We start from the raw sequence: 144,179 nt of genomic DNA, 5'->3' as shown, positions 1-144,179 counted from the left end.
TGTAGTGTCACTGAGTTCCCACTTTCTATCAGGTGGCTGGAAAAATGAATGAGTAAGAACATAAAATGCAACCTCAATCCCACTGAGCCCATTTTTTGCTCAGTGTTGATCACCTTCTTTTTGCCACTTAAGTATTCAAAATAGTTTTTTTGCTTGGCTGATTTGGATTTTTTAAGTTTATAAAAAAACAAAAGAGAGAGACTTTCCTCTAGTGTTTTCACTCAGTAGTCTCGGTATAGAATTAGTGAGCTTCCAACTAATCCTGACTTAATCTTTGTGACACAGTTGCAAGTAAAACCTAAAATTCCAAATTTGTTGAATTTGAACTGCTAGGCTCATTACTGCAACGTTCAAAAACAACCTGCCTTTTTAGAGAGTGTATTTCTTTTGCCAAGAAACGAATGGATTTAGCTCTGTATTCCTCAAGAGACAAAACTGTCTTTGTTTTTGTTTGTACTTGTGTTGTCCGGTCATCCCAGGCTTGTAGAGGGTCTTCTTGGAACCAAGGTTCTCCACTCCTCAGAACTACTCTCCAGACCTAAGTTTTCCAGTAACCACTGGTTCTGTCTCCTTTTCAAAAAAGTTTCTGGGGGTGCCTGGGTGGCTCAGTCGTTAAGCGTCTGCCTTCGGCTCAGGTCATGATCCCAGGGTCCTGGGATCGAGCCCCGCATTGGGCTCCCTGCTCAGTGGGAAGTCTGCTTCTCCCTCTCCCACTCCCCCTGCTTGTGTTCCTGCTCTCACTATCTCTCTCTGTCAAATAAATAATAAATAGAATCTTTAAAAAAAAAGTTTTTGTAAAATATTTAGCCAACATTTTCTCCCTTTTCTCATTTGGATGAAATTCCTTACTCTAGCTACACTCATCTTATCATTTACCATTGTAATGCAGTTATTAATGGAACAGCCTCAAGTTTATGTCCATTCCACAAGTTTGCTCCACACTTCCACCCAACTTCTTTCTACTGTCATCTTTCAGATCTCACTGATCTTGTTGAATCTTGCAACCTCTGATGTTAGCAACATAGTGTATTTCTGTTTTTTAATGGACTAACATGCTGCCTCTAACCCAATTTTTTTCAGAACTGGTAAATTGTGACTGTTGGAGAAAGTGATTATGGGACTACTTTATGTTAAATTAGCTGAAGCGTTAGTGTGAACATGGAAAAATAGAAATTCTTAAGACACTGCAAATGCAAATGTAAAATTGTGTGCAACCATTTTGGATTTCAGTTTAGCTATTTTTTGATGACAGCAAATGTACATATATTATATACGGGGTGCCTGGGTGGTTCAGTATGTTTAGTGAACAACTCTTGATTTCTGCTCAGGTCATGATCTCCAGGTCTAGGATGGAGCCCTGCATTGGGCTCCCCACTCAACAAGGAGTCTGCTTCTCTCCCTCTCCTCTTCCCCTCCCCTGTATGTGTTTTCTTTCTCTCTCTCTCAAATAAAGAAATAAATCTTTATTATATAAACCAACCATCCAGCTCTTAGGAATTTAGTGAAGAGAAATGAAAACATATGTTAATACAAAATTGAATACACATTTATAGAAGTTCTATTTGAGTCAAGCAAAACCTAGAAACATCAGTTGTTCAGAAACAGATGAATGGATAAACAAATTGTGGTATATCCATACAAAAGAATACTATGCAGCAATAAAAAGAATGAAATATTAATATACACAACATGAATAAATCTCAAAATAATGATGTCATGTGGGAAAAAAGAAAATGTACATACATTTATATGATCCCATATATTTATATTTCTAGAAAATGACAACTAATATATCATGACAGAACACAGATCATTGGTTACCTGGGACTAGGGATGGGTGTGGATTCGTTGAAAAAAGACATTATAAAAGGAGTCAGGAAAACTTTTTGGGGGTGATGTTTCTGTTTATTATCTTGATAGTAGTGATAGTTTCATTGTTCAACACGTAAGTTACAACTTAAAAATTTGTATGCTTTACACCTCTGTAGTTTATTAAATATCAGTTACACTTCAACAAATCTATTATGAAACATAGTATAAAAAAAACAGAGCATGACTTCAGACTAGAAAACATTAAGTTGTTGAAAGATAGTGTTTATTTTTAGAGAACATGACAAGTCATTTTTCTGGAAAGATGCTGAAAACCAGAGAAAAATGGAGGAAACAAGTATTTTCAAATGGAATATAATGTTAATAGTTATAAAACTGTTCAAATTCCAGATATATCTCTGTGTGTTCATACTATATTAAAATATAAATCTCAATGTTTATAGGCTAATAACACGTTGCTATGGCTGTACACAAATGGTTATCTCCTTAATCTCTTTAGGGGTGGGCTGTCCTTTCCTAAGAACTGAAATGATCGCCTGCTTTAGGACTTCACTCAGGTGAAGCAAAACATTGCCCATCTTCTTACTTGAGCATTTACCTTCCTACCAACACAGCTATGAAATTAGAGAGGGGCATAGGCCTATATAGACCCAACCAAGTTATATAAATTAAGAGAGAATGCAAATACTAAATTTCTGTAATTGAAATTTATGGATAATAACTTTATTCATCAAAAAACTGTAACTTAAAAATGTCTGTTTTACACTTAGACCAGTTATGTGATAGTGATAGAGAATGAGAAAAGTAAAAAAAGGAAAAAAATGGTTGAGACACAGCCTAGATAGAAAGAATGGGAAGTTGAGCAAAACAAAATAATATAATAATATAAAACAAAAGGAAAGCTAAAAACCAGAGGTGGAAAGGAAACTATATAAAAAGAAGTTGAAGGAAGAAAAGGGACTTGAATGTTAAAAGAGTGATGTTTCTTTTTTTTTTTTTTTTAATCACTTTAGGGTAGAAGATAGATGAAATATATATGAATTTTTTTTTTTACCTATTTATATGCAGAAAGCACCAAGATATTTTGATCTGGTTAAATGACATCAAAGAAAATGGAGGTAAATATTTGTAAAACATCTGCCTCAGATTTCTTTCATTTTTTGGATATTTTATGTTGACCTGGTAGAACTTTTAAGGTCTTTTAAGTTTTTTTTAATAAAGTTTAAAATAGAAATAATTTGTAGAGGTCTTTATTTTGTACTTTTAAATATTAAATAAACAACAGAAGGGAAGGAAGGAAGGAAGGAAGGAAGGAAGGAAGGAAGGAAGGAAGGAAGGAGATAAAGAAAAGATAGGAAGGAAAAAGGAAGGGAAGAAAGATAAGGAAGTGGGGGAGGAAGGAAGGAAGGAAGGAAAAAAGAAAGCTTAGTGGGATCGAGGCAGGGTGGGTAGGGAAACTGTGATTAGATTTTCTCATCCTTTCACGACCCTGCCTTCTCAGACCTTGGAAATGATATTCATCTGAATCAGGAAATCCCCCTTACTGGATTAGATGAACAGTTTGCCTGGAAATTGCAGACAATAATCTTTTCATAAGTCACCTACCTGAATGCACAGTGCCTCCTGGGGTTCAGAACCAACTGGATACTCAATATTTTTAAACTTTAGGCAAATACTAGGTAGTCATGTTATTAATATTTATTCTAATATGAATTTAAGGTGAATGTGGACACTATGATAGACTACTCTTTCTTGGTTTCTTGAAATTTCCTTTTAAATGAAATTAAAATAATGCTTTAACCCAAAATAAAAGAGCACCTTTAACTTTGGGCTTTTATAAAACCATCCAGATAATGATGTATTTTGCTACACATACTTCCGCAAAAGAAATTAAAGGCAAATGGATTCTCCAGTCAACTTCTGAGTGTCAGATAGAATAGGTGTTGTTTACTCTGTAGAAAACATAATTATTCAACAAAAGATATGAGATGGTCTTAAATTCCAAAATAAATTACTAGCAAACCGTAGCTATAATGTAGTTCTTTCTGTGTCCCACCAGGAAAGTTTCCAGTGGTCTCTTATGATATTATTGACTTTTGCTGCAAAGTGAAGTGCTCAGCTGCAACTTCTGAGAAGTTATTGGCTGAAATTTAAAGGAGTTATGACAACTTAATAACACCACCACATTTATTTAGAAAATTCAGAGCACAAATATGATCTAAAAATGACTATGAATTAGAGAAATAAGAGAGAAAAAGTCTTGGAATTAAAAAAAAATCATTACATACATATAATCTTTATAGCTTTAAAATTAATATAAATAGCATTTCATTTTATTTATTTAGTTTTAAAGATTTATTTATTTATTTATTTAAAGATTTTATTTAGTTGACACAGAGAGATGCAGCAAGAGAGGGAACACAAGCAGGGGGAGTGGGAGAGGGAGAAGCAGGCTTCTCACTGAGCAGGGAGCCCGATGCGGGGCTCGATCCCAGGACCCTGGGATCATGACCTGAGCCAAAGGCAGATGCTCAATGACTGAGCCACCCAGGCGCCCCAAAGATTTATTTATTTATTTTAAAGAGAGGGAGAATCCACGCACGCAAGTGGGGGAAGGAGCAGAGGAAGGGGGAGAGAAATCCTCAAGTAGACTCCCCACTGAGCAAGGACTCCATTTGCTGGGCTCAGTTTGAGACTCCAAGATCATGAACTGAGCCGAAATCAAGCCAGACGCTTAACCAGCTGAGCCACCCAGGTGCCCCCTAAATAGCATTTCATTTTAAAAATAGACTTACTACTCATATATTTTTATAGTTATTAATACTAACACTGGAATGGATTTTTAGTATCATCTAATTCCAGGCATTTTGTTTCAAGAAATTACATAAATAAAAACCACCAAACTAGTTGAAACCTCTGAATTTTCAGAATGAAGAACAAAGGTCACATTGATCTGACCAATGTCACAAGCCTATCAGAGGTGTAGACTCTTCTTGACTATAGGTTCTGTGGCTCCTAGATCATGCCTCTTTACAACATACTCTAAATGTTTTCTCTTAGTTGTTAGCACATATGATCAAATGGTATTTTGTGCCTTGATGAAAAATTAAAATGAAGCTTGTTCCATTTCTTTCAAGGTGATCTTCAGTAATGCCCTTAACTCTTAAGCCATCTTGCTGGAAAATAGAGGTTTTGGATTTGTGTAAGGCTGAACTTTTGAACTCATGGTGTCTTAGTGGCTCCCCTAACATCACCAAGCTGATGAACTAGCTTTTTACTTTACTAAGAAAATTAAAGCAATAGAGAAGCCCCCACACATCCAGCACCCACCAGCACCTGCAGCCACATACTTCTAGCCATGCTGGTGGCCAGAGACAGCACTTTCATTTATGTTGGGTCCTTACCACTTTTGACAACTCAAAACCATCCCTACACAATTCTGTGCTTTCCTTCATATATCATTTATTTTTTCTTTCTACTAAATCATTTTCATCTACTGCTGTATGCCATTTTTTTCTTTGAAAACAAAACCTTGCACTGATCCTACTTCCATTGCCAGTTACTGCCCTGTTTCTTTGCTATCTTTTGCAACATACTCCTTTTTTTTAAAAGATTTTATTTATTTGTTAGAGAGAGAGAGGACAAGCAGAGGGAGAAGCAGGCCAGGGGAGAAGCAGGCTCCCCACTGAGCAAGGAGCCAGATGCAGGACGTAATCCCAGGACCCTGGGATCATGACCTGAGCCGAAGGCAGACGCTTAACCAACTGAGCCACCCAGGCGTCCTGCAACATGCTTCTTCAGAGAATTGTTAATGCCAATATTTCCTATTCCTTTCTTCCTAATTCCTCTTAACACCATAGGTATATATCCATTCTAAAGAGACTTCTATCTAAAGCATGCCTCATGTATCAACAATACCAGCTACCTCCAGGTTGCCTGGAGTCTCCTTCCCGCTAGGCTCTCACTAGGGAACCAAGACTGATGGAGCAACCACTATTTGAAAAAGAGCTATAAAATGCTTGAGTGAAGAAATGACACATGCCCCAGCTCACTACCCAACCATCCATAGTCCCAACCACCCTTCTCCCAAACTCACATCCAATCTGTCAGCAAATCATACCACTATCTGGCCACTTCTATCTTGCTACTAATATCCAAGCCGACATTATCTTTTTTTTTTAAATTATGGTAATAAATTCATAACAAACAGGTCTCCTCCCTTCTTATTTACATCTCAGCATTTTATTTCCAACACAGTAGACCGAGAAATTATTTTAAAATGTTTAGCAACACTGTCATTCAGCTTATTAAAAAAAGGAAATTCTAACGCAACAACATGGATGAACCTTGAAGACATTATGCTGAATGAAATTAACCAGTCACAGAACATATTGTGTGATTCCGCTTACATGAGGTACATAGAGTAGTCAAATTCATAGAGACATAAAGTAAAATGGTGATTGCTAGGGGCCAGAGGGAAGAAGAGAATGGGGAGTTATTTTTTAATGGACACAGAGTTTCAGTTTGGGAAGATGAAAAAAGTTCTGGAGATGGATGGTAGTAATAGTTGCTGGACAATGTGAAATTAAGTCACGTCATGTCACTCCTCTGCATTCCTTTCTGAAGACTCTCAGCTTCTCTTAGAGAAATATACCAAATTATGTACCTTGGCCTGTATGGCCATGCATTATCCGTCTTTACCCAGTAATGTCTGTGATCATGTTACCTGCTCTTCTCCCCTAAAGTACTTTGTTCCAGCCACACTGGCCTCTTTGTAACACTAGTACCTTGTGTCCTTTGCTCTAGGTATGACTAATTATCTCTTTACCTGGTAATCTTTGGTCAAATCTCATCTTCTAATGAGTTGCCTTGATCACATTATTTACAATGTTATACATGTCCTTTGTTTTTCTAAGTTATATTTATTTATTTCAGTGAGAGAGAGAGAGAGAGTGCAAGCAGAGGCAGGGCCAGAGGGAGAGAGAGCATCTCAAGCAGACTCCTCACTGAGCCTGGAGCCTGATGCTGGGCTCGATCTCATGACCCCGAGATCATGACCTGAGCCAAAACCAAGAGCGATTCTCAATTGTCTGAGCCACCCAGGTGCCCCAGTTATATACATCCTAAATTGTGCTTACCACTAACCCACTATACATATTGTGTAGTACCTAACATCCTCCAAAATATGTAATCTGCTTAGTTATTATGTTTGTTTATTACTCGCTGTCTGCCTCCAGTCACTAGAATCTAAGTTCTCCTGGGTAGAAAGCATTGTTGTTTAGCTTGTTGATGTATTACAAGTGCCAAGGAAACTGTTAGACTCATATAAGGTGCTTAATAAATATTTGTTGAATGTTGAATAAATAAATGTCATTCTACTACCCTCAAAGTATGCTCATATTTGATCTGTTGGCCTTCCGGTCTCAGTAGCTCTTAAAGAATTTATTTGCTCTCATTTTCTAGGTAAACTCCACAGGTCACAGTTATAGCAATCTTCCTCCATACCTACTAGCTGAAAATTACTTGAGTTAGACATTGCTTTTACTATTATTCAATGGCATATTTTTTCTTTATCTGCCTGTGTGTTTATTACTTTTACAACAGTTTTATTTTTTGTCCTTATTAATTATTCTGGTACTTATAAATTATTTTTATAGACAATTATTATTTATTTATGGGGGATTTAACATGACTAGTAGAAATGGTATATGCATATCATCTGAAATTTTATGCAATTTATTCCAATTAGATGGTGTTATCAATATTTGGTAATAATTCCAGGCACATATTTTTATCATGTGTTTGAACTTCGAATGTGAATGGCAGGAACATTTAAGTTTAAAACAAATATTCAGAAGCCACACTAATAGTTTTATTACTTATTTATTTATGACTCTCCAATTGTTTAGTAAATATAGACTCTTTTGCTTTAAAAATGGTATGGAAATTATCCTTTGTAACTTAATATTTAAGACATTCTATAGAAGCACTGGGGTGCCTGGGTTGCTCAGTTGTCAAGCAGCCAACTCTTGATTTTGGTTCAACTCATGATCTCAGGGTCATGAGATTGAGCCCCGTACTGGGCTCAGCATGGAATCTGCTTGAGATTCTCTCTCTCCTCCCTCTGTCCCTCCCCCTGCACACACTCTCTCTCTCTAAAATAGAAAAAAAAAAGAAAGAAAGAAACAGCAACAAATATATGCCTGTATACCAGGCATCAAAAGCATTTAAAAACTATTTGTTGAATGCACTCAATATGACTATCCCTATATTCAAAACTGTATACAGAGAAGTCATTTCATTGTTTTATACTTTTAAAATTATTTCATCAAAATAATTTCACAAATCCACTAGAACACCTTCTGAAATTTATATATAGACAGACCTTTTACACAATAAAGTCAAAGTAAATGTTAAAGATTTGGTCTTGCAATTATGTTTGCACTTTGCAAAAAAGGGCTTTTGAGCAGTGGTTAACTTCCCACTCCCTACCCCATACCTGGACAAGAGTTGGCTCCCCTGCATGTTGTCTCAATCATTGCCTTGGAGTAACCCCAGGAATAATGACTTGAAACCCCTACATTTGTATGAGCAATCAATTCAGATTCCACAGATAAAAAAAACTTAGCTGAATTATACCATTTAATGATATTGCACTTTAGCTTGAAAAATAATATAGCCAGTTATATATGAAAATCATCAGTGTTTTAAAACATGCAAACATATGTATGTACACATGGCCCAATTCTTCAAATTCCATTTTATCTATCATCCTTTTTTGAAATAGGGCCTAGGATTTGAATGGGGAACTAGTGCTGGCAATGGCTTTCTCTGCTATTCTGATGATTCCAGGGGCAGTCTCATAGTTTCAAATACCAAACTTAAGATTTATACTTTTTGTTTATTTGATTGTCTAGGCAATGGTATGCTAGCAAATGTTTAATGGCCTGTATGCAAGGGTGTAACTAAGTTTATTGAAACTTTTTCTTATATAATGTATGTATAGCATATAATAAGAAAAAAAAAATGTACTCTTAGGGGCACCTGGGTGGCTCAGTTAGGTGTCTGACTTGATTTCAGCTCAGGTCATGAACTCACAGTCATCTCAAGGTGAGATGGAGCCCTGTGATGGGTTCCCTGCTGAGCGTGGAATCTGCTTAAGATTCTCTCTCCCTCTCCCTCTTGCTATCCCACCACTCATACACTCTCTCTCTCTAAAAAAAGAAAAAAATGTACCTTTTCTTGTAAATTCCGTACAGCCAATTGATTCTCACAGAATGCTTTCACTGAGTTTTTTTCAATTTTCGTAAACATGAAGCATAGGATTACAATGATTAATGAGTGTAATTCTAACATGAATAGTGGTTGATATTTTGTTTACATTAATATGTAAGAAGGAAATGAAACAATTATGATATATGTTGGAACTTCACTTATTCTTCAGTGATATAAAAGATATTTTTTTCTGAATCAGAGAATGATTTTTGAGTGCTGGAAGAATATTTCCTCAATTTATTGTGTTATGTACACTATAATAGCTATATACCCAGCAAACATTTATGTTTAATCTACGTTATTAACATTTCCTCAATCTCTTTCTTAGGCCTGAACATTCAAAAAACAACAAATTAAACCCTGATTTATAACAATTATTTCCATCATAAAATCCACTCAGTGTGGCCAATTTCAAGATACCAGTGTGAAATTACTGAACAAATATTTCCACTTTACAGATAGAATACACACATTAGGTTATATATTATATCATCAAAATCTCATTTTTAAAATCCTACTTAACTATTGCAGACTTTTTTTCATAGACTTGAAATTTTACCGTATAGCCCAATGATAAAAATGCTGACTAGTGTTTTCTCCTGCATTTTTCAGTCTTTCACATACTACTTGCAGAGTTTTGCTAAAGGTGGTAATCCTCCACACCTGCTCTCTGTGGGTCTCCTAGAATGATAAAATAAGTATATTTTGATATTCAGGGTGTGTAGGTTGTTTAGGACCATAATTGTTTTTAACAGGCTGCACTCTTCAAAAGCACAGTTGGTTACTACACACAGCAAACCAAAGAGTTAGGCCAATAAAAATTAGGGATTTATAGGTTTACAATAAATGAAGCTTTGTTAAATATAAATAATCACTAGCCTCTCTTTTTAATTTCGCAGCATTCTATGTAACAGTTACTATCCTGCTTGTCATCACTCAGTAACGATTTGGAATACAGTTTGACAGCAGTAGGCTGCCAGAATAATGCAACAGTAAAATGTGTTTTTGTTTAATGATTTTGTTTTGGTAAAGATTTGTTTAAATAGAAACTTCTGTTTTAAAGCAGTCAGTAAGGAAGGCGTCTCTATTTATGACAGGAATGATCTGGCTTGTGCCAGTCTGCTCTTTGCCTGTGTTCCATGCGCTTTGATAGTCATCAGCCTCGCAGGAAATCCAGCTTTGCCTGGGCACATAGAGGCAAAATAAAATGCGTGTTGAAGTGACTCTGTGGGAATTTTCAGGCAAATTAATTGGTAAATAGAAAACAATTCACTCTAGGACTGAATTATAAGGAGTTATTTATTTTTTTACATTTAATTGGTATTTATTAACACCGGATATCTTCATCTCTCCTTATGGAAATGAAAATGTAAACTTAGGGCTTTTGTGATGAGTCGGGATGAGGATGGGAATTATTAAAAAACCCAAAATTTTGATATAGAGAATCAATATTTTGTAAGTCCAAAGCTTGGCATTTACCATGATGAACTTATTCTTCCTTTCCTTCCTTTACAAATCCTTACCTTGGGCATGTAAGAGGAAATGTTGCCAGGTTTTGAGAAAGTTCAATGATTATTTAAAACTAAGTTTAATGTGTTTGAATTCATTTAAAATGAATCTATTTTTCCAAGGATGTTTTCTCTAAAATCTAAACCCATCTGTATTTTAAGGGGAAAATTCTTGCCTGTGTTTCTAATTCTTCTATAAACATACCATTAAAGTATACCATCGCAAAGACCAGGGGGTAGCCAAAAAGTGTATAAACTCCTCTTTCCATAGAAATAAAAAGGTTTTGGGGACCAAGTGTAAACAAATATGATTCCAAAATATTTGGAGGGTTACAAAAAGGAAAAAAAGCTTCATTCAGCTGCTCAGACTTTTATTATATATTTTACTTTGTCCTCTTCTGCTATTTTTAACTTTGTTTTATTCTTTAAGCACTCCTTAAACTGCTGTTTAAAAAAGTAACTGCCTTTTTAGTCTTTTCTAAAACAATATGCCATGTAACTAACTTGGTTAGGAAAAGCAGAAAGCTATAGAAAAAACAAAATTCACAGTCACATGGCGCAAAGAGCTTATTGCATCTGTAGGTCATAATTTTAGAAAGAAAATGTAAGTTTATGCTATGTCCAAAAGGTTACTTCAATAATTAAGATGAAATGTTTGTAAAAAAAGGATGTATTTTCCCTTTATGAAAGTGAACTTGTTTTTTAGTAGTCTGAGGACATTAAGTTTGTTTTTTACTTTTGTGGTCATCCTGCAAAACAGTATTCATTTGCGGTCCAAAATGTTTCTGTTGGCTACACGCATGATCCAAATTAACCCGTTACTAGTCATACCTTTTCCTTTGGTGTATGTTGCCAATTTCTGGATATGGGAACAATGGTCGATATGAGACTACTCAAAAACAGAAGCCAGGAGCATATCTGTGTCCTATAGACCTCAGCCGTTAAGAGGCAGAACGAATCAATGCAATTTTCCAAGACCAGTCAGCCTGATTTATCCAGAAGCACCACAGATGAATGAACTAGGTGGTGATCTATCTGTGAACTGCACCGACCATTCAGTTTTACCATGGTCCGTTAAGCTACTTACAGACCTGTGTCTATGATGCAAAGTAAAATGGACAGTTGAGGCAATTATCTGAACAATTCTGGCGAAAAGAAAGCTTGTTACTAAGAAAAAAGTGAGTTAGGGGGTGCCTTAATTATCCGTATTGAATTTCTATATTGATCACATTCACAAGACAATTGCTTGACTCACCACTTCATTTTGCTTGGGTAGACACGGGCTAAGATAATTGAAAGCAATTAAACAGCAGTGTCTGGGGAACCATAAGTGACAACTTAGGTCAGATATTGTGGTGCAGGGTAGCTTCATCAACAAGTATTTACCAAACCCCTACTGTGCTAGATCTGGGAAGATTAGCAGTTAAACAGAGAAGAAAACAACTATTTGCAAACTATTGGAAACAAGGTACGCATCCATTAAAAAGTTAGGTGGAATGGGGACCAGTTCAACAGTGAGTTTCAAAATAAAACAAAACAAAACTGTGTTTTAAGTAATATGTTAATGTCTTTCCAAAGCCTAGTGAAACTCAGAATACTTGCAGTTAGACTTCAGATTGGCCTCCTAAAAAAGTATGCCGTTATTTGAGGAAAAGTGTAGAGATTTCTATGAAATCTTTCATTGAATGAAGCAAATGCATTCTGGCCATCCTTTGGAAAGCAAATATATCTGGGAGGAGTTGGACACTTAAGTGCATTAAATATCCATGGCCTTTCCTTAAGTAAAGTGAATTGTCACTTTCTTCCAGAGTGACAGGACCTTAAGACCACTGGGTGCCTGAGGAAGATAACTGAATGGTGAAGAAAGGATAAGTAAAGACTGAAAAATTCTACAGTCATGTAACAACTTTGCTTTGAGCCAGCTAGGTGGACTAGCAGGCCCTTTAGAACCAAATGATTATTGTAGTGAAAGTGACAGCAAGGTTAACCAATCTCCACCTAGAGTACTGAGGCAAGACCTATCCAATACACATTTTTCTGGACATTCTTTTTAAAAGATTTTATTTATTTATTTGAAAGAGAGAGAGAGAGAAGGAGCAGGGGGAGGGGCAGAGGGAAAAAAAGAAGCAGACTTCCCGCTGAGCAGAGAGCCCAACGTGGGACTCCATCCCAGGACTCTGGACCATGACCCAAGCTGAAGGTAAACTCTTAACAAACTGAGCCACCCAGGTGCCCCATCTGTACATTTTTTAATGGAAACAATGTCACTGGTAGGTCTATAGTAACTTTATCTAGAACCACATTTGTCTCTTGGAATATACACACACACACAGATACTCTGAGTCAGACATTACTACATAAAGTGGAGGAATTCAGTATTCATATATGTTCCTTTGGCATATACTGTTTAAAACCCTGTCTTTCTTTATAATTTTTACTGTATCTGTGTAAATAAGTAAATATGTAAGATACAACTGTTAAACATTTCATAGTACCTACAATGTTGTTAATAGAGTGTTAAAATATAAATAATTTCTGGATTAAATGTAATTCACCCTCACATAACAATTGAGATTTTACTTATAAAATAAAAATAGTTATATTTAAGTCAGACGTGAATATTAAGTCAAATAACATATAAAAATAAATGTATTATGCTGAGTGAAATAAGTCAATCAGAGAAAGACATGTATCATATGATCTCACTGATATGAGGAATTCTTAATCTCAGGAAACAAACTGAGGGTTGCTGGAGTGGTGGGGGTGGGAGGCATGGGGGGGCTAGGTGATAGATATTGGGGAGGGTATGTGCTATGGTGAGCGCTGTGAATTGTGTGAGACTGCTGAATCACAGACCTATACCTCTGAAACAATACATTATATGTAAAAAAAAAAAAAGAATAAGATAGCAGGAGGGGAAGAATGAAGGGGGGGAATTGGAGGGGGAGATGAACCATGAAAGACTATGGACTCTGAAAAACAAACTGAGGGTTCTAGAGGGGAGGGTGGTAGGGAATGGGTTAGCCTGGTGATGGGCATTAAAGAGGGCACGTTCTGCATGGAGCACTGGGTGTTCTACGCAAACAATGAATCATGGAACACTACATCAAAAACTAATGATGTAGTGTATGGTGATTAACATAACATAATAAAAATATTTACAATGAATAAATAAATAAATGTGAATGATTTCAGATAATGTTTTAATGATTTTTAAAGGGAGATCAATATATCATTTGAGTCAAATCTTCCAATGACAACTATCTTTTCATGTTCATCTTTGTTACTGAAGTTTAGAGTTGGGTGCTGGAAGGCAGAGTAACAGAAACATGTTCTAGTTTTCTTGAAAGCTAATGTGCCATTTTTACCCCGCTCTCCCCAGTACAAACCCATACCCTTCCTCAGGTACTCACACATGCACTCCTGCAAACATAGACTCACTCCTATTTAGAGCTAATCACAAAAGTACTAGGATTCAGAGGCAACTTGCAATAAACTAATTTCCTGCTTCAGACTTTCCTTATTAAAAAATTGATCTATTCCATTTGTCTCTCTGATTTAATCTATGACATCAATCAAATGAAAGATTGGTACTAATATACATATAAGGTACAGTGATTCTACTCAGCTGCAAAGATAAAACAATTGTTACCTTTTACCATAATTGTATCTCACCCTGAATCAACCTGAATTATAACTGAGAAACTGAAAAAGTTACAATTGGCTTTACTTGCTCATTCAGCTGTTACTCTTCTAAAAGATCTGAAACTTCCCACAAATCCTCAGAGGCAATACAATTCTCTATTTTAATGAATTCACTTGCACCCCACTGAGAATTAATTGCTTTGGAAGCAACCCAGTGGTCTGACATGCTGAGAGGCCCACTGGTAGTTCTTTTTTTTCTAAGAGCTCTAAGGAATTAACCAACCTCCTGACCAGGTATAATATCTACTTCTATTTTCCTTTCTGCCTCTCTCTCTGTCCCCCTGTCTTTCTTGGCCCAACTGCGTGCGCACACACACAGGATTGCGAGATCCCTGATATTACTGATGAAACTGTAAATATTTTATTGTATAAATACAACTGGAGGATTTTGTGGTATGTAAACCCATAGGTCAACTCTCTAGTCTGTTTCTCTTTGTGAAGAAAATCAGCAACAAAGTGTTCTTTGTGAGGATGTTTTAGGTGTTTAAGTCTATTACAAGAATAGAATTTGCCATACTTGTATATAATTAGATATGCCATCCTGTGATTTCTATATGAGGCTAAAATTTCCAATAAAATTAATTCACTTATTCATTAATCCAACAGATATTTATTCAGTAACTATCATATGTCAATTTTTTGCCCCAGAATTAGAAGCTGTAATGGGAGATTTGCTCCAGGAGGTTAGTACATAGCAGTATGCAGAGCTATTCAAATACATAGGTAACCCAGATGAAACACAGGAGCTGGGGTATAGACTGCAAGAAACAGAGCTAAGATGTTAGTTGAATTCTGTGCAAATACTCCTTAAAATTATCTAACTTCCAAAATCCCTTAAGTGTCTAAACAAAGAGGATAGATACAGCAGAGCCACTGAAGCAAAATTAATATATATGGCACAAATAACAAATAGGGAGGAGTCAGTGATAGATATAGCTGAACTAGGAGTCTAAGTGATAGTCTTGGCATTTCATTAGAAAATTCACATCTTATTTCTTTACAGCCAGGCAGAAAAGGGAGAAGAGGATGACTTGCCGAATTTATTGTTATGGAAGTAAGAAAAGCAAAATAGTTTATTATGAATAAACTTTTTTTTTCTATTTTGGAATTCCAAAAGAAATTTATCACATAGCCCTTTACTAAAAAACTTTAAACAATATAAATTACCTACTGCATTCCTAATGATTGTTTCATTAAGTGAGAAGAAATATCCTTCAGAGACTTCTAATTCCAGGCAAGATGGAGTAACAGGACCAGACTTATTCTCTTGCCTGAAAAACAATTTAAAAGGAACAAAAAAGAATCACAAAAATATTAGATTTCATTGGCTGTCAGGCAACAATGGATAGCGATCCCTGAAAGATGTGAAACAGATGGCAAGGGGCCTGTGATTGTCCCCCTTTACTGCCTGGGCAGAGTTTCCAGCCTGTGGAATGAGGAGAGGGAATTTAGGCAAGCTGTTCCTGAATTGAGGGGATAGACCTGGGAATCCAGGGAGACCAAGGTGGCTAGGGTAGTCAGGACAAAACTGGAGATGAGATAGCTGAAGAGAGGGAGAGAGAGAGAGAAAGAGAGAGAGAGAGAGGTCCAGAAATCTGAGGATAGTCTCTCGCAAGCCTTCACGTCTTCAGATAATTACCTATCAGGACACACACATGAGGAAAAGACTTGACACTGAGGAAGGAAACAGCAGAAAGGATAAAGAAACAATCTTCAAGTCTCATACAGGGCAAGGTAGAGCATGTCTTTGGAACAGCTGAAATGAAAAATAGTCATAAATTATAAATCTTCAGCTAGAGCATTCTGAATAGTTTCGTTTCAGTAATTATAGCAAACTTAGCCCCAGACTAAACTTTGCTCTAGTCCTGGCTTAAAAAGCTTATAGCAAGAACCAAAGGATCAAATTGTTTTAGGTAACATGACTACATTTCTAAACAATGCTCGTGAATATGTATAGGAACACAAAAATATCCCATATCCAGCATGGTAAAATGTTAATGTCTGACATCTGATAAAAATTACCAGGTGCACTAACTGTGGCAGTAAATCAGACTTCAGCTGTGAAAGAGGAGTCAGAAGACCCAAAATAACAATGCTTATGCATTTCAGGTTTTTTGCAAGAAATGTATAGAATACAACAGCATGAAAGTAGGAATATGCATCATAGCTAAAAGCTGTTTCCCAGCAGGGTTTTGTAGAAGGAGGATCCAATTGTCCACGCTGTGCAGCAGTATAAAGACTGTGTTTTCTTTCTCTGTAGGAACCACCATCGTGTGCACAGGATACTTCATATTCAGGGAGTCCAAAATGGAGTGTGAGTTTGGACCTCATATACCCTGCTGCTTACATTCTTGCTGTGTGACCAGCTTCAACCTGCTGAGAGTCTTGCCGAAACCAGGTACAAACCATCATTCTTGATTTTATCAGCAAACAGTGTTACTAAGCTTGTAAAAAGACAAACAAACAAACAAAAACAGACTCTGAAACTTGAGTCTGACCCGAAATTATAAAACAGTACCATTAATCAGTACATTCAAGGATTGTCCAGGAATATCTATCGTGCTGGTACATGTCTTTAAACAGCTCAGGCCAATTCCAGGTCTTCTAGAATAAACGATTTTTTTTTTTAAATGGTAAATTGATGGGCTTTATTTTTATAATTAAAAAAGATTTTGAAAAATAATAATTGGAGGGAAACTAGCATTGTAAATTAACATAAATGATAAAGCTAAAACAACATTTAAAAAGGGTACTGATACAAAGGAAAATTTTATCTAGAAGTCTAAAAATATATAATATTTTTTTAAATTTTTTATTGTTATGTTAATCACCATATATTACATCATTAGTTTTTGGTGCAGTGTTCCATGATTCATTGTTTGTTCATAACACCCAGTGCTCCATGCAGAACGTGCCCTCCTCAATACCTATCACCAGGCTAACCCATCCCCCCACCCCCCTCCCCTCTAGAACCCTCAGTTTGTTTTTCAGAGTCCATCATCTCTCATGGTTCGTCTCCCCCTCTGACATACTCCCCTTTTCTTCCTCTCCTGTTATCTTCTTCTTTTTCTTTTTTCTTAAAATATGTTGCGTTATTTGTTTCAGAAGTACAGATCTGTGATTCAACAGTCTTGCACAATTCACAGCGCTCACCGTAGCACATACCCTCCCCAATGTCTATCACCCAGCCACCCCATCCCTCCCACCTCCAACCACTCCAGTAACACTCAGTTTGTTTCCTGAGATTAAGAATTCCTCATATCAGTGAGGTCATGTGATACATGTCTTTCTCTGATTGACTTATTTCACTCAGCATAACACCCTACAGTTCCATCCACGTCGTTGCAAATGGCAAGATCTCATTCCTTTTGATGGCTGCATAATATTCCATTGTGTATATATACCACATCTTCTTTATCCATTCATCTGTCGATGGGCATCTTGGCTCTTTCCACAGTTTGGCTATTGTGGACATTGCTGCTATAAACATTGGGGTACACGTACCCCTTCGGGTCCCTACATTTGTATCTTTGTGGTAAATACCCAGTAGTGCAATTGCTGGATCGAACGGTAGCTCTAATTTCAACTGTTTGAGGAACCTCCATACTGTTTTCCAGAGTGGTTGCACCAGCTTGCATTCCCACCAACAGTGTAGGAGGGTTCCCCTTTCTCTACATCCCCGCCAACATCTGTCGTTCCCTGACTTGTTAATTTTAGCCATTCTGAGGGGTGTGAGGTGGTATCTCATTGAGGTTTTGATTAGAATAAACGATTTTAACACACCAGTCACACAAAGAAGCAGGAAATCACCACCGATAATGAGGAGACAAATCAACCAATCTAAAACACCTAGAACTGAAATAGATAATGTATAATTATTAGACAGGCACATCAAAACAGTTACTCTAATACCATATGTTCAAGAAACTAGAAGAAAGATTGAGCATTTCAATTAGTGACACTGAAGATACAAAAAATGACTCAAACTTCTAGAGATGAAAATTACAAAGCTTAGATTAAAAACATGCTGGATGGGTTTACTGATAGAATAGATATTACAGATGAAAAGATTTGCAAACTGAAAGACACAGTAATAAAAATTATTTAAAACCAAACACACTGAGGAAAAAAAGACTGAAAATAATAAATAGATAAAGCAGTTGGGCCTTTATGAACCTTCATCTACATCTTACACCATGTACAGAACAACCCGCAAATAAATCGTAGATTTTCTTTTAATTTAATTTAATTTTATTATGTTCTCTTAGTCACCATACAGTACATCATTTGTTTTTGATGTAGTGATCCACGATTCATTGTTTTCATGTAACACCCAGTGCTCCATGCAATATGTGCCCTCCTTAATACCCACCACTGGGCTAACCCATCCCCACCCCCTCCCCTCTAGAACCCTCAGTTTGTTTCTCAGAGTCCATAGTCTCTCATGGTCAGTCTCCCCTTCTGTAAATCGTAGATTTAAAAACAATAAACCTTTTATAAGAAAACATAGAATGTTTTTAGGACCTAAGACTTGGTAAAGAATTTTTAGACTTGAAACAAAATGTGATGCATATAAGAAAAAGATCAGTGGGTTGGATTTTATTAAAAATAAAAACTTTTGCTCTGTGAAAGACACTGCCATGAGGATATAAAGACAATATACAGACCTGGAAAAAATACTTGTACACCATATATGTGACAACAGACTCTATCTAGAATAAGGAATTCTTCAAACATAGTAAAAAAAATGAACAATTCAATTAGAAAGTGGGCAAAAGGCACAAACAGATTTCACTAAGATACAAGATAGCAAATAAGCATGAAAAAATGTTCAACAATCCTAACCATTCAGAAAATACAAATTAAGACCACAATGAGATACCACTACACATGTTTTAGAACAGCTTGAAATAAAAAATAGTGACAGTACCAAATGCTGGTGAGAATGTGGAGAAACCAATCACTCATACATTGCTGGTGGGATAGGTAAAATGGCACAGTCACTCTAAAAAGTAGTTTGGCAGTTTCTTAAAAAACAAATATATACTTACCATATGTGACCCAGAAATTGTAATCCTAGGCATTTACACCATAGAAATGAAGACTTGTGTCCCCTCAAAAACCTGTACCTATTTCTTCAGGGTAGCAGATTTATTTATAAGGGCACTAAACTGGAAACAAAATGTACTACGATAAATGAATGATTAAACAGTCTGGTACATCCATTCAATCATATCTCTTCAATTCCAAAGACGTTTCCATCATACACTGTGATTCCAGTATTTTGTGAGGGAAGAATATTGATTTAAAAAAAATATGAAATCTTGGAAAGTGCCAGCTACCTGATTTGTCTCTAATTTGGGGAAGATATGTAGTTTCTATGTTATAAATAGAGCAAATAATAAGAACCACAGAATGTTGGAAAATATAGAGCCCTTGTGGCTAGGAGACCTGTGTTCATTACATGGCTCTGCTATGAGCTGAGCTAGACAAATTCTTTCCTATCTCCCAGACTTGTATTCCTCACCTAGGAGAAGTAATAAGGACAGCTCCTGGAAAGGTTGCTGTGAAAATGAAGCCAATTTAAAAGGCTTACTATATATCTTAATCTCAGGAAACAAACTGAGGGTTACTGGAGTGGTGGGGGGTGGGAGGGATGGAGTGGCTGGGTGATAGACATTGGGGAGGGTATGTGCTATGGTGAGCACTGTGAATTGTGTGAGACTGCTGAATCACAGACCTGTACCTCTGAAACAAATAATACATTTTATGTTTAAAAAAAAAAGATAGTAGGAGGGGAAAAATGAAGGGGGGAAAATCAGAGGGGGAGATGAACCATGAGAGACTATGGACTCTGAGAAACAAACTGAGGGTTCTAGAGGGGAGGGGTGGGAGGAGGCGTTAGCCTGGTGATGGGTATTAAAGAGGGCACGTACTGAATGGAGCACTGGGTGTTATACACAATGAATCATGGAACACTACATCAAAAACTAATGATGTAATGTATGGTGATTAACATAACATAATAAAGTAAAAAAACAAAGGCTTACTAATACAAGCATTTAATTAAGATTTTTTTCCCTACCCAAACACGTATTCTTTTTATGGATATTATGTAGTGCATCATTTAGAGAATGGAATTAGGCTTAAGACACTTGGATTAGAATTCAGACTGCTCCTGCCAGTTGTATGAATTTGGGATATTTAGTTTTATCCTCAACATTTTCATCTTTGGTAAAAAATAATAGTATTATACCGCAAATTTTGTATTAAGTTCATCACAAAATGATATATCGTAGGTATACCCCAAACTCAGAATCTTCAATATCTTACCCAATCTATTCACTAGAAATGTGGCAGTTTGGATTAAGACTCAACTTTTCTTTATTGTTTTCAGATTAGAAGTAATAAATCTGTAACATTCCAAACAGTGTAAGTAAATTGAATCACTTGAAGTGGCAAATGATTATTTTTCCCCCAATTTAAGATGTACATTTCTTGGGTAGAGATAAGAAAGAATTCTAGTTAGATCTGGATTTCACCTGGACTGTCTCCCAGATTAATACTCTCAATTTGTATTTGATATATGTATATAAATAAATATAACTCTTGTGTGAAGACTCTGAAGACAGCTGTCCTGAAGGTATAAATCATGGAGAAAAAAAAAATCATGATTCAGGGCTTCCAAAATGCATTCTAAGGAAGGTACTGGAAGGCTTAGCACAATATTGATATTTTCTAAAATTGCTATCAATTAAGTTGTCTTTGAGTAATGGAATTTAAAAAAAATAGAATTAAATATGAAAACCACCCAAGTATCCACTGGTATATTGAGAGAAGCAAAGGAGATTAAAAAATGAATAATATAAATATAAAATAATAATATATATCTGTATATGTATGTTCTTTAGCGCTGAGATTGATTATCTCTGCCTTCATTAACATTATGTTACTGAGTTGTGGAATGAAAAACAAGATTAATAAAGGGTTAAATATAAAGGAATCATTTTTCAAGTGTAATTCTTCAGTACACAAATAACATTAGAAAAGAGCATTTTTTTAAGTTATTCAAGGTAATTAGGTTTCCTTACTGGCATTCCACATGTAAAATTTTAACACCTGTATAAAATGTTAAAGTTCTCAGAATAAAAAAAATGCAGTATTTTTTCTTTATTAATTTGATTTTTATATTTCTAGTTGCTTTTCAAATAAGGCAAACAAGATAGGGTTAATTTGTTTTTTATATTTGGCTTCCCCTTTGTTTGAATTGCAAGAATCTGCATGCTTCTAAAGTTCATCCATCTGAATAAGGGAAGATAACTTTGACAAAGAAGCTAAAAATATCAGAAAGATACAGTAAAATTTTATATTGAGTTTAAACTAGAAGTAATGTCACATGTTTTTAATCTGTGACAAAGACACAGTGAGTTTTGAAAAGTAAAATTAACCCTATTTAAAATAAGGAATACTTTTCTTTTGCAGCTCTTTTTAAAGAGCAATTCAATGTAAGTGCATTATTTGTGTCACTTCTAAGTAATGATGATATTCCAACATTTAACTAAAGTGCTTATTTCAATAGTTTTATTGCCAAAATTATGTTTGGAGATCAAGACCCTCAAGGGGACCTTCTGTTTTATGGCCTTCTGTTTCACCATGGCTCAGTGTATCTGCAGTAGCTAGCATGACTTCCCACACATAGGAAAATCTCAGTATGGTTTTTGGTGCTATGGGAAACAAGAAGGAGAATATGCACACACATGTGCACTGCACACACACACACATACACATACAATACCCCATGTTCAAAAATTTTAAGTGAATTAAGAGTGTAAAGTGTCTATTCAGCATCTAAAATGGAAATGCAGCTGATATGCATGGAAAAGATGCATTCTCATTTCAATAGCAGCAATTTTTAGAAACTAAATATATGATTAGGACAGATCATGACAAAGGATAATGAGAATGTATTCTCATTGGGGGAACAAGGAAAGACAAGTTATTAAGGATGTTTATAGACAACATATTTTTTAAAAATCTTCCCAGTACTTAGAATTAGTTTTAATTAATATCATGAACATGTAACTATAAGGAAATAAGACAAATATTACAAATCAGTCAACATAAATTTTTAATGACTTTAGGCTGTATGTTATGTTTCTATTAGTTTAACAAGGCATAACCATTTTCTAGCTATAAATCTATTGTATATCATAATAAATCCCTAAAAGTTTCTTGGAATATGGACTATAAGACAAATTTCTCTGATATACAAAAAATGCAAAAATAAAGAGACCTGAAGTACCATTTGCTGCCTGAGCACTGAAATAGCTCCAGTTTCTTCAAGTAGATGAGAGAAATAAAAACTCCAGAGGAATGGAGGTGCCTGAGTGGCTCAGTCTGTTAAGCATCAGACTCTTGATTTTGGCCCAGGTCATGATCTCAGGGTCCTGAGATGGAGCCCCATGTGAGCTCAGTCCTGGGCATGGAGCCTGCTTGGGATTCTCTCTCTCTCTCTCTCTCTCCCTCTGCCCCTCCCCCACCATCCAGAAGTGTGGAAGGAAGATGCAGATTTGCTATTGATCTCCATTCTTTAATCCTCCTGAAATCCACAACGTTTGTCATGTTATTACTTTGCAGTTCTTCCCATTGAAAGGGTGGGGTTTAATTTCTCACTCACTTTGGTCTGGCCATGTGACTTGCATCAGTGGGCAGTTTTGAAAATAGGATTTAAGACATCAGGCACATTTCTACATGCTTTCTTACAACTCCACCATCATTATGAAAATAACATCCCAGACAAGCCAGCCAGGTAGTCCAAAAAGGAGAAGAGACATGAGAAGCAGAGCTACCATAGCCTACCAATCAGATTTCCTAAGAGGCGAGCTTTGTAACCAAACCCAGTCTACAACAGACAAAATCTAGCAGGCTTGCAGATATGTAAGAATAAATGCTTTTATTGTGGATATGTAAGAATAAATACTTTTACTGTTGTACCCACAAATATTTTTTTAATGACATTATTTTGACAAAGTTAACTGGAGGAAAAAGCTAAATGCAGAAGACAGTAAGTTCATAGGTACATAGTCAAAGACAGAGACAAGCCAACACAGAAGTGAAGTAAGAGTCAAGAACTCCTGTCTTGATGGAGGTGGGGAGTGTCATTCCTCCCCCGATGTAATGGTCCAAAAAGAACACTTTTTTAATGGCTATTAAAACATTTTCTACAAAGGTATTGTGAGGAAGTATTAAAATGTCAATGATTACAGTGGCAGACACACATGGGGAAGGTTCTCAAAGAGTAATATTTGTATATGAATTTGTCCCTAGTATCAAGGCAGAGGACACCCCTCCTGACTTCAAAACATCTCAGATTCATACCTTTTGTTGTTAAAACCTGGCTATGCCTTTGGGTTGAAATGAAGAATTACAAGAATTACTCAGTAATTTAATCCCAAGGGCTGTTTTTAATGTATTGTGCTCCAATTAGTTGGCAAGCAATTTGGGGTTATACGTCAGTGGCAGTTTGCTCTATGAGAAGAGAGAAGGGCCTAGGAAAGACTCTATTCTAGTTTTTTTTCTTTAAATTTTATATGTCGCTTATAAAAGAAACATCTGAAATATAGGGACCAAGAACTGTTGGCAACAGATACATCATACAAACTCTAAAAAGGAAGCTGGTGTAAATGCACTCAAATCAGAGAAGATAAATTTTTAATGCAAGAAATAAAGGATATACTTAATGATAAATGGGTAATCATCTGAAAGTATTTTAGCAAGTATGTATGTGTCTAATAATATAGCTTCAAAATATAAAAAGCAGAAATTGACAGAACTAAAAAAGAGATTAGAGAGATTTAATGCACAATCATGAAAGGAGATAGTGCAAACTCTCTTGTACTCAGGGGATCTGGATTTAGTAATCTGGCAGAAACGTAGGCATGAATATGTTAAAAGCTTGATGGGTGATTCTGTATGTGTCCCTTCCTTTTTTAATACCTACCATAGAATTACCATCAGGGAGGAATCACTGGAGTAAAAAAAGCTTATTATTTATTAAGTGATAACAAAATGCCTTAGTCTCTTATCTCTTAGCCTCACAAAGAATTGAAAAACTAAGGTTCCACCCCATCTTCCTCATACCCCATCTTTTCTCTCAGTATCTTTTTCACAGATAATAGCAGTGGAAAATAGTCAGAGGGTAACTTCTGGACAACTTGGAAACTGAAGTAGGATTGAATATAGGAATATAATTCTGTTATTGGATGCTTTTCACTTTTAAAGATTTACTGAGGTAAGTGAGTTAGTATCATATATTGAGTTATTAAATGTGGTATAAAAGAATTTCCTTGTAGAAAAGTAAGAGTAGGGAAATTGAGAACAAGAAGGATTTTCTATCAATCTTTACAGAATTGTAAGCATTGAAAATTGTGTGTTTTCGTTTTGTAGGATCAAAGAACCTCATCAGGGGACACCATTCTTTCTTTTTACTCTGATAATAACCGAACTCAAATCTCAAATTCATTGTCAGATTGTCTGTAATTCCATCTTTGTTACATCATATGATGTATTTATTTTATAGCCATAGAGGTAATGTAGCTTATTAATATTACTTTGGTTATCAAAGTTAAACTTTCAAACTAACTTGATTTCTTATGTAATGAAACATCCTGGGTAAGTATCTCTGGCTCCCCAAGCAAGGGAAGTTGTTTTGTTTCCCTACCCTCCCAATTATAAGTTCATGGACCTTTAAAAAATGGTACCTTCTGTAAATAACAGTTAATCTATTCGCTGATAGCTAGATGGTCTTATATATTTAAATAAGTTAGCATGCATCTATTCTTTTAATTTAAAATCGATTCTTTGACTCAAGAGAAATTTATACAGGAAGTTAGGTGCTGGCATTGTACAATGAAACTGTAAGAAAAATACAGCAATATGGTAGTAGAAATTATGGGCAAACATTTTTCTAAACTTCAAAAACTTATGATTTATTTTTGCTTCTCTAATTTTCAAATATATACCCATAATATTTTATAGGTACTAATAATTACCTAAAGTGACAGGTTTATATTTCTGAGAAATTTCCCAGGAACGGAAGGCAATAGAATTGTGTCTATACACATTGTCATAGCGATAAGAACGAAATATATGATAGACAGACTGTATGGAATTTGACCATATAAGTATTCTGAGGAAGACATAATCTTCAGTAGTAGGGTGGGCAAAAGCCACTATAAATGATTTTAGTCTGATGCTTAGCAAAACCAATTATTTTTCTGGATGCCAAGGATTAACAATAATTTATCTTGTAAACTCCTTTACCCACACACACTGCCACAATTTAACATCCATGTGTGGGTAAAGCATGGGCTATGTGAATGAAGGTATTATCCAAGCATAACATGCAGTATAATTGTGGATTTAGCTTTTCAATTGAATTGCTTTAAGCAATGTTAAAAAAAGATATTATTCTCTAACAAAGGAGTAATTTGCATTAGCAATATGTTTGGTTTTTGGTGTTTCTATGATTTTTACAGGTTTATTTCATTTAATAGAGATTCATGCAATTATGAAAATGTTATTTTTCAAGTACTTATCAGTACCAGACAGTATGGCTAGTTTCAGCCTAGGGCAATTATCAGCTAATTTGGCATCTATCTAGTAGATTGGTTCCCAAATCACAAGGCTTTTCAGACTAAATAGCATTTATTTTGTGAGTTGTTCACAAGTGCTCATCTGCATGTATGAAATTTCGCCTCTGATTCTGGTTTCTGAATGTGCATGCTAAGCAAAATTGCAGGGTTGATTCTATTTAATATGTTTCAGAGTCTGACTAACTTATTGTCTTCTGAAATCATTTTTAAAGTTTTTAACACCCTCAGTTAGGACTTAATTTTTCAGTAACGATTCAGATCACTGACTGACACTGACACTGTGCCTCAGTTGGGAAGCCTCCATCATGAATGGAAGTGTAGGGAGATTCTGTAAGAAATTCTAGTTCATTTACTACACAAACTTACATGTAAGAAAATGAAGAAAAAACACAACAGCCAAACATACAGTTGATTTTCACAGTTAGGAAAATTACATCTAGTTTAGCTGTCATACTTAAATGACATACCAAGTCTTATAGAGCAGAGTACTCTAAAAACAGATATACCACATATGCATTTCTTATATACGATACTTCTCAAATTGTGAGTTTAACAACTTAATTCACTTTTAAGGCTCTCCCCCTATATATTTTGTCCTTTAGCATACCTTGGCAAAGCATATTAACAATTTATAATAATCTGAACAAAATCTAATACTTGTTGCCTTTAATTTTAATACAGAATTTGATGTATGTGTTTCTATAGGTCTCAATATTAAAAATAAATTTTGAGATTTTTTTTGGTTTTCTAATTTTTATTTAACATAAATTGTATAATCTGTAACAGTGCTTTCTTTACATCAGTTTTACCCAAAGCAGTGAACACGTTACTCAAGCAATGTTGCTACCTTCATATATTGTTCATATATGTTATATACACTATACAGTTTTTACAAAATATAGTTTTCATACTTTTATTTCCAAAAAGTCAGAATGAGTATGTGATGTGTTTTTAATCTTAACACAATAAAGCAACACAAAAATTCTCTTGCTTTATCAGTAATCATGAGAAAAGATTACTTTGAATTAGTTTTACTCTTTTTATTCAGATTTTTTAATTCTTTTTAAAATTTTATTTTATTATGTTATGTTTTTTTAAATTTTTTTATTGTTATGTTAATCACCATACATTACATCATTAGTTTTTGATGTAGGGTTCCATGATTCATTGTTTGTGCATAACACCCAGTGCTCCACGCAGAATGTGCCCTCTTTAATACCCATCACCAGGCTAACCCATCCCCCCACCCTCCTCCCCTCTAGAACCCTCAGTTTTTTTTCCGAGTCCATCGTCTCTCATGGTTTGTCTCCCCCTCCGACTTACTCCCCCCAATTCTTCCCCTCCTGCTATCTTCTTCTTTTTCTTTTTTCTTAACATATGTTGCATTATTTGTTTAGAAGTACAGATCTCTGATTCAACAGTCTTGCACAATTCACAGCGCTCACCATAGCACATACCCTCCCCAATGTCTATCACCCAGCCACCCCATCCCTCCCACCCCCCACCACTCCAGCAACACTCAGTTTGTTTCCTGAGATTAAGAATTCCTCATATCAGTGAGGTCAGATGATACATGTCTTTCTCTGATTGACTTATTTCACTTAGCATATCACCCTTCAGTTCCATCCACATTGTTGCAAATGGCAAGATCTCATTCTTTTTTATGCCTGCAAAATATTCCATTGTGTATATATACCACATCTTCTTTATCCATTCATCTGTTGATGACCATGTTGGCTCTTCCCACAGTTTGGCTATTGTGGACATTGCTGCTATAAACACTGGGGTGCACGTACCCCTTCGGATCCCTATATTTGTATCTTTGTGGTAAATACCCAGTAGTGCAATTGCTGGATTGTATGGTGGCTCTATTTTCAACTGTTTGAGGAACCTCCATACTGTTTTCCAGAGTGGTTGCACCATCTTGCATTCCCACCAAGAGTGAAGGAGGGTTCCCCTTTCTCCGCATCCATGCCAACACCTGTTGTTTCCTGACTTGTTCATTTTAGCCATTCTGACTGGTGTGAGGTGGTATCTCATTGAGGTTTTGATTTGGATTTCCCTGATGCCGAGGGATGGTGAGCACTTTTTCATGTGTCTGTTGGACATTTGGATGTCTTCTTTGGAAAAAATGTCTGTTATGTCTTCTGCCCATTTCTTGATTGGATTATTTGTTCTTTGGGTGTTGAATTTGATAAGTTCTTTATAGATTTTGGATACTAGCCCTTTATCTGATATGTCATTTGCAAATATTTTCTCCCATTCTGTCATTTGTCTTTTGGTTTTGTGGACTGTTTCTTTTGCTGTGCAAAAGCTTTTTATCTTGATGAAATCCCAATAGTTCATTTTTGCCCTTGCTTCCCTTGCCTTTGGCCATGTTTCTAGGAAGAAGTTCCTGCAGCTGAGGTCGAAGAGGTTGCTGCCTGTGTTCTCCTTTAGGATTTTGATGGACTCCTGTCCCACGTTTAGGTCTTTCAACCATTTGGAGTCTATTTTGGTGTGTGGTGTAAGGAAATGGTCCAGTTTCATTCTTCTGCATGTGGCTGTCCAATTTTCCCAACACCATTTGTTGAAGAGACTGTCTTTTTTCCATTGGACATTCTTTCCTGCTTTGTCAAAGATGAGTTGACCATAGAGTTGAGGGTCGATTTCTGGGCTCTCTATTCTGTTCCATAGATCTATGTGTCTGTTTTTGTGCCAGTACCGTACTGTCTTGATGATGACAGCTTTGTAATAGAGCTGGAAGTCCGGAATTGTGATGCCACCAGCTTTGCTTTTCTTTTTTCAATATTCCTCTGGCTATTCGGGGTCTCTTCTGGTTCCATACAAATTTTAGGATTATTTGTTCTATTTCTTTGAAAAAGGTGGATGGTATCTTGATGGGGATTGCATTGAATGTGTAGATTTCTCTAGGTAGCATTGACATCTTCACAATGTTGGTTCTTCCAATCCATGAGCATGGACGTTTTTCCATTTCTTCGTGTCTTCCTCAATATCTTTCATGAGTATTTTATAGTTTTCTGAGTACAGATCCTTTGCCACTTTGGTTAGATTTATTCCTAGGCATCTTATAGTTTGGGGTGCAATTGTAAATGGGATCGACTGCTTGATTTGTCTCTCTTCTGTCTTGCTGTTGGTGTATAGGAATGCCACTGATTTCTGTGCATTGATTTTATATCCTGCCACTTTACTGAATTCCTGTTGAGTTCTAGCAGTTTTGGGGTGGAGTCTTTTGGGTTTTCCACATACAGTATCATATCATCTGGAAAGAGTGAGAGTTTGACTTCCTCTTTGCCGATTTGGATGCCTTTGATTTCTTTTTGTTGTCTGATTGCTGTGGCTAGGACTTCTAATCCTATGTTGAATAGCAGTGGTGATACTGGACATCCCTGCCGCGTTCCTGACCTTAGAGGATATGCTCTCAGCTTTTCCCCATTGAGAATGATATTCGCTGTGGGTTTTTCATAGATGGCTTTTATGATATTGAGGTATGTACCCTCTATCCCTATACTCTGACGAGTTTTGATCAAGAAAGGATGCTGTACTTTGTCAAATGCTTTTTCTGCATCTATTGAGAGGATCATATGATTCTTGCTCTTTCTTTTGTTAATGTGTTGTATCACGTTGATTGATTTGCGGATGTTGAACCAACCTTGCAGCCCAGGGATAAATCCCACTTGGTCATGGTGAATAATCCTTTTAATGTACTGTTGGATCCTATTGGCTAGTATTTTGGTGAGAATGTTTGCATCCATGTTCATCAAGGATATTGGTCTGTAATTCTCCTTTTTGATGGGGTCTTTGTCTGGTTTGGGGATCAAGGTAATGGTGGCCTCATAAAATGAGTTTGGAAGTTTTCCTTCCATTTCTATTTTTTGGAAGAGTTTCAGGAGAATAGGTATTAATTCTTCTTTAAATGTCTGATAGAATCCCCCTGAAAAGCCATCTGGCTTTTGTTTGTTAGGCTTTTGTTTGTTGGGAGATTTTTGATGACTGCTTCAATTTCCTTAGTGGTTATAGGTCTGTTCAGGATTTCTATTTCTTCCTGGTTCAATTTTGGTAGTTGATACATCTCTAGGAATGCACCCATTTCTTCCAGGTTATCTAATTTGCTGGCATAGAGTTGCTCATAATATGTTCTTATAATTGTTTGTATTTCTTTGGTGTTGGTTGTGATCTCTCCTCTTTCATTCATGATTTTGTTGATTTGGGTCATTTCTCTTTTCTTTTTGATAAGTCTGGCCAGGGGTTTATTAATCTTGTTAATTCTTTCAAAGAACCAGCTCCTAGTTTCGTTGATTTGTTCTACTGTTCTTTTGGTTTCTATTTCATTGATTTCTGATCTGATCTTTATTATTTCTCTTCTCCTGTTGGGTTTAGGCTTTCTTTGCTGTTCTTTCTCCAGCTCCTTTAGGTGTAGGGTTAGGTTGTGTATTTGAAACCTTTGTTGTTTCTTGAGAAAGGCTTGTATTGCTATGTACTTTCCTCTCAGGACTGCCTTTGCTGCATCCCAAAGATTTTGAACTGTTGTGTTTTCATTTTCATTGGTTTCCATGAATTTTTTAAATTCCTCTTTAATTTCTTGGTTGACCCATTCATTCTTTAGTAGGATGCTCTTTAGCCTCCATGTACTTGAGTTCTTTGCGACTTTCCTCTTGTGATTGAGTTCTAGTTTCAAAGCATTGTGGTCTGAAAATATGCAGGGAATAATCCCAATCTTTTGGTACCGGTTGAGACCTGATTTGTGACCTAGCATATGATCAATTCCAGAGAATGTTCCATGGGCACTAGAGAAGAATTTGTATTCCATGGCTTTGGGTTGGAATGTTCTGAATATGTCTGTGAAGTCCATTTGGTTCAGTGTGTCATTTAAAGTCTTTATTTCCTTGTTGATCTTTTGCTTAGATGATCTGTCCATTTCAGTGAGGGGGGTGTTTAAGTCCCCCACTATTATTGTATTGTTGTCGATGTGTTTCTTTGCTTTTGTTATTAATTGCCTTATATAATTGGCTGCTCCCATATTAGGGGCATAGATATTTACAATTGTTAGATCTTCTTGTTGGATAGACCCTTTAAGTAGAATATAGTGTCCTTCTTCATCTCTTATTACAGTCTTTGTTTTAAAATCTCATTTTTCTGATATAAAGATTGCCACCCCAGCTTTCTTGTGGTGTCCATTGGCATGATAAATGGTTTTCCACCCCCTCACTTTCAATCTGGCGGTGTCTTTGAGTCTAAAATGAGTTTCTTGCAGACAGCATATTGATGGGTCTTGTTTTTTAATCCAATCTGATAGCCTGTGTCTTTTGATTGGGGCATTTAGCCCATTTACATTCAGGGTAACTATTGAAAGGTATGAATTTAATGCCATTGTATTGCCTATAAGGTGACTATTACTGTATATTGTCTGTGTTCCTTTCTGATATATCTGCTTTTAGGCTCTCTTTTTGCTTAGAGGACCCCTTTCAATATTTCTTGGAGGGCTGGTTTCGTGTTTGCAAATTCCTTTAGTTTCTGTTTGTCCTGGAAGCTTTTTATCTCTCCTTCTATTTTCAATGACAGCCTAGCTGGATATAGTATTCTTGGCTGCATATTTTTCTCGTTTAGTGCTCTGAAGATATCATGCCATTCCTTTCTGGCCTGCCAGGTCTCTGTGGATAGGTCTGTTGCCAATCTAATATTTCTACCATTGTAGGTTACATATCTCTTCTCCCGAGCTGCTTTCAGGATTTTCTCTTTGTCTCTGAGACTCGTAAGTTTTACTATTAGATGTCGGGGTGTTGACCTATTTTTATTGATTTTGAGAGGGGTTCTCTCTGCCTCCTGGATTTTGATGCCTGTTTCCTTCCTCACATTAGGGAAGTTCTCTGCTATTATTTGCTCCAATATACCTTCTGCCCCTCTCTCTCTTTCTTCTTCTTCTGGGATCCCAATTATTCTAATGTTGTTTCCTCTTATCTTATTGCTTATCTCTCGAATTCTGCCCTCGTGATCCTGTAGTTGTTTCTCTCTCTTTTTCTCAGCCTCTTTATTTTCCATCATTTGGTCTTCTATATCGCTGATTCTCTCTTCTACCTCATTTATCCTAGCAGTTAGTGCCCCCATTTTTTATTGCACCTCATGAATAGCCTTTTTGATTTCGACTTGGTTAGATTTTAATTCTTTTATTTCTCCAGAAAGGGTGTGTCTAATAACTTCCACGCTTTTTTCAAGCCCAGCTAGTGTCTTTAAAGTCATGATTCTGAACTCTAGGTCCGACATCGTACTAATGTCCGTATTGAGTAGGTCCCTGGCTGACGGTACTATTTCTTGTTCTTTTTGCTGAGGTGATTTTTTTCCATCTTGTCATTTTGTCCAGAGGAGAATAGATGAATGAGAGAACAAAATGCTAACAGGTTAACAACGTCCCCAGCAAATATAGTCTATACAAATCAGAAAAGACCTGAAACCAGGGGAAAAGAAAGGGAAAGAGAGAAAAAAGAAAGAGAAAGAAAAAACAAAAAAAGATAAAAAAAAAACCAGAATATTTTCAAATATGATCAGGCTCGTGCATAGATCAGTGCCACACACTAGATTTTGGGCATATTTTGGTCTATTAGAAAAAAAGTGCCTCCTAAAATTCTAAAGGAAGAAAGATTTATATATACAAAATAAGGGTTGATACAATGAAGGGATGGAAGATGACTGTAAAGATGAAAATTATAAAAGATTTTATAAAAGGAATTGATAAGATAAGAGGTTGTTTGATAAAAGAAAGAAGAAGATTTTAAAAAAGAAAAAAGAAAAAAAAACGGAAGAGAATGTGATCAGGCAGGAGACTAGAACAAAGCCATACACTAGTGATTTAGGGTATATTTTGATCTGTTAGAAGAAACTATCTCAAAATTTTAAAAAGAGAACAACTTATATATATATGCCAAAAATAACGGTTAAGTACTATGAAGGGTTAAAATATGACTCTAAAAATGAAAAATAAAAAATATTTTTTTAAGAAAGGGATTGATAAGATGTTGGTTGAAAAGGGGAAAAAGAAAAATTAAAAAAAAAACAGTTAAAAAATTAACTTTGAAAAACTAATGAATCATGGTAAAAAAAAGCCATGAATTCTATGTGCAGTATTCCCCTAGTGCTGGAGTTCTCCCGTTCTCCTTGATCGGTAAAGTGGTCTTGGCCTGCTGGCTGTTCCTGCTGATCTTCTGGGGGAGGGGCCTGTTGCCATGGTTCCCAAATGTCTTTGCGGAGTCGGAATTGCCCCACCCTTGTCGGTCCAGACTAAGCAAGCTGCTCGGGTTTGCTCTCAGGAGCTTTTGTTCCCTGCAAGCTCTCGGTACAGCTTTGGAGGACCAGAGTGAAAATGGTGGCCTCCCAATCTCCACCCGGAGGAGCCGAGAACTCGGGCCCCCGCTCCTCAGTGCGCCCCCAGAGAAAAGCAGTCACTCCCGTCTCCCTGGTCTCTGGCCGCACTGCGTGCTCACCCGGCCTGTGACCAAGCGTTTCTATCTCTGGCACCCAACCCCGTGTGGAGTCTCCAAACCCAGCAGATCCCTGCGGTGCGCTCCCGCTCCGCTCCTCTCCGGGGAGGAAGGGGAGTCTCCCCAGATCTGCCGCTTGTTGGGTCCCTGCTTCCAGAAAGTGGTCGCTTTTCTGTTCAGAGAGTTGTTGCTATTCTTCTCTTCAATCTCCTGTTGAGTTCGTAGGTGTTCAGAATGGTTTGATTCCTATTCAGCTGAATTCCTGAGACCAGATGAAATCCAGGTCTCCTACTCCTCTGCCATCTTGCTCCGCCCCCTCCTTTATTATGTTATGTTAATCACCATACATTACATCGTTAGTTTTTGATGTAGTGTTCCATGATTCATTGTTTGAGTATAACACCCAGTGCTCCATGCAGTGCGTGCCCTCTTTAATACCCATCTCCAGGCAAACCCATCCCCCCCACCCCCCTCCCCTCTAGAACCCTCAGTTTGTTTCTCAGAATCCATATTCTCTCATGGTTCATCTCCCCCTCCAATTTCCCCCCCTTCATTTTTCCCTTCCTACTATCTTCTTTTTTTTTTTTTTTCAGATTTTTAATAGATTTAAGGTGATTCATTCATTAACTTCTGCTTATTGACCCCTCTGGTCAAAAGTGAGTATTTTTAGAGTAGTATCAACAAGGGAATAGAGATACTTGGTCTATAATAGTAGAGCTTAATAGAACTAACTTAACTGCTTTGGAATCTAACCATTTGCTGTGGCATTATTAGCCCAAGGCTCCAAGAATATTAATGCATAAACTAACAATTGTGTGAAAAGTTTGTTTTGATTTTTGGCACACAATGAGAGTGCAAGTATTTCCTTGCTGAATCCAACTGAACTGATAATCTGCTGGTACACACAAGCAGTCATTCTGGTTGTTGAGTTGTTTATATAGTTGGCATCATTTTAGATTGCTGGGCTCCTATACTGTAGTGGTTGTAGATCCGCTATTCATGCAGTCTAACATTCTCATTAAAAAGTTTTTGCCAAAAAAGTATTTCAATTGACATTTGTTTCAAGGTTATTACTCTTAGGTCTTAGACTATCTTGAAGAATATGGTGTATACCATACAGTGTCTGAGTAATTCATTCTTGTACTCCTTGATTTATCAAACTCCTAATGAGCAGCTATTACACTGGACGCTGGACACTTGCAGACTAGTGGAAGAGAGAGGCATAAGTCAGTTTATTAAATGCAAATATATATGATAATAAAATATACACAGTGCTCTTTTAGCATGTTATGGGGTTTTTTTCAGTACTAATGTAACTACAGATTTTGAGTGAACTACTGCATTTTCAAGGTTACGTAATTCCTTTGCAGTTAATGATTTCCATAAGTTTACTGCCTATTTTGTGAAGTATCTCTTCCTTTTATTTGTGTTATATTTACTTTTCATTATTTTAAACAGGTTCACACACAGTTCAATGTTTAAGTAATTTATTGTATCTATTCAATAATTCTTTTCTGGGTATAATAACAATAATAATTCTAGTTTATTTCAATGCATTATTGTTAACTGCTTGTTTTGAAGTTGATTTGTTTCATTCTCTTGTATTTATGGGCTAACTCAAGTTCTTCTTAAGTTTATTACTATTCATCTGGTATTGCGCTGACGCAAAGACCTGAGGGTCATCAGCAACTTCAAAATTTCATCTCTGCAGTTCTTTTTTTTTTTTTTAAGGATTTTATTTTATTTATTAGAGAGAGAGAACGCAAGAGAGGGAACACAAGCAGGGGCAGTGGGAGAGGGAGAAGCAGGCTTCCTGCCAAGCAGGGAGCCCGATGCGGGGCTTGATCCCAGGACTCTGGGATCATGACCTGAGTCAAAGGTAGACACTTAACGACTGAACCACCCAGGCACCCCTGTGCAGTTCTTTTTCAGTGTCATGTGTATACACTTCTGTGTGTGAATGTGCATATTTTATTCAATTGTATAATCTTCCCCAGGAAAAAGAACATACCAACTTTATATTTGGGAAGTTTCTTTTGTTTCTTATGCATAAGACTTTTGCTTTATTATTATTATTATTATTATTATTATGCTCTATTACGCCGGTCTTCATAATAATTCCCCCTCCATACCCCCACCTCACCCACCTCAACCTGGTGATTTAATTGTTACTAAACTAATTAAGCTTGCTGTAGAAGTTTTTCTCCATGTATCTGGTCCTCCTGAGCCTAATAGATTAGTTAGTCATATTTCCCTTTCTAGAAGCCAACTTTCCTTCAGATGTGCAGACCAGTACTATAACATTAAGATGGCTTATCTAAAACAGTCTCTCTGTGTCACTTAAAGTATACAAATTCAGTGGACAGCTAATACTCAAAGGCCTAATACATGAAAGGAATTATGGAAGCTGGTGCTGAATCACAAAAGGGGCACTAATAAATTGTTATTGGGTTTTGGAAGATTAAAAAAATCGTAATTTTTCCCTAGGGGGAACAGATAGGAAAAATTAAATTAGAAAGCACTATTAACAATGGATTTTGAAGGTTGACTATTTGGCATGCAGAGTGCCTCAAAGTCCAGGTAAAAGAGAATACCACAAAGACAGGCAGACACGCAGAGTAGGGCTTCCAGGTATGAGGAAAATTCATTTGGCTGGAGTATTGATTAAGACCAAATTTTCCATTGAAAACCAGCTAGAAGGTTAGTTTGGGGCATATTGTAGAAAACCTTTTATGTAAGGCTGGCAAGATTTTAATTTTTTATCTGGTTGATTGGAAGCCAATTCAAATTTTGAATCACATTAATAAAACATTATACATGATATGTATTTTGTAAGTTTATATTAAAAATATGATTTCATAAAATGAGATAAAATACCAATTATTTAATACATAATCACATGTATGAAGTCATATCTAAATAAACATGAAGCAGTATTCTGAGACAAAACAAATGTCAGAAGTAACGGGTATGTATGTGCATGGCCAAGAATTAATAGCAAAAGAAAAAAATGAATTGTCATGAGATATTATGCACAAAACCAGGAAAACAGCAGCTGTTTGACCATTTTATACAATGTGGTGGGGAACCACAGAGCACAGGGGAACAACAGACAATTCTAAATATGTAAGAGATAAAAAGAAAGATAGACGTCAGAGATTTCATGAAATAGATTTTGATGTGTTAAATAATAGTGACTGTAGTTAGGTTTTTGAAGGTGTAACAGGAGACTGAACTTCATTTCTTATTTTGACTTGCTGATTGGGTGAATTCAAGTAGTTCTGACTTAGAATGAAGACTGCAGGTTGAAAACCTTCCAAACTGTCTGTGGCTTCCTGGCTCTGGATTCACTCAGAAATAATAATGTGGACTATTTCATTGTAAGAGAAAATAAAATGGAAGGAGATAGAATGATGGTACCAAGATAATAAGAGCTTCTTCATTATTCACTGAAGTTTGTAGTAATTACGCTTGAAGAGAGATGCTTTTATACTACAAACTCGCCTTTCTTGGCAAAGCCCTGTTCTTTTCTTGGATCTAAGGCACTTAGACTAACAGAGATGAATGTACTCCCATTTTGCAACTTCACTGATAGGCATTCTGCTTAGAAATTTGATAGTCTGACAAATCTCGCTTCTTACAATCTGATTTACTTTACCATATATCATTTTATTTTATCTCCATTTGACAGAAGATTTTTTTTACATGTTCATTCTATAATTGGCATATGGCCCAAATAAGTTTATGAAAAAATAATAGACAGGATCTTCAGAGTTTTTAATTAGGTCAAGTCAATTTTCTCTTCTTCTTAAGCCAAGGGCATCATTATTAGAAAGTGCCTAATGTGATACAGGATTTCAAAAGCAGCACAATCGATGGCTTTTCCATTGTCAGGGAATAATAGGCCTGAAGCTTAATTACATTTCAAAAATGAACAGCAAAAAAAAAAAATCTCAAGGTACAGTAGCCTTTTATCACAGGTTTTCTGAGGTCAAAATTTATAAAAGTAGAGATAAAAATCAGTCAATTTTCTCTGAATATTTAGTGTATGTTGTAGACTCATCAGTCTTTTGCTGTGAAGGGCTATATAATGTTGTGATAGTTCAATGCTGTGAAGTCATTATGACTTCAAATAGGTAGCTGATATTTGATTTTAAATAACATTTTTTGTGTCCCTTTATACTCATAGAAAGCTTAATTCACCTAAAATGCTTTTACCATAGTGCTTTCAGCATTGCACTTTGTTACATTCCCTTTACTGCAGAAAAATTTGAAACAATGTACTATAAAATCTCCTATGTGCACTAAACTGCACTCAAGCACCATTAAAAAAAAAAAAGTTACACTTGGCCAAAATTCAGTCCATTTAAGATAATTTCCTAAATTAATGTAATTGAAAGCTGTAGTGATAAGCTTTGCCTTTTAATATTTGTAGTATTACTACTAGTAAAATCCTATATAGAAATCCCCTAATTATTTAAACACACTCACCAAAATACCTCATGTGCTGTATGTATTACAGATTTTAGAGATAGTATAGTTACTCCTATAGCGTAGATAAGGAAATTGAGGCTAACAATATTAAACGCCTTGCCCAAGTTTATACAACATGATAAGTAAGCATGTGTCTTTGTGTGTGTTTAATAGGAGAGATGAGAGGGCACCTGGGTGGCTCAGTCGTTAGGCGTCTGACTTCGGTTCAGGTCGTGGTCCCGGGGTCCTGGGATCAAGTCCCACATCGGGCTCCCTGCTCGGCAGGAAGCCTGCTTCTCCCTCTCCCTCTGCTTGTTGTTCCCTCTTTCGCTGTTTCTCTTTCTGTCAAATAAATACAAATAAAATCTTTAAAAAAAAATAGGAGAGATGAGAGAAAGACTTCCTTAAGACTTGAACTTAGTCCTGTGATATTTGCCTGGGAACATTTCAATCCAAATAGAAATCATTGACCCTTGGGGGAAATGAGAAAACAAATGGAGAATCTGTCTCTGATCTGAAGGGAGAGCTCTGGTTAGAATTTTCTGTATAGAACCAAGAGAAACCTATCTGCTAAGTAGCACTGTAGCAGTAGCTGATTCTTCCAAATGGTGGTGGTTTTCGAGATGTGGAGATAAACCAGGAGTTTGCATGTCTGCTTTACTGCAAAGATTTAATTTAATTTATATATATGTTATTTAAAGCTTTATATTTATATAAAAGCATTTGAGTGAGCGTCAGACTCTCCTTGCCTTGCAACCCCAAAGTACTTTCTCTCCCCCCTTTGTTTCCTTCTGACCCTTGTCAATTTCTGTAGCTTCTCTAGAAAAACAGGCCTTAGGCAGCCTCTTCCTTTCATTACTAGAATCATAAAGTAACATCTCAAAAGTAGATTATATTTTTCCAAAGGAAAGCTGTTATAATTAGAATAAGTTTCCTAAAGATTTTGATAAAATACCATAAAAGAAATGATACATGTTCATAATATTGGTAAATGTTAATGATTCAAGTTCAGAAAAATAGACATATATACACATTAGGCATATATATATATATATATATACATATATGAATCCAAAATAAAATTAAATATTTAAAATTGCTTACTTATTTTTTAAATGTGTTTTTTAAAAATTGTCCTACTAATACAATTATTTGAAAATTAAGTGCACAAAATTCAGAGAACCAAGCAAAAACATCTGCATAAAAATTGCCATCCTTATCATATGTTTATGAAAAAGGCTTGTTGCAGGAAACAAGAATCATAAGAGGCAACAATAAAGTTTTGAGTCTCACATTGCCCTTTAAAATACTAAATGCTAAAAGTATCCTTCATCTTACGTGATAACATGTGTGAGCCTCTTGTACTTGCTCTAAGATAATTTAAATTTCTCTGGTCACTTTAAGAGGCAAAATTGTCCCAATTCAATAAAAATGCCTAGTCTGAGAAACAAACTGAGGGTTCTAGAGGGGAGGGGGGGAGGGGGTTGGGTTAGCCTGGTGGTGGGTATTAAAGAGGGCACATTCTGCGTGGAGCACTGGGTGTTATGCACAAACAATGAATCATGGAACACTACATCAAAAACTAATGATGGAATGTATGGTGATTAACGTAACATAATAAAGTAAAAAAAAAAGAAAAAATGCCTAGTGTCATGTAATAATCAAAATTTGAAACTAATTTCACATTAAATTATCTTGTCTTTCCCAGATGAGGCTAATATTTGCTGAAATCTCTTTTGCAGAAACTTCTTGGTCAGAATCACTTCACTTTTAAAGGTCAAAAGTCCTTCTACGGCTTCCATGTCTTGTTCCACAAGTCATACAGACTTGTCACCTCAGCGGAAAGCTGTGTGGCCATCTTCTAAATGAGCCTCTCCTTTTATGCTACCCCAAGTGTTTTAGCCAGTCTGTCCTCTTTTAGTTTGCTTAAATGTGTTCACACCTCAGAGTACTGTGTCCATCAACTACAGCAGACATATAACAAGTTCCCACAGAAACACCACTCAGGCAACTTCCTTCCACCCCCCCAAGCAATCCACAAGACTTCACAAACAAATTTTCCTCAAAACCCAAAGGCTCTCCAGTCTCAAAAATCCTATCCTTATATTCTCTCCCTGTTAATGAGTTCTTTAATAGGTTTACAACCACTTGGCATGAAATTTGTCATTGTGGACTCTTATCACCACTCACTTTGGAATGTAGTAGTGTGTACTGCATCCATGACTCACCTGAAATTGGATTGGAAGAATTCCAAGTTAAATTGTTATGTGCATGTATACAGCTAGAATTACAGGAACATTTTCTTTAAAATAGAGTGCAGTGTCTGTTGAAATTTAAATAAAACATATTTAAAAAGCATCATTTAAAAGTTAAAAAGGAAAAGAAATATTATGCTTATACATTGATTCTGTGTATTTCCTGTATTTTCAAGAACTCGTTTTATTTCAGTTCTTCCTTTTGTGAAATTTCTTCAAATATCACTTTTATTTTTATCTTCAGAAATCATGCTTTATTATTTTTATGACTTTGATTTTTTCAACTTTGAAAATTTTCAAATATAGAAAATCTAAACATAATGTGTTTGCATGCATCTGTCCTCTAGAGTCAAACATTGTTATTATTTTGCTTGATCTGTCATTCCCTTTATCTGAACCATTTGAAAGTATGTTGCAGGTCTGTACCAGACCCGGGTTTGGAACATTCCAGAACTTCTCATTCCCCCTTTCTCAGGCCTCAACTCTTGCTGTGTTTCCTGGCCAAAACAGCCTTGGCCTAGACTTATGCCATTTTCACAGTTGTCAAGTTGTGGACACTGATGCTACTGTAGACCTGAGAGCCCCACGCCTCAGTGCCTGTGAGGAGAGACTACTGTGCTTGCTCCCTGGCTGGATTAGACTGTAAAGCTTCTGACTTCACCGTATCCTGCTTGGTGATCAGGTGATACAACCTGGAAATGAGGCAGAGTTAAGTTTCATGGAATTGATTTTGATAATGAGACACAGCAGCAAGGAGGAAGAAGCAACGGATGAATTTATTTTCTTCTCCCCATTTTCCCCTCACAAACTATTTCAAGATGCAGTAGATTTGTACAGTCTCTCTGGAAGTGGCCGGTGCAGCCAAACAACCAAGCGGTGAAACTGTGGCCAGGTCAGGAATGCAGCCCCTCAAATCGCTGCCCCTCTTTCCTTGCCTCACTTCTCCATTGCTCTCATGCCTGCTTCTCTGAAATCACATACCACCCCTCCCCAATTCAGTGTTAGCACATAGGAATTTTTTCTCAGGCTCTGTTTTCTAGGGAATGGTGTAATTGGTGCCAGGAATGGCACTAGAAAGTAGAACCTCGGGGATGGATTTTGAAGTTAGATTGTTTTCCATTCTGATGGCAGTAGAAACCACCTTGCTGTCGGTCAAGGGATGGTAACAATCCCTGACATGCAGTGACATCATGATGGCGCAGAGGTCAAAAACACGTAGTGGGAGATCAGTGGCCGCTACAAGTGGTCCAGTCTAAAGCAATTATAACTACAAAGATATGAGTGTGGTTTGTTTCTGATGGCAGTCAAAGTCTGGAACAGACTGACAGCTGAATGACAACGATTGTCAAGTTAAAGACAGATAGTGAAAGCCAGAGGGCTTTTATGGCAGCCTCGAAGGGTGCTCTCATCTTCCAGTAGTGTCAGTGCACACTGCACTGTTGGCACGCTCCTGCCCTCACAGCGACTGAGCAGCTGAACAGGAGACAGCAAGTGCCTGTGGGCTAGAGCACCTAATGATGAGCTGGTTGTTATCAACTCAATTGAGTCACATGTTTTGCAGAAGTTGAAGAAGCAAACTTGGTTGAAAAATAAAAATGGTAAATGAGGTATCAGGTTCAAACCTTTCTAGATGGCATAAAAAAATTAGATGGGTCAGTGTTCTGGACTCCCCTGTCCCCTACTTACCTTGCTCCCTGAACACACACTGGCCTCTGAGGACATTCTCTATGATCAGCTGCAGAGGAGGAAAGGAATTAGGCCTCGCTCACAAATGAATATATGTGATATACTGGTACTAGTCAGAGGTAGACTGAAGCTGTATCATAGTTCTCCTCATGGATTGTCAGGAATGGCAACTGTGAGAGAAAATTGTCCAGGGTGCAGAGCTGTGTGTGGTACACTTGATTGACCATTTATCAGGGAGAAAGGGGTGGCCTGAGGTAGAAGGATTGACTCATCAGCTGTGGCAAATGATTGGGAAATTGGTGAAAAGTCTGGGAAAACAACCCCAAAAGGATGGGAAGTGCCCTCTGGTAGATATGTGTGTGGATGGACTTGGAATGGGGAATATTTGTACAGATATTTTTGTCTCACTTCAGTGACCAACAGAGAGCATTTACTCAAGGAAGACTTTACAACTAGGTGGACAGGATGGCCTCTCCTGTAGATGTCCAACATCCTCCCTCCTTGATCAGTTAAGGAAAAGAGCATGCCCTGGCACCAATAGAGGCCTCTAGTAGCGGGATGGCGATAGTTGCTTCCACTGCTAAATATCCAAATTTCTAGCATCAGAAGCTGACTTTGCATCCTTGATGATTTCTTAGCAAAGCCAGCTACTCGTCTTGGGGCATGACAGTTACTTTGAACCCCTTCTATTCTGGAGGGAGCAGCAATGCATCTTTATTGAAGTCAGTATTATACTCCAAATTTGGCCTTGCCTTCTCTGACTTTGAAACCTTGAGCATAATCACTCTTTGAGGGCTTAGAGAATGGTAGACATATCCGCGTTGTATCCTACAGAGCATTGCTTCAGATCAAATGACTTGTTCATGGCAGAAGAGGGATAACAATTGACTTATGATTATGGAATTTTCTGATTTTACCATTTTATCCCCAAACCCAGAATCTATTGGACTGAAAAAGTGGTGAAAAAGCCTGTTTGTGGTAAAGCTAAGGTACCAATCTCTGGCAATGCCTTGTGTATTTGGGGTATAGTCTTACAGGATATATATGCTCTTGATCAATAACAAATACATAGTGATGTGTCCTTAAGAGCAGGAATACACTAGTTTAAGAATCAAGAAGTAGAAAGAGAATATTCCTTTTTATCATCACTCCCCTCACTTAGCACTTCTGCTCCTTGAAAAGTAGGCTCTGCTGGGTTAGAAGTTCTGGTTCAGAGGTAGAAAAGTGTGCTTCTGTCAAACACACAGTGAAAATTCCACTAATTGGAAACTTTCACCACTAACTGACCACTTATAAATTTTTCATCTTATTGAATTATCAGACAATGACAAGAGTACAAATACTGCCTGGGGAAATCAATCTCGATTAGCCTGAAAAGCTGGTTGTCACTGAAAAGTCCATCAGGAAAGAGTGTACCTAAGGTCCAATGGATTTACTTGGAATATGGTCAATGATGAATCTAAATGGGAAATTACAAAGACTGTGGATCAACAGAGATGAGGTAATTATAGAAACTCCTGTAGAACACCTTACCAGGTAAGCAACCCAGGATATCTGAATTTGTTGCTGAAAATCTAGAATGAGACAAATATAGATGGGGCAATGTTTTATTGAGGGCAGGGTAGAAAGCATGAGAGGAAAGTGAGGCAGGGAGGACAAGCAAATTCAAGGGAGTGAATTAAATATTTGAGACATAGCTTTGCAGAAAACTAAAGCTGGTTGATCTGTCTTAGGGTTTCTCCAGAAAGACTGTATGAAGCTACAGTCCATGTAGGCATGAAATGGCGAGCTATTTATCCATTAGTTTTTCCCATCTTATTGGCTTATTGGTCGCTGTCCACCCAGCAGAAAGTTAACTCTCTTGATCTATCAGGTTATGTCTCTTGGATCCACCAGAGAGCCTCCAGTAAAATGAAATTCTCTATAGGTACAGTCCAGCCAGGGCCTGCTCATGGGTTTCACCTGTCAGTAGATTATAAACATGGGACTTTTTAGTCTGTGATAGAAGTAATGTCAGCAGTATAGACTGGTACTTTAATATTGTTACAATAGTCACAAAACTTGTAAGCTCAACCCTGGCCAGGAAGCAAGGCAGGCAGCCAGGCTGGGGATGGGGATAGTGGGAGAAACCAAGTAGATCTGAGGTGCTACAAAATTTGGGCATTGTATGGCTCACTGGTTGTGTCACTGAGAGCCTCTCACATCATTTTACAACATCCATCTCTCATATGAGATCAAAATCCTCTCACTTCTTTGAGAATGGAGATGCATATCCAATCTCTCAAAGTAAGGAGTCATTACAATCTCTGAAAATTAGATTGGATAAGGAATGTTAGCAAGCCAAGTTATTATCCTCATGTTGCAGGTGGTTCTGGGTCGAAACTGATACTTTTTATTTCCCATCTCCATCTGAATATTGGTTGTATACTGATATTAAAAATGAATAACTAGGAAAGATATTCTAGGAGATATGAAGGGGTTCAAAGTACCCTGCCCTTCATAAAACCTTACCCCATCTGTATTTGTCTCAGCCCCTAGACAGCTGTTTTCTAGAGAACATGAGTTAAAAGAAGACATCATGATTCCTCAGCAGGCATCTCCAAAAAATAAGGACCTTCTTCTGCATAATCACAACACCAATATCGCAGCAAAGGAGATCTCTGGCCTAAGTGCATATCTCCTAGAATATCTTTCCTAGCTATTCATTTTTAATATTAGTATACAACCAATATTCACACACTGCATTTTTTTTATTGTGCCTAGTAGGTTCTGTTAATCTAAAACAACCCTTCCCCTCTTATAGCATTGATTTTTGAAATATTCAGGCTAGTATTTTTGAATGCTTCCTCATGGTGACATTTACTTTGTGCCTCTGTCTTTTTTTGAAAAAGGCAAGCTTCCAGAATATGTGGATCTTTATTCTGAGATAACAGTACATACACTAGCTTGCTTAATTTTCCACAAACCATTCAGTAAATTAGAGAGGAACTCCTTCATTTTTGCTCCTTGTTATTAGGCTCACTTTTAGAGATGTGACAGTTCTTTATAAGGTCATTATTCCTCCGGTATTCTGTCACATTTGTCACTATTGCCTTTTATAAAGGTCTTCAAATTCGGAGCATTTCTTAGTCTTTTGTGGAAAATTTGCTGTCTTTTTCACAGTTCTAAATTCAGGCTGTGTTCTAGAGAATAGCTTTTTAAATTGTGCTCTATTTATTGGTTATTATACTTTTTCTTTCTTTCAGATTGCAGAATCTAAATGAAAACTCTTTTGTGTTGATAGATAACTTATATTTTCTCCATTGTTGTGGGTTAATACTTTAGTTGGAATTAATTTACTACCATCTAATGAGCTTTCAAAAAGGAAAGGTTAAAAATATCATTTATAAAAATGTGACCTGAAAGTTGTACTTATCACATCTGCTTGCATCATTTGGCACAAACTTAACCAATGGTCATACATAACTGCAGTGGAGCCTGAGAAGGTCATTCTCCAACTGGAGAACACTGTGTAAGAAAAGCCAAAATGTTCTATTGCAAGAAGGAAGAATGAATCATGGAATGATTAGTGCTCTTAGTAACACAGTTTTCCCTAAATTTCAGAGACCTTCAGAGCATGTTTAAGGATCTTAAAAGGGGTTATATTTGTTACCTTCTCTAGTTTGTGGATGCCAGTTGTCCTAAACTAGGATCATTTTGTTTTTCCTCTCTGTTATATTTTTTCTAATTATCTAAATCATGTCATCTCTTACTTCTGACTTCACATTGAATATTTCAAAGTTTTTTTTTTAATGCCAGTGCTATATGGAATGTTTGTGTTCTTCACAAAATCATATGTTAAATCCTAATGTCCAATATGATGGTATTAGGGAAATAGCAACTCTGTAATTTAGTCTAATATATTTCTTAATTCTCTAATTTGTTCCTTTGCATTTTCATTATTTTTTTCTTAATCTGAACTCACCCTTTCATCTCATTTTGTTCTTTTATCATCTTACTTTGACCTCCAGGTTTAGTGAACTTCTTTTTTTTTTTAAGATTTTATTTATTTATTTGACAAAGAGAGCGCACAAGCAGGGGGAGCAGCAGACAGAGGTAGAGGGAGAAGCAGACTCCCCACTGAGCAGGGAGCCCGATGCGGGGCTTGATCCCAAGACCCTGGGATCATGACCTGAGCTGAAGGCAGACGCTTAACGACTGAGCCACCCAGTCACCCCTTTCTTATTAAGTTTCTCTTCAGTATTACATCTTTAGAAATTTACATTTTTTTCTTTTTTTCTCCATCATTGTATATTTTCTTTTGTAGTTGGTCTGTTTTCTAATTTTAAAACAGAAATTGCTTAATTTTGAAATTTATTTTTACCTTTAAAGATATTAACTCTTTTATTTGCATTGTGCCACACATTTTCTTTTTAATATTTTCAAGATTAATATGGTAAGCTTTGTTCAGATCTTCAAATTACTCTGATGTAATGTGTGTATATCCCACATGATATGCTTCCCAGTGTAACTAAGAACTCCTTACTCCCTGAGTAACAGTTTGGGTATTGGGTGTTGTTTATGTATCGGATGCCACTGTGACGAAACAAGGCTAAAAAGAGGGGAAAAGATCAGCAGGTGTTGTGTGCAGTCCTTTCTAGCAGAGTTGAATAATGATGTAGTAGGCTGAATTATGGCCCTCCCAAATTCTCATTGGAGAGTTAGCGGAATTAGGTTGAAGTCCTAAGCCTGTTGCTCAGAATGTGGCTATATGTGGAGATAGGGTCCTTAAAAAAAAAAAAAATAGGTAAAAATGAATTCAGTAGGGTGTGCCCTAATCCAAAATGACTATGGTCCTTATAAGAAGAGGAGATTACGACACAGACACACACAGAGAAAAGACTATGTGAAGACAGAGAAGACGGCCATCTACAAAGCCAAAGAGAGAGGGCTTGGAAGAAACCAAACCCTGGGACACCTGCATCTCAGATTTGTAGCCTCCAGAATTGTAAGAAAAAATTCCATTGTTGAAGCCACCAGGCTGTGGTTCTTTGTTTTGGCAGCCCCAGCAAACTAATACAAATGCTTTCTGGTTTCTCTTCGAAGGTTATTATATGTGAAATACCTGGTGGATTGTTCAGTCAATCATACTAGGTAAATTATCTTCCTGTGAATGTGAACAGTCTTGTGGTTTAGAAATTCAGCTCAATTCACTATAGAGAGATGAAAAAGTGATTCTTTTCTTGCCTCTGATAAAATGCTCATATCCTATCATAGGGACATCTAATACAAAAGATTTTTTGAATCTTTCTTGGCCTGCCAACTCTTCCATTGTGCATGCTTATGTTTAAATTCCAGAGCATCGGTTTTAATTTTCAGAGATGCAGCTGTTCTCAGAACTAAATGCATACCCAGGCTGGCGTTCTCTATTCTCTCTCAAGCGCATGCTCTCTCTCTCTCTTTCCTTAAATTTCAAATTGAAATCACATTTCATTACTTCATTGATTGCTGCCTTTAAAGCTTTCTTCATTTAATTATTGTCTTAGTCTCTTCGGGCTGCTACAACAAAATATCATAGACTAGGTAGCTTATAAACGACAGAAGTTTTTTCTCACTCCCTGGATGCTGGGAAGTCTAAGATTGAGGAGCCATCATGGTCATGTTTTGGTGAGAATTCTCTTCCTGGTTCACATAACTGGCACTTTCTTGCTTTGTACTCATGCGGTGGAAGGGGCTAAGGAGCTCTGTGGAACTTCGGTTTTAAGGACACTGATACCAACCATGAGGGCTCCACCCTTATGGACTAAGCTCCTTCCAAAGGCCCCGCCTCCTCATACCATCATTTTGGAGATTAGGATTTCAAGGCGTGAATTTGAGGGGGGAACACAAACCATTCAGACCATAACAATTATTATGCTTATATTTTAAAATGGTAAAAGCAGGAAGCATATTATAGAATTCAACCAGAAATAAGCTACATATCACATTTAAAATACAACTTTATTGCATCAAAATCTTTACATATTAGTTACTTTTGCTGTAATTAATATCAAACATTAGTTGACTTTAATTTTGCCTTCCTAGAAATTTTATATGAATGGGACATGACGGAGTAACTACTATCTCTTTCAAATTTCTCCAAAGGGAGTGAACTGATACTTTTTTTCTTTCCAGGAAACAGAGATGTTCAAAATCATTCTACTGACCTTAGAATTACACTTAAACTTCAACTAGTGGATTTAATAAATATTTTTCTGTTGTCAGTACTGATGACAGTGTTTTTCCCAGTGAAAGTCATTTTTTACAGTCAGGGCTGACCCAATATCCTTTTTTTTTTTTTTTTTTTTTTAATCACTTTCCACCTCCGTAGCTTATTCACAGTTAAAGGCACTACTTCTCAGTTTCAGGTCAAAGCAGCTCCACCAAAAAACAGTATATCCTATTAAACCACTCTTTCTCGGTCTTTGCTTCTGCAGGCTTCCTGCTCTCCAGGTGTTTGCGATTTCACTGAAATGATGTCGAAAACTCAGCCATGTGATCAGCCTGGAATCTTTATAAAAGGAGTTTCAAACACCTCTCACATGTTCATCTTAACCATTAACAGGCAATATCTTCGCTACACATCTGCCTCAGGTATACTCAAATGTTGGTGAAATATCCCCCGAAAAAGAATTCTTGAGTTGTCGATGAAAGCACGAAATTTTGACCGTTTGTGTGACCAGGTAATTTTGTCTTTATTATTACTTAGAGGCAGAGTATTTGGAAGTATTTTGGTCAATAGAGCAGGTCTAAAATACTGGGAGAAATTGCTCACACTTTTCACAAATTAAGTTAGCAATAAATGCATGCATTCATACTTAATTCACATGATTTTTTTTTAAAGATATATTTATTTTAGACAGAGAAAGATAGTGGGAGTGGGAGGAGAGGTAGAGGGAGAAGGAAAGAGAGACACCCAAGCAGACTCAGAGCCAAACACGGACCTGACATGGGGCTTGATGCCACGACCGTGAGATCAGGGTCCAAGCTGAAACCAAGAGTGGGACGCTCAACTGATTAAGCCACCCAGGGACCCCAGTTCACATGATTTTATACTAGTACTCAAAGCACAGAAACAGCTGACAAAATTACAGAAAGATCACATTTTGTTGGTAACTTTGAAAGCTGCAAAATTTGAAATGGGAATATTGGTAGAAATAATGACCATGATTCTTGTTAGTAATTCTAATTACTGAAATTTGAAATAAGTATCTGAACAGTGAGAGATCTTAACTGTAAAATTTATAATAAAAATTTTCCTTCTTCATTGTAAAATTTATAATAAAAATTTTCCTTAAGTAAAGTCAGTAATAGGAAAGGAAAATTGAAAAAAGGGAAATGTTTTTACTATGTTGTTTATGTGTCTATAAATTAAAGAAATTTAATTTGACTTAATTGAAATGTTTTTTGAATAAACTAAAAATTCAGGTTAAAATATTTTTACTATTAATGGGAAGCAAAATGACCTTAAAACCAAACTGCAAAGATCCAAATATCCACCACATAGAAGTAAAAGATAAAATTATCTTGGATTTCCAGCTTCATATATGTAATTAGAATTAGAAGTTAGAGAATAATTACCTGAATCAGGGTGCATGTGAATTGGCTTTATTATGGTAAAAGAAAGAAACTGAAACCCCTGGCTCTTCTACCTGATTTCCTTCCAGTTAGTTGTGTAGTTTGTGGCAAATCACATTACCACCTTGGTCTCAGTTTACTAATCTTTCAAATGAGATTTTTACCAAGTCCTTCAGTAAGCTTTATTTCAATCTGTCATGAATTTCACTTACTCTTCACTTTGGTTTACTTGTCCCTGTCTTTAGCTGCATCATTCATGTATTCTGTACAGTTGAAGGAATTTAGGTATACCATTCCATGAGGAAGGAGATTTCTTGGGGAAGTGTAAAGAAGAGGAGGATTTCAGCCTCAGAGACTGAGGGGGAAGAAAGTAGAAATAACTGAGCTTTGAGGAAGCTCTTATGATCTCAATCCCTTTTAGTAGTTGCCATCCTAGGTAAAATTTTATTGTATTATAAAATAAAAAGCCTTTTGAAAATACCATTTTTTGTGTTCCTGCTGAAAAAATTAACACCTGTTCATTGTAAGTCATTAACTGAGGAGAAACTTAATACATGTATACATTTTTATGTCTACTGAAAAAATAAGGCCAGTTACTTTATTAGGTTCTTTCTATGTGTCAAGAAATATATTGAATGTTTTCATATAAATAATACAGTTAGGAAAAGAATCTTTCTGTGCTTGTTTGCCACTTTTCTTACTGACTACATAAAAAATAGTCAATGAAAATTAAAAAATCGTGATTGTGATAAAATACGCATAACATAAAATCTACCATCTTAATTATTAAGTTACAGTTCAGCAGTGCAAAGTATATTCACGTTGTTGTGCAACCTATCTCCAAAACTCTGTTCAACTTGTCAAACTAAACTTTATGCTCATTAAACAACTCTCCATTTCCCCTTTCTCCCTCAGCCACTGGCAATCCATATTCATCTTTCTGTCTCTATGAATTTGACTACTCTAGGTACCTACATCTAGGTATCAAAGATACCTAGACTTGGATTATCAAGTGGAATCATACAGTATTTTTGTGTGGGGCGACTGACTTGTTTTCATTTAGCATAATGTTCTCAAGGTTCATCTATGTTGTAACGTGTTAGAAAGCCTATAGCAGGGCGGAGGACATGGCGGAGGAGTAGGAGACCTGGATTTCGTCTGGTCTCAGGAATTCACCTAAATAGGGATCAAACCATTCTGAACACCTACGAACTCAACAGGAGACCGAAGAAGAGAGTAGCAACAACTCTCTGAACAGAGAAGCGACCACTTTCTGGAAGGTAGGACATGCAGAGAAGTGAATCCGAGGCGATATTCAGGAGGATAGACGGCGAGGGAGGGGCCTCCGTCGGCCACTTCTGGCAAGTGATAGAGCCCCGGAGCACAATATCAGAACTTTTAGAAGTCGGCTCGGCTGAGGGGCGTCGCTCCAGTGGCTAAGCGGGGGGTGGAAACCTTGCGGGACAGTGGGGTCTCAGGACCCTCGGGGTCACAGAAAGACCGGGGGTGCCTGAGTGCAGCAGAGCTCCTAGGTATCGGAGCGGGGAAGCCGGCTGCAGAGACGGAGCTGAGGCGCAGGCCCTCAGCTCGGGGTGGCCATAAACTGTGATCCACGGCCCAGTCAGGCCACTGTTCCTCCAGCAGGGACCCAACAAGCGGCAGATCTGGGGAGACTCCCCTTCCTCCCCCGGGAGGAGCAGTGCGGGAGTGCAGCACAGGGATCTGCTGGGTTTGGAGACTCCACACGGGGTCGGGTGCCAGAGATAGAAACGCTCGGTCACAGGCCGGGTGAACACGCAGTGCGGCCAGAGACCGGGAAGACAGGAGTGACTGCTTTTCTCTGGGGGCAAACTGAGGAGCGGGGCCCCGAGTTCTTGGCTCCTCCGGGCGGAGATTGGGAGGCCACCATTTTGACCCTGCTCCTCCAAAACTGTACCAAGAGCTTGCAGGGAACAAAAGCTCCTGAGAGCAAACCCGAGCAGCTTACTGAGCCCAGACCGACAAGGGTGGGGCAATTCCACCTCCGGCAAAGACATTTGGGAACCACAGCAACAGGCCCCTCCCCCAGATCAGCAGGAACAGCCAGCAAGCCAAGACCAAGTTTACCAATCAAGGAGAATGGGAGAACTCCAGCGCTAGGGGAATACTGCACATAGTATTCATGGCTTTTTTTACCATGATTCATTAGTTTTTCAAAGTTAATTTTGTTAACTGTTTTTTTTTTTAATTTTTCTTTTTCCCTTTTTCAACCAACATCTTATCAATCCCTTTTTTAAAAAACATTTTTTATTTTTCATTTTTAGAGTCATATTTTATCCCTTCATAGTAGTTACCCTTATTTTTGGACAAACAAAAACTAAAGGAATTTGCAAACACGAAACCAGCCCTCCAAGAAATATTGAAAGGGGTCCTCTAAGCAAAGAGAGAGCCTAAAAGCAGCATAGATCAGAAAGGAATACAGACAATATACAGTAACAGTCACCTTACAGGCAATAAAATGGCACAAAATTTATACCTTTCGATAGTTACCCTGAATGTAAATGGGCTAAATGCCCCAATCAAAAGACACAGGCTATCAGATTGGATTAAAAAACAAGACCCATCAATATGCTGTCTGCAAAAAACTCATTTTAGACCCAAGGACACCCCCAGATTGAAAGTGAGGGGTGGAAAACCATTTACCATGCTAATGGACACCCAAAGAAAGCTGGGGTGGCAATCCTTATATCAGACAAATTAGATTTTAAAACAAAGACTGTAATAAGAGATGAAGAAGGACGCTATATTCTACTTAAAGGTTCTATCCAACAAGAAGATCTAACAATTTAAATATCTATGCCCCTAACATGGGAGCAGCCAATTATATAAGGCAATTAATAGCAAAAGCAAAGAAACACATCGACAACAATACAATAATAGTGGGGGACTTTAACACCCCCCTCACTGAAATGGACAGATCATCTAAGCAAAAGATCAAGAAGGAAATAAAGACTTTAAATGACACACTGGACCAAGTGGACTTCACAGACATATTCAGAACATTCCATCCCAAAGCAACGGAATACACATTCTTCTCTAGTGCCCATGGGACATTCTCCAGAATAGATCACATCCTAGGTCACAAATCAGGTCTCAACCAGTACCAAAAGATTGGGATTATTCCCTGCATATTTTCAGACCACAATGCTTTGAAACTAGAACTCAATCACAAGAGGAAAGTTGGAAGGAACTCAAATACATGGAGGCTAAAGGGCATCCTACTAAAGAATGAAAGGGTCAACCAAGAAATTAAAGAAAAATTTAAAAAATTCATGGAAACCAATGAAAATGAAAACACAACAGTTCAAAATCTTTGGGATGCAGCAAAGGCAGTCTTGAGAGGAAAGTATATAGCAATACAAGCCTTTCTCAAGACACAAGAAAGGTCTCAAATACACAACCTAACCCTACACCTAAAAGAGCTGGAGAAAGAACAGCAAAGAAAGCCTAAACCCAACAGGAGAAGAGAAATAATAAAGATCAGAGCAGAAATCAATGAAATAGAAACCAAAAGAACAGTAGAACAGATCAACGAAACTAGAAGCTGGTTCTTTGAAAGAATTAACAAGATTAATAAACCCCTGGCCAGACTTATCAAAAAGAAAAGAGAAATGACCCAAATCAAGAAAATCATGAATGAAAGAGGAGAGATCACAACCAACACCAAAGAAATACAAACAATTATAAGAACATATTATGAGCAACTCTATGCCAGCAAATTAGATAACCTGGAAGAAATGGGTGCATTCCTAGAGATGTATCAACTACCAAAATTGAACCAGGAAGAAATAGAAATCCTGAACAGACCTATAACCACTAAGGAAATTGAAGCAGTCATCAAAAATCTCCCAACAAACAAAAGCCTAACAAACAAAAGCCAGATGGCTTTTCAGGGGGATTCTATCAGACATTTAAAGAAGAATTAATACCTATTCTCCTGAAACTCTTCCAAAAAATAGAAATGGAAGGAAAACTTCCAAACTCATTTTATGAGGCCACCATTACCTTGATCCCCAAACCAGACAAAGACCCCATCAAAAAGGAGAATTACAGACCAATATCCTTGATGAACATGGATGCAAACATTCTCACCAAAATACTAGCCAATAGGATCCAACAGTACATTAAAAGGATTATTCACCATGACCAAGTGGGATTTATCCCTGGGCTGCAACGTTGGTTCAACATCCGCAAATCAATCAACGTGATACAACACATTAACAAAAGAAAGAACAAGAATCATATGATCCTCTCAATAGATGCAGAAAAAGCATTTGACAAAGTACAGCATCCTTTCTTGATCAAAACTCGTCAGAGTATAGGGATAGAGGGTACATACCTCAATATCATAAAAGCCATCTACAAAAAACCTACAGCGAATATCATTCTCAATGGGGAAAAGCTGAGAGCTTTTCCCCTAAGGTCAGGAACGCGGTAGGGATGTCCACTCTCACCACTGCTATTCAACATAGTATTAGAAGTCCTAGCCACAGCAATCAGACAACAAAAAGAAATCAAAGGCATCCAAATCCGCAAAGAGGAAGTCAAACTCTCACTCTTTGCAGATGATATGATACTGTATGTGGGAAACCCAAAAGACTCCACCCCAAAACTGCTAGAACTCATACAGGAATTCAGTAAAGTAGCAGGATATAAAATCAACGCACAGAAATCAGTGGCATTCCTATACACCAACAACAAGACAGGAGAGACAAATCAAGGAGTTGATCCCATTTACAATTGCACCCCAAACCATAAGATAGCTAGGAATAAATTTAACCAAAGAGGCAAAGGATCTGTACTCAGAAAACTATAAAATACTCATGCAAGAAATTGAAGAAGACACAAAGAACCGGAAAAACATTCCATGCTCATGGATTGGAAGAACCAACATTGTGAAGTTGTCAATACTACCTAGAGAAATCTACACATTCAATGCAATCCCCATCAAAATAACAACCACTTTTTTCAAAGAAATGGAACAAATAATCCTAAAATTTGTATGGAACCAGAAGAGACCCCGAATAGCCAGAGGAATATTGAAAAAAGAAAAGCAAAGCTGGTGGCATCACAATTCCGGACTTCCAGCTCTATTACAAAGCTGTCATCATCAAGACAGTACGGTACTGGCACAAAAACAGACACATAGATCTATGGAACAGAATAGAGAGCCCAGAAATCGACCCTCAACTCTATGGTCAACTTATCTTTGACAAAGCAGGAAAGAATGTCCCATGGAAAAAAGACAGTCTCTTCAACAAATGGTGTTGGGAAAATTGGACAGCCACATGCAGAAGAATGAAACTGGACCATTTCCTTACACCACACACCAAAATAGACTCCAAATGGTTGAAAGACCTAAACGCGAGACAGGAGTCCATCAAAATCCTAAAGGAGAACACAGGTAGCAACCTCTTCGACCTCGGCCGCAGCAACTTCTTCCTAGAAACATCGCCAAAGGCAAGGGAAGCAAGGGCAAAAATGAACATTGGGACCTCATCAAGATAAAAAGCTTTTGCACAGCAAAAGAAACAGTCCACAAAACCAAAAGACAAATGACAGAATGGGAGAAAATATTTGCAAATGACATATCAGATAAAGGGCTAGTATCCAAAATCTATAAAGAACTTATCAAATTCAACACCCAAAAAACAAATAACCCAATCAAGAAATGGGCAGAAGACATGAACAGACATTTTTCCAAAGAAGACATCCAAATGGCCAAAAGACACATGAAAAAGTGCTCAACATCGCTCGGCATCAGGGAAATCCAAATCAAAACCTCAATGAGATACCACCTCACACCCGTCAGAATGGCTAAAATGAACAAGTCAGGAAACGACAGATGTTGGCGGGGATGTGGAGAAAGGGGAACCCTCCTACACTGTTGGTGGGAATGCAAGCTGTGCAACCACTTTGGAAAACAGTATGGAGGTTCCTCAAAGAGTTGAAAATAGAGCTACCATACGATCCAGCAATTGCACTACTGGGTGTTCACCACAAAGATACAAATGTAGGGATCCGAAGGGGTACGTGCACCCCAATGTTTATAGCAGCAATGTCCACAATAGCCAAACTGTGGAAGGAGCCAAGATGTCCTTTGACAGATGAATGGATAAAGAAGATGTGGTATATATATACAATTGAATATTATGCAAGCATCAAAAGAATGAGATCTTGACATTTGCAATGACGTGGATGGAACTGGAGGGTGTCATGCTGAGTGAAATAAGTCAATCAGAGAAAGACATGTATCATATGACCTCACTGATATGAGAAATTCTTAATCTCAGGAAGCAAACTGAGTGTTGCTGGAGTGGTGGGGTTCGGAGGGATGGTGTGGCTGGGTGATAGACATTGGGTAGGGTGTGTGTTATGGTGAGCGCTGTGAATTGTGCAAGACTGTTGAATCACTGATCTGTACTTCTGAAACAAAGAATACAACATATGTTAAGAAAAAAGAAAAAGAAGAAGATAGCAGGATGGGAAGAATGAAAGGGAGTAAGTCGGAGGGGGAGAGGAACCATGAGAGATGATGGACTCTGAAAAACAAACAGGGTTCTAGAGGGGAGGAGGGTGGGGGGATGGGTTAGCCTGCTGATGGGTATTAAAGAGGGCACATTCTGCGTGGAGCACTGGGTGTTATGCACAAACAATGACTCATGGAACACTACATCAAAAACTAATGATGTAATGTATGGTGATTAACATAACAATAAAATATTTAAAGAAATAAAATTAAAAAATTAAAAAAAAGAAAGCCTATAGCAAAATTTGGTTTCTTTTTGAATCTGAATAATATTCCATATTATGTATAGACCACACTTTATTTATCCATTAATCCATGAATGGATACTTAGGTAGCTTCTACCTTTTGACTATTGTAAATAATACTGCTATGAATATGGTTGTGCAAATATCTCTTTAAGACCCTGCTTTCAGTTTTTTGGGGTATCTATCCAGAAGTGGAGTTCCTGGATCATATGGTAATCATCCTTTAATCTTTTCGAGGATGCACCATACTGTTTACCATATAGCTGCACCATTTTACATTACCACCAACAGTGCACAGAGTTTTAATTTTTTCACATTCTTATCAATCCTTGTTATTTTCATTTTTTGTTGTTTCTGGTTTTTTTTTATTTGCATAGTAACTATCATAATGGAATGAGGTAGCATCTCATTGTGGTTTTGATTTGCATTTTCCTAATGATTAGTTATGCTGAAGCTTTTCATGTGCTTCTCAGCCCTTTTTTAATTTTCTTTGAAGAAATGTCTATTCTAGTCTTTTGCCCATTTTTTAGTCAGGTTGTTTGCTGTTGTTCTTGAATTGTAGGAGTTCTTTATATAGTCTTTATATTAATCTTATCAGATGTCTGATGTGCAAGTATTTTCTCCCATTCCATAGTTTGCCTTTACACTGTTGATTGTGTCCCTTAATAGACATAAATTTTCAATTTTAATGTAGTCCAACTTTATTTTTATTAAGCTAAGTCATAGGAATTTTTACTTATTCGAGTTGTGATAGGAGCACTAGACTTAGTGTGTTATGATTTTTGCTAGCAATTTAAGAGCAAAGACTGATTCCATTAGAGGTTTTGTGTTATAAATACAGCAGCTAATTTAAAGAATGTATTATCTAAAACATAAGCTCAAAGTAAGCTGGGACCATTCTTAGATACAAATCATGAGTTTGTTTAGTAAACTGCTGAATAGCAAAAGGGTAAGCAAAGATCACTTTGCCTATTTATCTGGCTCACTCATATGATATTTACTTGGCATGTTATGGCTTATAAGCTGGATTTCATTATTCCAGCTATGTACCAGGGCAGCATGAAATCAGATCGTGAAATTTTCTTCTTTAGTCTAGACTAAATCTGTTTACACATTTATTCATTTAATCATTTGACTATTAATAAATCTTGCCTACTTTGATTAATAAAAAATTGCTAAAAACTGATTCACTAAATGCTAAATGATACAGTATGTTTTAGAATATCTTATTCACTAATATTTAAATAAATTTTGTTTGCTTAAAGAACACTGATAGCTTGTCTTTGTCAGAGTGAATAGTCAACAGGGAGGTCCTTGGGTTAAATGAAGACTAATATTCACATAAAGGAAGTATAACTGTCAACAATTTTTCATTCTGCTAATTCTTCCCATAGCAATTTCAGATACTGAAATGTGACAGTTTGGCTTTACAGTGTTCAAGTTTTCTTTTAATATCTGTGGCAATCACTAGTCTGACTTGTAATGACATCCTATAGATCTTTTAGTATGAGCTATAAATCATTTCATGAAGCTCATTCACTCAAATGATCTTTATATAAGACTGATTTTGTTCTCTTCTAAGTATGATAAAAATGAGATATTATACTAAATAATATTTTACTAGTTGAATAGCATTTTAATTCTTTCATACATTCACATAGGGAAAATGTGAAAATATTTGAGATTCAAAGCAAAATATCAGCAAAGTTTTGTGATTTGTGATTAAGGAGGGAGAAAATGATTGAAATGAAAAGAGGGGGAGACGAACCATGAGAGATGATGGACTCTGAAAAACAAACTGAGGGTTCTAGAGGGGAGGGGGGTAGGGGGATGGGTTAGCCTGGTGATGGGTATTGAGGAGGGCACGTTCTGCATGGAGCACTGGGTGTTATGAACAAACAATGAATCATGGAACACTGCACCAAAAACTAATGATGTAATATATGGTGATTAACATAACAATAAAAAATTAAAAAAAAAAAATAGGGTATTGATTAAATAAATGATCTATAATCCATATAATAGACCAGTTAGAAGTAATACAAAAATGGGGTGAATCTATATGTATTATAAAAATAATGTATTTATTTGTGAGAGAAACAGATTTGGGAAAGTATTTAGAATGTTACCCACTTTGAAAAAGAATACTCCTTCAAAAATATCTATGCTTATACCTGAATATGCATAAATGGTTTCTGGAGGAACAAAGGCAAGTCAATTACATTGGTATTTCTAGGTAAATGGGAGAGTGAGAATTGGGACTTTTACATACTTGTGGGAATGCATGTTTTTAGTCTAACCTGACTCCTGCTTTCTTTAAAGAATGCATACTACTCCTCTAGGATTTTGATGGATTCCTGTCTAACATTTAGGTCTCTCAACCATTTTGAGTCTATTTTTGTGTGTGGTGTAAGGAAATGGTCCAGTTTCATTCTTCTGCATGTGGCTGTCCAATTTTTCCAACACCATTTGTTGAAGAGACTGCTTTTTTCCATTGGACATTCTTTCCTGCCTTGTCAAAGATTAGTTGACCATAGAGTTGAGGGTCCATTTCTGGGCTCTCTGTTCTGTTCCACTGATCTATGTGTCTGTTTTTGTGCCAGTACCTTACTGTCTTGATGATTACACTTTTGTAATAGAGCTTGAAGTCTGGAATTGTGATGCCACGAGCTTTGCTTTGCGTTGCTTTTTCAACATTCCTCTGGCTATTCAGGGTCTTTTCTGGTTCCATACAATTTTTTTTTTTTAAGATTTTATTTTTTTGGCAGAGAGAGACACAGCGAGAGAGGGAACACAAGCAGGGAGAGTGGGAGAGAGAAGCAGGCTCCCCTGCTGAGCAGAGAGCCCGATGTGGGGCTCGATCCCAGGATGCTGGGATCATGACCTGAGCCGAAGGCAGACACTTAACGACTGAGTCACCCAGACGCCCCAGGTTCCATACAAATTTTAGGATTATTTGTTCCATTTCTTTGAAAAAGTGAATGGTATTTTGATAGGGATTGCACTAAATGTGTAGATTGATCTAGGTAGCATAAACATTTTCACAATATTTTTTCTTCCAATCTATGAGCATGGAACATTTTTCCATTTCTTTGTGACTTCCTCAATTTCTTTCATGAGTATTCTATAGTTTTCTGAGTACAGATCCTTTACCTCTTTGGTTAGATTTATTCCTAGGTATCTTATGGTTTTGGGTGCAATTATAAATGGGATCAAGTCCTTAATTTCTCTTTCTTCTGTCTTGTTGTTGGTGTATAGAAACGCAACTGATTTCCGTGCATTGATTTTTTTTTCTTTTTTTTGTTATGTTAATCACCATATATTACATCATTAGTTTTTGATGTAGTGTTCCATGATTCATTGTTTGCATATAACACCAAGTGCTCCATTCAGTACGTGCCCTCTTTAATACCCATCACCAGGCTAACCCATCCTCCCACTCCTCTCCCCTCTAGAACCCTCAGTTTGTTTCTCAGAGTCCATAGTCTCTCATGCTTCGTCTCCCTCTCCAATTTCCCCCCCTTCATTTTTCCCTTCCTACTCTCTTCTTTTTTTTTTGACATATAATATATTATTTGTTTCAGAGGTACAGGTCTGTGATTCAACAGTCTCACACAATTCACAGTGCTCACCATAGCACATACCCTCCCCAATGTCTATCACTCAGCCACTCCATCCCTCCCACCCCCCACCACTCCAGCAACCCTCAGTTTATTTCCTGAGATTAAGAATTCCCCATATCAGTGGGATCATATGATATATGTCTTTCTCTGATTGACTTATTTCACTCAGCATAATACCCTCCAGTTCTATCCATGTCGTTGCAAATGGCAAGATTTCATTCTTTTTGATGGTGACATAATATTCCATTATATATATATATATAATATCTTCTTTATCCATTCGTATGTCGAAGGACATCTTGGCTCTTTCCATAGTTTGGCTATTGTGGACATTGCTGCTATAAACATCACGTTGCATGTACCCCTTTGGATCACTACATTTGTATCTTTGGGGTAAATACCCTGTAGTGCAATTGCTGGGTCATATGGTAGCTCTATTTTCAACTTTTTGAGGAACCTCCATACTGTTTTCCAGAGTGGCTTGTGCACTGATTTTATATCCTGCCACTTTACTGAACACAGGCAGCAACCTCTTCGACCTCAGCCACAGCAACTTCTTCCTAGACACATTGCCAAAGCAAGAGAAGCAAGGGCAAAAATGAACTATTGGGACTTCATCAAGTTAAAAAGCTTTTGCACAGTAAAGGAAACAGTCAACAAAACCAAAAGACAACTGACAGAATGGGAGAAGATATCTGCAAATGACATATCAGATAAAGGGCTAGTATCCAAAATCTATAAAGAACTTATCAAACTCAACAGCCAAAGAGCAAATAATCGAATCAAGAAATGGGCAGAAGACATGAACAGACATTTCTGCAAAGAAGACATCCAAATGGCCAACAGACACATGAAAAAGTGCTCAACATCACTCGGCATCAGGGAAATCCAAATCAAAACCTCAATGATATACCACCTCACACCAGTCAGAATGGTTAAAATTAACAAGTCAGGAAATTACAGATGTTGGTGAGGATGCAGAGAAAGGAGAACCCTCCTACACTGTTGGTGGGAATGCAAGCTGGTGCAGCCACTCTGGAAAATAGTATGGAGGTTCCTCAAAAAATTGAAAATAGAGCTACTGTATGACCCCGAATTGCACTACTGGGTATTTACCACAAAGATACAAATGTAGTGATCTGAAGGGGCACGTGCACCCCAATGTTTATAGCAGCAATGTCCACAATAGCCAAACTATGGAAAGAGCCAAGATGTCCATCAACAGATGAATGGATAAAGAAAATGTGGTGTATATATATATATATATATATAATGAAATATTATGCAGCCATCAAAAAATATGAAATCTTGCCATTTGCAATGATGTGGATGGAAGTAGAGGTTATTATACTAAGCGAAATATGTCAATCAGAGAAAGACAAGTATCATATGATCTCACTGATTTGAGGAATTCTTAATCTCATAAAATAAACTGAGGGTTGCTGGAGTGGTGGGGGTGGGAGGGATGGGGTGGCTGAGTGATAGACATTGGGGAGGGTATGTGCTATGGTGAGCACTGTGAATTGTGTAAGACTGATGCATCACAGACCTATACCTCGGCATATAAACAAATAATAGATTATATTTAAAAAAAAAAGATAGTAGGAAGGGGAAAAGAAACAGGGAAATTGGAGGGGGAGATGAACCATGAGAGACTATGGACTCTGAGAAACAAACAGAGTTTTAGAGGGGAGAAGGGTGGAGGGATAGGTTAGCCTGATGATGGGTATTAAGGAGGACATGTATTGAATGGAGCACTGGGTGTTATATGCAAACAATGAATCATGGAACTCTACATCAAAAACTAATGATGTAATGTATGGTGACTAACATAACATAATAAAATAAAATTTAAAAAAATAAAAAAAACTTCAATTTTGGGAATGTATGAAAAATGCACAATTCTGATGTAGAACAAAATGCAACAGATCTTTAAGAAAAGTAATAATAAAGTGCTAAGAGTATTACTCCTTTTATATGTTTTTGAGCATAGAATGGATGTACTTTTGACAGGTAGCAATGGGTTATATAGCTAATTTAGTGAGGGGGTAAAAAGAGCCTCTCCTGCCAAGCGAACTAAGCAGTACATGAAGCATGCCAGTGTATGCCTTTCTGTATGCTTGTTTTATGGTTTCCATTGCTCATTGCAGCCTGGACTCTAGAGCTGAGGCAATACTGACAATAAGAAGTATCATTTGTTTGGCCGAAGAATGGGTTGCAGGAGAGGGAGTGAAATAAAGGAAAAAGCAGAAGTAAAGTCATAAGGAAATGTGGTTGACTTCTGAAAACACTAAGTTTCTAGCTGAAACGTAGCATAAATATAGGATAGACAAGGCTAAAAATGAAAGATAAGGCCTGAGCATGGAGAGCCTTGAATGCTAAGCTACAGCATTTGGACTTAATAAAAATGGTACATCACTGAAAACTGAGTGGGAAAGTGATATAATCAGAACTGTGTCTAGGGGCACCTGGGTGGCTCAGTCGTTAAGCGTCTGCCTTCGGCTCAGGTCATAATCCCATGGTCCTGGGATCGAGCCCCGCATCGGGCTCCCTGCTCAGCAGGAAGCCTACTTCTCCCTCTCCCACTCCCCCTGCTTGTGTTCCCTCTCTCACTGTCTCTCTCTGTCAAATAAATAAATAAAATCTTTAAAAAAAAAAAGAATGCATACTACTCTTAATGTGTTACAGTAACTAATATGACTGACTTTATTCTTGCAATGTTCCTTACCACTTAATACTTATTTAAGGTTGTTAATTCATCATTTCTTGTTGTTTTCTTTTGTTAGTTTGAACAAAATGCCATTTTAGTACCTTAATCCTAAACTTACCTTGGGTCACTAATTTATGCAGTTGGTTAATGATTGTCTCCCTTTCTTCAGAACTCATGAGGAAAAAAAAATTTTATATAAAAATGAGAAATATTTTATCTCACTTAAGTTGCTCTGGCATATCTCTGTTTTTTTGTTTGTTTTTTTTCATCTCTCTCAAATATAATAAGACATTTGGATACTTAAAATCCCGGACTGTTTTCTCTCCCACTATTAGAAACTGAAACGTTTGGTTTTCCTTTTCCTCTATACATACAATTTCTTGTGTTTTCTAATACAAATAAGCACTTTGCTTCCAATACATTATTAGGATTTTCCTTACATTATTACTTTTCTATTTCAAAAATTTTTATGAACTACTTATGCAATACATCCCCATACTATCTCATTATCTAACAGTATATAACATTTTATTATCAGTTGTAAGACCCACCATGATTTTAATTACTCTAGAAAAGAATAAAACACTACTCATAAAATTACAACACAATGCTCCCATTCATTAGATTTGTTTTAATTTTATAAACACTGAAAGAACATTTTTACAACTATGTATATAAAGATATTATCAACTATCACTCTTTTATATATAACAATTTTGTAATATAGTTTAAGGTATCACTATAAATTCTTCATTTTCTAAGTCAATTGCTGTGAATAGTTTTAACTCCAAGTCATGGATTATTTAAATCTTCCACACAAAGTCATCATCCCATGTGGGACTATGAACACTATTGATACAGATATCTCAAAGAGGAGTCCATTCTTGTATTTGGTGGGATGGCAGTTTCCTGTCAGAGCAAAAGTCAGCTGAGCTTTGGTCCTTCATATTTTTCTAGTTAGGGGTTTGGAAAGGATTCACCCAATATCTCTGATTCTACTTCAGCTGAGGGTCTTCAGGAAGCTTCATGCACAATTATTGTACCCTTCTCCTGGGAAGTCCATAGATCTTGGCCAGATTTGAACCAAGGTCCACTTTATTCTGATGCTCATCACAGGATTGTCAGCCATGGGATCACAGGCTCTCATGTAACAGAAGAAAGTAATATGCACCAGCTTTCTTCAGGTTTCCAGCAGAATCTGAGATTTCACTTGTGTGTTGGACCCAGATGCTGATTGGCTCTGGAGAGATAACTCAGGATTTGGAAGTGAAAATGAACCAGATGTAATAAAGTTGTCATCCTCCTGGAATCCTTTGTGTGTGTGTGTGTGTGTGTGTGTGTGTGTGTATTTGCATATTTATATTTTATATTTTATTTAGTTTATATCTTCTTTAGTTTACTTATGTGCCTTCTTTTTGTTGGTCTTGATTCCTTATTCTCTGGCATTTATTCTTCATGTACTTAAGAATATTTTTATATTTTTATGAAATATAATAGGTAATAGTCAAATCCCTTGCATTTTTTAAACTTCCAGTATGTCCCATAAATACTATAGAGATTCCCTTGACATTTGTCATCAATGACCTGCTTCTTATCCTGACTTTGATGAACCAATCATTTTACTGAAGAGAGCAAACAGAACTCCAAACTAAACTCACTTACCCCAACTCCACCACTTCCATTGCTGTCTCCGTTCTTGACAACGTGAATTTAAAAATCCTTTAGAATAAACCTTTTAAAATGATACTTCACATTTTTATGTTTCTTTACCACCTACAAATCACAGTAATAAAACGCAAGCTACTTTCCATCTCTTCTTTCATTCTTTCCCCAATCAAAAAACTTCAAATATTCATCCATGCTTGTCTAGCACACAATTGATATCCAGTTTAGGAAAACACTTTTACTTTTGCAAATAATAGAAGTTGTTTCAGCCTATTTGGCAAGGTAACAATTGAGTCTATTTTCTAAACTATACCTGCTACATGACCAACTTCTTTGAAATAAACTTCTCAGTTTCAACTCACTGATATTTTCCTTGCAGAGTACACATTTCTACGTAATTTTCTTCTCTCATTTCCAACTATGCTATTGTGCTCAAATTTACAAATGTCAAAGTAGCTTGACAGATTGACTGATTGATTTATAAACTCCTGACATTGGTTTTCAGGGCATTTTTTTTCCTTTTGATTTCCTGTTTTCTTCATTTATCAATAAGATATTTTTCAATCATTTCATGGAGAGATTTTTATATTTTCTCCTTTTTTACTTTGTAACTTTAAGCTATAAAGACCTTGTTATTTTAAACTTATTAACTCTAATTTTTGGTGAAGAAAATCCCCCCCACACTTTTCTTTTTACCACATGCTTGATAATCTCATTTCTGTCTGTTGCTTTATAATTGAAGTAAATTCAAACCCCCTCCCCAAAGTAAGAATATCTACTCTTTACCCATCATAAAGTAAGATCTTGGAATAAGAAGTTGAATAGGTTATTACTTATGCCCCTAGAGTAATCCCATCCATAAAGAGAAGAGATACGTAAAACATTATAAAACCATGTGCTGTCCTGTAACTGGTACATATACCGAAATTAGGGAGAAGACTAAGGAAGGTATGACAAAAACTGCCTGGAGTGGATGGAGGAGCCATCATAGGGAAGGAATTAAGAACAAATAACGTAGAGCCTGACACAGAAACAGGCTAAAAATAAAAAATGGAACTATCTTCAAATCTATAGCTGTTTTAAAGTCCTAATGACCCTTAAAGCCCTTAAGTAAAAAGAGGAGGGAAAATAAAAATAAACAAAAAACAGAATGCCCATTCATGAGGTATTTGTTCCCTAGCCTCCGAGGAAAGAAATAGAGTGATAAAAACATACCAAACCATAAGTGTTTTCCTTTGAAGAAGTAGGAGACTATTTACTTTGCCACATTTATGTTACCATTTTTCAAAATATTTTCCAAACATTTTTGCAGAATTGTTTTCAGAACCTATTTATAAACTCAAGGAGGAAGCTGTTCTCAACACTTGATCAATTCATCTTACCTCAATAGGTATTAAGTTGATATATTTATTTACGAAACAGTTTTATTTTTTTATTATGTTATGTCAATCACCATACATTACATCATTAATTTTTGATGTAGTGTTCGATGATTCATTGTTTGTGTATAACACCCAGTGTTCCATTCAGTATGTGCCCTCTTTAATACCCATCATCAGGCTAAACACAGTTTAAAATATATCTATTTCAAGGATTCATATCTAAAAGATGAAAAAATTTCTTCACTTAAAAATATTTTGAAAATTTGGAAGAAAATCTCCAAAGTAGATCATTAAAAATGGGTAGGGAAGGATTATCTTGTTTAAAATCATGTCAGGTTGGCAGGATCTTACACACATTTGGAAAGATTTGCTCAGTTTCCTAATATATACCTCATAATCTAGCATCTCTATTATTATAGAGCTCCTTTGTCATCACAACAGAAACAGAGTTTGATTAAAGAACTATTGATATATGTGGAGTTTTTCCAAAAGATCTATGGTTCTTAAATTCCAGTAGATCGGAGGATCACTAGTAGATTTTTTTATGTCAATTTCTTAAATTTTCTCTGTGTACTTTTGAGGCCATTTACATATCTTTAAAGCTATCCTAGCAATCTGTTTTTATATATTGAGTAACAACAATTATGAGTGCTTTAAATCATAAAAACACTAGAGGTCAAATCTTTGCATCTCATTAACATGGATTGCATGGGGTCCCTATACAGGTAAACCCTCAGCCTGTTAGTAGCTTACTACCTTAAGTTGTTTGATTGAGGTAACAGCATATACTGAATTACACTCTTTCCAAAAACATGTATTTTACTAATGATCCAGATTACTTACAACCACACAAATTTAAATTTCTTTCATACTCCCAAGAAAATTAATATAGTTACTGAAGATGGAGTATCCTCTACATATGTACCATTTCTTGAGTAACTAGCAAAAATACTGCTATTGTATCTGCAGTTTGAGCAGTTCGGTTCCTATATCTGCTGTAACTCTCTTTTAGATATATGGTGATGGCAGGATGTAAAAAAAAAAAAAGTGAGGAGAATCCATCTTAATATCTCTGCATTTTTATATCCTCAACAAGCTACCTGTCGGTCGCCCACACTTATGTCTGCCTTTGATCAGAAGAGGCTCTACTTTTCCCTCTTCTGGTTCCTGCCTTGACTAGCATTTCCTACGCATGAAGCATACACGAAAACCTAAAAAGAAGCTCTTTATGTAAAGTGATAATTTTATCTAGACCTTATGGGAGAAGAAAAGTTGAAAGAAAGACATACTGACCCATTTATACACAGATTTACACAAAGGCGCTCACTCACACATCCAACAGGCTTTATGTTTCCCAATTTAGCTAACTTTGCTCTTCAATGTCTTGTGAAAGTATGAGACCTTTTTGGCCAAATTACCAAGGATTCCATATGTCCTATATAAGAGATTGGTTCACACCAAGACCACTCCATCTGGCCCTGAATTACTTGTCTTTATTTACTCTAAAGTAGAATTTAAATTCTTCCCTATTTTGGATTATATCTTTAAATCCTCTTCAATTAATTTGATGTCCAACAATATTGGTGATAATCACGCTTTTCACTTTCTTAACCACACATTCCTCAGGGTGAATGGACAGAGGGTGGAGCATAAGAAATGACAGGGTTTAGTCCTTCCCTAAGTCATTTGGGCAATGTTTCTTTTTAAAATACCAATATGCCCTATACTCTTTAATGATGTAATATAACAATAATGAATGAGGTCATTTTGCAGCATAGTTTTATTTTAATTCTACTCTTCCCGTATGGAAAAATGCAATTACAAGGAACTGATCAGGTTTCCAACTGGATGTTTTGTTTTGCTTTGATTGTTTTTGTTTTCTGTTTCAACAGTAACCTCACTAATTACACCTAAATGTGCTGTCTGATAGTACAGTTCAGTGTTTCCTTTTGTCTGCACTTGATGTTTGCAAGCTCTGAGAACTGCTTTTATTAGTGTCTTACACTCTTTCCTTTCAGGCCTCATCATGAACTGGAATGTGACTGTTAGCATTAAGGACCTTTGCTTAATTCTACCACAGCAGGATTTATGTTTCTTTTTAAGCCATATCTGAAGTTATTAATACACACTTTGCTTAAGTAACATTAACTGCATGATCATTTGGTTTGCAGTTCTCATACTTTCTTTATTCAATTTATTGAAACTAAAACAAAACAAAACAAAAACAGTTCACCATCTTTCCCAATCCCTACGCATAGCCAACTTCTGACAACCACCAATCTGTTCTCTGTTTTTATGAGCTTGGGTTTTTTTGTTTGTTTTTATTTTTGTTCTAGATTCTACATATAGGAGAGATCATATGCTATTTGTCTTTCTCTGACATATCTCTTAGCATAATTCCCTCAAGGTCCACCCAAGTTGTCACAAATGACAAGATTTCATTCTTTATTATGGCCAAATAACAGTCCATTGTTTTTTCTTTATCCATTCACCCATCAGTGGACACTTATGTGGTTTCTATATCTTGGCAATTATAAATAATACTGAAATGAACATGGGGATGCACATATTATTTCAAATTAGTGTTTTTGTTTTCATCAGCTAAATATCCAGTAGTGTAATTGCTGTATCATATGGTAGTTCCATTTTTAAGGATGTTCCATACTGTTTTCCATAGTGGCTGCACCAATTTACAGTCCCACCAAAATGCAAAAGGGTTCCCTTTTCTTGATATCCTTGTCGGCATGTTTTTATCTTTTGATAATAGTCATTCTAAGTGAAGATGATACCTCACTGTTGTTTTGATTTGCTTTTCCCTGGTGATTAGTTATATTCAGTATCTTTTCATATACTTATTGGTGATCTGTATGTCTTCTTTGGAAAAATGTGTATTCAGATCATCTGCCCATTTTTAATCAGATTGTTTTATTTACTATTGAGTTGTATGACTTCTTTGTATATTTTGGCTATATATTAGCCTTTATCAGTTAAATGATTTGAAATTATTTTCTCCCATTCAGTAAGTTGCCTTTTCGCTTTGTTGATGGTTTCCTTTTTGTACAGAAGCTTGTCAGATTGATGTAATACCATATGTTTATTTTTGCTTGTGGTGTCAGATTCAAAAAATCATTGCCAAGACCAATGTCAAGGAGATTACCACCTACCACCTGTTTTCTTCTGGGAGTTTTATGTTTAAGGTCTTAGGTTTAAATCTTTAATCCATTTTGAGTTAATTTTTATGTGTGATGTTAGATAGGGGACCTGTGTTTATTGTTTTGTTTTTGCATGTAGCTGTCCAGTTTTCCCGACACCATTTATTGAAAAGACTGTCCTTTCTCCATTGTATATTTTTGACTCCTTTGTCATAAATTAATTGATCATATATGTTTGGATTTTTTGCTGGACTGTCTATTCTTTTACTTTAATCTATGTGTCTGTTTTTATGCCAATACTGTACTGTTTTCATTACTATACCTTTATAATATAGTTTGAAATCAGGGAGTGTGATGCCTCCAGCTTTGTCCTTTTTCAAGATTGGTTTGGCTATTAGGGGTCTTTTGTGGTTCCATGAAAATTTTAAAATTGTTTGTTTTATTTCTGTGAAAAATACCATTGGAATTTTGATAGGGATTCAATTGAAATTTTATATTACTTTGGGTAGTATGGACATTTTAACAATATTAATTTTTCCAATCCATGAGCATGGAGTATATTTTTATTTATTTATGTCTTCAATTTCTTTTACTAATGTGTTTTTTGTTTTGCTTTGTTTTTAGTTTTCAATATAGAGATCTTTTACCTCCTTGGTTAAATTTATTCTTAAGTATTTTACTTTTTGATGCAATTGTAAATGGGATTGTTTTCTTAATTTCTTTTCCTGAATTTCATTATTACTGTAAAGAAATGCAACATATTTTTATGTACTGATTTTGCATCCTGCAAATTTACTGAATTTGTTTGTTAGTACTACCAGTGTTTAGATGGAGTCTTTACAGTTTTCTATATAATATAATGTTATCACAAATAATGATAGTTTTAATTCTTTCTTTCCAATTTAGACAGCTTGTATTTCATTTTCTTGCCTAGCTGTTCTGGCTAAACTTCCAATATCATGTTGAATAAAAGCGGTAAGAGTGGACATTGTTGTCTTATTCCTCATTTTGAAGTTTTATGCCTTTCACCTTGGAATATTGATATTAGCTGTGGGTTTGTCATATTTAGCCTTTGTTAAGTTTCCACTACACTAGCTTTGTTGAGAGTTTTGATAATAAATGGATGTTGGATTTTCTCAAATTCTTTTTCCTCATCTGTTGAGATGACCATATGATCTTTAATTTTTTTAATGTGGTGTATCACATTAATTTGCAGGTTTTCAGTCCCTGGAATCACACTTGATCATGGTGTGTGATCATTTTAAAGTATTGTTGAATTTGGTTTGTTAATATTTTGCTGAGGATTTTTCCATTTATGTTCATCAGGAATATTGTCCTATAATATTTTTGTGTGTGTGGCATCCTTGTCTGGTTTGTATTAGGGTAATGCAGGACTTGTAAAATGTGTTTGGAAGAGTTTCCCTGTCTTCCCCTTTTTTGGAAGAGTTTGAGAAGAATTCATATTAATTCTTCTTGGAATGTTTGATAAAATTCACCAGTGAAGCCATCTGGTTTTTGACTTTTTTTTTTTATGGGAAATTTTTGATGACTGATTCAAGTCTCTTTGCTAGTAATCAGTCTGTTCAGATTTCATCATGATTTAGTCTTGTTAGCTTTGTACTTGAGTCCAGTCTCTGTTTTCTTGGTGAGCCTAGCTAAAAATTTGTCAATTTTGTGTTTTCGAAGAACAAGCAAGGGGGCGCATGGGTGGCACAGCTGGTTAAGGGTCCAGCTCTTGATTTTGGCTCAGCCCCTGATCTCAGGGTCCTGGGATCGAGCCCTGCATCAGGCTCTGTGCTCTGCATAGCTGCTTGGGATTCTTTCTCCCTCTTCCTCTGTCCCTCCACCCCCTCAAAAATAAATGAATAAATCTTTAAAAAAAAAAAGGAATCTGCTCTTATTCATTGATCTTTTCTCTTGTCTTTTTAATCTCTATTTAATCTATTTCTGCTTTAATATATATATTTTTTAATTTCTACTAACTTCGAGCTTCATTTGCTCCTCTTTTTCTAACTCCTTGAGGTGTAAAGTTAGTTTGTTTATTTGGGACTTTTCTTGTTTCTTGAGGAACATATTTATCATTCTATAAACTTTTCTTAGAACAGCTTTTGCTGCATCCCATACATTTTGGTATATTACATTTCTGTTTTTGCTTATCTCGAAGTACTTTTTTATTTCTCTTTTGATTTCTACTTTGACCCATTGGTTATTCAGTAGCATGTTGTTTAATCTTCACATATTTGTGAATTGTCCAGTTTTCTTCTTATAATTAATTCCTAGTTTACATCATTGTGCTTAGAAAAAGATGCTTGATATAATTTCAATCCTCTTAAATTTATTACAGTTTGTTTTGTGGCCTAATATATGATCTACCTTGGAAAATATTTCATGTACAGTTGAGAATATGTATTATATATTTTTGGCTGGAATGTTTTATAAATATCTGTTAAGTTCATGTGGTCTAACATGTCATTTAAGGCTGATGTTTTCTTACTGAATTTCTGTCTGGATGATCTATCCATTGATGTAAGTAGTTACTAAAGTACCCTGTTATTGTATTGCTGTCCATTTCTTTATTTGGTCTTTTAATATTTGCTTTATTCATTTGGGTACTCATATGTTCAGTGTATAAATATTTACAAATGTTATATGCTCTTGTTGGATTGACCTTTTATCATCATGTGATACCCTTGTTTTCTTTTAAAGTTTGTTTTGTCTAATATAGGTATAGCCACTCCAGCTTTTATTTGGTTTCCATCTCTATGAAATATCTCTTTCCATCCCTTCATTTTCAGTCTGTGTATATCCTTGCATCTAAAGTGTGTGGTTTAAAGGCAGCATATAAATGAGTCTTTTTTTTTTATCCATTCAGCCACTCTGTCTTTTCATCAGAGAATTTAGCCCAAATACATTTAAAGTAATTAATGATAGGTATGTGCTTATTGCCATTTTGCTAATTGTTTTCTAACTGCTTTTGTAGTTCCTCTATGTTTCTTTCTTCTTCTTTTACTCTCTTCCTTTGTGGTTTGATGACATCATTTAGTGGTATGCTTATATTCCTTTCTGTTTATCTTTTGTGTATTTACTATAGGTTTTGCTTTGTGGTTACCATGAGACTTACATATAACAACGTATAACATTTTTAAGTTGATTTTATTTTAAGTTGATTTTATTTTAAGTTGATACTAACTGTATAAGTCATCAATCTACTACCTTTACTATATATTTACTTTTCCAGTGAGATTTATTCTTTTATATGTGTTCTTGTTCCTAATTAGCATCCTTTCTTTTCAGCTTAAGGGAGTCCCTTTAATATTTCTTGTAAGGCCAGCTTAATGGCAATAAACTCCTTTAGATTTTGCTTATCTGGAAAACTATATCTCCTTCAATTCTGAATGATAACTTTGCCAGGTAGTGTATTCTTGGTTGGAAATTTTTTCTTTCAGCCCTGACTGTATTGTGCCACTCCCTTCTAGCTACAGATTTTTTCTTTTTTTTGTTATGTTAATCACCATATATTACATCATTAGTTTTTGATGTAGTGTTCCATGATTCATTGTTTGCATATAACACTGAGTGCTCCATTCAGTACGTGCCCTCTTTAATACCCATCACCAGGCTAACCCATCCTCCTACCCCTCTCCCCTCTAGAACTCTCAGTTTGTTTCTCAGAGTCCATAGTCTCTCATGGTTCGTCTCCCCCTCCAATTTCCCCCCCTTCATTTTTTAATATTTATTTATTTCACAGTGAGAGAGACAGCAAGAGAGGGAACACAAGTAGGGGGAGTGGGAGAGGGAGAAGCAGGGTTCCTACTGAGCAGGGAGCCCGACGTGGGGCTCGGTCCCAGGACCTGGGATCATGACCTGAGCCCAAGGGAGACACTTAACGACTGAGCCACCCAGGTGCCCCGAAATTCTCCCCTTTAATACAGCCTCCAATAGGATTTAAGTTCTGAAGGATTAAAATGAACAGAAGATTGCAAAAGTGCTTCAGAAAACATAGATAAACTTGTCTAAAAATAGTTTTCAGAACTTGATTTGTGCTATTTGGTAATTCTTATAGTATTAGTTCATAAATAAATTTTTTGTGTTTAGTCAATTCTAAAACTGGAAACTTCTCAAAATACTTAATAATATGTATTTTTCTTATTTTTTTAAATTTTTTTTAAAATTTATTTATTCATGATGGTCAGAGAGAGAAAGGCAAAGGCAGAGGGAGAAGCAGGCTCCCCACCCAGCAGGGAGCCCGATGCAGGACTTGATCCCAGGACCCCGGGACCACGACCCGAGTCGAAGGCAGACGCTTAACCATCTGAGCCACCCAGGTGCATTTTTCTATAGTATAATTTATTTCATAGTAAAATGTTTATAGGAAATCATATAGAGCTCTTACATTAGTAATTACTAGGAGGTAAATAAAAATTGAAAGAAAAGTGATTCATAGTTTGAGACATTTTTCCAAAGAAAACCAAAAGTTTATTTGTGAATCATTAATATTTAAATATATGGTTGTTATGCCATTGAAAAAAATGGTATCACATTGCCTAATGAGTGAACCATTTAGCTTTCCCGATTTCCATTAGAATGAGAAAAATATATCCTGCCATACCAAATCGTAAGCCCTTAAATATCTTCATGTCCTTTCATAAGCAATAAGTCTGCATTTCCATAGAATGGTTATACTTCATGTGCAAGTATGAAAGACTAAAAGGGAATTTTTATCCAAAAGTAGATAAATGAATATGTGACACATTCAAAGTACATGCTAATATTGAGCTTGATTATTTCCTGAGACAATTTGTACCTTCTTAAATTATACAGTATTAGAAAATTATCAGTTTTGTCATGCTGCAAGATTGTTTCCTAATAATACATATTATATTCTAGGTGGATCATATGCATGTTTTGAAAATATTATCTACAAATATTACAAAAATAGCTTTTGTGGACTAATTTTTTACCTCAAAATGCACACTCAATATTTTGCTCATGATGTGGCAAAGTTCTAATTGCCAAGACCAAGGGCTAATCTGGTAACAGCACAAGCTCCTTAGAGAGTAAGTCTTTTTAATGTTGTATTAGTACTGGAGAATAACATGGAAAACTAAAATGAATGAATAAATAAATAAATTGCACTAATGGTACAAATAAGTTCTCAGGAGAACTTATTTTTAAAGTGTTTATTTTTCGGTTATTTTCTGTTGTTTAGTTCTAAGGACACCTATTAGTACATGTAAGGTTAATGGTATTTCAAAAGACTTTATTTAATAAAAATACCTCATTTTCCTTGAGAATGTCTAAAGTCTTCCATAGGACCATTTTACTACTTTAAATCATGAATTATATTTTATGCAGAAAATTTCTTACTGCTATTAAATACAAACTCTCTGTGCAGTTTCATATTGAAATGCAAAGTATATGCCATTAGTAATTTGTCAGAGTTTTATGATTGGGTGATAGATATGTTGACAATGAATATGTATGACTATAGAGAGTCTTACAGTGCTAAACCTTGAATTATGGGATATTTTGTCCCTAGAATTGGACTACTCTTCTAGTGGCTTGACTCCTTGGATTCCCTAAGGTCTCAGTTTAAATACTGGCACTTCTTGTTCAAGGACTTTCTGAACTCTTCAAAGTAAATCCAGGCCAACTGTTCTGTTACTATTTTACTCTGCTGTCTGTTATTTTCCTTCATAGAACTTACAACACATATACTTACTGCATGTTGAATATCTCCTTTAGTACCTTTCACAAGTTTACCATTGGAGACCCAATGCCTATTAAAATTCTCAATATATATTTTTAATGAAAAAAATTGATATATGAGCCTAAATTCTTCCTGACATTTATAGAAATAGAATACTATGTTTAAAAGGGATTTGTACCAAAGATCTATCTAACCACCCATCTGATAGTTGATTCTGCTCTAATACCTAACAAGTACACAGTCATCTAATCTCTGTTTGAACATCGCCTGTGATTGGACATGTATTGACCCTGGCTGCAGCCCAATCCATTATTACACAGATTTCATAGTGCAGTCTTCCCTATTTCAAGCTTAATCTGTCTCCATTTAATGTCCACACATATGCCTCAACTTTATGGTTTTAGCTATAAAGAAAAATGCATTCTGTGTTCCACATGAAAAGTTTCAAATATTTGAAGACTTCTATCATATTTCCCCTGAGTATTATCATATCTAGGCATAACATTTGCACTTCCTTCAACCAATTCTTTTCAGAATTGGGTCCATGATCTTCCATATCCAGGACACTTTTTTTTTTTTAATGAGTTCTATTTTGACTGAATTCCATTAATACTGTGGCCTCTTAAGATGGCAATCATGTGTTGACTTAATAGTAGCACAGTGTAGTGAGAAAAATAAGTGTAGTAGACACTAGTGATGCACCAGCCATATCTCTTCAGCCTACTTGATTTAGTGGAGCTGTGTTCAGAAATTCCTGGCACCCTTTTCAATACCCAACACCAAATGGATGTAGGAGGGTCTCTCTGATCTGCTTTCTCAAAGGCTCAAGGCCACCCAGCTGCATGCTAGTGCAACCCAGAAGTTCAGAGGAGACAACCAATGGTAATGGGAGTGGATGGATCAATGTCCCATTCTCTACTTTCTCTGATGGAAGAATTATAAAGATCCTCTAGTTGCCCATTATTGTAACAAGTTCATTTTCAAAATTTGGTTGGTGGGTTTCCTCTATCTTGTTCTCAATTTCCCTATTTTCATACTCTTGATTTCTTGGATGACCTGCCAAATAAACAATGGTGTTCAAGTTTTTGTCTCATTGCCTGCTTTAAAAGGCATCTATACTAAGAGTTTAGCAATTATTGATAATTATATTTGTGCTATTATAGCTTGATATATTCTGATATTTTTTATGAAAGGAGAAAAATTTTGAAATACCATTGACTTACTCTATTTTAATATATTTATTTTACATATACTCTATCAAGTTCCCATACACTAAAGTTTTTTTCTAAATTTACTTTTTTTTTCCTACAAGAACTGGATCTTTACATTTTTCTCTTTCAGATATATTGTTGATGGTTCAAGCCAATATCAATAGCCTGTCAAGATATTTTAAGGCATCTTTCTGCTAACAAATATATGATTTATCTTTCTGTACCTCAGATGATCAAAGCACTGCATTGTGGACTTTACCAAGTGATTACAGAAGACATTAAATAAATAATGAAAAACAGAAAATGTTTTTCATTCTCTCAGTTACAGAAGTTCTAAATTTAAACTACCCACCATGCTTCTGATGTCTTTCTGGAATAATTTTTTGAAATCTGTATATTTCCTTTTGTTCCAGAAATCAAAAAGTATTAACATTATTACTGATCTTTTATTTAAAATCAGTATCATGATACAAAATTTGAAATTTTGATGTAGAGCTTTGTTTTATTTAAAATTACTTAAGTTCTGCTATAGGTATTTCATTTATTTCTTATCACAATCATATAATATTTCTCATCTTCATTTTAGAAAAGATGAAAATGACTCTTAGATGGTCTAAATCTAGTTAAGTATATATCCAAACCTACATACTAATATATGGTACAAATCTTTCAGATGCCCAAAATAATATTTTTATAATATATTTTCATCAACATAATTATGCTCAGAATTATATCTTAATATTCAAAAAATTTATTTTTAAACTTTCTATATTAGATTTTTTCACTCTGCTGATCTAGGGAAACTCTGGATTACCTACTACAACTACAGTTTAAAGGGGAAGATATCACCAGGCAATACCTTCACCTTGGGGATTGTAAAATATATATATATATTATATATATAATATATATATGTGCCTGGGTGGCTCAGTCATTAAGTGTCTGCCTTCGGCTCAGGTCATGATCCCAGGGTCCTGGGATTGAGCCCCGCACCGGGCTCCCTGCTCAGCAGGAAGTCTGCTTCTCCCTCTCCCACTCCCCCTGTTTGTGTTCTCTCTCTCACTGTGTTTCTCTCTGTCAAATAAATAAAATCTTTAAAAATAAATAATGTGTATATATATATATATATATATATATATATATATATATATATATATAATTTCTGCAGTCACATCCACAGAAAAATGACTTTGGGAAACAAATTTAAAAAGGAACCCTTGTTTAAAAATAAAACTCTTCCACCAGTGGCTTAGGTCTAATTAAAAGGTCATTTATCGTATTCTGTACTGTTCCAATGTAATGAGAGAAAAGAATGAATATATCTGCTAACCTCTTTTCTCAAATTATTCCTACAGCTGAGAATTACACTGGGGACCCTTTAGTCCTCCAGCCTAATAGCATTATTTTAATGATATGTTATGCTATAGTACAGTTTTACTTCGAAATGTTTTACAGTTCTTGGATAGCCATTGGGATTTATTTTGAAGTATATTATCAGGGTTACCATTTTAAAAATATCATAGTGTGTGTGTGTTTGATTTTGGGGTTACAGTTTGTTATTGCTGCTGCTATTGTTACTTTTTTGGGGGGGGCGAGGGGCAGTGGGAGAGGGTAAGAGAATATTAGCAGGCTTCATGCCCAGCGCGGAGCTGGATCTCACAATCCTGAGCTCATGACCCTGAGATCATAACCTGAGCTGAAATTAAGAGTTGGCCACTTAGCCCACTCAGCCACCCAGCGCCCCTCTTCTTACTCTTTTGATGGCCTGTTTGAAAACATTTGAAAAGGGAATATAGCTTTCCTCAATTCTTTGTTACTTTGGAATGATACATATAGACCATTTTGTGAGGTCAGTTTTTACCTTCTCCTTTATATATTCTATTCTAGAGATACTTGATATATTACCTAATAGGTCATTAAAAACTAAGCTAATTATGTTGCCAAACATCCCTCTTTTTGCCATCTCCCCAGTGGACTTGTATAGTTGTCAGTCACCTGTTCACCTATTGAAAGTTTTTTCTTTCTTTCTTTCTTCTTTTCTTTTCTCGTCTTCTTCCTTCCTTTTTTTTTTTTAACTCATCCAATTTTCTATCTAAGTGAGAGTTAATTTGGAGTCAATCTCCTTAAATTGTAAAGAGTGATTCAGATTTCATATTTTAATTACCAACTTTATCATAAGATTTTACTTTTGATTCTTACTTAAGCACTATTTGTCACTTGTGTTTTTCTTATTTTTTTCTCCTTTGCTCATTTTAGCCATGAATATGCTTATTTATGTGGTCTTCCCATCCATGACAATGATTAGATAAAATATTTACTCATATAAATTATATTATAATTAAAATTCATATTATCCATTATTCAATATGGTTTAATAATGTTATAAAAACTTTTAAAACTTACAATATTATTCTTTTTTCACCTAAAACAGAGTACCACAAAAGACAGTGTGTGCATTAGTACTCAAAAAGTAAACAAAAATGCATAGCCCTTCTAAGTAAATGAATATAAAAAGACAGTCATATTTTCAAAAAGATTTAAATGTTACATATCTTACTCTTGTATTTTTATAAATTCTAAGGCAATTCACATCTTCAGCAAAAGTTAATGTTTTCAAACATATTTAAGGCATTAATTATGCTCACAAGATGAACATTTACATTAAGTACATACACATACAGTTTCTTATACACAAGTGGTATCCTGTCATAAACACTATTCTGAAACTTACTTTTTTCATTTAACAATGCATCTTTGATATTGGTTTATATCATTACTTAACTAATGCTCTTATTTTCAATGGCTGTACAGATCTGTACAGAACAGCAGCATACGGCATCACTCCTTTCCTGATGAACATTTAGATCACTTTTGCACATTTACTCATACAAGTAATACTCGAGCAATTTTGAACACAAGTTGTTTTGACTATGTATGAATATATTTTACATTAAATTAGTAGATCAAAGAAAATACAAATTGTATTTATTCCTTTTATTTATACCAAATGCCCTCTGTTGAATTTTCAAGCTTAGTACTCTGCGACCAACGTATACCAGTTTGTTGGCCTCTTTACAATAACTCTTTCCCCTAAGGCTCACAATAACTATGCTTAATGTATATAAGTCTGTTTTGATTCAATATGGTAACTTCATATGGCGTATTTCACAAAACACAGATGACCCTCATTCATCCCCCTTCACATTTTAGACTTCTTACTTCACACCATGAAATCACAGTTTACTCTTACAAATTCCAGTGATACAATTGTCATAATAATCATAAGAAATAAATTTTATTACTTTCCCCTGACATGCTTCAAATTATTATTGTATTTTACACATACACATACACATACACCTAGAAAACATTTCCTATGTTTTCCCATTTTCCAACAGATCAGTGTTGTCAGCTGGTGTTATTTTCCTTCAGCCAGAAGGAAATCTTTTGGTATTTCCTGTGGAGCAGGTTTGCTAATGACAAATTTTTGCAGCTTTTTTTTATCTTCAAATGTCTTTATCTCACTTCCATTTGTAAAGAAAATTTTTACTATATATTGATAGACTTATAAGTTAATATTTGCCCTTCAAAATGCTGTTTTATTTTCTTTTGTTCTTTGTTGTTTCTTGTTTGCTGTTGTTGTCCTGTTCTTTATTGTTTCTAGTGAGAAATGTGCCATATTTGTTTTGCAGCTCCCCTTTATAGAAGGTGTTTTTATCTCTGACTACATTCAAATTTTCCACATTTTTGTCTTCAGCTTTCAGTAGTTAAATTCTAATGTACCTAAATGTGACCTTTTTTGTATTTATTGTCCTTGGATTTCATTGTGCTTTTGGTAATTACGTATTGATATCTTTTAAAGTTGTATCTGGAAAAAAAAGTCCACTTTTTCTTCCCAGGTCTAATAATATAATCTTTGTGGGACTCCCTGGGTCTCTTTCATTTTCATCTACATCTTTTTAAACTTGCTCTTCTTCAAATTAGTACTTTTTAATGGTCTACTGATTTTTTCTGTTATTTCCAATCTGTTTTTAAGGTCATCCAATGACATTTTAAATTTCAGACATCTTACTTTTCTATAAATTCTAATTTATTCCCTTATAGTTTCCATTTCTCTGCTAAATTTCTCTGATTTTTCCTTACAATTACAATTTCTTTTAATTCCTTATACATATATCCTTTTATTTATTTTTAAAGGTTTTATTTGTTTATTTGACAAGAGAGAGAAAGCAGTGGGAGAGCCAGAGGGAGAGGGAGAAGCAAGTTCCCCACTGAGCAGGGAGCCAGATGTGGGGCTTGATCCCAGGACCCCGAGAGCATGACCTGAGCTGAAGATAGGTGCTTAACTGACTGAGCCACCCAGGAGCCCCTGTACATATATCCTTTTAATACTTGGAATATATTTATAATATCTACTTTTGAATTTTTGCCTGCTGAATCTAAAATTTGGGTCATCTTATGTTCAGCGTCTTTTGGATGCCTTTTATTTATCTATGTGTCAAAATTTACCTGTTTATTTTCATGTCTCATAATAGGACATCATGAATAATGCATTGTAGAGAATCTTGATTTTGTCATATTCCTCTAAAGAATGAATTTTTGTTTCAGCATGCACCTGATTGCAGATTGATGACATTTGAACTTGTATAGGCTTGGGTTTTATGCGTTTGTACAGTAGGTCTTATAAATTCAAGTAGTTTTCTAAGCCCCTCTAACTTGATGGGATTCAAACTCCAAACTTTGGCTTTATGCTTTATTTGGAGCAGTGTAGAGTAGTAGTATTACTCCTAAAGAATGACCTTTCTTGTCTTTTCACCTGGGTGTTGACAAGGTATTATTGTAGATACTACACAATAATTGAGCTATTTCTCCAGTGTCTCTACCACTGCTTCATTTCTGGTATCTCTATTCTGTTCTCAAACCCACAGAAGCTGCTGTCTGGTATGCCCCATATAGTATTGCCCTAGGACTGTGTAGCCTATCCTTTATCCAAAGACTGCTGAGAGTCTTCACCTAGCTGTTGCTCTCCCTTACACACACCACCACACGCACTGCACGGCTCTCTTCAAATGGGCAACTGTGCTGTAGTTGGGCCCCAGCACAGTTCTTTATCTTTGGAAGACTGTCCTAAGGCAGCGAATTGAGCAGTTATGGAGCTACATTATGAATTTCCCTTTTTTCAGTGATTATGGTCTTGGCATTGCTTGATGTCCAAATCCTGAAATCAGTTATCTAATATATATTGTTCAGTTTTATGGCTTATTATAGGAGCACTAGCTGAATACTAGTTACTCAATCATGCTGGAATTCAGTACGAAACATTAATTTAGAAAAATAGAGCTTTTTAAATTAAATAATGTGTTTATTCATTCATCCATTGTGAATAACATCCTTTAGTTTTATTTTTTTTAAAGATTTTATTTATTTATTTGACAGAGACAGACATAGCGAGAGCAGGAACACAAGTAAGGGGAGTGGGAGAGGGAGAAGCAGGCTTCCTGCAGAGCAGAGAGCCTGATGTGGGACTCGATCCCAGGACCCTGGGAGCATGACCTGAGCCGAAGGCAGACACTTAACGACTGAGCCACCCAGGCGCCCAACATCCTTTAATTTTAAAAACACAAAAATAGCATCCATTACAAATTACATGGTGAAGCAAACAAAAACATATCAGTAGATTTTAATTTATTCTCATTATCCATGACAGATGAAGTTAAAGAATATTAATGAAAATATAACATATTTAAGTAATATGTTACATGATATATGTTAACTGATAATGAATTTTAAAATACATTCTCTTTGTTTTAAACTACACAAGTAACATTCACAAAAACTAAATCTATGTTAATCTTAAGCCTCAATAACATTTCCAACATAGAACATAGAAATTATATATAAATTTTCTTTTTTTTAATTAAATATAGATTTTCTGATCACACTGCCTTCAACTAGAAATTTATAAGAAACTTACATTAAAGGCTCTACCACACAGAAGGTGGTATCAGTATTTAATAAATTATTGAGTCAAAAAAACAGATCCAATCACAAATGTAAGGTAATGGTCATAAACACCTAAAACATCTTCTGTATTATAATCTACTTTGTACAATTAACTTATTACTCAGAGAAACATGTATAACCTAAATACTTGTCAATTTCTATGATACTGCTTTCAACAATATACCATACTGGGTTCTACTTCATTTCCACAGATTTACAATTTAATTTCTGATCATTTAAAATTATTCACTTGTATGTATTTCATGTTACTCACTTTATCATTTATGGCCCCTGTGTTTCTTTCTATGTTTTTCTCTGTTTCTTTAAATTTTGCAATTATATTATGTGATTTTTTTTTTCCATTTTCTAAATTGAGCTCTGCTAGTTCAGAGTTGCTCTCCTTATGTTTTCTTAGCACCTCTTTCCTGAGCTCTTCTATCTCTAATTATGCCTCTGATTTTACTGGTAGAAATAATTACTTGAATAAGATTTTTAAAATTCAGTTTGGAATAATAAAGCAATTTTCATCTATACTGTTGGAACAGTTTTTTGGTGAGTATTTTTACTTGTCATTTGATTTTTCTCTGCCTTTTTTCATGTATTCTTGTGGCATCTTTGCATATATCCTGTATGGTTCCTTTGAGTTATGTTCTCTTGTTAAATCTCTTGTCAGAATATTAATATAAAGGAAGCATCCAGGCCCTGTTAGAGGCTTTCAGTTAAAGGATTTTGCTTGTGAATTTAGTTAGCTTTCACTTATTACCAGTAAATAGGAACAGGCAGCTATGGTCAAATCAGCAACTCTTTTCAGTTGTAGACATAGAAAAATAGAGACTGCTTTCGGATAATCCTAAATAGAGACTGCTTTCTGATAATCCTAAACTGTGGGATTCCTCTTTAACTGCAGACTTTTCTGTTGATTTCCAGTGTAAGCCCCGAGAAGCTCCTGCTGCCAGTTGGTGTATCCCATTACCACTCTTGTAAATAAAGTATTTCGGTTTTGCTTCCTAGAGTGTGCCTTTTATCTTGGAGAAATGAAATTGGTTGATTCTTTCTTGAGATCATCAGTGACATTACCTGCTCTCATTGTTTTCACACAAAGCCTTCCTGCTCCGTTCCCATACTTACGAATGCCTTTTCTGCATACATTAAGTTTTGGTGTTTTAAGTTTTCTTTAAGAGTTCTGTTGAAGACAGAGTTTGTATGTTTCTCATTCCCCTTGTTGTTTTTTATTGATTTCTACAAGGGAATTATATTCTTCTGCTATGTTCAAACTGGCAGGCATGCTTTAGTGACTTACTTATGTAATGGATAATCTTATATTTAATTTTAGTAGTGTGTTTAATAAATAATGGAATCTGCATTAACCTATTGATATAAACATGGAAGAAACTTAAAGAGAATCATCTCATATTAATCTTTTCAATTTCCATATTTTCTAAAAAAAATTCTTTCTTTTTTTTTAGAGAGAGAGAGTGTGTACATGTGCAAGCAAGGCATGGGGAGGGGCAGAAGGAGAGAATCTTAAGCAGGCTCCACAGTCAACGTGGAGCCTGATGTGGGGCTTGATCTCATGACCCTAAGATCATGACCTGAGCCAAAATCAAGAATTGGATGCTTCACCAACAGAGCCACCCAGGTGCACCTAAAAATCTTTGATTTTTAAATCTAGTCTATTAAATTATTCTTTTAAAAGGATTTCTCTACTCTCGTAAAAGTTTATATTGACAGTTCCCTTATGTTCTCCAGCCATACTGACAACAAATTTGTAGCTTTTATACAGGAACAGCATCAGTTAGGTTCTATAGGTTCTTTCTCCCCATATCACTGAAGTTGAAAAGTCTCTGTAGAGTAAAGCCAATATTGATCTTTCTACTTTTTTCATAATGTGTGAGAACCCCTCTTTTTGAATATTGAAGATTTTGTTTATTTTTGGAGAGCTTTCGTTATTATTTCATGAAATTATCATGAATGCTCATTGATAATCAGGAAAAAAAGGGAGAAGCCTTATAACACAGTAATCAAAATAACAAATCAATATTAAAATCCATGATCTGACAATTTACAAAAATTTTCAGAATTAAAATTTTGAAACATGGAAAAAGGATTTTCAGACCATCAAAAGGATTGTCTTAATTACCAGTAATTTCCAAACAGCACATGAAGTTGCTCATATCCAAATTACCATTTTGACAAAATTACCTCTACCTGCTCTTACTATTGGCATTGCCTTACTGTGCCTCTGAGTTTGCTATCAAAACAGGACATCATGAACTTTTCCAGAGTCCTCTGTGTATAAATGTGCTACGTTCTTACTCTATTTTTGCTTCTTGTGTCAAATAAATGTTGTTCTCTTCTGCTCTTGAGTTTTTGTTTTTGTGTATGTGTGAGTGCTGTTGCAGTTTTTCTTTAAAACCTAGCTTAACATATCTCTTTGTCTCTTAAGACTTCGCTGACACCTGCCTTCATGCTCTGCTTTTGCTAATTCCTTCCTCTCTTTCTGAAATCATCATACTGCAATATGATTTATTTTACTTGTGTATGATTGATTCTTAAGAGGGTGGTATATTACATTTTTGCATTCACAGATCTGAGTACACTTTCTGGAATATAGAAGTCAATCCATAAATATTTGGAAAATTGATCATGTGATGAAAAGTATACTGATTATTACTATGCTACCTAAAACCATAGGTTATTACCTATGATAAGCTGTCTATTAGTTGAGAATTCTTTAAGATGCTTCTAAAATAATCAGTTTGCATAATTTTTCTGCCTTTTAATACACGCTCATGTAAACCAAACATATATAGTTTATTTTGATCTCATCATTATTTCTCAATAACTGAATTTGAATATGTTATATATTCTCCCCTCTCCATGTTTTTGACTGAAATAATGAAAATAGAATCGCCTTATGGTACTTTATACATAATATCATATTATACAAATATATTAACAGTAAATTATAAGTCAAAGGGAACTAGTTGAGTACTTGAAGCACTGGCGTAGATGCTTTCATAAATTTTATTTCATTTAATTCCATCTTATCCTCATTTAATTTCTGACATAAAATATTTTTATCATAAAATCAGCACATGATAATTATAAAAGTATGGGCAGCTGTGAACTAGAAAATGGAAAATAAAAACAACAATTAATAACACTGTCCATGGGTAACTACTCTTTATGATTGGTGGACTTTATACCAGCTTTTTTCTTAATATAAAAAAAATTTAATACTTATAAAAGTAAGATAATATGGTATTTAAAATGTTATAATGATTTGCCCCATAATGTTACATAGGAAGTGTTTTTCACGCATTATGGACTGAATGTTTGTGTTCCCTCCAAATTCGTATACTGAAGCCCTCACCCTCAGTGTAGCTCTATTTAGAGATGGGATCTCTAAGTAATCTAGGTTAGATGAGTTCATAAGGGTGGGACTCTGATCTGATAGGAATAGTATCCTTATCAGAAGAGATACCAGGGAGCTTGCTCTCTCTCTCTCTCTCTCTCTCTCTCTATCTATCTATCTATATACACAAATGAACAAAGAAGAGATCATGTGAACACACAGCAAGATTGTAACTACCTCTACAAGCCAAGAGAGGAGGACTGTCTTGCCAGCACCATGATTTTGTACTTCCCAGACTTCAGAACTGTGAGGAAAACTTTTTGTTGTGGAAGCCACCCAGCCTGTGGTATTGTGTTATGGCATCTTGAAACAAACTAAGACATCAGGTTATGCAATATACTGTTAAACATAAGTTAATTAGTTTTATGCTATTTAATCTTATAGATGTATTATATTTTAATTATTTATCTAGTACTAGATTTGTACAATATTTCTGAATCTTCTGTATTTGAAAATTTTTTACTGTCATCCCTTACATAAAATTTTTTTCACCTCATCTTAAGATAGATTCCTAGAAAAGGAAATACTTGGTCAAAGAATATAAACATATTTAGGAATTTGACACACATTGCATCGGACGAAGATTCAAATCAAATATGTGTTTAAATACAACTTAGTATTTTACTAGTTTAATACGTTGAGAAAACCACAAACTAAACTTTGAATGGCAGTGTCTTTGTTGAATGAAGCATTGGCTGCTACTGTATGCATTGTACAAAACGGTATTTTCTAAAGCAGCTTTACTTATCTTTGAGTTGGCCCAGACATGTGTACAGCCACACTGGTTTTTTGTGTTTTGTTTTGTGTCGTGTTGCATTTAAACACTGGTTGAGAATTTCTTCACTGTTCATTTTGGCTTTTAGCAATTTGAAAATTACTGTTTTCATCAAATATTTTCAGTGTAAAAATATCAAAAAATAACCAAGCAAATGGTCAAGGAAATAATGTCCATGATTTTATCCAACTCTAAGTTAAACAATTTTCTGTGCCTCAGTCTTTCTCTTGGTTTTCTGAGTATCCTTTGAATACATTAAAATTGTTTATGTCTGAAAGAGGTATTTTTTTGGTCCAAAGTGTATTTGATTAACTATATATATATGATGATAGTTATATCTAACTTGTATACGTATGTGACATATTTTTATGTAACTTATTATATATGTGACACATATATGTAATCTATATAAATTATGTTACAATAGCTATAACTATACAGTTTCTAATTACATTTTTTATTATATTGTTCTCAGCCTAGACTTATCTTTTTAAAACACATAAAATATAAAATTTTGGTTAGTTACTTCCAGAGGCATATTTATTGCTCAAGTTAATTTAAAAAAACAATTATGTTTAGGCTTACATATCTACAACTCTAAAATTCATATTTAAAATACATAAAAGTGTGCTTTACAAGTTTTAGATTAGTTGCTGATGTTTACTAGTCATTTTCTAGATCTAACTGGTGCTAAAAAAAAGCTATGCAGGTCAGTGATATTAGAATAATTATCTTTCTCCATAGCAGGTCGTCCATTCTCTATGATGAGATTGTCTGGCATAGAAAATCAAGACTTAAGGTGTTTTCTTAAATCTTTAAGTAAAATCACAACCCAGAAAAAGCACTATATTTTTCCTATGACTTCATTATGCCTAAGATCTTAGGTTCTTATCAGGCCATTGGAGAGGAGGTGCTGTTATATGTATATAAGTTTGAGCAGCAGAGCTGCATATAACACTGTCTCCTAGTTCACTCTTGACTGAATATTTCCACTGTTATAATTCCTTACTAAAATGCAATAGTAAGCATTGACATTGTTGGCTGGATAATCTGCAATGTTCATAAATTACAGCATTATTATGAATTAAATTTTTATGGAAGTTTTTACTTTACATCACAAAAATTTTTAGTTTAAATGAGACTTTTTACACAGAAGTTATTTAAATTTTATTTTGTATTTTGTTTAAAGAAAGAGTCAAGTACTTTTAAAAGTTATGTGTTTTTGAATTTATATTTAGAATCTGGGGGACTTAGATGCCTTGAGTCTGGGAAGGTTGGTGCTATAGACCCAGAACATTTTTCCAGCAAATATGCATTGAAGAATGGGGGCATGTGTGGAACTCAGTGTATTCATTACCCCAGATTAGGGTTCTTGCTGGCTTTCTAACTGGGACTGCCCTAGCAACAACTTACATGTGTTCCCATTGTGGTCATGAAGCCAGGTCACTACTACCGGCTCTGTTACCAACCCAGGGGTTACTGGTGATGACGGTTCCTAGCCGTTACCTCACCTGTAAGCCAAAATTGACAGTACCGTGCTTCATTTCTGTGTGCAGGGCACTCTTCTCCTAACCAGGTTGCCACTATATTCCTAAAGTACAAGATCTGCCTAGACCCCGAGCATGTACAATCAGGAAAGTGGAAGGATTTGAAGTTTTTGAGACAAAACTGTGGCCACTGGGAATGAAATTCTGTGGATAAATTATTTTCCCTCATGTTACCTCCTCTATTATGTTTATATACTCTCTAATAACTTCACAAAATCTCCATAAAGGTCTCCATTGAGACCTTAATAGTCAGCCAGCCATGATGCTCTAGCCACCTTGGTAATATACTTCCTTAGGCTTATTCTCCCTCCATCCCTCCTTCCTTTTCCCCCCTATATTCTTCTTCCCTGGAAATGTACTCCCTAATAAACTGTTATGACATAAACATTTCCTCAGGCTCTGTTTTCTACTTTATAAGAAACTGAAACTAAGATAGGGAGATGGGAGGCAGAATGAAAAAAATATGAAGTTACGATTTCTGATCAAACATAATAAAGGACAAGTTGTAGACCCTAGCAGCTTTTATGTATAAAAATATAGGAGATATTGGTGAGCCTTAAGCAGATAAAATAATTCTGCCAATTTTAAGCATGTCTTTCTTATTTGTAGGTGTTGGAAAAGGGATGGTAAGTAATAAACAGACTTTGCTACTAAAGCTTCCAAATGTACCCCTCCCTATGAGATGTTATGTATGTATTGAAAATTGACATGTTAGTAGGTTTCTAAAATTTTCCAGTCATTGATCTCCAAGTATAAATTAAGTCATTCACTTAACACATATGTAATGAATACCCATTGTGGGCATTCTATGTACCATTTGTCCTAGCCACCAACGAACAAGAGAGAGAAATCTTTGTTTTTTCATATAGTAAATATCCTAACAAAAGGATATGAAAAAAACAAACAAACAAACATGGAATAGGGTAGAAAGTGATAAGTGACAAAATAAAAATAAAGCAGGATAAGGGTGTTGAGAGGAAAAGAGAAGAGACAGGTAAGGCCTTCATGGTGAGGTAATATTTGAGCACAGAGACCTCAGGATTTCTCTGAGATAACCTGTTAGTAGCCTCATATGTCTGTCATCAGTGGAGACATGATATAGATGGGTGAAGAAGTTATATAATCATAATAAATTATAATAAAAAGAAGTTAGAAGAAACTAGATAGAGAAGGAGGGACTCTTTGCTACCTCTGAGTATAATAAAATTAATGCAATTATTTATAGTTTTAATATTATTCTTGCTTACCTTGAATAAAGACAGAAAATGAAAATTTAATGACTGCATACAAAACATGCCAAGCCCTCTAAGCACTTCGTATCATTTTGGTCATTTAGTTTTCACTGGAACCCAATATGTTGGGGACTCTTTCATCACCATTGTCCAGGTGAGAAAACTGAGGGTTTTTTTTTTGTTTTGTTTTGTTTTTGAAACCTTAAGATACTACTCTAAAACCATAGAGATAGCTGTTACTAAAAAGAACCAGAATTCCTGTTATAAAATAATTAAGTCACAAGGGTTTAAAATATAGTGTAGAGAGTATAGTCAATGATATTGCAATAACAAGTAGTGACGGATGTTAACTACACTTACCATGGTAAGCCTTGCATAATGTATAGAATTGTCAATTCACTATGTTGTACACCTGAAACTAATATAACACTGTATGTCAACTATACCTAAAAAAAAAAAATTCTGAGCGGAGGCTACTTGAGTACAAAACCCAAAACCTACCACTATCTTTATGCTGTACATATATTTTTTCAATTGGAAAACCTCTGGTTGAAGTTCTGTTGTAATTTCAGAGTCAAAGGAAAAAAGCAGAGAGTGAGAAATGATTGTCTCATTTTTCTCCTCAGACTTTTTTCAAGGCACAGGTAAGAAGGAAAACAAAATAAGTTCACATGTTATAGATTCAATAAAATAAACATTGACTGATCACCTCAAAACTGGTGAGTTTTAAAAACGTGTTGGCTATTTAAATTCTAATTGGCATCTGTAGTCCCTTTGCATTTCTTTTTTTTTTAATTTTTTAAAAAGATTTTATTTATGAGAGAGAGCATGAGCAGGGGGAGGGGTTGAGGGAGAGAAAGATCTGAGAGAATCTCAAGCAGACTCCTCGCTGAGTGAGGAGCCTGATGCAGGGTTCAGTCTCATGATTCTGAGATCATGACCTCAGCCAAAATCAAGTCAGACACTTAGCCATGTCTGATTACACACATACTCAGGTGTGAGTCACCTGAGCCACCAGGCACCCAAGTCCCTTTGCATTTCTGTTTTTGCTCTAGGAATCATCTTAAGGTGAGGGGTATCTAGAAATATGTTTAATGCATCATTAGTTAAAGCAAAATTTCATTAAGCAAACATTATCAAAAAAGTTTAATAGTCATATTTATTTTGTTTAATTGTAGAATACTAATTTCACAGTTGAGAATAACAAAAGTTTGACAGCAAATTGTTATAAATAGAAGTTTTTAGATTGCCTTTAAAACCTAATTTTCAAAGCAAAAAAAATTTGTATTATTTCAAAAGCTACCAGAATAGTATCTTGAGTAGATTATGGAAACTTTGATGAGTATTAAGGACAACCTGTTTTTTATGTTTACATGAAATTTTATGCAATGAGCACATTCTTAAATTTTCTGAAAAACATAATTGACTACTTAAAAGAGAATATTTATTTTTGCTGATTGTTAAACTGAATTGAGTCAGGTTTACCTTGATTAACCTCTATGTAGCAGTTTCTGTTTGGTTAGCAGGTCAGCTATTTTTCTCATTAATGACATTTTAATTCAAATGAAATTTGAATTGAATACACTACTGAAAATATGTTGTGCATTAGGGAGAGAACAGAGTCCTTCTCTGATATTCTTTTAATAACATTTTCTCCAGGCAAAGGGAGAATTTTTTTTAAATTACTCTTCTCTCTCTTTCTCATTCTCTTTCTCCCTCACCTCCCACAATCATGCTTCAGAGAGTTTCCTGAGACATTTCTTTAAATGAAATTACAAAAATTGTATCTTACGATTAGGTAAGAAAATGCTGATCTTTTGTTATGCCCATAGGATATAGAATTAACTGGCTGTATTTTAATGTTTCTATGTTTTTCCTAAAGATTTAAATATTTTATTCCCCAGGAATTATATAGAAGTTTATTTATTTGTTCTAAAAGTGAAGACTTTATCTAAATTAATTAAAAGTCATAATTCAAGTGAGCCTACAAATTACTGCAACTGAAAATTTTTAAAAATCTATCTATCCATCTAGCAAAGTAATATCCCCCTTATTCAAGGGGAAGATTTTCAGCAACTAAAATATTTTCAAATACAGTTTTTGTGTTTAAGTATCATATTTGATGTTTGGTTTTAAGACAATAGCCAGAAATACACGTAAACTCTCAGTGAAGCAAATTTACCTTTAGATTTCATTAGGAAACCTATGTAAAATGGGACAGCCATTTTTTAAACATTTGACATTCTCCATCCATTGGTAAATCCACATCACTAACGTGTACTTGAAGAAATTGAAAACTGTTCTTTATAAACCTAAACTCTAGTCAACCATAGAAATTTTAAATTATGTGTAGAATACTAAATATTACTGTGAAATGTTTACAAAAAAAATCATGTAAAATACAAATGTCCATTGTCCAGAAAGTCAGTATTTTTTTTTCAGATGGTTCCAAATAACTAAAATACCTCTATGTATTGGAGGCTATATTCTAGATGGGTTACTTACTAATGTTTGTAAGTTCATCTCATTTATATGGAATTTGGTAACATGAGTTGACTTTTCAGTGCCCCATCGATCTACATGAAGAACTCTAGTTGTTAGTTTTTAACCAAAGCCTTCTTAAATTTGGTGAACATGCATTCATTTTTGGAATGTCCCCTTAGATATGAGGATATCTTATTTGGCTGCCTAGAATTTTGTACCTCAATTCAATCTGATAATGAACATAGACTTAGCCAACTTATAATATTTGTTTAATTAAAAAAAATTACCCTGGGACTCTTGTGGTTTTACAGTAAATGAAATGAAAATGTAGTAACATGTAAGACAATGTGATTTAAAGTTTAGTCATTTGCGATGTAGAGACAAACAAGTTGTCAGTACGTTTCATGTGTATTTCCCTTCCCCAGAATTATGGGTGATTTACAATTCATAAAAATTGTTTTAAGGAAGAATAAGAATGCCTATGATGTGATCTTCATGTCTCTCTGGAATAGTTATAGGAGTACTGTACATTTTATTTACTAGGGCTGTATAGTAAGAAGGTACTTAGAAATCTCATCTCTCCTTGAAGCTGAAGGAATAATGTATGTGCATAAAACAGTATTTACTACAGTGCTAGGAGGTATATAAATATTATTGCTAGGATGGCTGATTAGGTTGTCTCAGTGCACTTTCTTTGCTTCTCTGTATTTGTGTTTGTTGCTATTTTTTACTTACTTTATTTTGGCTTTTGATTCCATCTACTTCAGAGGCTTTCCATAATATGATCACTGTGCACTCAAGGTTACCTTAGTGATATGGAAGAGTTAATGTGATTGCTTCTGTGTTTAAATTACTTCCAGAGAATAACTTCAGCTTTGGAGAGACTAAACCCAGCTTTGGAGACACCAGAACCCAGGGTAAAGTTTTGAAGTCTTAAAAAGTAATGGGCAATTGGATATGACCTTGATAAAAATGAACAAGGAAGATTTTGCGATTCCAGTTCCCCTCACAATGTCCTATTACTCTAGTTTGAAATGATAACTATTACAGAACTCATTCACCATGAATGAAAGAATTATCCCCTATTAAAATGTAAATGCCCCGGAAAAGACAGTACAAGAATCGATCAATCATTTATACCTTAATAAGAAGTAGTCACTCAAACTCTCCCAACATTATAGTTATCTGAAATTCAACAATGATAGGATGGAGGTGAGACATAGGCACTTTGGGAATCAGGAGTAGAGAGGAAGAAAAAATAAAAGGAAAACAAAACAGTGCTGAGAATAACGGCACGATTTACAATGTTATAAAGAGTTTGAATCACCAGTGACAATTATTGGGAGGTAGTGTGCTGAGCTCAAGAATACAGGGCTATTGTGAAGCCTTCCAGTGGCACACGTGTATAAGGGGAAAAAAATTATTCTCTCTGTTCTCTTCCTTGCCTAGAGGACTACCATTCATGATGAAGGGTGCTGACATATCACTCCAATGTGGATAGGGATTTGTATTTGTTCAGTCAGTTTAGGCGTAGTTGATTTAAGAACACAAAAAACACATGTATTCTGCAATTATCACAATAACACCGGATACAATAAATAAAAATGGTCTTCACTTTTAAAAATTGTCCTGTATATGATTTACACAGAAAGATTTCTTAGGGGTGCCTGGGTGGCTCAGTCGTTAAGCATCTGCCTTAGGCTCAGGTCATGATCCCAGAGTCCTGGGATTGAGGCCCGCATCGGGCTCCCTGCTCCGCGGGAAGCCTGCTTCTCCCTCTCCCACTCCCCCTGCTTATGTCCCCTCTCTTGCTGTCTCTCTCTCTGTCAAATAAATAAAATCTTCACAAAAAAAAGAAAGATTTTTAGATCATGTAAAATGTCTATGATGAACAACTATCTAATCTTAACATAACTTTTTGGAAAAAAACTTCGATTTAGGTAGGAAAAATACCTTCCAATTCTTTTGCATTGATACTCTTTCTTGTGCAAATTGAATAAGATAATGTGGTTTGCACAGCGATTAATATAGTTCATTAATCCATCATTGTCATCTTCATCACCAGCCTTGGGTATGAGTGTGTGTGTGTGTGTGTATGTGTGTGTGTCTTGTGTGTGTGTGTGTGTGTGTGTGTGTGTATTTGCCTAGTTAAACATGAGAGAGTCACACATGAGCAAATAAGTGGTTGTCTGGCTTCATGGCTAATTCTTGAAATTCCTTTAAGAAGAATTATCTCTCCTCTTTCATGATAATTTGTTGAAAGGCAGATAAAGATGATTATATTTTATTAAGTAGATATATAATATATGATACATAGTATCAAATACTATACATTGCATATATTATATTATTATATGTGAATTTATATAATATATATTTTACCTTGAACACATATATTATTTAATTGACACTAGCTGTAATAAATTGCAATAAAATGAATATGTGTTTTATGAGAATAGTTTAATTAGTTAAGAAATCTGGCTTAGGTCTGAGCCTTCAGTAACATGAATTAGATGGTATAATAATAAAGTTCTTAGTAAAATTCATCTAATGATTTAATTTGAGGGAATTCAATTTGTTTTCATCCACACACAGTTTAAAAAATTTATAACTAGTATGACTATCAGGACCACAGTGTATAATATTTGACTTCTGTACCTGAACATTCAGGAGTAAGATCTTATCTCTGTTATTAAGGCTATTTTCAAATGTTTTTGGATTAAATATGGTCATTTATTAACTCAACTAAGCAATATTCTTTTTTTTAAGATTTTATTTATTTATTTGAGAGAGAGGGAGAGAGAGAGAGCACAGAGGGAGAGGGAGAAGCAGACTCCCTGCTGAGCAGGGAGCCAGACATGGGGCTCAATCCCAGGAGCCTGAGATCATGACCTGAACAGAAGGCAGCCGCTTAATGGACTGAGCCATCTAGGCGCCCCAACTAAGCAATATTCTTAAAGATATTTTTATGTTATCATGTTCTGACTGACCATTTAGTTACATTTATATTACATTTACACTGCATTTTCTTTTTGACTTTTGTTTTATTTTTTATTTGCTTAGCTTATTCTTAGGGTAAAAGTATAAGAAAAAAGTATAAAATAAATGTATTATAGGGCTTGTGGATAAATATATTTATCTGTTGGTGAAATATCACTTATCCTCGTGTTATATTTTCAGTAAGCAAGTAAATTTTAAAAAATTATTGGCTAGCTCTATGTCAGACCCAATTAAAACTGAGAACATAGAAAAAGTAATATGTTAACTTTGAATTGATATTCTTTTGTTTCTATTTTAAATTTGTCCTCTATTGTTTCTCATTTACTCAAGAACACAAACAATATCATGAATTTACACTTTTTATTAAAGATGATATTTCCTTTAACTGTGAATCTGAAGGATTTCACTATAAAAAGTTCCTACGGATGTAATTTGGAGCTTTAATCTTCAGCAAAAATTGTAATTTTATTCATTACTAAAACGAGAAAAAATCAAAAGAAAACCTAAAGACAAATCACAATTGTCAAAATTTTACAGTATTTTTCTCTTTTCAACAGCATCAAAACTGTAAAATAAAGTACTTTTGAATACTTCTGTACCGGATGTCAGCCATCTTGCTTATCACTGAACAAGCCACATTTGAACTAAACAGCTCAGTATCACATTGAGGGATGTGGTTGCTGATTGAACACAGGTGTAATGGTTGATATACTGTCACACAGTCTGACGTTAACCTAAGATCTCTGTTGAAATAGTTATTACTGATGGCACGAAATGTAATTGCTAATTTTCTGCCTGAGTGGTTACATATTTTCTCTAAATCTTAAGAGTTATTCATCCTTTTCCCACTGCCCATTCCTCAGAGTTTAAGGCAGATGTGTCAGTGGTCCATGGACCAGTAATTGAACCTGTCACTTGCAATCTACTGATTTCATTCTTCAGAAATGTGACTACTGCTTTATTCACTCCCCTGCTTATTTTTCTCTAGGTATCAACTCTCTTACTTGAACCTAAGCTAACCAATATTCATTGTTTACCTTTAAAAGCCTCTTTGGTCACTGAGCAAAGGAATTGTGGGTGATTCAAATCTGATTACTTTTTAGTATTTCTGGTTTTAGATGCCTGGCTTTCAAAAGAATTGGTTCTTTATAAGCCTAATCATAATAAATCAATCAACTGCATTGTGGGCATTGAAAAGGTGGAGGTATAATAAAGAAAGGGATGGGAAACTAGGATAGATTTGCTAATCCCATCTGAATGAATAGCTTATTAGAATGACTTAGCATAACTCAGACTGCTGATACACCTTTTCCAGAATTGTACTGAGTACTAGTGCTTAGTGCCTGATGATCAGCCAGTGCCTAGTGGTTTTGACAATAAATATGCTGTAATAAATTCAGGGCCAAGAAGTTTTCTATTTTCACTTTGGTTTCTATTAAAACAATTCAATTAAGTCATGGTCCACAGTAAGATAAAAGGGAGATAATATATGCCAAATTTATGCTTAAAGAATTTCCATAAAGATTATTTGATGCCACAAAGGAGAAATGGCATGTCTTAAGTTATATTCCATTTTAGCTTTTCAAAGGTGCATATTTATTAGATATCTAAGTTTAAAAACTATAATTAATTTGCATAGACTTCAGTTTTTTTATATGCAGTTTATGAGTCATTTTAACCTGGCCTCCAAATGTCCATTTTTAGATTATAGAAACAAAGGATGCACAATTGATGAGTAAACTTTGAAAAAGGGTGGGCATTAAGGAACTGTCTCTGAGGGATGGAATTTAGTTAAAATTGAAATTAAGAAGTCAAAATCATGAACATTTGGAAAAGATAAGTCACAGAACAAGCTGTAGGAGCAGGGATGAAATACAGTTTTGGGGACAAATGCTGTCCTGATGCAGTTTTTTGACCCTGGCTAGAGGCTAGTAAGTTCCCTTTCTTGAGCAGCTAAATGCACACCCTAGCCACTTCCCTTATTAGACTCATACTCCGGGACCACTATGTCTCAACCATAATCACCCTAAAGGCCAAGTATCAGACAAAGAGGAAAAGCCCCTTCTGAATTCCCAGACATTCAAACTAGCCATTCCACATGGAGCCTACCAAAACCCACGAATCCTACCCAATTTGCCATACATAAGCTGCACCCTACAGCTCCAGCTTGCTGTTACTCTGTCCTTAGGTGCAACCCTCTGTGTGGTCCTGCCTGACAGCCATCTCTGTTTTGGAGCTTTGCCTTTCATCTATCTGAATGTCATTGTATTGTGTCCTGTCATCAAAAGAATCTTTAAATCTTATAAACCAAGATATGGGAGATAGTAGATATTAAAGGTCAAGATGTCAAGAATCCATCAGTTAAAACAAGAGCAAAGGAAAATAGTTTCCAAAGTTTGATTTCAAGTGGCGGGTTACGGACTTACTTAGGTGGTCATGCCATGGGGTCTTATTTCTATGCCTAGTAAAGCAACTCATTATTTCCTACTGCCAATTTTTTTCTATTTCAATTTAGGAACTGCCACCATAATCTACTCATTTGTTAAAGGCAAAAAATAGGCATTGTTTCTTTTTCTTAAAAGCATACTTGATATACAATAAACTGGGCATATACGAAGTGTACAGTTTGACAGGTTTTCACATATGAATATACCTTCAAAACCATCATCCCAACCAAGATAATAAACACATACATCATTCAGAAGTCTCCTCATTGCCCTTCATAATCTTTCTCTCCTGCCCCTTCCCAACCATCTCTCCCAAATCTCATCCCTGTCTCAGGGCAACCACTGATCTGCTTCTGTCACTACAAATTGCTTTGCATTTTCTAGAATTTTATGTAGATGTAATCATGTATAAGCTCTTATATGTCAAACTTCTTTCACACAGCATTATTTTAAAATTCATCCACACTGCACACCACAATGGTTCATATTTTGCTTTAATGAATCTTAGTACAGTATGTGAACATAGCACAATTTGTTTATCCATTCACCTGTTGATGAATATTTGAGATGTTTAAAGTTTAGGATTATTACCCCCCCCCCAAAAAAAGCTGCTGTGAACACTTGTGTATATATCTTTGTATGAACATAAACTTTAATTCTTTCATTTTCTTGGGCAAATAGCTGAGAGTGAGAAAGTTGGATCATATGGGAGCTGTATTTTATTTTTTGTATTTTTAAATTGTTAAGAAACTGTCAAACTGTTTTCCAGATTGGTTCTAACATGGTTTTACATTCTCACCAGCAATCCTACGAAAGATCTTATTCCTCCACATCCTCACAAGTGCTAGATATGATCAGACTTTTTAATATAAGACGATTTTATATATAGGTTGGAAGTGGTATCTCATCATGGTTTTATTTTACGTTTTTCTAATGACTAATGATGTTTACCATTTTTATGTGCAGATTTGAGATCCATACATATTCTTTGTTGAAGTTATTAAATTAATTAACAAATGAATTAAATTATACCCACTTTTGTTGAGTTGCTTGTTTTCTTATTGAATTTTGATTAATATCTCAATGTAGGTTCCTTAACAAGCATATCGTTTGCAAGTATTTTATCTTTCCATTCTCTTAATAATGTCTGTAGAAAAGCAGACATTTTAAATATTAATAAAGTCTAAGGCAATATTCTTAATTACTCTAATCCTTCTACTTCCAAATTTATCTTAAAAATGTCCATCTTTACATTGGATGAGTACCCTCCTTCTCCTAGCAGCTCTCATCTCTTTTCTTTATAATCACAATAATCTCTTAAGTCTGTTCTTCCAAGTTTTACCCCCACCATATCCACTGTACTTTATCCAGCATCTTTAAAAATACTGTACAGATATTGACATTTTCCTGATTAAAACTTTTCAGTAGTTTCCCATTGGGTTCATTAAACCAGCAAGCCTTTTTACATAGCCTATAATGAATGTCCTTTATGATCTGGCCCCTGTGTGATTCTCATACTTCATGATTATATTTCATCAATATCATCTTCCTTCCTATTCATCTTACAAGTAATTTTCTACATTAGGGCCTTTCCCTTATACTTTCCTTTGCCTGGTTGTTTGATTGGTCTGCTATCGCTGACTATAGAATGAAAGCTTCCAGGTAGCATGGCTTATTTTTAAATTCTATGCCTTTTTATTCCTCTCTTCCTAAACTCAGGCGTGGGATAAAGTAAGTATTCATAAACAGTTGTTGAAAAAATATACAAATGAGTAAGTGCATTTTGATAATCCTATACATCATTAATCCTGACTCAAATTTAATATAATTTAATTTTCTATTATCAGTGATCACCTTAGAGGATGAGGTTATCATTACCACCAATTATGGGTACTTATGTAATAGATGAGACTATGAGTAATATCCTGGTTTAAACTAGCAAAGATTGATATGAATACAAAAGGCAAGACACATAAAGACCAGCAATAATGCAACTAAAATATGAATCAGATTCTGATCCAAATTGTCTTCACTCTAGGCTATTCTGAGGTCTCCTAAGATTAAACACAGACCTAAGCAAAAGATGAGTAGGCTGGTTAGTGTTCCTGGAGCAAACAGAAACATGAAAGCATCAAATAAGAACTCAGAAATGATTGTTGAAGGAATGTCCTAATGTCTAATTTATTCCAGAATGCTGTTCATGTGGATAGTACATGGAGAGATTGTAACACTGTGTCTAAATTTTTGATAGGTGTTTGTCGTTTCCTACCCTTGACTATCCAGTTGAGAATTTGTATGATAAGCTATGGAAAACCCAAGTATTAAGATCTGAAAGACCGTCCTCTATGCCCTTTCCCTATGCTGTATTCATTCTTGATTTTTAGCAAGATATGCCACTAGCTGAAGACAAATTAAAGAAATACCCTTTTGCTGTGTAATAGAGGTCCTCAAGATGTTTTTGTACTGCTAATATTTTTTTCAGAATGTTAATTAAGCTACAAAGTGAATTTTCCTCTAAAACTCTATCTTTGCTAACTTTGCATCACACACTCTTAATATTCATTATGTGACTAGTCAACATCTTCAGGTGTCCAAGTGATGCTATTCCAGGACAAATCATGGCACTGATTAGGTATCATGAGATCTTCTCCACTCTCATAAAATATCTCAATGATAGTAATGATCTGCTTACATTATTTTGGAGCCCTTATTTGAATTACTATTCTGACAAAATATTTAAAGCAACAGTAAATATTCTAATTATGTTAAATTTGTTTTATTAAAATGATAGGAGTTTCTAGAATATTCTGAGTGTCCTTATATTCTATAAAGCACCTTGTTTGTTCTGAGCACCCCTAGATATTTCTGACTGTAGTGGTGCCATATTTTGTATGAATTTCAAAACTTGTATGAAGAGAAAGGAGAAAAAAATATCAGTATTGTTTATTTTATTATTATAAATTATTATTTTCCTGGTCACAATGATGATGGGAAGTGAACAACTATGCTTGGATATCACTTCTTATTCTGTACTTATGAGTCTAAATATTAGTTGGTCTTCTTGAATATACATGTGCACATAAAAATGTAAATTTCTCAATGTAAATTCAAAATTCATCATTACTTGTAGTTGCTTCAATCAGTATTGTTGTCTTTCTATTTGTAATTTAACAAACACACTAGTCAGATATTACAAAATGTTCGGGTGTTTTTCTTGAATTACCGTTAATTTTAATTTATATAATAATTTTTATCTGTTTAAACCTTACATAATAATATATGCTGTTTACAGCAATTCCAAATAGTGCAGTTGTATATGAAGAAAAATATTTTTCCCTCCCTCATTAATTTTCCCAACCATAAAATTTAAACAATGTTTTAAAAATTATGATTTTTCTTTGTTTCTTTTTCTAATGTTTATATGAATGTTCCCGTTAATTTAGCTTTCTTTCTTTCTCTCTTTAATTTTTCATAAAAATTGAGATTACTCTACTTTTTTTATTCTTTTCTTTTTTTAAAGAGTTTATTTATTTATTTGACAGAGAGAGCAGCAGAGAGAGAGGGAGAAGCAGACTCCCTGCTGAGCAGGGAGCCCGAAGTGGGACTCCATCCCAGGACACTGGGATCATGACCTGAGCTGAAGGCAGATGCTTAACTGATTGAGCCACCCAGGAGTCCCTCTGCTACTTTTTTTCAACTCTATATCATGGATAACTTTTTTTTTAAGATTGTATTTGTTTATTTGAGAGAGATCACACGAGAGAGAGCACAACAGGGCAGGATGGGGAGGGGCAGAAGGAGAGGGAGAAGCAGGCTCCATAGCAGGGAGCCCAAGGTGGGGCTCCATCCCAGGACCCCAGGACCAGGACCTGAGCCTAGGGCAGACGCTTAACCAACTGAGCCACCCAGGTGCACCTATCTTGGATAACTTTTTATTTTATTTTTTTATTATTTTTTTCTTTAAAATTTTTTATTGTTATGTTAATCACCATACATTACATCATTAGTTTTTGATGTAGTGTTCCATGATTTGTTGTTTGTGTATAACACCCAGTGCTCCATGCAGAACGGGCCCTCTTTAATACCCATCACCAGGCTAAACCATCCCCCCACCCCCCTCCCCTCTAGAACCCTCAGTTTGTTTTTCAGAGTCCATCGTCTCTCATGGTTCATCTCCCCCTCCGATTTCCCCCCTTCATTCTTCCCCTCCTGCTATCTTCTTTTTTGATTTTCTTTTTTTATTGTTATGTTAATCACCATATATTACATCATTAATTTTTGATGTAGTGTTCCATGATTCATTGTTTGTGCATAAAACCCAGTGCTCCACACAGAACGTGCCCTCTTTAATACCCATCACCAGACTTACCCATCCTCCCACCCCCCCCTCCCCTCTAGAACTCTCAGTTTGTTTTTCAGAGTCCATGGTATCTCATGGTTTGTCTCCCCCTCCGATTTACTCCCCTTCATTTTTCCCCTCCTGCTATCTTCTTCTTTTTTTTTCTTAACATATATTGCATTATTTGTTTCAGAGGTACAGATCTGTGATTCAACAGTCTTGCACAATTCACAGCGCTCACCATAGCACATACCCTCCCCAATGTCTATCACCCAGCCACCCCATCCCTCCCACCCCACCCCCACTCCAGCAACCCTCAGTTTGATTCCTGAGATTAAGAATTCCTCATATCAGTGAGGTCATATGATACATGTCTTTCTCTGATTGACTTATTTCACTCAGCATAACACCCTCCAGTTCCATCCACGTCATTGCAAATGGCAAGATCTCATTCCTTTTGATGGCTGATAATATTCCATTGTGTATATATACACCACATCTTCTTTATCCATTCATCTGTCGATGGACATCTTGGCTCTTTCCACAGTTTGGCTATTGTGGACATTGCTGCTATAAAGGTCAAAAAGAAACAGTCAACAAAACCAAAAGAATGGGAGAAGATATTTGCAAATGACATATCAGATAAAGGGCTAGTATCCAAAATCTATAAAGAACTTATCAAACTCAACACCCAAAGAACAAATAATCCAATCAAGAAATGCGCAGAAGACATGAACAGACATTTCTGCAAAGAAGACATCCAAATGGCCAACAGACACATGAAAAAGTGCTCAACATCACTCAGCATCAGGGAAATCCAAATCAAAACCTCAATGAGATACCACCTCACACCAGTCAGAATGGCTAAAATTAACAAGTCAGGAAACGACAGATGTTGGTGGGGATGCGGAGAAAGGGGAACACTCCTACACTGTTGTTGGGAATGCAAGCTGGTGCAACCGCTCTGGAAAACAGTATGGAGGTTCCTCAAAGAGTTGAAAATAGAGCTACCATTCGATCCAGCAATTGCACTACTGGGTATTTACCCCAAAGATACAAATGTAGGGATCCGAAGGGGTATCATGGATAACTTTTGAAGTCAGTATGTATAAATCTCACTTTTCTTTATTTCACATAGTTTAGGAATCACGATTTAGTCAATCATTTCTTCATTTATGGACTTTCGGGACGTTGTTAGTATTTTACCGGTGCAAATAATGTTGCAACAAACTGACTTGTGAAAGAAATTACCTAGTTAAAATATTACAAAAATGTATTATGTCCTTCTGAATTAGACTTTTGCTATTGTCCTCAGATACCTTAGACTTTCTGAAGTCTAATATAAAAATAAAAGCAACTCTAGCACTGTGTAGACTCTCGAAATAAATTATAATTACATAGAAGTAAAATAACTTCATCAGGAATACACACTACTTTTTAAACAGTCATCCTTTTTGCATGACTTTTGCTGAGAAACAATGAAAACCAGGAAAAAAAGTTTTTTAACCCATGGATATTAAAAATATAAAATATCAGATAAATTGTTTGGCAGTTCCTTTGGATCATAGAAATAAATCCTGCAGAAGTAAGTTTGCTTTATCCAGGAAAGCTTTAAATATCTTTGGAAAATTAAATTCCTGTAGAATATTATTTTACAGGAGAATTGTTCATTTTATTATTTCTCATGTATCAGTCATCTGGATGTTGCTGTAAAGGTATTTTTTAAATGCAATTAACATTTAAATCAGTAGACTTTGAGTAAAACAGACTACGCTCCATAATGTGGGTGGGCTTTATCCAATCACTTGGAGGCCATAAGAGAAAAACAGGCTGAGGTTCTCTGAGGAAGAGGGAATTCTATCTTTCGACTGTCTTCAGACTTGATATATGGTATCAACTCTTACATATATATATATATTCACATCTTATTGGTTATTTTTCTCTGCAGAATTCTAATAGAGCCACAAAGTTTGTGGAAATTTGCTACAGCAGCTATAGGAAACTAATACACCAACCAACACAATTATTTTAACATACCAATTGAATTCAAATTAAAAATTCAGAAATGGAGAAAATTTGATTTGGAATGATATTTAATGAGTGTCAAATTTGTTAAATATAAATTATAAATTTAACACTAAATGAGCCTGGACATATTATCCACACTATACAGTGCAAAAATAATAACTAAAAAAATGAGAAGGTAAAAAGTGGAAGGCAGATAACATTACAAATGTAATTTTAAATAACCTTTTATCATAATAAAACTGTGTCCAGTGCCCTCCTAAAAGTAAAATATATTCTCCAAAGCCTTAAAGAGTAGATAACTAAAAGTATACTGTAACACCATTAATTATATATCTATTTTTATATATGCAAATAAATTATACATAAGGGAACATGTCAACAAATGCACATATGGAAATGGAAAACACACATTCATAAAAGCACACACTCACATAGGTACATACAGATACAAGAAAGCAGGCAAAAATAGAATAAAAGGATTGTGAAGAAGATACTTAATGTGAAATTTCATAAAGTTAAATATAAACAAGTATTTGTTTTAGAATAAATGCAATGGATAATTTACTTGTTATCGTATAACTATTTTACTAATTATAATTTTAAAAATATTTGATATACCTTTTCATTGTATAGAATTCTGAGTGGTTTAAATATTTTACAATAAGCATATGTAACTGTCATTAATTTAGAAATTGGGTCTCTATATATGATCATGTTAAAGAAAATGGTATTGCATCTGCCCTCCCATTAGAAACAGCTATAAAAAATGGACAAAATACATGGGGCAGTTTTGTCTTTGGCATCACCCAAGGCCTCTGTCACCTATAACAAAAATCGTCTTTCTTCCAGGTTCTAATCACTCGTTCTTCATTTCTGTCTGAGATCTCACTAGTAGCACTTTTAATGTTTATATTTCTAGCAAACTTATATTCATTATGATGTATTTGTTTTCTAAGATGTAGAAACTTCCTCTTTTTTGCTTTCTGAGACTTCGTTAGAATCATCTTTAACATCCATATTTCTATAAACAGTCTTTTCAAGGCAATGTAGGCTTTTTCTATGATACATCTCAAAACTCTTCTAGTCACCACCATTATCTAAATCCAATGCCACTTCCACATTTCTAGGTATTTGTTATAATAGTACCCTACTTCCCAGTACCAAAATCTGTATTAGTTTCTTAGGGATGCCATTAATGAAGTAACATAAACAGAGTGGCCTGATTAAACAGAAGTATACTCTTTAACCTAATTCTAGAGGCTAGAAGATATCAAGGAATTTTCAGGGCCATGCTCTCCTGAGGTTTCTAGGGAAAAAAAATCTCTGACATGTCTTTCTCTTAGCTTCTGGTGTTGCCATAAGTCCTTGACATCCCTTAGTTTGTGACTGTGTAACTTTAATCTCTGCCTCTGCCGTCACATGGCATTCTCTCTGTGACTTCACATTGTCTTCCTGAAGGCCATCAGTCATATTGGATTAAGGTGTCACCCTACTCCAGTATAACCTTATTTTAACTACATCTGCAATGACCCTATTTCAAATAACAACCTTCTGGTGTACTGGAGATCAAGACTTCAACATTTCTTGTTTAGGAATACAGTGAAACCCATAAAAAGAACTGACACATGTAACAACATGGATGAGCTTCAAAAATTATATTAAATGAAAGACACCAGAAAAAAGTCCTATATATTTTATGTTAAATATCCAGGATAGGTAAGTCTGTAGAGATAGAAAGTAGATTGGTTGTTGCCACAGACTGGGAATGGGGAGTAACTGCTTACTAAAAAGTATTTCTTTTGAGAGTGTTGAAAAATATTTTGAACTTGTATTAGTCTCCTCAGGCTGCTGTAACAAAATGTTACATATTGGGTGGCTTAAACAACAGAACTGTATTTTTCACAATTTTAGAGGCTAGACATCCAACATCAATTTGTCCACAGTGTTTGTTTCTAGTGAGACATTTCTCTGTGGCTTGCAGATGGCTACGTTGTAGAATGGTCCTCATTCGGCCTTTCTTTCTGTGAATGCACACTCCTGGTGTCCCTTCCTTTTCTTATAAGGACAGCAGTCTTACTGGATTACAGCGATACCCTTAGGACCTCATTTAACCTTGATTCATTGCTTAAACACTCTATTTCCAAATATAGTCATGATGAGGTTTAGAGCTCCAACATATGAAGTTGGGGGGGACAATCCATAACAGAGCTAGATAGAGGTGGTGGCTGCACACTTTGTGATTATACTAAATGCCACTTTGCTGTTCACTTTAAAATGGTTAATATTTTTATATGAATTTCACCTCAATAAAAAAATTTTAAAAGCACATTTACATCATATCCTCTTCCATGAACTATATATAACTGTATTCACAAATGATGTTCAAGTATAACAAGAGTTTTCTTATATACTTTTAACTTCATTAAAGTAAATATAATGAATTTTATTCCTTAAAGTATTTAATAACAACATGTAAATTGAATTTACTGTATCATATGAGATTTCATTTTGCAGACTATAAGAAAGTTTAACTTCAAAATACTGATATGTAAATCCTAAATCTAATGATTTTTGTTTTAAAAAACTGTTTTAATTATTTGAAAGTAGTTAGACCCTAATTATATAGATGGCAAACCACCATTACCACCTTGATTTCAACAATTATTTATATTTAAGTATGTATCAATTGTTTATGTTACAATAGGGTCAGTTAGAAAATTTCACACAATCCAAATTGCTAGTTGTCTCTTAATATTTGGTGAAATTTAGGATCAGGTTTGTAAAATGAGAACAATTTTAAGAAGCAATAATTTTGTACTCAACTTTTAACTATTATTAAGTAAGGAGTGATAAATGTAATTGATATCATGGCAGGTAGGTAACCACCTGTATCATTCAGAAGTGTTCCCTCTATCATCTCTTATTATATGTATTTATATATAACAAATATATATAGCTACTGCTGTTAGCTATCCTATTACGTTTGAATCCTTATATAACTCAAAGGTAAAATAGAGCTAATATTATTTCTGTTTAAGTGAATATTTTTTTCTAAATTTACAGTCCCATGGTGCTGAAAGTGATAAACTCTAAAAGTGTCAATTCAAACTAAATTGTGGAATTGATTAACAGCACTACTTAACCTGTTATTGTTCCATTCCTAGAAATATTGAGGATATGGCAAATTTTAGCCTCCTTTCTTTGCCCAGAACATTAATTCAAAGTTATGTGAAGATACATAATCAACAGATTAATATTATAGAAAGCATCAAGTTTCTGGGTCACTGATGGACCCTGGACATCCCTGTGGGAAATTTCAGTCTTCAAAAACATTTCTGGTTCCTTCATAAGAGCCAAAGATAAAATCAGGAGACACAGTCCCTGGATTCTAACCAGAGGCCTTTCTGTATGTCCTAACTCCCAGATGAGATGCGCGGCAGTTGGTCTGCCTTGAACGTGCCATTTCTAATGCTTTCGTAAACGCCTGCAAGGCACAGTCTCACTGTCAGTGCCCTAAACCAGTTCCGGCATACAGGAAACATCTAGTCTTACCTAGTGTAAAGGAGTAAAGGACAGGAAAGAAGGAGGGAAACAAAGGAGGAGCAAAAAGGGAGGAAGGAGGGAGAGACAAAAAGGACAAAGGCAGGAAGGATGGGAGCTGTCAGACCAGTCTATGAGGTTTACTCGCGGAGTTTCTGGTGGGTCTTTTGTCATCTTTTAGTCTGTCTTCTCTCATACCTCAGCTGCTGAACTATGAAAAATATTTCCATAATTAGGGTAGTACTTTCAGCAACAGAAAACAAATTAATCCTGTAACACTTACCTGATTTTTAAGGAAATTTAGTTGGAGGTAAGAAGAGAGGATAATAACCAAATCAATTTCACTCACTTCACTATATATTTTGATTGAAAAAGTGATTATTATCTATTCAGTTCTTTAACATGCCTACACTTTTTTTTTTTTCACATTTCTTTATGATCTTAGATCGGACATTTGTTTTAGTGAACATTCCTGAGACTCTCAAAGTCCTACATGACTGGATCATAGACGAAAATAAAGCAAAAAGCTAAGGATCCAACTTCCATGCTTGAGACCTCTAGTCTCAAACTTAAGTAACACAGACGACTCCGGGTACCCAAGGCCATCTTCATGATTTTCCACTGAAGCCAGGAGAAAAGTACTTGTCTGAAACCAGCAGAACCTCCTCAACAAAAGAAGGCAGAGGAGTCTTGGACAGCTACTCTGGGATCCTCACTGTACAGCATGTTTTATCTTGGCCTCCCTGCCAGATTCCAACCTTTTTGAATTTTCTAATAAAAAATTATTTCACTGTATTTGCAAAGAGAAGATCTGTAGTCACAGATCTTTAGTGCTTTAAGAAATTGTGGGGATTATCTGCTGCATTGTTTTACAAGTCAAGTGCTGTGAAAAACTTTATTATCTGATATTGTTAAATTATATATTCTTAATACAATGTAACAAATGTTAAAAAGGAGGTGTGTACTCTAAGAAAATAACATTCTTTTCTGGAACCTAGCTATCTGCTTCTGAGTGTTAATCTATAAATACCTAATGGCCTAGTGCTATTGAACATTCAACTCATAAAGAGAATTCTCCATATTTTGTTTTCAAGCTCATCAAATATTACTTTCATGAAGTTTCTTTTCCAAGAGAGACAGACAACCAGATTAACCAGTTTACTTAGCCGTTATGATTCTCATTGTAAATTAATAAATGGCTAAACTGGTTTTAAACATTGATAGCATATGTTAGCATACTCAATTCTAATCAAATCTGTAATAATGACAAAATTAAATTTATGGGGCAATTCTGGGAACCAAAGCCTAAATGACTAATAATTGATCAAAGTAAATTCCACTTTATGGGAAACTACCTGTCCAGCTAGACAGCCAGTGATATCCAGATTTTTTCAGGACTCCTTGCATCAGACACTTTTGAAACACATTTTTAAAGCAAAGTACTAGGAAAAAGTACAAATAGGAATTTAGGATATTCTAAATGCATAGTAGTTATTTATTGTATCAGCATATATGAAAATTTATAAATTCTTAGAAGATTTGTAATAATAACACATGTTGGAACTTCCAAGTAATAAATTTGAAATGATTGTGTGGTGAAAAAAAAATTAACACATTTATTTTATTGAACATTTAAGCAATTGTTGTTACACAAGACTAAGATATCCTCAACAGCAATAAAAAAGAAAAGTATTTCACAGAAAATGCTATACTGGTTTTCCATTTTGGTCATATGAAAATAGAAATAATTACATTTATATATTTATATAATTATATTTGTATAATATATTTATATTATAATATATGATATATAATTTATATAAATGCCAAATCTCTTTCAAACATCTTTCTCAGTAAAAATTTCAGAAATATTACAAATGGTTTTAAATATTATGACTGAATTACTAATGATTTTAAATATTATGACTGAACATATTTTTGCATAAAGGGGTTTATTGTGATTAATATAGAGAAATGAAAAATTACACAAGTGTCTCTAGGAACTCTACCTTCCTGTGTCATCCTTAATTAATTGCAAGTATTGCAGCTTAATCTTAATGTGTTTTATCTGAGTTTATTAGATCTTATGGACTTCTAAAAGTTTCATCATTTCTATAAAATATATAACTAAAACATATTCAGTTGCAAATGAATTGTTAAGTGGTCATTATATGACCAGGTAGGTATTGGGAATTAAGAAAGCGAAAACAAAAAACTAAGAATGAAAAATAAATAGAAAAAAGAATAAAATTAAAAAAAAATAAACTTGCTTCTTCAGTGAAGACAGACAGAAGTTCATATAAATAGTCTGTGGACCAGAAAGATTCCCAACATTATTCTAGAGTAGATTAAAATATAAAAATGGTAGTAGGTTAGGTCTAAGGGAAGGAGTGACACCTAATTAAGGGCCCTGTGAGCTATGTTCAATGTTTGAGCGAATTGGGAACTCTGGAAGGCATTTAAGCAGGGAAGAACTAAGAAGATCACTGCAATTAGCACAGTGAATGAAATAGAAGGTGCTAACTTGAGCCACATCGATTATGTATTCAGTTATTTCAGTAATTCAGTTCTGAAGCTCAGAAATTTTGTGAATTACAATATTATACTGCACGGTTGTTCAAACTGCTACCTATAAGGAAAAATTTGTTCTGGAAATTGTTTTGAAAATAAACTTTCATTGGAACGCAGAACAGCCGTTTGTGTATTGTCTATGGCTGCTTTCACACTACAAGAGCAGAGCTGAATAAGTGAGACAGAGATTGTATGGCTCACAAACGTAAAAGGTTTACCACCTGGATCTTTATACAAGATGTTTATTGACTCTTGCTATAGTTAATAACTGCCATATATATAATTAGTGAAATTATATAGGGAGAATGTGTGAGATCTGAAGAACACTTAGAATTGGTCTCCAAAGTGTTACAAATTTAGTGGCAAATGGAAAAAGGAAACCAGAAGATAGAATGAAAAAGGGGTCAGATATCCAGTAAGAAAATAGAAGCATGTGTTGTTATAGAAGGCAAAAATTTATGGTGATTTATGGAAGAAGAGTGGTCAACAGTGAAAAACACTGCCAAAATTCAAATGAGCTATGAACTGAGAACTAGGTTGTTTAAGGCATTTGATGGTATCTCCTCTGACATGTTTTTCCCTCTGTACTAGAAGGAAGTGTTAAGAAAGAAATTCATCATTAAGATTGAGGAATGTGGCAGAAGAATTGAAATCTAGAAGTGTGAGAAAAAGTTTTGATATACTGACGGATAGAGTGTGAACAAGGACAAACCATAAAAATAAAGACAAAGTAATTAGCAGCACTGAGGAGACCCCGGATTCATAACGACTTTGAGGGGCACCTGGTGGCTCAGCCATTAAGCATCTGCCTTTGGCTCAGGTCATGATCCCAGGGTCCTGGGCTCCTTGCTCAGCGGGAAGCCTGCTTCTCCCCTCTCCCACTCCCCCTGCTCGTGTTCCCTTTCTCGCTGTCTCTCTCTCTGTCAAATAAATAAATAAAAATCTTTAAAAAAAAGAGACTGATATACTTTCTTCTATAGTTCTTTCATTAGTTTTCTGTAACCTGGTTATAGGCATGGGTATGGCACAGAGTTGGATTAATCTATTATCATGCAGCCAGGATTGGGACAAATTCTCCAATGTCACATGGTCTGGTTTAGAAATAGATGTAATTGGGGAAAACTCAAAATTTCAAGTTAGAAGTAAAAAAAAAAAAAGAAGAAATAAGGGATATGTCTTCTGATCTTTCCATCAACCCAAGTAAAGTGTTCTGGGACCCATTGACTAGACAAACACAGCTGATTTGCACGCCAGAGTAGTGAGCATGAGTCACTCCCGAGTTTTCTTTCTTAATGATTTTACCATAAGTAGTCCAGAACCTAACATTTGCCGGGGACTTAAACAAGAGTACTAATGGAGGCTTATATATATGTCAGGTATTTAAAACTTACAAGTCAATCTAAAATTTTTAAGTGAAATACAGGCTATTCTTTTACTGTGCCAAAATACCTTAGTAGTAGCATATTGAAAAATATGTGCATAATATAGTGCTTATGACTCAAGTCAGACTCTGGAATCAAGAGAAGCAAGCAAATGGATATTCAACTCTACCGGAAAATAATATTTCACTATGCAAGAGTCTCTTGTTTTCAGGCTATCTAAAAGAAGGATTTAACAATGTGATTGACATATCTTTTATCTCAACTAAGCAATTCTGCTTCTCAGATATTCTCTATACTCAAGAAGAGTGTCCTGAAACAGCCTCCAACATTAGCAGCATCACAACCACATCTAGACACTGTCTCCTTTTGTTCTGAGGATATAAAAAAGGACATGGGAGAAGTGTTTCCCTGGGTCCTGATGGTGAAAGAAGGTGTGATTTCTGTTCTTCTGTGGCTAAACACTGGATTCAAGATCCAGAGTGGCAGAGACACAAGTATGTTCTTTAATAAGCTGTGTATGTGTGTGTGCCCATGCACATGCTTACAAGTCAAAGAGAGGAGGCAGGTAATTGAGCACTATATTTAGACCATGAAAATAACCTTGTTTGTGGGGAATAGGCAACTTGGGTTTATGACAGATTCGAGTTTGGCAGGCCAATGAGAAAACTGATGAAGAAACCGAAAATGGTGAAAAAAAGCAGAAAGAGAAACTAAATGTGGACTTAGCCCTTCATATTGGGAGAAGGAGAATCCTCAGCAAAAGCCATCTCCTTGTCCAGGTATTAAAAAGCAGCTTTCCTGGTCACTTTCAGACAAAATTGCTCTTCCGAGCACAGCCAATATAGGACTTTATCCTATAAGGGGCACAAGGAGAAAAAGATGAAGAGAATGTATGTTAAAAGGCAAAGAAGAGGAATTTGAGCGTGATGGAAAGTGATTGAAAGAGCCAAAGAGGGAGCGGATGGTAGGGTGAGTGGAGACAGACAAGAGGCTTCAATCAGGTAGGTGGAGAAGTGCATTGGGGTTCCTGTGAGAGAGTTGAAGGACTAATGGACATGCAGAGTGAGAAATCTTGAGTATGTTTGAGAAAGGGCATGTTACTTGTTTGTTTCTGTCAGCCCCTATCTTCAGTTCTTTTTTGACCCAAGTTTTGACCCAACTCTTAGCCTTAAGAGGTGGAGAGAGAAATGGTTCATGAGGCTGAGGATGTAAAGCAGTAACTTATAAGTGAGTGGACATGAAACTAGAGTAGGGGATTGAGGCTGGAGGGGATTACATCTTGGGCAGTGGCCAAGGGTAGCAAACTTATGAGCTATGCCAAGTTTAACTGACAGGAAGTCTTTGGTTGTTTATTCTCAGTAGAACTTGCATCTCAAAGACCATCAGCCCTCCTAAGGCAGAGGACACAGGGCAAGGAAATCTATACTGGTGGCTACACATGTTACATTGGAATCATCAATTCATTTATTAAAAATGCTGTTTGTAGGCTACATCCCCAGCTACTGAGGCAGAACCATTAGTGTTGAAACCAGGAAACACAATTAAAAAAAATAAAAGAAAGAAAATGGACACTACACCCCTGATAGCAAAGTACCCTCTTACACATCAGATTTGAAAAATTCTCTAGATTCTCTATGCTTCAGGCCAAGATGCTCAGATCAGACTTTAGACACAGACAGACTAGAGCAAATCACCAGAGGACACTGGCTTATTTACGTTTAGTTTCCTAGATACATGCACAATTCAACAACCCTCAGATATAACTAGGATTTATTTTGTGCGTGCTTCTGGTACTTTGAGGCAAAATGAAGCATTAAAAAGAAAGTTTACATAAAACATTTTTTTCTCATTAAGACTCTTAGATCATTGCCATGATTACTGAAGGAGAGTAAAGCTGAAGCTATGTCATTTTGAACCACATTATTTTAATATACATTTTGAATGCAACCTATTTATAGGTGTTAGATATATAGAATCTTTAAGAAAATTATATATCTGTGCTGTTAACTTCAGCCTGATTTGCTCTCCCAAATGATGTTTTTAATGAAAATGAACCAGAGGGTCACGTTGCCTAGAGTTTGCCTTAATCAGTGGTCATGGGGTCAGGAGTTATTTGTGTAATTGGTCATCAGCAACAAAATAAAATTCAATGAATATATTTAGAATACCAAAAGAAAAGGTAAGTAAAACATGTAAGCAGGAGAATGGTTTATTAAAATTCTAATCATTTATTTTAGATTCAAACATATAGTCTATGCTTTTCCCAATTTTGACCTAGGTGGGTAACTGTAATTTATATTTAAGATCATTTTTTTCTATGAAATTTTGATATTAATTGTATTATATATTTGTTGATATATCTAGATAATATTAACTCTTGTATTATTCATCATACTGTTGCTATATTAAGAAATGGTAGTTTATTGGCAGATGAAAGGGTAAAAAAGAAGTGGTATATATATATATAATACACACACACACACCCACACACACACACAATGAAATATTACTCAGCCATCAAAAAGAATGAAATTCTGTCATTTAGAATGACGTGAATGGAACTAGAAGGTATTATGCTAAGCAAAATAAGTCAGAGAAAGACCATAAAATACCATATGATTTCACTCATAGGTGGAATTTAAGAAACAAAACAAATGAACACAGGGGAAAGGAAGGAAAAATAAAATAAGATAAAAATGGAAAGGGAGGCAAACCGTAAGAGACCCTTAACTGTAGGGCACACACAGGGTTGCTGGACGGGAGGTCGGGGGGAATGGGGTAACTGGTGATGGACATTAAGGAGGCACTTGATGTAATGAGCAATGGGTGCTATATGCAACCGATGAAACACTAAATTCTACCCCTGAAACTAATAATACACTATATGTTAACTAAATTGAATTTAAATTAAAAAAATCTTAAAAAATAAAAATAAAATAAAATCGTATGATGAAACAAACAAATAAACAAACAAAAAGAAACAGTAAGGTTAAATTGACAGCTCAAGACCAAGATAAAAATATTTAAAACTCACCTTTTCTGATCCTATTCTATGATCCTATATCATACCTCACTCTCTAGATTCTCTGTGGATCAACAGACATTATATCCAATCATTTGAAATCATTCCATTTTGCACTTCAGGGATGCAGAAGCACCCACAAACATTTTCATCACTATTCTGAATAACACAGACACTGAGGGATAAACAAACAATCAAGTAATTCTTACAACATACTGATTTTTAAAAACTTGATATTATGACATGAAATGAATATTAAGAAATGTGTTTTAGGGCATGTGAGTGGCTCAGTCAAGCAGCTGCCTTCAGCTCAGGTCATGATGCGGGAGTCCCAGGATTGAGCCACATCGGGCTCCTCATTCAGCGGGGAGTCTGCTTCTCTCTCTGCCCTTCACCTCTCTCGTGCACGCTCTCTCTCTCTTTCTCTTTCTCTGTCTGTCTCAAATAAAGAAACACATATTTTAGAAATATTTTTATGTTTGTATTTTAGACTATCTCTGTAATTCAGTAGTGAAATCCAGAAAAACTGTAAGTGGAAACATTTATTCAAATGAACATAGACCTTCTACATGAGTGTTCTAATTTTACCAAATATGGGACAGAAAAATCAGATGTTGTAATCACATCACCATGTAGATTACATCAAAGTTTTAAAAAGGAAGTTAGGAAGTTACTATAAATGACATCTAAGTTCAAGTTTTTAAAATTACTATTTGTAGAACAAATGTATATCAGAGTAGGACAATTTGATTCTTTTAAAAAAAAAAACAAAAACTAATTGGTGTCATAGTTTTGCTTTTTATCTCAATGGTTGGTTGTATTTTTCAGACTCATTCAGAGGAATTGAGTTTCTTAGTCCAAAATAGGTGGATGGACAAAAATGATCTTCAACAAATACTGTGGATAGTGGGTGTTACATTCTGGAAGTATTTCCAGGGGCATTGTTAAGAGTCACTACTGTAAATGCCCCGAGTGTCTCTCCCCTAACCCAGTTTTTCCAAGACCCCTGAACCTCCCCATATTCCATCATATACAGGGGTCATACGGGGCTCTGACACTGTGGACTTGTAAGATAATAGACCATATTGTGTTCCTTATCCCTCTGGCCCATCTCCCTGTCCTATCATTATAAAAATTCCCCACTGTGAGATTGAGGACTGAATGGTAACTGATACTGTGTGTTTAAAGTGGGTAAAGTGAATCCCTGGTTGAGAAATAAACGTTTAGCTTCTCTGAGACTAAGGTGAAAAGTTTTGGATTTGGGAAATTTGAGCATTTTTCTCATGGTACAACTGGGTGTTTTGTTTAAGAAGACTAAATATATGGCAAAATACTTCCCAAAGTTTAGAATGAGGGAGTGGAGCTACCCTTCTTCAAAAGGGAACACAAAATCTTAGACAAAGAATCTCAGTAGTTAACGAGAAAAACCAAATACCAGAGTGACCTTCCATAATTTTTTCTAGTTTTTGCTATTCTTCAGAGTCCAAATATTAGCTGATATTGAACTTATTTCCACAGTGTGAATGAGAAATCAGGGTAGATTTAATTTGATTTCGGAAATGTCCTTTTTTTTACATCAAGTTCTATTGGACAAATTTATACTTACTGGATTGTTTTGTTCTTTTTTTAAGATTTTATTTATTTATTTTTCAGAGAGAGAGAGAGAGAGCACAAGCAGGGGAGTGTCAGGCAGAGGGAGAAGCCAGCTCCCCACTGAGCAAGGAACCTGATGTGGGACTTAGTCTCAGGACGCTGGGGTCATGACCTGAGCCGAAGGCAAATGCTTAACTGACTGAGCCACACAGGCATCCCTATTTTGTACTTTTTATGGTAAAATTTTGTTTGTTTATTTTTGTTTTCTTTTTTAATTTTTTATTTAAATTCTAGTTAGTTAACACATAGTGTAATATTGGTTTCAGGAGTAGAATTTAGTGATTCATCACTTATGTATAACACGCAGTGCTCAACACAAGTGCCCTCTTGAATTCCCATCACCAATTTAGCCTATCCCCCTCCTATCTCCCCTCCATCAACCCTCCGTTTGTTCTCTGTAGTTAAGAGTCCCTTATGGTTTGCTTCCCTCTCTCTTTTTTTTCCCCTTCCCCTATGTTCATCTGTTTTGTTCCTTAAATCCCACATATGAATGAAATCATTTGGTATTTATCTTTCTCTGATTGTCCTATTTCACTTAGCATCATACACTCTAGCTCCATCCATTTCGCTGCAAATGGCAAGATTTCATTCTTTTTGATCGCTGAGTAATATTCCTCTGTGTGTGTGTGTGTGTGTGTGTGTGTGTGTGTGCCCGCACGTGCGCGTGCACCTGTGCTTGCATATACCACTTTTTTATCTATCACTTGATGGACATTTGGGCTCTTTCCCATAATTTGGCTGTTGTTGATAATGCTGCTATAAACATTGGGGTGCATGTGGCTCTTCAAATCAGTATATTGTATCCTTCGGGTAAATACATATTAGTGCGATTGCTGGGTTGTAGGTAATTCTATCTTTAACTTTTTGAGGAACCTCCATACTGTTTTCGACAGGGGCTGCATCAGCTTGCATTCCCACCAAAAATGTAGGAGGGTTCCCCTTTCTCTGCATCCTCACTAACATTCGTTGTTTCCTGCATTGTTAATTTTAGTTATTCTGACAGATGTGCGGTGATATCTCATTGTGGTTTTGATGGGCTCTGTTTTGTTCTGATTTAAAAAGCGGCAAATGCTTTTTATTAAAAATTTGGAAAACCCCCAAATTAAGACCAGAATGACAACAAAAACATAGACTGGTGTGTTACTTTCTTGCAAGTAGTCAAGTGTTATTATTAACACCTAATTGTAATTCCCAGTTGTGCCCCAATATGCCATGTGATTATTCAGCATACCCCCACACCTGCCATTTAATTTTTCTGAGTCTTTATTTTGAATCTCAGTATGATCTTCACATGTCTCTTCTCTTTGATGTTTTAGTTATGAGTAGAAGAAGGATACTGACTCATGAGTAATCAGTTGACTTTTCAATGTGAAGTACTTTTCAATATATATTTATTGTATTAATTGATATTCTAATTTCTGATACCTTGTCTTATGATTTCTCTTCTTCATACTTCCATTTTTTCTCTCTGTGTCTCTTCCTTTCATATGTTTGCTTTCATCTTTTTTAGGGATTAAGAAGTATGAAAACTGCGGATTATTTTGGGGGGTGAAATATGTCTTAATATGTCTTTAGTTGTAAATGTCAAGAGTAAAAGTGTGTCCAAACTACATGTATGCAAAAGCACTATTATATTTTAATTCCTACCAATGTTATCTAGTACGTTTCTCAGTTTTATTTATATAATTAACCAAGATAAATAATTTATTATCACTAAAATGATTTTAATACATTTCTTTTGTAATTATATTTATAAAACACATTTTTGGAATTTATTATAATTAGATAGATATAAATAGATATATATAGATATAAATAGACTTTAATATTCATGGTTATTTCACTGTTTCCATAACTGTTGTATCATTAATTTCATTAACTTTTTATACTAAACTATATAAATACTTGTTCTAGTCAATTTAATAAATGTAAAAATAAAACTGCCTATAAATTAAAGTTACTCACAATGTTTTCACCGGAAAAGAATTTTATCTTTTTTTTGGTGGTTTACTAAATGTCAGGCACCGTTCTATTTACTTTTATTAACATCCATTACCATACATAGTTGCAAATTTGTTCTTCATGTGATGAGAAACTTTCAACATCTACTCTCTTAGCAATTTTCATATATAAAATACAGTATTGTTAACTATAATTACTTTGCTGCACATTATAATAACATGACTTATTTATTTTATTATGGGAAGTTTATACCTTTTGACCCCTTTCATCCATTCCACCCAATCCCCACTCTGCCTCTGGCAACCACTAATCTTCTATGTGTATCTGAGTTTGTTTTGTTTTTCAGTTTCCACATGTAGGTGAGATCATATGGTATTTGTCTTTCTTTGTTTGACTTATTCCACTTAGCATAATGTTCTCAAGGTCCAACCATGTTTTCACAGGTGGCAAGACTTTATTCTTCTCTATGGCTAAATAATATTCCATTACAGACACACACACACACACACATTCTTTTTCCATCCATCCATCACTGGACACAGGTTATGTCCATATCTTGGCAATTATAAATAATGCTGCAGTAAACATGGGGCATTATTTTCAAAATGGTATTTTTATTTTCTTTGGATAAATACCCAGAAGTGCAATTGTTGGATCAAATGGTAATTCTATTTTTAATTTTCTGAGGAAACTTTATATATACTTTTTTCCATACCAATTTACATTCTCATCAGCAATACATAAGGGTTCCTTTTCTCCACATCTCCTACACTTGTTCTTTTTTGTCTTGTTAATAATAGCCATTCTAACAGGTGATATCTCCTTGTGGTTTTGATTTGTGTTTCCTTGGCAATTAGTGATATTCAGCATCTTATATCTGTTGACCGTTTGTATGTCTTCTTTGGAAAAAATGTCTATTCAGATCTTTTGCCTGTGTTTAATCAGATTGTTTTGAGTTCTTTATATATTTTTGATACATATTAACTCCTTATCAGATATATGATTTGCAAATATTTTCCTCCATTCAGTAGATTGCCTTCTCATATTGTTAATGGTTTAAGCATTTTAGTTCGATGTAGTCCCACTTGTTTAATTTTGCTTTTGCTGCCTTTACTTTTGTTGTCAGATTCAAAAAATTGTCACCAAGACCAATGTCAAGGAGTTTACCACCTAAAGTTTTTTTTTTTTTCCCTAGGAGTTTTCTTGTTTCAGGTCTTACGTTCAAGTCTATAATCCATTTTGAATCCATTTTTGTGTATAATGTAAGACAGTTGTCCAGTTTCCTTATTTTGCATGTAACTGTCCTGTTTTCCCAACATATTTTATTGAAGAGAATGTCCTTTCCCTATTCTTGGCCCCATTGTGATAAATAATTTGACCATATATGAATGGGTTTATATTTCTGGACTGTCTATTCTGTTCTGTTGCTCTATGTTTCTTTTTTAATGCCAATACCATACTGTTTTGAGCAATATCATTCTTGTGCTTAAACACTTTATTCAAAATTTGCATTGTAAAGAATTTAGTATCCAAACTGAAATACTGTTGTCTCTCTTCCTTCTCTTTCCACATTGGAAGTTATTGAATCAAAAAATGTATACCTAGTTCAAGGTTCTTCATACACCATGTCTGATTGCTTTCTGGAAGGTTATAATGTTTTAGAATCCCAGAATCTGCATGTAAGAGTGTGTGTTTCATAATGCCTTAATTCATTTAATATTTGTTAGGTAGATTTATTGTGCATAGTGCTATCTTTTTTCAATTCTGTGAATTTAAATAATGGTGGATCTTTAGAATTCAAAAGTGTCCAATTTAAAATTTATGCGTCCTTGTACAGTATGTACACTAATATAGTAATTTGATTTATTATGGTAATTAGTCTATGGCATTATGTTTATATATCAGTAACTAAGATACACTAGGGAAAATGGAACAATTACTACCTAAAACTCAGGAGACCCATCTCTAGACTTCTCACTCAGTAGCTGTGACCCTAATTTCTTACTTAACATACAGATGCTGCAAGTGCTTAATCCTCAGAGGCTACATTTATTTCTCATTTAAAATATGAAAGTTTAGATTCAGTAGTCTCCAAATTATCTGAGTTTTATGATAGTTTTTGTCTACATGAATCATTTGGAGTCAGAGCCGGCAGAGACCCTGAGGGAGGAGGAAGAGGGGAGACAGCAAGAATCTCTGTGATTCTTAATCTTTTTAGCGTATTTGATCATAAAAAAGGGTACATTTTCTAGTTTCAAGATGGAACTTGAATGTCTGCCCCCTCTGCAGTTGTTTGCAGACACAAAAATCACAGAGTATAGATAAAATATGATTCTCCTCCTGCCTTCTGAAGTAGGAAAAAAGAAAAAGGAGAAAAACAGGGATTCTGGGAGAGGGAAAAATAAAGGGTATGTTACTATTTCAAGCAGGATTATTTCTTCAATGATTCAGAGAAATTGACTAGAAGTTGAGTCTAGAAAATGGACCTGTGACTTTTCTTTAGGTATTGGTCCACTTCTGCAGTGTACAAGATAAATTTAAAAATAGTTACACAAGCTTTCTTCCTTTTATGTTAGGCTGAGGTCTTGAAGACAATGAATTAGTTGCAAATATCTACAGTCTTGTTGTTCCCCATGAGGCTAAAAAGTCACCTATTTTGGCTGGGTTGATGCTTTCAAACATTAAAAAGATGAGGCAGAAAAAGTAAAGTGACTTGGACAGTGTTGCAGAAATAATGTCAGAGCTTTATTCAAACCTACGCCTTCCTAACGAAAGAACCTGTATGCTTAACACCGTGTTAAATTTTCTTCAGTGATAGGTATCCATCATGAGAGCAGTTATTTTTATCATTATTTTCATAATCATGATGAGTATTAGATATGCCAGAAATGCCTAAGTTTGCAGCTGAATCTCTGCTGCAGTCTCTAGCTCCAAAACCCCATTCCCTACCTATCTCCATGCGTGTATCTCTTCCTTTACACTAGGATTTTCATTGATTGAACTGCAGAAAAAGTGTTCTTTTTGTCCTTTGACTTATTCCCTGGAATTTCTATTTTTATTTCCTTTTTATCCTGAACATGGTAAATGTATTGCCTGCTCAACTAGGGGCTTATCACCCTTCAACACTATTGATCCAGAAAATAAGTACTTATATAAGAGGTAGTCATATGTTTATTTCCTTGCTTTTTATTGAGAAATGAAATTTTATGTTTTCAGTCTTGTTAGTTTCCTATTTAACTGAATTCTGTAACACTTACTGAGTAACAATTTGGTTCGATACATCACATGCTTTACATTAAAATGACAATTTGTTAACTTCTAATACTATTTTCTGGCTCACACATATGTTATTCTTCATAATTTAATTAATTGAGAGGGGAAATCACTTCCATTATGGGCTCAAATTGTTTAAGTTTGAATTTTTACTGCAGCTATGTATCAGGAAACTTACATTATCTGCTAACCATGTTTAAGGCCCTAGTTATGTCATCTATAAGATGACGATAATAGTGATACTTTTCTTAGTGGCATAAAATAAATATGATAATGTCAAAAATTATTTTTTGATTATTTCTGACATACAGTACTTAGTAAATATTAGCTTTTTCTTAGTAAATGATTACAAAAATAAAGAAATTTCAAAATTAATTAACAGAATATTTATTTATACCGTCAGATGTGAAGGCAATTTCATATTTAGTCCTGGGAAAATAAAGGATCTCCTTTAAGCTTGTGTATATGCCACGATGGCAGTGAGATATCTTTATAAGTGACTTTACCAGTAGCAGTTTTGGTGAAGCTTTTCTTGACTCTAATTTGCTCTGAAAGATTCATGTGGTTTTTTAAAGTTCCTGTGAGCAACTTTACAACTGAAATTGAAAACTCGACTGACCATATGTCATTTCAGATTTAGTTCCAGAAGATGATAAGATAATCAGGATGAATAAGGGGTTGGCTACTGAAATGACAATAAACAAAGGTGAAAATGTAACAAAAGTAAAGAGCTGCATTAAAGAGCATGATTAGCTTTGCAGCAAAATTTAGCCTCTCCTGAAACAAACACTACTTTCATTAGTTCACTTAGTTAACTTGAAGATATTTTCAGTGATAAAAATTTCAGCTTCCCAACTGACCTAAACATTGTTGCAAAAAAGAAAACTGGCTCAAGGCAAGATTGCATCTCTAACCTCACCAGCGTTTTTTGTGTAGGATGCCATTGGCCTCAAACTATACATTGAAAAAACACTGATGCAATGTTTACTTCATCGAGCACATTCTGTCTTGCATTATCATAGTTATTTTTTTTTTTAATTTTTTATTGTTATGTTAATCACCATATATTACATCATTAGTTTTTGGTGTAGTGTTCCATGATTCATTGTTTGTTCATAACACCCAGTGCTCCATGCAGAACGTGCCCTCCTCAATACCCATCACCAGGCTAACCCATCCCCCTACCCCCCTCCCCTCTAGAACCCTCAGTTTGTTTTTCAGAGTCCATCATCTCTCATGGTTCGTCTCCCCCTCTGACATACTCCCCTTTTCTTCCTCTCCTGTTATCTTCTTCTTTTTCTTTTTTCTTAAAATATGTTGCATTATTTGTTTCAGAAGTACAGATCTGTGATTCAACAGTCTTGCACAATTCACAGCGCTCACCGTAGCACATACCCTCCCCAATATCTATCACCCAGCCACCCCATCCCTCCCACCCCCAACCACTCCAGTAACACTCAGTTTCTTTCCTGAGATTAAGAATTCCTCATATCAGTGAGGTCATAGTTATTTTTGTGTATGCATTATTTCTCCAACTACCTAACTGCATTTTAACTATATTTTTATGTTCTAAATATTTTATATTCTCCTGATGTTCATAAAAATGTATAGATAGGAGAGTGAAATAATGAATAAGTCCTACTTTTGGAGGAAAAAGAATAAGACTCAAAATAAATATCATCATTATTTGATAGAACGCCTATTGGTTCAAATTCGTATCTAAACATTGGACTATTTAATCCATTTATATTTGTGTTTACATTGATCATCTTATAATAGACTTTTAATTTGACATATGTGTCCCAATATTATTTTTTTCCTTTCTTTGGAATCAATTGATTAATTTTTATTTGTTTCCCTCTATGTTTTCCAGTTTGTTTTAGTGGTTAACTTAGAGATTATATATGCATACTTGCATTATGACAGTAATACAAATTTTTAGAGTAATGAAAATGTCGTGGAAGAATTTATTTTGCCTCTCCAACAATACTAGAAATTTAAAACATTTTCCCCCTCTATGGGCTCTACTCATTCTTTTTATTTCATTCCTATAATGCATTTTAATTTCCATATAGTTGAGACCACACAGAACATTACTATTAACATTTTAAGAAGTCAATATTTATTTAAATTTATCCATATATTTAAGCCTTAAATGTCCTTCAATCCGTCTTGCACTTCCTTGTTTTTATCTGCTGAAGAATGTGCCTGATATTTTCTTTCAGCACTTTAAAGAGTGCTGTGAATTGTGTGAGACTGTTGAAGCACAGACCTCTACCTCTGAAACAATACATTTTATGTTAAAAAAAAAAAAAACAAGAAGATAGCAGGAAGGGGAAAATGAAGGGGGGGAAATCGGAGGAGGAGTTGAACCATGAGAGACTATGGACTCTGAGAAACAAACTGAGGGTTCTAGAGGGGAGGGAGGTCGAGGGATGGGTTAGCCTGGTGATGGGTATTAAAGAGGGCATGTACTGAACGGAGCACTGGGTGTTATACGCAAACAGTGAATCATGGAACACTACATCAAGAACTAATGATGTAATGTATGGTGGTTAACATAACATAATCAAAAAAAAAAAAGATACCAATCCATTGTTTTTTGGCTTCTTCCATAGTGTTTCTACAATGAAGGTTTTTTTCTGACTGTTCTCAAGATTTTCTGTTTGTCTTTGGTTTTTGGCAATTATTCCGAAGTGACTAATGCTCAATGTTACAAGATGAATACATGGATAAAAGATAGATTCAGAGTGAAAGTTGAAAAAAACCAAGTGCAAGTTGAGTCGATGGATTTGAATGTGAAAGAACACAAAATATTTGGTGATATTCTTTCATATTCCATATGATGACTACCTTTATAAAACTACTGCTTGTCAGGATTTTTGTGTATGTCAAAGACAAATATCCCCAGTTATCACTAAATATGTGATACTTTATTAGAAGTGCCATCAAAGTAGAGGGAGCAGAAAGTTATCAGTCCAATAACTAAGGAGATGTTTTATCCTTATTTAAAACTGTTACATTAATCAGGACATTATACATTACAAAATGTGTATTCATTTTTCAGGTTTACAATAAAGAATAGAAAAAAAAACACAGAATATAAAGTATGGAAGTACAAGGATCAACTGTGGCCTTATTACTGTTTTCCACACCATATTTTTGTTTGTTTATTTATTTTGTTTTCATAACAAGCTATGAAATGGTCATATATTTGTATTCTCTAGGCTAATGCTAACACACTTTTCCCCCCGAAAAAATTTCCTCACAGAAAATAGTATGTTTTTTATTAGACCAGTTGTGGAGTTGTAGTTTTTAGAAAACCTAGATGAATTCTAATGTGTGTGTGTGTATGTGTGTGTGTGCGTGTGTGTGTGTGTGTGTATACATGTAATTTATAAATGAACCTTTCAAATGTATCAAGTATGAACCTAACATAAACCATATTACCAGTTGTTATATTTTAACATTCTGATATAGTACTAAAATACAGATAATACAAACGGTAAATCTTAATGTGTTATCTTCAAAATGTTTCATTTTTGCATTTGAAATCATTCTCAGAGGGCTTATTTGAAAGCAAATGTTAAAGCTCACTGGGAGGATGTCTGTTATCTTCAGCTGCTCCTCATTCCTTCCTTGAACCCACTGAAAGCTGGGTTGGAGGAAATGAGCTGAATCTGATATAGTCCAGCTGAAGCTGAATCTTCCTTTGCCAAGTCTTTTGGAAAAAACAGCAGAGAATTTTTTTTCTTTAAACTTAGGGACTTAAGACAACTTTGAAAAGCTAATAAATGATTAGGTAAAAAATGGGTTATTTTGGGTAAACATGAGAGAAAATGTACCGAAACGACTCATCATAGTTGATATTTGAATAAATAACATATTCAAGACATTTTCATTAAAATCTTTTGTCAGGTATCTCATTTTAAGATCAGATAAAAGAGGGGTGCCTGGATGGCTCAGTGGGTTAAGTGTCTGCCTTCAGCTCAGGTCATGATCCCAGGGTCCTAGGATCAAGCCTCGCATCAGGCTTCCTGCTCAGTGGGGAGCCTGCTTCCCCCTCTGCGTGCCCCCCCAGCTTCTTCCTTTCTCCTCTGCTTTTCCATTTTCCGCCTTCTTCTCCCCCTCCTCCCTGCTTCTCCCTCTCCCCCCACTTCTCCCTCCTCCACTCAAAAATGAGACTTTCTAAGAATAACAAATAAGATAAGGTATCAAAAATTAAAATAAGGTAAAATAAGATAAATGGAAATTAAAAGAATTATATATGTGGTAAGCAGAATAATGTCCCTTATCGCAAAGTTGTCCCCAGAACCTGTGACTATATTTAGTTTTATGACAAAGGGGAATGAAGATTGAAGATAGAATTAAAGTTGCTACTCAGCTGACCTTAAAAAGGCAGATTACCCAAAATAATCTAGATGAATCTAATTTAAGTGCAAGAGTACCTATAAGTAGGAGAGGGAGGCAAGAGTGTGAGTTGAAAGAAGGTGTGACTAGGGAAGAAAAACGTAGTGAGGAGTAATTTTGCTATTACTAGGGATGGGGGATGGCCGCTGTGAAGGTGCGCATCATCTAAAGCTAGAAAGGGTAAGGAAACATATTATGCCCTGAAGACCCCAAAAGGAGTGCCGTACTGCTGGTACCTTGACTTTCTTTTGGTTGAATGAGACCCCGGGTGGATTTCTTTTTTTTTTTTTTTTAAGATTTTATTTATTTATTTGACAGTGAGAGAAGGAACACAAGCAAGGGGAGTGGGAGAGGGAGAAGCAGGCTTCCTGCTGAGCAGGGAGCCCGATGTGATGCTCGATCCCAGGACCCTGAGATCATGACCTAAGCCGAAGGCAGACGCTTAACGACTGAGCCACCCAGGCGCCCCCCGGGTGGATTTCTGAACTACGAAACTGTAAGTTCGATATTTTTGTTGTTTGAAGCTATTACATGTATGGAGATTTGTCAAAGTATCAATAGGTAACTATTGAAATACATCATATTTTTTGTGTCATGGAAAAAATGAATAAAACATTGTAAATCTGTATATATATTGCATAATGTGGATTGACAAAAACCTTAGTTGAGTCAATGTGACAATACTGTTGACAATTTAAAATATGTCCTTGGTCTCTATAATTCCATTTCTGGGAGTTTATCCTAAAATTACTTTTACACATACAGAAAATGATATATGCACAAAAATACTGATTTGAGAAATTTTTTAAACTTAAAATATTTGAAATAACTGAATATAAATCAAGAGATAATAGCTTTATGTGCATTGGTGTTTGTGTGAGTGTATTGCTTTCATAGACTCTATAACAGCTATCGCCTCAAAGAAAGATACACTGGCCCATGGAAACAGATGAAGGTTAATTACTTTGAAAAGTACAAATTTTTGAAGAATTGTGTATTGTACCACGTGTATAAACAACTTATTAGAAATGGGTTTAAAATTAATATCCTGAATTTCAGGGCTAATGGATGGTAATTTTTTTAAAGGATACAGAGGTGTGGGTGACAGTCAGAAACTTAAGTATAGTTGGTTTTCCAACTGTGGCCCACTTTTTGTTGAGGATAAAGTTAGGTTTTGCTGACCTACTCTTACATTTTACTTAAATCATGAGAGAGAAATTGTAACAACAGTTTTTGTCACAGGATTAGTGAAAAGAACATGAGAAACTGAGTAAACAGATATTGCAGAACAGCTGATGATTATCTTGTTTGGAACATACAGAAGTCATTGGCACTCTGATAGCCCTTATAATGGGCCTCTGATAGCCCTTCTAATGGGCCAGTCTTCAGGTGTATCAGCATAAACAATAATGAAAACAAATGTCCCATCCTAGGAAGGGCTTGTGCTGAAGATGAATTATACTTTTGCATTTGGGAGTTCCAAAGGAGATGACTGTATTGGTAGATCTCTTTGAATTGTGCTGTAGGTAATGTAAGAAAAATCCTCTATTTACACCTGCTTCTTTTAAAGGTAGAAGAGAGAAATGGAAACTCTCCCAATGAAACAGAGATGCTGTTCACAGAGGCACATTATACTACTCTGGCATTTCGCCCAATACAGAAAGTTTTAATAAAGAACCTCTGATAATGCCTAAATTCAGCAATTGGAAGAATATCAGGTTGAAAACTTGAAACAGTCAATTTAATCTTGGTTCCAAATTCCCCACAAAAATATTGTGATGGATGGCTGTAAGAACCTCCTAAGAAATGTTTGTGTATCATGTGTTGCAGAACAACCCTAAGGGTCCTAGACTGGTGGCTATACACAGGATAGACAGGTACCAGTGGGCCGGACAAATGGATAACACACAGTAGCTGGGCACTTGGTGGAGTATAGCTCGGAGGAACAGCTTTATTTCTGTAAAATGAAAATGAGTCTAATGTTGAGTGATTCAAGAAACAAACAAACAAAAAAATCACAATAGGGATTAGGGTGCACAATGGTGAATTATCTCCTAAAGATTATGAATATTTTCTTAGCTATACTTTCAATTTTTATTTAATTTTACATGAAACTTTATGTAATCCTAATGAATGTACCCAGTTAATAGAATGAAGATACTGACCTGTGATAAGATTCCATAAATTTTGGGAGCACCTGTGTGGCTCAGTTGGTTAAGCATCTGACTCTTGATTTTGGCTCAGGTCATGATCTCAGGGTCATGGGATAGAACCCCACATTGGACTCTGTGCTCAGTGGGGAGTCTGTTTGAGATTCTCTGTCCCTCTCTTTCATAAATAAATATAGAAAAAGATTCCATGATTTATGAAAAGTTACCAGTTTAAATTTAGTACTTAATTTTTTAAAAAAGGTTCAATATAGAATGAAGTGCTTTGAAATGTTTAGAAAACTCATAAACATCTCTTTACACTCCAATTAGTAAGGATTGAGATTCATGAATATAAATCTATGTTAAAGTACTTTTAGAGCTTTTGAAATTCTTGGCATACGATTACAAATGTTGTAATTAAATACCCTGAAAAAAGATGACAACAAACAATCTATATAAAATTTTACATATTATATATGAACTTATCTATAAGCCCGATTCTGGTAAAACTTCGCTCTTAAAAATTAAAGGAGAAGTTTGTTAAAGCACTAAAATTTTTCATATAAAGAGCTAGATTTATGAAAGCTGATCCCCTTCCTGGTATAGGCAGCCTCTGTGCTTTCAGAGAAAGCAATTTTAAGTGTGTCACAAGGTCAACTGTGGACTGTGAAGTAGTAAATCCACATTTTTTCCAGTTTAGCTTCATTGCAGAATTATATACTTTCACTGGAGAAAAGGAGATGAAAAGGAGAAATAGTATCTGCTCAGCTTTAGGCCTGATAAATGGAAATTGGTTCCATGAACATATGTAAATGCCTATTTCCTACCACTAACAAAATCTTAGAGCCAGAAGGAGGCCTAAATGTCAATTTGTACAAGCTTGTCTTTGCATTGTGGGTTGGACACTATCCTCCTCAGTGGTTTACTCAAAAACAACCAACTGCAGACCAAACTGGAACTTGCATATATGTTTCTTTATTCCCTAACAGACTAAGCACCTCATACTTGCCTCTTACATCAGTTTGCTTGAGGAACTGTCCCCATTCTATTACACATTTCAGATTGTCTACCAATTTCAGAACCTCAGATATGAAGAAAGGGCTTCTGACCTAGGTCCTCACTCAAGCAGTTTTTGTTGGGGAAATTTTACTTATTGTAAAATTATGTGTTGACTTGTTGGAATAGTATTCTCTTAGAATTTAATCATGTGAAGGCAATATGTTGAAGAAACTTCTCATGAGTACAGCTATTGAAATTTCTATCCTTTCATACTAGTACTGAAATAACTAAGTTTTATCATAGGTTACCCAAAAACATGAGGCCTCTGAGAATTTAACTTTGGGGGCCAAGAAATAGTTGTTAGAAATCATTTTAAAGGAAAATCACAAAATCTGGAGGTGGGGTGGTTGTTTAGGACAGTACTGTGTTAGATGAGGGATAAGTGGATGAACGATGGAAAACGAATGAAAAGATGACTGATGAATTGTTGTCACATATCTCACTTTTAACCTCAAATCATGAATAAAATCTCAGGAACTATTATCATGGACTAAGTATTGTTCCTGTATAATAATAAAGGATAAAATCCAGAGCCTGACTCTACAAATCAGAACCATCTAGAATCTTCTAAGGGACTTTAAAATTTTGATTAGGACAGACACTAACAATTGGAATGCCTTATGGAACCTTCTGAAACAGACCTCAGTTTACCTGCTGAAGAAGGTCTCTGTCTTTTCTAAGAGACAAGGCAAAAATCCCCTGTAACAAAGCACGTACTCTCTCTCTGCTGATAGTAAAGGCAAGGCAAAATGCAGAATCAGAGGAGAGAGAAGAGAATAAGACAAGGAATTACAGGAATTTGACTTTATCAAATATAAGAGAATATATGTATACATGCTTCTAAGGGTACTCAAAGAAACTAACATACCTTTGGTTCTAGCTTAGGGCGTTTTGTGTGTTTTTTGTTTTTGCGATTCTTTTACTAATTCCTGCTTTCAACTTGGAAGCACAGAGTCGTCAGATGCTACCCTAGTAGTTTGCTGGTTTGGCAAGCAAAAAGATAATCTAGAATCAGTCCATTTAATAAAAAACAAATTGATGTAAAGCATTTTGCTCAATGTGGAATATAGTATGGAAGTCCATGAGTTTAGGGGCAGAAATTCAGAATTTAGTCTATTAGGTATTATCTGCCCATCCAAAGCATTACCATAGCCTTTGAAATGACCCAGAAGAAATTCTCTTCAACTTTTCCAGAATAAATATGTCAGTGTGATAAAGGTCTAAATATTTCAATGTGAATGTAACAACTGCAGTGTAAATACACAGTACTCAATTCATTACAACATAGATGCTTGTAAAGTCTCAACTTAGTATGTTTAATATTGCCCACATCTAATACACTGGTTATCTTCTACACCAATCCCATTTCTCCACTACTTTCCACTTCAAGGAAATGTCTGTATTATTTTTAAGGTAATCCTTTCTATTTTTTGTATCATTTCTATTTTTCTGATGTAAGTATACATCCCTCAGGACTACAGGCTAGTTTGCATGTTTGTAACCTTTGAATAAGTGGAATTGCACAGCATGTATTCTTTTGTGTCTAGCTTCTTTCACTCAAAATTATATTTACATTTTTGAAACATGTATTTTCAAAACTTCCCTTAGTGCATGGCATTCTGTTATAAGAATATCCACAATATAACTGTTGACCACTTGGGTTTTTTCAAAGTTTGGTTAATACAAGTGCTACTACAGCAATAGTTTAGCCAGTTGCTCTACTCCTTGCCAGCACTGAGTATCGTTAGACTTTGGAATATTAGCGTTCTTAACAGATGTGAAGCTATGTTTCATTTTTAAATGAATGACGATTTCCATAATTACTAAGCGGGGTACGTTTATTTGGACATTTTACTATAATGTTAACTGACTTTGTTACTGCATCAGGCATTATGGGTACCAGCGTTGTGTCATATCTGTTGGTTGCAAATATCTTCTCCCATTCCAAGGGTTATATTTTTACTAAACTCGTCTTACTTGGTGGTGAATAGATTTTCTTAATTTGAATATTGTCACATTTCTCCTTTATTCTTACAGCTTGTGCTTTTTTCTTTTTTTTAATTTTATTATGTTAATCACCATACATTGCATCATTAGTTTTTGATGTAGTGTTCCATGATTCATTGTTTGCGTGTGCCTTTGATAGCCTGTTTAGCAAGCTCTTTCTATTCCAAGTTCATGAACATAATCTCATCTAAGCTCTAGAAGTTTGATATCTTTGTATTATAAATTTAGTTCTATATTCTATTTGGTTTTTTTCTAAGTTACATTCAGTGAATACATATTTCCAGTGTACAATTTGAGTTTTATAGGGTAAGACAACTTTGTTTTAAAATTATATGGAAACTTAAACATATGTATCTAAGTAACCTATTAAACGCATTGTTTTCCCAAGAGGGAGCATGGTATACCTCTCCATTGATTTGTCCTTTAAAAAATTCTCTTAGCAGGTCTTACAGATTTTAGGGACTAGGTTGTCCATATTGCCTAACAAATTTACTGCATACTACATCATATTTATTGATGTTATTTTAAATCCTTTTCTAATTTTCAGTTTTTAAGTTGTGAACATGTAAAATGGAATTAGGAACTCTACTTTACTAATTTACCTTATCCTGTAACATTGTTAAATCAATTATTTTAATTTTTTTGTAGATTCTTTGGAATTATCTATGTAAGGAATTATATTTTCTGAAAATAGAGACAGTGTTTCATTTCTTTTCTAACTTGTACCTATTTTTTCCTGACCTAATTTACACTAGCTGAGACCTCTGGTGATATGTTTGAATAAAAGATAGGGAAGTGGATGCTTTTGCCTTTTTCTTGATCTTTGTTTGAAAGCAGTGCTTTATCATTAAGTTTGATATCAGGTATTATAGATTTTTCATAAATGGTTCTGTCAGATTGAGGAAGTTGTCTTTATTCTTGTTTTGTCTCTCTCTCTTTTTTAATCATTATTAGATGTTGAATTTTGTGGGGTGCCTGGGTGGCTCAGTCAGTTAAGAGGCTGATTATTGATTTTGGCTCAGGTCATGATCTCAGGGCCCTGGGATCAAGCCCAGTATCTTCCTCTGCCACTCAGTGGGGAATCTGCCCCCCCACCCTTCCCCTTGTTCTCTCTCAGATAAATAAATGAATCTTCATAAAAAAATAAGTTGTTGAATTTTGCTAAAACCTTTTTCTGTACATATTGACATGACTCTGTGGATTTTTTTTTTTGTACTTCTGTTGACATGATGAATAAAATATATGTGTTGCATCAAGTTCGCATATCCAGGATAAAAACCAGCTGGTCATGATCTACCTTTTTATATATTTTTAAATTTGACTTAATATTTTTTGGGAATTTTTATGTATGCTCATGGAGGATATTGGTCTACAGTTTAGGTGTAATGCCTTTTGCTGGTTTTGGTATCAGGATAATTCTGGTTTCAGAGAAGTGTTAGAAAATGTTTGCTTTCTTGTATTTCCTTTCTTTTTTTTTTTAAAGATTTTATTTGTCAGAGAGAGAGAACAAGCAGGGGAGAAGCAGGTTCCCGCTGAGCAGGGGGTCTGATTCAGGGCTCAATCCCAGGACCCTGGGATTATGACCTGAGCTGAAGGCAGAAGCTTAACTGACTGAGCCACCCAGGTGCCCCTCTTGTATTTCCTGAAAGAGTTTTTGAACTTCCTCTCTTTAAATGTTTTGTGGAATTTACCCATGAAACCATCTAGATCTGGAATAATCTTTATGGAAAGTTTTAAACTATGAATCAATCTGTGTAATATATTTATGTCTATTCAAGCTATCTATTTCTTCTTGAGAATTTTGGTAGTTTGTTTTCAAGTAATTTATCCATTTTATTTAACTATGGGATGTATTTCTACAAAATTCTTTATAATATTCCTTTATTATACTTTAAATACCCTTAATATTTCTAGTGATAACTTCTATCATTCTTGAGAGTATCTGCTTGTTATTTCTCTAATTTTCCTTTTTTGATAATTCTGGCAAGAGACTTATCAAATGTCTTGATCTTCACAAATAATGAGCTTTAGGATTTCTGTTGTGATTCTCTTTTCTATTTGATTTTTGTAAAAAATGATTGCCTTTTTCTGCTAACATAGGACTTAACCTGCTCTTAGTAGGAAATTTAGGTAATACATTTGCAATTGTTCTTTAAAAAAAGGTATTTAGAAGCTTTATCTGCAACCCACTATTTTGAACATATCATTTTCTCTTCATCTTGTTAAAAGTATTTTGTAATTTGCCTTGGGATACCTTGTTTGAACCATAGAGGATTCAGAAATACATTATTTATTTTTCAAATATTTTGATACATGTCATTTTCTCTAATACCTAATTTATTACTATTATCAATTGAAATGCTTTGTATTTTAATTTTAAATTGTGACATTGTTTTATTGCTTTATACTAGCTTTGTAGACATATACACATTTAGTTTTGTCGGGTTTTATTGGTGAATTGACCCCTTTATTACTTGAAATTATCCTCTTCATATTTGGTTACATTTGATACTCAAATATATTTTGTTTTGTCTTAATGTACTAGTCCACATTTATCTTCATTAGTGTTAGCATGATATATATATATATTTTTCCATTTTCTGTTACTGAACTTGAGTTTGTTATATTTAAAGTGATTTTCTTGTAGACTCCATTCCCTGGGATTTCTAGAAACCTAGGCCCCCTCTGACTTTACTGTAAAATCAGGTTGCTAGCCCAGCTCTGTTGAACTCCCTCTGTTTGGCCTGAAATTCTTTCTAGGCAAAGGGCTGCATTAATCAGCGTTCTGCTCATTTATTCCCATTTGCTTATGCTTCCTATTGATCAATGCCTAAAAACCATGTTTTCATGTTTTGTCTGGCCTTTTGGTTGTTTAAGGTAGGCTAAGTATGTTTTCTGTTACATCATCATGGAATGAGGGAGACTATAATTTGTTATATATTGACCTTGAGATATTTTAAAGACTCAGATTTTCAGTGAGATTCGAACAACTCAGAGATCTTACCTTGTATCAAGCATTACTGTTTGTTTCAAGGATATAAGTAATTGCAATATATAGGAGATGAGGTACAGGAACAGCAATACAACTAAAATTTTCATTTAGGGCTGCAGTGAGAGCAGCTTAAACCTTGTCCAGGTTAAAATATTAAGTCTCTAAGAATATATGCAATTACATAATTTTCATAGTAGAGTCATTTTGGGCATGAAACATCTCCATTTTATTCAACTAGTTTACATGAGGGGTTTACAGATTATGGCCCATTGCCCAAATCTGGCCTGCAGTATGCTTTTCTATGGCCTGTGAGCTAAAAATATCATTTATATTTGTAAATTACTGTTAAACATTCTTCCTTTTTTTTTTAAAGATACCACATGTGGCCTACAAAGCCTAATATGTTTACTATCTGACCCCTTTACAGAAAAAAGCTTGAGTCCTAGCTTATGTGATAATCTGTAGATTCCATAAACAATATGAATAAGCTACATATATATTGCCCAAACATTTGTTTGTTTGCTAAGAGGTCTGTCAGTATTCTTAGAAGGAGATTTTTTTAAATGATTTCTTTATTAATATGTTAATCACCATATATTACATCATTAGTTTTTGATGTAGTGTTCCATGATTCACTGTTTGCGTATAACACCCAGTGCTCCATGCAGAACGGACCCTCTTTAATACCCATCCCCAGGCTAACCCATCCCCCCACCCACCTCCCCGCTAGAACCCTCAGTTTGTTTTTCAGAGTCCATCGTCTCTCATGGCTCATCTCCCCCTCTCTGATTTCCACCCCCTTCATTCTTCCCCTCCTGCTATCTTCTCTTTTTTTTTTTAACATATAATGTATTATTTGTGTCAGAGGTACAGATCTGTGATTCAACAGTCTTGCACAATTCACAGTGCTCACCATAGCACATACCCTCCCCAATGTCTATCACCTGGCCACCCCATCCCTCCTACCCCCACCACTCCAGCAACCCTCAGTTTGTTTCCTGAGATTGAGAATTCCTCATATCAGTGAGAGCATATGATACATGTCTTCCTCTGATTGACTTATTCCACTTAGCATAATACCCTCTAGTTCCATCCGCATCGTTGCAAATGGCAAGATTTCTTTTTTTGATGGCTGCATAATATTCCATGGTATATACATACCACATCTTCTTTATCCATTCATCTGTCGATGGACATCTTGGCTCTTTCCACAGTTTGGCTATTGTGGACATTGCTGCTATAAACATTGGGGTGCACATACCCCTCGGGATCCCTACATTTGTATCTTTGGGGTAAATACCTAGTAGTGCAATTGCCGGATTGTATGGTAGCTCTATTTTCAACTGTTTGAGGAACCTCCATACTGTTTTCCAGAGTGGCTGCACCAGCTTGCATTCCCACCAACAGTGTAGGAGGGTTCCACTTTCTCCGCATCCATGCCAACACCTGTCGTTTCCCGACTTGTTAATTTTAGCCATTCTGACTGGTGTGAGGTGATATCTCATTGAGGTTTTGATTTGGATTTTCCTGATGCCGAGCGATGTTGAGCACTTTTTCATGTGTCTGTTGGCCATTTGGATGTCTTCTTTGGAAAAATGTCTGTTCATGTCTTCTGCCCATTTCTTGATTGGATCATTTGTTTTTTGGGTGTTTGAGTTTAATAAGTTCTTTATAGATTTTGGATACTAACCCTTTATCTGATATGTCATTTGCAAATATCTCTTAGAAGGACATTTGAGTAAGTTCCCTTATTTCCTGGGAGGAAAATCTCTATACCATAAGTAAAGGCAACTGATATATTGCAAACTTGTTGAGTTATTACATCCTTTTTGTAAACATGACTATACAAACTTACTAATTTGAATAATTTATTTATAGATTATATTAACTTACATAAACTTATAAATAATGAATACTGCTAATCTTGGTGTTTTGCTTCCATTTCTCATCTTACTGTACTGGTTAGGACCTCCAGTAGAGTATTGAATAGAAGTGCAGTAAAAGAAAAATTTTATCTCCTAAAATACTTGCCAAGAGTTAATTAATTTCTAATCAAAGGAACAAATTTCTTTTTGTCTCAGAAATGTAGAAAATTGCACTGAAATCTTTTATTTACATTTATCACCTTTGGTTTAATTTGTTATTCTGCATTTAAAATACAGGGAGGGAAAATTAGGACATTTTCAGCCTTTGTGTTTTTTAAAAGACAGGTATTAATGGATACACATTTCTTTTTAAGTATAACTTTGCATTCCTCAAATTATTATGTATAATATGGTTGCTATTGAAGTCTACTTAAATTATTATAGCTTTTTTGAAAATTCATTAAGATTCTATATAAATGATCATGTTTTCTGCAAATAAAACTGGTCTGACTTTATACATTACAAATTTATTTACCTTTTTTAATCTTTGTTTTTTCCTCCCTCCCTCTTTATTTATTGTTAATTGCATTCTCTAGAATCTAGAAAATGCTACATAAAGTTATTGGAGTTGAAACCTTTGTTTCTTTCCCAATTTCCTATGGCATGGAAATACAGTTAGCATTTCAATATTTAGATTGGGCTTTAGTCCCTTATTAGTATTGGTAGTTTCTGCTACATTGATTTTTCTTAATCTTTGCTTTTAGTAGTTGATCAATCTTAGTTATCTTTAAAGAACTTACTTTTGTTTCATTGAATTTTTTTAACTATTTTATCTTTTCTTTTTTTTTTAACTCTACTTAATTTGGATCTCTTTCTTCTTGTGGTGGACGTTTAGATTTTTTAAAAACATTGATATTTAAGATTTTTCACATGAGGTTTAATACTATGAATTATCCCCTCAATGCACTGCTTTAGTTATATTGAACACATTTTGATATACTGTATTTTCCTCTTATTCATTTTAATATATTATTTTCCTTGTGATTTCTTTGATGTGTGGGTATTAAGTGATGCACTGTTAAACTTTCTGATGTTTGAGAATTTAGTTGTGATCAGAAAATTTACTGTGTGATTCAAATTGTTTTAAATTTATTGAAACTTTTGAAAGAAGACTTTAAAAAAAATTCACACCATTCACTGTATCAGCGTATCTTTCTTTTGCACTTAAAAGGTGACATCTTATATAGTGGTATTGAGGACAGTATTCTATATGTCTGCCCTATTCTCTTAGGGTCTGTTAATATTGATCAAGGTTTCTGTATATTTGATTTTTTTTCTTTTTTTCTTTTTGGTCTGCTAGATAGATTTGAGATAAGTTTGTAAATCTTCAACTATATTGGTGGATTTTTCTCTTTTCCCTATAATTCTATTAGATTTCATACATATAACTTGGTGCTCTGTACATAATTCTGATTGTTATATATTATTGATAATTTTACCATTTTATCATAAAATATTTCTCTTTCCACTTAATATTTTGATAAGTGGTGGCATGGTATGTGCTTCCCCCCCATTCTTGTGCTCTGTACATTTCCATGACTTTATAGTTCATGAGAGTTGGTAATGGCCAGTGTACATTGGTTGTCACTTTATAATCATATGCCATGTCTTTAATCGATATGTTTATAACATTTAGTTTTCATACAATTTATAAAATAAGCATATCACTGGTTATTTTCTATTTGTTCCATTTGGTGTCTGGTTTCGGTTCCTTTTTTATTAATTTATTGTTCTTAAAAATCCCTTTATCTCTACTATTGAGTTATGAAATGCACCTTTGTGTGTATGTGCATAAATGAGGTTGCTCTAGGGTTTTCATGATGAGTCTTAAGATTATTATAATCTACCTTGAAGTATTGTACCACCTCATATATATGTTAGTAACTTAAAACTAAATAATTCGTTTCTTCATATTTTTGTGCAGTTGCCATATTTTCTTTTTTTAACTTTTATTTATTTATAGGAAAGAGAGTGCACAAACAGGTGGAGGATAGCAGAGGAAGAGGGAGAAGCAGGCTCCCCACTGATCAGGGAGCCCTACATGGGGCTCCATCCCAGGTCCCTGGGGTCATGACCCCAGCCAGAAGCAGACGCTTAACTGACTGAGCCACCCAGGTGCCCCATTGCCTTATTTTCACTTCACTTCTGGATACTTAAGAATCACACAATTTAGTTTGTGCCTGCGTGTGTGTCCATGTGCTAATGTGCCTCTCTGTGCGTGGGCCCCTGTGTGCGTGGGTCTGTGCGTGCCCGTCTCTGTGCTTCCCTCTGTCTGTGTGTGTGTGCATCTGTGCCCACGTGTCTGTCTCAGTTACTTTGTGTGTGTGCGCATGTGTGTCTGTCTCTGTGCATGTCTGCGTCTGTCACTGTGCATGTCTGCATCTGTCTTTGTCTCTGTGCACGTGTGCCTCTGTGCATCTCTGTGTCTCTGTGCATCTCTGTGTGTCTCTATGTCTCTGCGTCTCTGCCTCTGTGCATCTCTATCTCTGTGTGTCTGTGTGTATCTGTGCATGAGTGTATGTCTCTGTCTCTGTGCATGCCCACGTTTGTGTCTTACTCTGTCTCTGTGTATGTGTGTAAGTCTGTATGTGTCTGTCTTTGTCTGTGTGTGTGTGTGTGTGTGTGTGTGGAGGGCAGAGTCTGTCTCTATGCATCATCTCTCTGTCTCTCAGACTAACTCAACTAATAATATAATTTATTTTCTATGAAAAACTGCCTTAACCATTTTCTGGAGTTCATCTTGTTGCCAATGATTCTTTCAGCCTTTTTGTGTGTGTGTGTGTGTGTGCCTGGAAAAGACTTGATTTCACTTTAACTTTTGTATTTTTACTTTGTCAAAAATTCTGGATTGGCAGGTTTTTTTTCTTTTAATACTTTAAAACTGCATTTTAATTGTCTCCTGGATTACATACTTTCTGATGAGAAATCTGTTGTAATGATACATATTCCTTTATATGTAATTTTTTCCTGCCTACTCTTAAAAAGATAATACTGTTTCTCAGCAATTCATTTATTATGTGCCTTAGTGGAATTTTTTTATAATTCTGCTTAGGATTTGATTCTGCCTAGGAATTTTTTCTAGAGTGTATGTTTTAATAGTTTTTATAACCCGTTCCACTATTTCTTCAAATGACATTCTCATATTTATCTTCTCATATAAGCCCCTTCCCCTCAATCCAGCTTCCCTTGTCCTCTCCCCTTGAGACTTTAGTTAAATATATATTATACTGCTTATAGCTTCATTTCTTTATTTTCCTTTAGGCCACTGATCCTGTGTTCATTTATTTTTCAATGGTTTTATTTTTTTTCCTTTATTTGGGATTTCTTTTGCTATTAGATTAGGGATCACTAATCATCTACTCTTGCCTATCAGCTATAATTCCATCCATTGGAGATAGGAGGGTTATTTTATTTTTTTTTGGCATCCTGTATTATATTTTTAATCTTTGTAACTTGAGGTTGGGTCTTGTTATTTTCTTCTAATTTATATTAAGTCTTAGATTTTTATACATAAGGAGAGTATCTAAAATTGCTTTCAATTTCTTTCTGCTGATTCCATTATCCATTTCATTCCTTATTCTGTTTGTATTGTTTTTTTCTTTTGATTTTTGTTTACTCTTCATAAGTGTAGTTATTATTAGATTTTAAATACCAAGTGCTGTAATTTGTTTTATATCTCTAAGGAGTGTTTGACTTTTTCTTGTAGATAGTTAGATTGTATAATAACCAGCTTGACCATTTTGCTTGTTTTAGTGCTCTTTTTGTGTGGTTCTGTGGTTGCCTATATTCTAGAGCTAATTGAGTTGTTTTTTTTTTTTTTTAGGTTTTATTTATTTGACAGAGAGAGACAGCGAGAGAGGGAACACAAGCAGGGGGAGTGGAAGAGAGAGAAGCAGACTTCCCACAGAGCGGGGGAGTGGGGAGTCTGATGCGGGGCTCGATCCCAGGACCCCAGGATCATGACCTGAGCCAAAGGCAGATGCCCAATGGCTGAGCCCACCCAGCTGCCCCAGAACTAATTGAGTTCTAATTCTAAGGCAGAACACTAAGTTTTCTGCTCATTATATTGTTGATTCATTCATCACTTGGGCTGGTAAAAACTAACAATTCCCAGCCCTATTTTAACATGGGTAGTTGTTAATCTTACAATTAGGGGGTACTAATGACTTCTTTTTCTAAACTTTGCCGTATCTAGCCTTGGTTCCTTTCACCCTAAGCTTGCAGATTGTTATTCAGCCAAAGACTCAGTGGGACCCCCATGCAGATTTCTACAGTTCTTTCTTTGTATAGCTCCAGTAACTTGGCTATTTTGCTCTGTGAGTTCTAGCCGTTTTGTTTTCCCTGAACTCCATTCTCTGTATTTTCTTTCAGGAAAGTGGTCTGTAACCTGTTTAGGATTCCACTGAGAACTGTTTTGTGTCCAAAAAGTCTATATAACGTTAGGGCTCACCAAATTTGTTTCCCTTTTCTCAGGCATCAGTTTTTTGTTGCCAGTTATCTAAGTAGAAAATGATTTTAAGTCCTATATTTTGTCCATAATTCTATTTGTTTATGGTGGGAGGGTAATAGTGGGTCATTTCATTCCTTAATGTCTGGAAATGTAAATCTCATGCATTGTTGAAAAATGCATTACATACTTTCCAAACTGTCTCAGTTTCTGCAGGCTGCCATAACAAAATACCCCAGAATACATGGCTTAATAAATTTATGGGTATTTCCAGGGAAGATGGTGGAGTAGGAAGATCCTAAACTCACCTCATCCCATGAATACAGTTAGATAACACTCATATCAGGGTAAATAACCTGGAAAATGCCTGGAAGACTAATAGAACAGACTGTCCACAGCTAAATGTAGAGAAGAGGCCACATGGAAAAAGGTAAGGAGGGTGGAGATGCACTTAGGAAACTAGCTCACCTGTGAGAATGTCTGTGGGAGGGGGAGGGGCACTGCAGGCACAGAAAAGGGAGAAAAGTAAACCTCACACCAGCACACCAGACATGGGGGACCTGCCTTGGGAAGAGAAGTAACCAAAACACTTGGCTTTGAAAACAAGAGGAGCTTAACTTTTTCAGTTCTTAAAATCAGTGGGGCTTAACACCTGAAACTTTAAAACTCAGCAGCTAGGCTCTGGGAGAGCTGTAAGGCAAGAGGACATTGAGTCCCTACCCTAGAGGAGATGTCACAACAAACAGCCCCACTGACATATAGAATAGAAGAAACAGTTTGAAAAACACGTGGGGTATACAGGAGGAAGATCTGTTTCTTAATCTCAGAGTGTGTGCTGAAAGGGCAGGGATCTTTGGGACACTTCTCTAAGAACAAAAGAACTGTGGCACCATTCCCCCCCCTCCCCCTGCCCAGACCCACTAGCTTGGTTACACACACACCTGCAGGAACCAGTGCAGCAAACACTCTCCACCTAGCTTGCTAACAGCATGTTCCACCCCCTGTGCTCCTCTGTGGACTTGCCCACTCCAACCTGGCCTCCATCCAAAGCCAGACTCCATCCAAAGTAGCACCACAAGCATGGCATTGTGCAAACAGCCCCAACAGGGGCCAGCACCTCTCCAAAGTGACTCTAGCCCCAGGAGAGGGGAAGATAGCCACACAGATCAGTTTTACTGTGGCCCCAGTGGTGGGCTGGGGGCGGACATCTCTCTGACTGCAGGCTCAGTCCACTAACAAAAGCTTCCAAGGATCAACACAGGGAGAGAGCCCTGGAGTTCTTTGTGACCTCAGCTCTGACAAATACTTGGTCTGGCCCAACTCAAGGCCAAGGCAGCCCCAGACTGGCCCATAAACAGCACAGGGGCAAAACCCTGACCACAAAAGGCAAAGTGAGTCCTTGTTGAGGACTGAAGTATAGGTAAAACTGGCTTAGCCACAAGAGTAGGCCATACTCTACACAGGTAGAGATAACCCCAAAGTCCCAGGTGAACAGGGGACCTTGAACTAGGAGGCCCTACAGATTTCTTTTTCATAAGGCCCCTACATGGAAGAGCAGGAGATGTCTCTAACTTTCCTAACATGGAGAAACAGACACAGAGTTAGACAAAATGAGAGGAATAAGCCCCAAATGAAAGAACCAGATAAAATCACAGCAAGAGATCTAAACAAAACAGGTAATATCTCTGATAAAGAGTTTAAAGTAATGGGCATAAAGTTACTCAGTGGACATGAGGGTCTCACTGAGATCCTCTACTCTTAACAGATAGAAAACATAAAAGATCAGAGAAGAAGAATATAACTGAAATTTAAAATATGCAAAAGGGAATAAATAGTTGATTAGAGGAAGGAGAAGGGTTTAGTAACCCAGAGAACAGAACAATGGAAAGCAATCAAGCTGAACAGGAAAAAGAAAAAAATAAAGATAAACATAGAAATTTATTTTCTCACACCTCTGGGCTGGAAGTCCAAGATCAAGGTGCCAGTGGTCTTACTTTTGGTGAGGGCTGTGCACTCACCTTGTCCTCACATGGCTTTTTCTCTTTGTATTTACTTCTGATTTCTCCTTTTAGGAGGGCCCCACTCTTCTGACTTCAATTAACCTTAATTACCTCTGTAAAAGCCCTATCTCCAAATATAGTCATATGGGGATTAGGACTCCAACATAGGAATTTGGGGGGGGGGGGCACAATTCATGACATAACAAACCTACAAGAATATTATAATTGCATTTTTATGTAGTTAAATAATAGCTTAATTTATATATTATACCAGATTTTGAAAATTTTCAGAAATTTTCTCCTACCTCAGTGTGTGGTCCTTTTCCAGTTTCTTCTGATTGTGCACAATAAGTTTATCCTACAGTTTTTATGTCTGATTTGTCAACTTCATGAGAGTCAGAAGAGGCTGAAGTCCCTAGAGCACAAATGGCCCCAGAAGATGAGCTCAGTATGCAAAATTTCTATCTTCTTCCTGATCTTTACATGATAGTTCTTCACTATATTGTTAGCTTTCTGATTCCTTAAAATGCAAGTCCCCTAGCTTTTCTGATTGTTCCTCAGTGGAATAATTGGTCTGAATGATCTGGTGAACATTTAGAAAAGCATTAAAAAAAGATCTCCTTACTAAGGCTTTTCTTTCTTGGTTGGGGGATGAACAGAGTCAAATTGAAATTGACTCTCACCTTAACACCTATAAAAGAAGGCAGAAATGCATAATATCTTCCAAGTTTTGCCCTCAGTTATATGTACCTAATTATTTGGGTAACTCTATGTTAAAGGAGAGATGCTCAAAATATTCAAGGGCTTTAGTGTCTCTGAGGTAACACTGATTTCTTTTTTTTCTTTTTTTTAATTTTTTTATTGTTATGTTAATCACCATATATTACATCATTAGTTTTTGGTGCAGTGTTCCATGATTCATTGTTTGTTCATAACACCCAGTGCTCCATGCAGAACGTGCCCTCCTCAATGCCCATCACCAGGCTAACCCATCCCCCTACCCCCCTCCCCTCTAGAACCCTCAGTTTGTTTTTCAGAGTCCATCATCTCTCATGGTTCGTCTCCCCCTCTGACATACTCCCCTTTTCTTCCTCTCCTGTTATCTTCTTCTTTTTCTTTTTTCTCAAAATGTGTTGCATTATTTGTTTCAGAAGTACAGATCTGTGATTCAACAGTCTTGCACAATTCACAGCGCTCACCGTAGCACATACCCTCCCCAATATCTATCACCCAGCCACCCCATCCCTCCCACCCCCAACCACTCCAGTAACACTCAGTTTCTTTCCTGAAATTAAGAATTCCTCATATCAGTGAGGTCATGTGATACATGTCTTTCTCTGATTGACTTATTTCACTCAGCATAACACCCTCCAGTTCCATCCACGTCGTTGCAAATGGCAAGATCTCATTCCTTTTGATGGCTGCATAATATTCCATTGTGTATATATACCACATCTTCTTTATCCATTCGTCTGTCGATGGGCATCTTGGCTCTTTCCACAGTTTGGCTATGGTGGACATTGCTGCTATAAACATTGGGGTACACGTACCCCTTCGGGTCCCTACATTTGTATCTTTGTGGTAAATACCCAGTAGTGCAATTGCTGGATCAAACGGTAGCTCTAATTTCAACTGTTTGAGGAACCTCCATACTGTTTTCCAGAGGGGTTGCACCAGCTTGCATTCCCACCAACAGTGTAGGAGGGTTCCCCTTTCTCCACATCCCCGCCAACATCTGTCGTTCCCTGACTTGTTAATTTTAGCCATTCTGACGGGTGTGAGGTGGTATCTCATTGAGGTTTTGATTTGGATTTCCCTGATGCCGAGCGATGTTGAGCACTTTTTCATGTGCCTGTTGGCCATTTGGATGTCTTCCTTGGAGAAATGTCTGTTCATGTCTTCTGCCCATTTCTTGATTGGATTATTTGTTCTTTGGGTGTTGAGTTTGATAAGTTCTTTATAGATTTTGGATACTAGCCCTTTATCTGATATGTCATTTGCAAATATTTTCTCCCATTCTGTCGGTTGTCTTTTGGTTTTGTGGACTGTTTCTTTTGCTGTGCAGAAGCTTTTTATCTTGATGAAATCCCAATAGTTCATTTTTGCCCTGGCTTCCCGTGCCTTTGGCGATGTTTCTAGGAAGAAGTTGCTGCGGCTAAGGTCGAAAAGGTTGCTACCTGTGTTCTCCTTTAGGATTTGGATGGACTCCTGTCTCACGTTTAGGTCTTTCAACCATTTGGAGTCTATTTTTGTGTGTGGTGTAAGGAAATGGTCCAGTTTCATTCTTCTGCATGTGGCTGTCCAATTTTCCCAACACCATTTGTTGAAGAGACTGTCTTTTTGCCATTGGACATTCTTTCCTGCTTTGTCAAAAATAAGTTGACCATAGAGTTGAGGGTCCATTTCTGGGCTCTCAATTCTGTTCCATTGATCTATGTGTCTGTTTTTGTGCCAGTACCATACTGTCTTGATGATGACAGCTTTGTAATAGAGCTGGAAGTCCGGAATTGTGATGCCGCCAGCTTTGCTTTTCTTTTTCAGTATTCCTCTGGCTATTCTGGGTCTCTTCTGGTTCCATACAAATTTTAGGATTATTTGTTCCATTTCTTTGAAAAAAGTGGATGGTATTTTGATGGGGATTGCATTGAATGTGTAGATTGCTCTAGGTAGCATTGACATCTTCACAATGTTGATTCTCCCAATCCATGAGCATGGAACGTTTTTCCATTTCTTTGTGTCTTCTTCAATTTCTTTCCTGAGTATTTTATAGTTTTCTGAGTACAGATCCTTTGC

Source organism: Zalophus californianus, chromosome 5 (genome assembly GCF_009762305.2).
Source record: "Zalophus californianus isolate mZalCal1 chromosome 5, mZalCal1.pri.v2, whole genome shotgun sequence".
Classification (NCBI taxonomy): domain Eukaryota; kingdom Metazoa; phylum Chordata; class Mammalia; order Carnivora; family Otariidae; genus Zalophus; species Zalophus californianus.
The sequence above is the reverse complement of the archived record's forward strand: the minus strand, read 5'-3'. Positions refer to the sequence as shown.